General features: G+C 39.2%; 2 protein-coding genes across 2 annotated transcripts; one reads left to right on the forward strand and one right to left on the reverse strand.

The window, feature by feature from the left end:
- Positions 1-975: 975 nt before the first annotated feature.
- On the reverse strand, positions 976-17,665 carry GPRC6A (G protein-coupled receptor class C group 6 member A; the record flags this gene model as incomplete). The annotated part of the gene is made up of 6 exons (XM_080663858.1): positions 976-2,090; positions 4,607-4,730; positions 5,797-6,009; positions 11,700-12,536; positions 13,802-14,105; positions 17,472-17,665. The coding sequence occupies 6 exons, from the start codon at positions 17,663-17,665 to the stop codon at positions 976-978; spliced, it is 2,787 nt and encodes a 928-aa protein (XP_080519984.1).
- A 20,636-nt stretch (positions 17,666-38,301) lies between these two features.
- RFX6 (regulatory factor X6) lies at positions 38,302-82,521 on the forward strand (the record flags this gene model as incomplete). The annotated part of the gene is made up of 19 exons (XM_080664174.1): positions 38,302-38,524; positions 38,816-38,972; positions 41,730-41,853; positions 43,604-43,665; positions 52,274-52,351; positions 53,499-53,526; positions 60,613-60,720; positions 64,597-64,674; positions 64,788-64,901; positions 67,808-67,857; positions 69,390-69,549; positions 70,843-70,987; positions 72,315-72,424; positions 73,987-74,104; positions 75,507-75,629; positions 76,545-76,751; positions 77,865-78,377; positions 79,218-79,430; positions 82,346-82,521. The coding sequence occupies 19 exons, from the start codon at positions 38,302-38,304 to the stop codon at positions 82,519-82,521; spliced, it is 2,787 nt and encodes a 928-aa protein (XP_080520300.1).
- Positions 82,522-144,179: the final 61,658 nt, after the last annotated feature.

Genomic DNA, 144,179 nt, shown 5'->3' on the forward strand with positions numbered 1-144,179 from the left:
ATCCTAAACCACCCTCAGCTAGACTCCATTCTCTATCCTGCATCGGAGTGATCTTCCTAACATGGACCTTGGAACCTATCATCTTTCTACCAGATACTTTTATGGCCACCTTCTACCCACATGGTGAAGACCTAAGCTCCTGATAAAAGAACTCCAGTCTTCGGCATTCATTTATGACCAAAATGACTGCATTTCCCTGAACATACCTTCTCAACATCCTTTCTGCTGCCGCTCCCGCTTTCCCCCTTTATCTGGAACAGCCTTTCTGTACTTTCTGATTAGCAAACTCTTATTCATCTTTCAGGACTTCATCTATATAGTATATCCTTCATTTGGACTTCTTTGTAACCCTCCCATCCTCTCCCAGGGTGGCTAAGTGCCCCTTCTCTAAACTGTTACAGTGCCCTACGCATATTACAATCACAGAATTCTCATACTGAATTGGAGATGTCTACATGTGACTGTCTTCTCTTGGATTTTGAGCTCCTTGGAGTCAGAAATGATGCCTTAATTTTCGTATTCCTTTGTATTTAGCATATCAGCTGGCACATGATAACTGTTCAAATGCTTGTTCAGCTGGACTGAGCAGGGGGGTTGGGAGGGAAAGATGCTCAAGAGACAGGGAGAGAACCCTACAAAGAAGTTTGAAACAACTGGTAGAGGATAGAATAAGGATGCTATATTATGGGCTAGTTTTGAACAGAAGAGATACCTTTAACTATTTGCTTAAGGGGAAGGAGGTAAAGATGGAAGCAGATGGAAGTGGTAAGGAATAAAGTGAGTTTCAGGTTGAGGAATCTACTTTCCTTGTTAAACAGTGGTTGGACAGAGGGGTGGTGCTCAATCAAAACTTGGTGAAAATAGTGGCAGGGAAGAAACACATAGAACACATTTGCTCGGAAAGTAAATGCGCATCTTAAATGCAAAGGACCGAGAAACATTTTATTATGCAACATGCAACCTCTTAGGACTCATTCATATGCTTGCAATTCGTTTCCGAGGCCGAGTTTTAGGTGCCCCTGGAACATCCTTGTTGCATACGTGCGCAAATGCTTGTGTGTGGAGCTCTTTGCTCTTGGGCCAGGCTGCAGGCTTGCCACCGGAGCCGGGATTGGTGGCTGTGCTATTGCTGTTGGTGGAGTCCAGGGAAACATGGCTCATGGCCAGGCTGCCCACACTGTGGGAAGAGTAACTATACACCGTCTGGAGGAAGGCAGATTTCGTGTTAGTATCTTGCTTACAAAGAATAACATAGCATTTGGGGAAGAATGTGCAACACAGGATCCCGTAGTTAGATATTAAAATAACGATAATCTCCACAGCTGGCAAATACTTGCCAAATGTGGTGGCATACACGGGGATGAATGTGATCCAAGCTATGAAGTAAATGAGCATGCCAAATGTGATGAATTTGGCTTCATTGTAATTCTCAGGTAATTTCCTGCCTTTGAAGGCAAATAGGAAGCAAATGAAGGCCAGGATGGCAATATAGCCCAGCATAGTGCCAAAGGCAAGGACGGACCCCTCCTCACATTCCAGGATAATGACTCTGGGCAAGGAGATGTTCTCTTCCACCTTAGGGGCTGCAAAGATTAGCCAGAGGGTGCAAATGGCCACCTGGATACCCGTGCAAGTGAAGATGAGGGGGATCGGTTTATAGAGGCACTTCAGGAAGTTCTGTAACTTGGGATCGAAGCTGAAGGCAAGCAGAATTTTCAGGGACTTGGTCAAAATGCAGGAGATGCAGAGAGTAAAGCTCACACCGAATAGCGTCTGCCGGGTTTTACACGTGAAGTCCTGTGGTTCTCCAACGAAGAAGCCGGTACTGGCAAAACTGAGGACATGACAGAGGAGGATCACGTAGCAGACTATTAATCCCCCAGATGATTTCACAACGGGCGTGTTCAGGTTTCTTGTAAATATTATGCCAACAGCCAGAACAAACACGATTCCCAGCAGGGAGAGGGCCAGGAGCAGGATGGCCAGGGCATCATTCCAGCTGAGATACTCCACTTCCTTTTCAAAGCACGTGGTGCTCTTTACCGGGGCCCAGTGAGTTTCGTTGTTGCATAAAAGGCAGTGATCCATGTCTGAGAGACAGAGGAGATTCGGTTACATTGCAAACATTTAAACGAGGTGATTGTCCAGCATTCTACAAATAGAATTCTTCTCAGCCATAGATTGGACTAGAAAATGGATATAGATAATGGTCACAATGGTTACTTATTAAAATAAAGCCTGCACAGAACCCAAAGAAAGGGAGAGAGTACAGATGAAGGTGAGGGAAAAGGAAGAAAGGAAGAAAAAAAAAAGAAGAAAAAAAGTCAGCTAGGCTGTGGGGTTTTAGGAAATTATTATACTCAAGATAGATTTTAGTCTGTTGTGAACTTGCTATTATAGGTGGTTGTTCAGGGGACTCTGTTGAGAATAAGAGCTTTAGAATCAGACATATCCGCAAGTCCCGTTCTCTGTCACCTGTGAGTCCTGTAATATTGAACAAGCGAATTGAATTTTCCGGGCCTCTTTGCAGTTCTCTTAACAAAAACCGACTCTGCCTCATTGGGGTGCTGCCTTCAGTGAGATCACAGATAGGAGATGCTTCGTGTGGCACCTATCAGGCCATAGACACTGCGGTGGGAGCTGCTATTACCAAAGAGGCTGCCGTTCTTTCAGAAGCAGAGACAATATGGCTGGGTCACCCCAACCAAAGCGAGATAACACAAGATTGTAATCAGTGACAGTTGATAAGAGTTAAGGTTTATTTTCCCTGGGGGGTGGGGCAGTGGGGAGGGTGGGGGGGGGGTGGCTAGTGGCATTGAGCCTCTCGCTTGCAGAGATGAGGTTGGAAATGATTTATGTTGATTCTGACTGCAGGTGCAGCACTGATAGTTGATAGCATGGAGTTTCTGGGAGTGTAATTGCATTTGCTCCCCATTTCCACCCCTCATGATGGGGTCCCAGCTACTTCTAAAAAGCCTTGCTGTGAGCGTCCACCTGCTTACACTCCACAGCGCCCATTCAGCGTTACACAGCACCTGTGTTCTCTCCCTCCCTCCTTAACCTCAAAGCCAGGTTGTGTTTCTATTGATAAACTCTACATTCCCTGCCTTCTCCTCTGACCAAATCCGATTTCCTTTCTGCCCTGTCTTTCCTTTCCCACTGCTGCCAGTGTCTGCCATTCTGTTCATTCCGCCCACATGGACTGGCCTTGCCTGTGTACAGGGCTGTGCACTGGAGACGTCAAGAGGAGCAGGAGATGATATCCTTTCAGATTAGCCTACATCCTTGCTGTTCCTCCAGCGCTGTGCTCAGTCTTTTACACGTGTTCTTGGAACAACCTGCCCTGGTGAGCAGAAGACAACCCAGATTGTATCCTGAAAGACTTGGTGCATCTTTATGAGAAGTAAATGCTATGTACTCTCTTGGCGTTTTTATTTATCCCACTTGGCAAACTGTTGTAGATACTGTTTTGCCTGGAAGCACCTCCCCGCACCTTACCTAATTATTTATGCAGCACGGCCCAGCCCAGTTTGGGATAAACGGCATTTTTGTAAAACAATGACAGAACATGGATATTGGAATGTTTACATTGGGACGCTTCTCCTCTTGGAGCCAATTGGAAAAAAAAGAATAAGCATTTGGGAGCTATTCTGGCTCTGGGGTTCTCAGCTTTTATAGGACAAATAGGAATGCTACTGTTAAAATATATTTTTATTGATTTCAGAGATGAAGGGAAAGGGAGAGAATGATAGAAACATCAATGATGAAAGAATCATTGATCAGCTGCCTCCTACTTGCCCCACACTGGGATGGAGCCTGCAACCTTGGGCATGTGCCCTTGACCGGAATCGAACCTGGGACCAGTCAGTCCTCAGGTCGACGCTCTATTCACTGAGCCAAACCAGCTAGGGCAGGAATATGATGCTTTTAAAGCAGGCTTGACTCCAGGGAAAGTGCTGATAGCTCCTTTCAGGATTCCGAAGGCTGCTGGCCTCACTCCTGTTCTCTAATATGTGTATATTGCTCTGATGTTGTCAAATTGTTAACAGGTTTGGCAAATGATCAGTTAGTAGCATCTAATCTTTTTCAATAGTTCACCCCCTTGTCTCACAGAAGGTTCTTTTTCAGGCTTCACTGTTGCCTCTGGGTAAGAATAATGAGATCTCCCGGGTAGGCAAACCTCTGTTTATACATAGATTTATATTATGCTTGCCTTACATAATTCAGCATTAGTTATTTATAGCTATTGTGCCCCAACTGCAAGTCGGCATATCAGTGTGGGAGATACATGGATAAAAACGGACAGAGGACATGCACTGTTTAAGAAGTGCCGGAGAGGAATCCAGTTGAGGGGATGTCATTTTCCCTTGCATGTGAAGTTACTTTCACATCCTTATTATGTATTGGTTGCATGTCTGCTGATGTAATAGAGCAGATTCCAAGATAAAATAAATTTCACTGCTATTTTATCGAGGAGAGAGGCATGAGGTGCTTTTTTCCCCCCAAATGAAAGAATAATCCAAAATGGGATTCATACAAACAAAACATCAGCCTAAGAGAAATGGTCCAGGCGTGTCACTGTCCAGGCTGCAGTGACTGTAATTACCCGTCTGGTTACTGTAGTGATTTTCAGGGCAGTTCACACATTCATAGCAGCAGGTATGCTGACTTCTGGTGGTTTTCTTCATTTGCCCGGGACTGCATTCCTTGGAGCATTTGGATTGAATTCGCTGCAATATGAAAAGAAATCCCAAATAGATTTTTTAAAAGATTTATTTTTCACTAACTTGGACTTAATTTAAAGATATATTTACTAAATAGTATTTTGGTCTTTTAAAAAAATAGTATCATTGGATTGTGTTGTGATCTGGAGGAATGTGAATAAGTCTAAAAAAATGGAAAATAGATAAACTACCTGATGGGTCCTCCAGAGCAAACTTTTAATCTGAAATGCCCACACTCCCGGAGGATGCTTGGCTACAACCGCAGGACTTCACCACGAGTCAAGCTGGGCATCATTACAGGGATAAAAGTGAAACCTTCCTTCCCAGCAACATGGTCCTTTGTATCCCCCCACATAAGAGACAGCAAAGACATGATAGCTTGGGGATGTCAATAGATTTAGGATTATCTGATGTCTTAGACTATGGGTTCTGCTGAGTTACCACAAATGCTGATAGCTCAACCAGCCTGCATATTGACAAGAGGATCTTGAAATCTGACCTAATTGATCTCAGGTTTTATTTGTTTTTGTTACCTTCTTGAAATACTTATGAGTGTTCCTTGAAATATTTGTGGGTGTTTCCATCAGAAAGGCAAACTGGTCTCTCTGTCTTTTATTTTTTATTAATCCTCACTGGAGGATATTTTTCCCACTGCTTATTTTAAGAGAGAGTGGAAGGGAAGGAGGGAGGGCAAGAGCGAGAGAGAGGTGTGAGAGAAAGACATCAATTGGTTGCCTCCTGGGGCCTAGGATAGAAGATGCAGCCCAGGTGCATGTCCTTGACTGGGAATCGACTCGTTGGTGTGTGGGCTGATGCCCTAACCATTGAGCAACTGGTTACATTTTAGGAAAGACAGAAATTGAACCACACTTTCTGAGAGAGAGAAAGAAAGAGAGAGAGAGGAACTGAGGGTGTGTACAAGGGACAAAACCGCAAGTTGGCAATGGAATTTAAGGAAAGAAGTTGGGGACAATGAATAGGCTCACTGGGGCCCTAGTGGTGGGGTCAAGGACTTTTGCAGTTGAGGGACCAATTAATTTGTGTGCTACAAAGCAACCTACAACACAATTACCTTAAGATTCCTGAACTCATTTTTTGTTTCCTGGTCTGTGATGATAAAGACATCATTCTTCAAGTCATACTGTGCCATCTTGGTGATAGTCATGTGGCCATTGACCTCCTTCCAGAACACAACATCATATCCAGTATTCATATCCCCATGGGCATCAAAATGAAATGACTTCCCTCCATCCGTGAATGTCACATTTTTCAGTACATCTAGTAACTATAAAAAAGAAGAATAGAAACAACCACTAATAGAAATATTGTAAGTGTATCCATTATATCAACTTTAAAATTATAATACTGCCTTACAAGGAATATCACCTACAGATTAGGAAAAAGACATCTCAAATCAGCGAGTGTGGTCACTAGTTGCCAAGGTTCTTACCTATTGGGCAATAATTTGAGAACTCTAGCCTCATTTCTGCCAAAGTCTTGCTCTGTGACTTTGAGAAGCAGGTTAATGTTTATGGTCGGTAGCTTCTCTAGACCCTGACATTGAAATCTGAGCATATTCATTTTTCCACATTGCAGAATTCAGGATGGGTCCTCTGGGGCAGATGCCTGGATGCGAACTCTGGTTCCATATCTAATTAGTGGTGTGAGCTCAATAATTACAATTTTTCCTAGGTCTCAGCTTCTCCATTTGTAAAATGAAGTAAATGAAATCTACCTTATAGGGTTTCTGGAAGGATTAAATATAATTATGAATGTAAAGAGTGCCCAATATCTAGCACAGATTAAGGGTTAATAAAGGCTATATTAATACCTATTAATACCTGTCATTAATTAATGGGGACAATATGCAAACAAATAAAAATATTGAGTCTATCAACTAACAATGTCATCTGTCATTCATATGTTACTTGCTAATACTCAAATCTGTGATGCCGTTTTACTTCCTAACAACTTGGTGAAGCATGCTGAACAGGGATTATCTTCCACTTTTCTTATATGAGGACCCCTAGCCAAGGGGCAAAGGGACTTATCTGAGGCCACACATCTTGACTTTCATTATATGGTCTTTCCATTGCACCTAATAATATATTAATTCAAAGTCTTCTCACTATTGTTTTCTCTCTGACTCAAAAGTATTCACTAATGTGCCATCTGTCACTATGAAAGATAACAAAAGGCATCTTTTTCTAGAATCACAGTTGGTCTGGGTCTCGGCCCAGTCTGAGTGGGTAATTCAAGCCAGTCCTTGTCCTGCTCACCTCCCCAAAATGAAGGCTGAGGGGACCGAGCTACCAACCTGGGAGGTGGCCAGTAACAACAGCACCCTGCTCTTGGGCGTGTACTGAGTAGCATCCCCATCAGAGAAGTTTGGTTGATGGATGCATGTAAGGGAACTGCTGATGTCCACCCTAAGTCCATACTTTGTTAGCCACGTGGGAGTTTGGATCTTATTATCTCCAATGGTCTTCAACTCTGTTTCAGTGATTGAGTGCAGAGTACAGTGACTTCTAAATTCCATTTAATATATTAATATTAAATAATTTTTTAACTTGAGGGCATAGAAATGCAATGAAAAATTACTTTTTTATTTTTTTTAACCAGTTTGTTCAGTGAATACAATGCAACCAGGACAGGAAACGTGTTACTGACAAATGAGGCAGCCATGTCGAGCTTGTGCTGCAGAGGAGAACACTGGGCACAGGGGGAGGAACACAGGTTGCAGGTCTGGCTCCTCTGTGAACCTGATACATAATCACGGCTAAGTAAATAACCTCCGCGAACACACCAGGCCCACTCATTATCTAGATCTATGCTGCCACGTGGCTTTTGTTAGGTGCAAAAGCTATGAAAAGAGGCAAAAATTATTCTATTTGAATAGAATTATTCTTATTTTATTCCATCTCAGTTAATTGTTTATGAATGTTTCTTTCCTTCATTTTTTTTTGTCAATAGAATATAAAAAAATCAAGTTGTATTTTAAGGAAAATATATTAGCTGTGACAGTCATTTCAATGACCAAATGTCACTTTAGTAAAATCTCTAAGTATATTGATTTTATTACACATCCCCACAGATTTCATAGTTCATGTAATGAACGTAAATTCATCAGTGTTACATTTAAATAGCAGGGTATTAGATTTAACCTGATGAAATTAACAAAAAAAATCCTATTCTAGCAATTTCGTGGAAGAAGAAAAAGGAGGGAACAAAAATAAAAGAATAAGTGAAGGCCTGTTGTCAAGATGCCCACCTCTGCCTGTATGTTGGGTTTTTTTTCAGTTCCTTCCTTAGCAAAACGCACACCTAAGCCCCAGTAACTCAGTTCTTTAGGGAGCACACCCTCTTCCACTCTTGTGTTTGAACCATAATTTCCACTGTTTTTTTTCCTTGCATTTAATTACGTTATACAGGGTAAAGTTCTGACACACATACATTCTGTAACTAATGATACCATTGTATGATCTAAATAAGTGCAATTCTGTGCTTGTTCTTATAGGAAAGAGGGTGGAGGCAAATAACACAGTGCATTTCATTACTGGTTAAATATGATAGAACCGTTGCCCTGCATACAGGTGCAGTTTGTACATTAACACTCCAGTTATTAATCTATTAAATGTTTTTTTTCCACCCATTATGTATTTATTTTTCAACAAGACTCTGAAATTCACTATAAATTGATACTACAAAATTTAGAGAGTAGGATTTGCATATCCATTATTAGCTAATTCACCTCTGTATGCTAATGACCTGCCTTTGAGAACACAAGTCCAGGAGGTCACACCCGATAAGCTGGTGTAGTTGATGTTTTCCATTTCCCTAAGGCAGTGGTCGGCAAACTGCGGCTCGCGAGCCACATGCAGCCGCGGTTTGCCGCTCTGTTGACTAGTTTGCCGACCACTGACCTAGACTCTCAATTCCAATAATTACAGGCTGTTGTTGTTCCTTGTGATTAAGCCCCTAAGGGCTCTGATGTTTCACTCTATCTCCACAAGCAAGCTGTGCTTATGAAACAGAGGTATCTATGTGAGTCAACTACAGAACAGCAGAGGCAGCAGCCTTGTACCTCCGATAGCCAACCTATGTTTTGTTCTTTTGTGAAGTTTTCTGTGCTGTAGCAATAAGCCCACTGGACTAAAGCTGGGGCAGGTTCACTCCCAGCTATGTGGGTGACCATGGGCCAGGCCCTACTGCCGAGGTCCCCTCCGTCTCTAAACTGTTGTGTCAGTCACCAGAAACACTTCCTCTTGTCACTTCTTTCAGATGGAGTGGGAAGAATGTGAGTCCTGTGGCCCTACCCTAATATAAAAATTACAGATGATAAAATTTTAGTACAATAGGACCTAAAATGTTATAGTTATTATTTTTGTTATCACTCCAAAATCACTCTCTGATTTGACCATGTCTCTTCTGATGTCTGGACTAATATCCTACCGCCATTGCTATGGAGGATGTCTCATAAGTTCTTCAAATTCAGCATCTCCAAAGGCAATGCTTAATATTTCCCCCTCTGACCAGACCTCCACTCTTCTCTGTGTTTCCACCTCAACAAATGGCACCAGTTGCTCAAATTTTTGACTCATTTGTAGCATCTGTACTTCCATCTATCATCCTTTATATGCAGTTTCTCTCCAAATGCTCTCTTCATTCTTCCCCTTAAATATTCATGTACAGGGTGGGAGAAAAGTACGTTTACAGTTATGAGTATGCAAACTAGAGTTGATGCTTGTATTATTTTTTATTAATTATTTTATTATTTCCAGAACAACTGTAAACCTACTTTTGCCTCACCCTGTATATGTTTCTCCCGCCTCGTTTTCAGACTGTAGTACAAGGCATCCCTATTTTAGCCTGGATTGCCACATTGGTCTTTTCCCCACCCCTAATGGTTTGGTTGTATGCCTCACTAGAGCACTTTAAGGAGAAAATTATCTTAGTTTCTATAATATTTTTAGCACTAAGTACAATGTCTAGAACATTGAGATATCCAACCAATATTTGCTAAATAAATGTATTTATAGAAGTTTGATTATTAGACATTCCTCTCATTCCACATACATCACTTACTACCTTGTATATCATCAGTTAAAGGAAAATAAAATACTAAAAAAGAAAGTCAAAATCATTGATTGTGCTGTCCCTGAATACTGTTCACAAATATCACCAAATGTGGAGCTAAAAAGTAAGGATTATCCTCAAATATTGGGAAAAATGAAATTCTTTAAAGTTATTTGAAATATAAAATCATTCAAAAACTATTATTTAAAGGTTAGTGAATTTTGCCAGTGGAAAAATAATCTTTAGGAATGTATCTTTGATTAGTGACCTTAAATGTTGCTGATTTTTAAAGTTTAATGTCTATGGAGCTTCCCTCGTAAAAAGACAACATTATTTGCATTATTTGTCCTACTGAATATGGCACAGACATAGGTCACTCACAGCATGATCAAAGGATCCTCTCTTCCTCCTTTCCAATCTGTTTCTGTTTGTTTCTAGATAAACAGACTCTGGGACATAAAGAACAACCCCAGGCTTCTAGTGTTTAAATGAAACATTTTAGCAGATTTTGTTTAGATTATATTATCTCCAGGCTTTTCCTCAGAATCCTGATGTAAAACATGTTCCCAGACCTTGAGAGGATGAATGGCTCTTGCTATTTGTATTTCTCTTTCCTTATGAGGCTTTTTACATTGTGATTTCATTATGGTGTCCACTTAATTTATAGTTTTTACCAACCCCTTATTAAACATTTTATACTAAAAAGAGTATATTTTCAAACAGTCATCTTAAAATTACTAGGTACATATGTTTTAAAGCGAGTTCTAATTTGAAAAATATCCTAATTTCTAATCTTACTTCTTCATTAGGTTTTGTGCCTTGCATTTCCAAGGTGAAAACTAGTTTTAAAATGGACAATTTAAAACACCCTATGACCATCACATGATCCACCCAAATGTAAGCTGATCGCCTCAGACTCTGGAGCTTGTGTTTGTGGGTGTTTAAAATAAAAATTACAGAAGTAGAAACAGCCTGTCCTGGATCCCCACTTGTAAGAACAGAAGAATTGAGCTTTATTCCCAAATTTAAAACAAATATATTTTAGGGACGTGATTCTGCTTCAAGGCAGATAAGTTTGGCTTTGAATACATAATACTGAGGAATTTGTGTTTGATGAGTTAAATTTATCATCAGAAAGCAGCAATTTGCTTTTAAATGACTTGTTCATGGGCATTTAAAAAACAGAATAGAAAATGTTTCACTAAATAGGGCCACATTAAGCTTGTGTTCCCACAAACTAATCAAAGAGAAGAAAGGGAAAGGTGTCCTTTGCACACAATTAGGGATTCATTTTAAACGGAGATGTCATAGGAACTGCTATGATTGACCTAAAACATTCATTTGAAGAAGACTGCAGTTCTAGAGAGACTGCCCTAAGTCAGTCATAATTGGAGGTTTTGGGACTATAGGTCACCAGTGACATCATGAAAAGCAGAGGGCGTGGAATCAGATGACCCAGACTAGAATCATATTTCTGGCACTTCCTAGCTTAGTTTTGTCATCCATAATATTTAGTAATGATACAAAGAATCATTAAGCATGCCTGGTCTATCTTGTGTTTGTTAAGAGCATGAAAAGAGGTAATTCTTATGAAGCCTTGAAAAACTCTAGATCAGATACAAATCCATAAACTCCAGGAAAATAGCACTATCAACAAATCTTCTTGGAAAATAAAAGAACACAACTTTTGCGGGTCAAAGTAGGAAGTAAAGGTAAAATAACAACTCTATTATCTTCAGTAACAAAAAGCAATGGGTAGAAATCCAGGTTATTCAAACACTGAAGGTGTCGACTAATAAGAGGAATACTAAGAGTATTTCTTATAACTGCAAATTACAGCAATGAAAGAAATGGAGGAAATGGTGGTAGGGGAATTTTCTTGGGGATGTGAGTTAGTACCTCCCATGGTTGAAAGGCGTTGGGGTTCTTACAGTCTCGAGCTTGGCACAGATCCCGCAGGGCATAAGCAAGGGCAAACACAGCGAGCTGAATACTGTGAACAAGTCCTGTCTCAGTGTAATCCCACAGGAAGTCATTTCTGAGGGAGAAGTTCCTGTCTATATCCTTGTTAGCCTTGTAGGCCAAAGTCCCCTGAGAATGGTTGAAAATGCATTGACTCAAATCACTGTCTTTGACATAAGCACAGGCAGACAAGAGCATGGCATATTCATTTAAGGGTTTGTTATGATCACTGGGAAACATATGCAGATTTTGAAGAAAGGACTGGAAAGAGGACACATTCCCTTTTCTAAAGGTAAACCCTACAACTTTGCCAATCCTTTTAATGTTAGGAATGGTGGTAATCTTGATGGCTGTTGACCAATTATCACTAGCAATCCAGATCTTATTTATATTCCTTTCAATGGCTTTACTGAAGAGACTGAAAACATGGAATTGCCTCAGAAATACCACAATGACATTAACGTGGGCTTCTGCTATGATTTTCTCCAGTGTCTGATTGATCCTGATCTCAATGGTGCTATCTGAGAGGAAGGCTGGGAGGACTTCTTTGAAGGCTATGCACACATTATTTGCCACGGTCTGAAGTACAAAAGTGCTGAGAGCCAGTCGTCCGTAGTCATCATCTGTGGTTAGGATGCCAATCCAGTTCCATCCAGATTTCTGAATCAGGTGGGCCATGGCTTTAGTTTGGTAGAAGTCACTGGGCACAGTTCGTAAAAATGAAGGAAAGCGAATTTTGTCGCTTAGGATTTCTGCCGTTGATTCGTAACTCACCTGGAAATTGACAGAATCTTTTAGTTAGGGTGCTGAAGAGCTCCAGACAGCTGTTCCTAGTGGGTGTTGCTTGACTCTGAGTAATGGTGCAAGAACTTAGAGCAGGGCTCTCTGAAATCTGGTTCTTCAGAGACCCCTGTCTTTACCTCCTGGTTCTTGGTGTGCATTACAGAGAGAGCCGTAGTTCCACAGTCTGCTCAAAGCTTTCTCATCACACTCAGAACAAATGCAAATCATAGCATAGTCTAACAGGGCTCCTCAAACTTTTTAAACAGGGGGCTAGTTCACTGTCCCTCAGACCGTTGGAGGGCCGGACTATAGTTTAAAAAAAAACTATGAACAAATTCCTATGCGCACTGCGGCCCGGGACGATTCGGCTGCTAAGCAGGACAGGCAGCGGCACCTGGCGGGCCGGATAAAAGTCCTCTGCGGGCCGCATGTGGCCCACGGGCCGTAGTTTGAGGACGCCTGGACAAGATGCTACATGACCCGGCCTTTGCCTCTCTCTGTAAATGCATTTCTTACCATGCTCCTTTCTGCTCACCGGATCTAGCCATTTTCAGTCTTTGGACATGTTAACCTTGTACATGATGATTTTTTTCAGCCCCTAGACACTGTCCTTCCCTCCTCCATCTTCCTTTGGCTGCCCCTTCTCATTCAAGTTTTAAGCTAAACATTATCTCTTTGAGAAGTTCTTCTTGACCTCCATTCCCCCTTCCTTCTCACTCTCCTGTTTTCTTTTTAATAATATATTTTATTGATTTTTTTTTTACAGAGAGGAAGGGAGAGGGATAGAGAGTTAGAAACATCGATGAGAGAGAGACATCGATCAGCTGCCTCCTGCACACCCCCCAATGGGGATGTGCCCGCAACCAAGGTACATGCCCTTGACCGGAATCGAACCGGGGACCCCTCAGTCCCCAGGCCGACGCTCTAGCCACTGAGCCAAACCAGTTAGGGCTCTCCTGTTTTCTTTATAGCACCTGACTGATATTATTTCAGAAACAAGGCAGTTGAGGTCCTCAAAGGTTTATGTCTGGTCCAGAGCATGCTGAAATTGGTCAGAAACTAGACAGACTGAGAAGTGACTACTCCCTTCGTGCTTTGTCCGCTATCTGATCCATATAAGGAAACATCCTTTCTTGGACTAGGAGAAAGGAAAGTTCAAGTAAAAGCAACTTCCTAACTAGTTTCCCAAATTACCCCGACCTTTCACAATAAAGACTACAATCAAAACCAGTGTAGGGAGGTAGAACAAAACCTACCTGGGGCATGAGCTGTAGACTCAATATCCTGGAGACAGCCATGCTTATTTCTGAGTAGCCAGCCCCTATGACAGCCTTCACCCTTGGCATGTAGCTGGAATAGTCGCACTTAAACTCCACAATTTCTCTGGAGCAGTTGAACTTAGAAAGAAACCTCAGAGCAGCTGCCATTGCCACTGTCACTTCGGTACAAGTGTCATAGATTTCGTACCCCAGTTTGACTCCAGATAATAATGTTGAATTATTGATCATCTCGATGCTGTGTATCATAGCAAGAGTTTGAAGAAACATTGATATTTCAAACCTGTTGAGAAAGAAGCATTTTTTGAAATCAGAAATTAACTTTTCTACAGACATGTTGATATCTCATGTTATCCACATCTCAGCCTTGTAACAGACAGTTTCTGGATCAATGAAACTTACCTTTTGAAGGGGCTAAACTTCATTTAAAAATAATCTTTGATGGAAACCTTTCTAAAAAGGTATATAGAGACTCAGCCCAGCCAGCGTGGCTCAATGGTTGAGCGCTGACCTATGAACCAGGAGGTCACCATTCGATTCCTGGTCAGGGTGCATGCCTAGGTTGCAGGCTCGATCTCCAGTAAGGGGCATAAAGGAGGCAGCTGATTGATGATTCTCTCTCATCATAGATGTTTCTATCTCTCTCCCCCTCTCCCTTCCTCTCTGAAATCAGTAAGAAAATATTTTTTAAAAAGGATCCCACAGATTCTCGAGTGGATTCTGTGGAACAGGATTTAACCTTTTCTTAATGAATTTTGGGATAATTTTGAGCACTCAGTTTAGTATTCGGCAGTATGAAGATGTGTTTGATTTTTCCTTTTTTGAATTTAATGTCAGCATTTTATTGCTGTCCGAGCACCTGTGTTTTAGATTCACAAGCCTATATTTTAATTTTCTGATTCTAATATGTTGTGGCTGAAAATCAGATTAATAAGGCTCTTAAAAATAAACTTACAAAACAGTCTCTGAATAAAAGCCAAGTAGACTTCTCCTGGCTAAAGTACACTATTTTGGCTCCAAGGGACAGCTATTTCTTATTTCAGAGGGCTTTTCCAATTGACTTCCAGGTTTGTGATTATTCCAGAGCACTGAGTTGTTTGATTACTTATTTACTATTACGTTTATTTCATCCTTTGCCATGTACAAAAGGTTGCAAACAGAGCCTAAAACATAGTAAGGGTTCAATAATGTTTTTAAATAAATAAAGGGGGATATTATTGTTCATGGTTTTGCTCTTTTAAAGTTTCCTTTTAATTAATTGAGATATAACAAATTAAATAAAATTATTTGAATAACATTTTTTGTCCTTGTGGATTATCTAAATGTGAAGCTTGACAAATTTACAGTAAGTTTTTAATTTAAAGAAAGACACAAAGGAGAAAGGTTAAAGCAATGAATTATCTGCCAATTAAAATGTATAATATTTTCAGAGTACCCACATGTTAGCTCCATGAGCATCAGAACCTCCTTGGTGTATTCACCCCAGTATATCCAGTGCCTAGAACGGGGCCTCGGTGACATAGGCATATAATAAATAGTTGTTTAATGGTGAATGAGTATTTCTCTCAAGGAGCGACAATAAGGTGAAAGGATGTTTAATTTAGTGATTTTTTTTTTCTGGAATAAGTTTGCTTATTAGATCAAATAATTCTTTAGTGTTTTCCATTCTTAATCATTAGCCTACAGTTGTGGGCCTCAAATCTGTACTCCTTCTTTGGGTACCAATTTAGTGCTCTGAAAAAATCTTCATTAATTACTTTGGAGTGTTCCCTGGTATTCTTGATAATCAACTATTATGATAACGGTAGCTCAACATGCCCAGCTTCTGAGTAGAATGCCAGGAAGGAATCTCAATGTGCTGTGGAATCACATTTAATCTGAAATCATTCTTAGAGGGCTTGGTAGATACTTTTTTAAAAATTTAAGTATAGTTGGTATACAATATTAAGTACTTTTTGATAAAGAAAGAAAAAGGGGTGGGGAAATGAGGATATTAAATTTACACAAAAACATCAAGATTGGGATGTTAGGGTTAAAAGGAAGCATGGGGATCAGATTGCCATAGCTACAAAAGCTTATGCCACCTGCATCCTTAGAGGTTACCCAGGCCCTTATTTTACAGACTAGTGGCCCGGTGCCTGATAATTCGTGTGGGGGGAGAGGGGTAGGTGGAGGGGTCAGTCTGGCCTGCACCCTCTCCATCTGGGATCCCTCTCGCAATCCAGAACCATTGGCTCCTAAGCACTCACCTGCCTGCCTGCCTGATGCCCCTAACTGCTCCCCTGATGGCCTGATGGCTCTAACTGCTCTCCCCTCCTTGTCTGATCCCCCTAACTGCCTATCTGCTCTCCCCTCCTGGGCTAAACACCCTAAATGCCTATGTGCTCTCCCTTCCTCTCTGCGCCTTCAGACCCCCCCCCCCCCCCCCCCCCCCCCCGCGCTGAGAGCTCTCTGCTGAGGCCCCATCCCAGTCCTGCCACCCCCACTCCAGGACAGGCGCAGCGGGCCTGCATGAGCTCCCACAGGGGTGTGGGCACTGCAGCCCATCCGGAGGGCCCCCCTCTGGGCTGGATGGCGCTGTGGGCCTGTGCGTGTCTCCATGGGGAGGGAGGGGGAAGGGGGAGGGGAGCCCCACCCCTGGCAGCAGCCTCATGTCCTGGTGGCGGAAGTTCCTGCCCCCTTCCCGGCCCAGCAGCTCCTGCCTGCGCTTGCCTCTGTGGAGAGCAGCCTCCGCCTTCCCAGGCAGTGTGACCTTAGCGCTGGGCAGGCCTGTGCCACCTGCGCTGGGGGCGGAAGTCCCCACCCCTGTCCCCGTGCCCGCCCACCAGCCTGTTGACTGGTCTTGACTGGGACTCCATTAGGACCAATTAGCATATTACCTCTGTATATAGATAGATGAGAACATTGGAAACTGGAGCTCAAAGAGTTTAAGTGATTGGCCTAAGTCTACAAAATTAGTTTGCCCCCAAACTGAAATTAGAATTCAAATATCCTGCTCTCCTTAAAGAAAATCTATTTGTAACATCCTCTACCCCACTGTACTTTTCCATATTAAACTGTGCCTGATGTCTTTTCTATAGTCAAGCTTTCACATGTAAAGTGTTTAACAAGGAAGGAACACTTTGGGTTGAGGAAGGGCCTTAATTTATCATAAAACAATTAGATTAAAAAAAAACAATGAAATAAATGCTAATACAAATGCTAATACATGTTGACAAAAATGTTAATACATAGAAAAATTTTAAATGTAGTCTATTTTAAACTAAGGATTAAATAATAGATCCATGTTTAAAACAAAAACCATGTTGTGAATGATAGAACTGTAAACATGTTAAATATATTTGTGATGGACAGACTACAGTGTCTTCTTGGTTTTCTCAACTGACTTCTGGGATTTTTTTTTCAGGCAAAATATATATAAACTTATTAATAAAAAACATTCATTGCTTCTGCACTTGGAGGCTAGTTATATGCATAGCACTGATCACATCTCTCTTATAAGGAAGCATAGCAAGACTGTGACAACTTAAAAATATGAGAGTTTAAATTTTATTAAAACAGGTTAGATGTCAATACAAGTACACATTTACATACCTGGTCTCTCTGTGTAATTTTGAAATTTAATTGAGTTCTTTAAAGCTTTACTCACCCAACACATTTCTGGATTTCTGGTCGTCTGCGATAATCTTCGGAAGACAGCATTTTTTCATGAATGGCGAACAAACCTCCAATCATGATATGTCCTGGAGAAGTGGCAGCCACAAAGTCATCAGGGGTCCGGCAAGGCTGGGAAGTAGCAAGAATAATCACAAAGCAGGTAATCAGTACCATCAGTAATGCCATGTTTCTAACTCATTTGCTCACTTCATGCAAGTTCTCAGGAAACATTAAGCTCACAGAGTAGAGTGCCAACATGTAACTATTTTACCTGTAAACACCATGGAAGGTATAGGACAGTGTCAAGGGCCAGAAACACTCAGTATTCAGATACTTGCTGAAAGTCAAAACAGCTCTTCGCCAATAAGAACACATCAGACTTCCTAACACGCCTTTGTGGGAGATGTGTGACAGCAAGAGTGCCTGGTAAAGTGGACAGAAACACAGGGACAATTTTACATTTTCAGAGGTGTCATATTCAAGGCACAAAAGCGTCAATGCGGTTCATAAACTGTTTAAGTAGCATCCTGCTTTCATCGTCTTGAGAAAGCTCTATTTAAAAAATGAAATTCAGTTAAGTTTAGATATTTATCACTTCCTGTTTACATGTAAGAGGAGTAAATCGTTTTTTGTAGTGATGGGCAAAACGAAAAACAAGGTGAAACTTGTCTGACACAGTGTTTTGCTTTGAAAAGAAAGTTCTGCCATGGGTCACTGACATGTCCACAATATGTGGATTTGGTTTTTCTAAATTTAAACCTGGTTTCAGGCTATATGTGCTTAAAAGCTTAGGAATCGGACCTAACATGATTTTATGGATATAATTCAGAATTTATAGAGGATAGATAAACCTCAGTAACGTAGGCTCCATTAAGAAAAAGTTTAAAGTTCTAAACTTTACCCTTTAAAATCAATCTTTTTCAAATATTGGATTACTAAGGAATAATACCATGAGCAAGCAGTTCCAAATCCAATATATCCAATTTTGTTTTATGGGGAGCAGACACATTTAAAGGAATTTCAGAAAATGAAAGAGTACAGTGAACACTGTGCTATTTTTCATCGTCCAAATTAGCCCTCGTTTCTTTGACATGTGGAGTTAGGCAACAGAAGAGTGGAGAAGTTCTACTTCTTCACACAGTGTCAAATGTTTCCTCGGTCTTACCATTTTCACCAGTGGCAGGATTTCCTCCTAGGACCCAAACAGGTTAAGTCTAGTTGTCCAGAAAGTTTAATAAACATACATGAGTTTAAAGACTCTTCAAATATCTTGCACTTGCATTTTACCTGACTTTTACTGATTTCATTGAGGAAGAGAGAGGGAGAGATAGAAACATCAATGATGAGAGAGAATCATTGATCAGCTGCCTCCTGCACGCCCCACAATGGGGATCAAGCCCACAACCCAGGCATGTGCCCTGACTGGGAACCCTGATCTCCCAGTTCATAGGTCGATGCTCAACCACTGAGTCACACCAGCCTGGTACATTTTACCCTTTTTAATCTTAATATTCACTTTTGTGTATCTGTGCATGTGTGCAATAGATAAATTTATGTTTTTATGTTTTATAGTGAAGGATATTTTGCTCAGATAACCTTCAAGGTCTTCTGTAATTATAAGCATAAAGATGAGCTCTGGTAAAGAGATACTAAAAAATAAGACGTTAAGATAATTGTTCAGCAAAAGTATATAATAGGTATTAAGCAAAATATGATGCTCATGTGACCATATTGCTCAGACCCGACTTTTATTTGAAAAATCAGTGATAAAAGTTATACCAAGTGATCTCTCTTAGGTTACAAATTTAACAATATTTAGGGTCTTTGTTATCTGACAAAACTTAAAGGTAAACCACATTTTCTTACTTTAATCAATATAATTTAAGTTGGAAATATATTTGTATAAGGCAACCTTCTGCAGGTAGGAAAAAAGGTTTAGAAAGCCCTTGTCTTGTAAAATTCAGTGTCATGTGACAGAAAGGGTTAAACTTTGGTTCAGACGTGGGTGGCTTTGTCCACCACTTAGCCTGTGACCATTAGTGAGTTACTCAACTTTTCTGAACAACAATCTCTCATTTATAAAATAGGTCAAGTACTCACATCCCATAAGGTGTTTTGAGACTTGCTGAATCGGTTTGTAAAGCTGCTATACCCTGGTAGGCACTCAATAATTAGCTCCTGTCTTATTAGGGCTGCTATAGCAAAAATAATCTGGTGGCACGTAAACCACAAACACTTATTTATCTGGAAAGAATACAAACATTTGTTTCACCGGGAAGTTCAAGATTCTTTGCTGGCAGATTCGATGTCTGGTGAGGGCCCACTTCCTCACACATGGCTGGCTGTTTGCTAGAAACCTCACATGGTGGATGGTACAAGGGTGCCTTCTCTGCCTGCTTTTATGACACTAATCCCATTTACAAGGGCTCTGACCTCTCATAATAGCCCCTGGACACAGAAAATAGTGGGGTGGAGGCCTGGGGAGGGATGGAAGTGGGGAGGAGGGGTCAATGGGAAAGAAAGGAGACAACTGTAATACTTTCAACAATAAAGATAAATAAAAAGGCAGAAAAAACATATAATCAAAGCTAATTGTTTGATCTACTTTTTGAGATGAAATGTGGAATTAAACTTGGAATAAAAAAGAAAAGAAAACGAGGGCTCTGCCCTCGGGACCTATTCACTTCTTCCCCTCTTACTATCGTGCCTTTAGGAGGACACTGACATTCAGAAACAGCAGCTCCTCCTTCCCGTTCCCGAACCCAGACTGGAAGTTAGGAATTCTTAAATTTGGTGTGCTTTCTACGGTTGATGAAATCATTGTTCAGAGCTCTTTCTCAAACACCTTGAATGCATGCCCGGTAGAAACGATGTTGTCTGTAATCGTATCAGTGGCTGGTTATTGTTTTCCTAGAATGGAAATCCATAATTGCGTTAAACTTGAGGGAAGATACAGAATACATTGATTAGTTCAGAATTCCACTGGACACATTATCTTCATTGTGGTAGTTTTTATTATTATCAAGATTTAATTTTGAACTGGGGACAGAATTTGTAGCCATAATTTAGACTCTATGGTAGTACATATTTTCTGCTATTTAAAAAACTCTTAAAAATGACAATAACTTACTAATCCAAAAGTGGATTTTTTTTTTTGGTTTCATTTTTACCTTAAACAACTGTTTCTGGAAGATAAAAACTCAAAGAAATTTTGAGAGATACATTTCTGATGGCCTTAGCTCCTTTTGATCTCAAGTTACAATATTTCTTTGTTACTATCTTTAGGTGATGAGGTATCTGGTTAATATTAGTTGAAGGGAGTCGTACAGAAGTGATATCACTTCTCAGTAACTCTTATAAAAACACCATCGCTCTGCTTGGACAAGTACAGTAGGTGTGTAAGAGCCGAGTAAGGATGCTTGGTCATATCATTATTACTTCGTAGCATGGGCCATGGCATGACCCCCCCCCACCTCTCTCCCCTGTGATGAAAGACTTCAATGAAGACGAGGCCAGGCTGGAAATGGCTCTGGGACCAGAGGCACGGAATGCAGCATCAGCACTCTAGGACACTTTGAAACCAGGGGGGCTTGCCACCTAGTTTTCCTTCCTGGTCTCAGAGTTTCCCCTCTATCCTCCCCAACTCCACACCCCTCGTTCAGACTTCAGTATTTTTTTTTTTTTTTTTTTACTAATGATGGCACCACAAAGTTGTTTTCAGCGTAATCTGCATTTTCAGTGGGATTTTAAAGACAGAACCATCTTCAAAATTAAGTGAATCCACTGCAACAATGAAATGTCACTTATGTGCAAGAGGTGGTGGGAGAGGCCCAGCATGGCTGGGGCTCCCGGGGAACCTGGGGCCACACCTCCCCCCAGCTGACTGCTCTGCCTGACACGGAGCCAGCCAGGCAGAACAGGTCAGAGCGCTGACTCTGAAATTAAAGAAGCAGCCAACATGATGTTATGAAGGTAGGTGCCAACATCTACAGCCTAGGGGGGGAGCAAACAGAGTTTAGGAATGTGCTCTGATGCAGCCGTCCACATTGTCAATTTCCTATAGTTTAGTTTTCTTTTCCTTTCTTTCTTTCTTTCTTTCTTTTTTTTGTCTGGGCTGCACAAACATTTACTTAGCTATACTTGGGTGCATAGCTAAATAATTTCATTTAGTTGGTTTTCAAATATATCAATAAGTTCGGGGTTGGTCCTTTATAATAAAGAGCTGATATGCAAATGGTCATCATGCTCTCACACCATAAAGCATAACGGCTCAGACACTCAGCGCTGGGGAGAGAGAAATGGGACCAGCCAGGTTGGGCCCGGGAGAGAAACAAGCTGCCCGCCCCATGCTCCTGGGCGCCAGCAGCTGCACCTGCACCTGTGGCCCGAGAGAGGGACAAGACAAGCCACCTGCCCATGGTCCCCTGTGGCTGCAGCCTGCCCTGGCAAAGCCGGCCCGGGTCCTGGGTGCCTGCAGCTGGCCAGAGGGAGGGAAGCCCGGGTCCCGGGTGTGAGGAGAGGCAGAGCTAATTAGGGGTGATCAGGCAGGCAGGCAGAGGTGGTTAGGGGCGATCAGGCAGACAGGCAGGTGAGCGGTTAGGGGCCAGTGGTGCCAGATTGCGAGAGTCAGTCAGACATCCCCTGAGGGGTCCTGGATTGGAGAGGGTGCAGGCTGGTCTGAGGGATGCCCCCTCCCCGCCCCCTGTTCCCCCCTCATGAATTTCATGCACAGGGCCTCTAGTGTATAAAATAATTGAGTCAGATTTGGGTCCTCTTGCATTTGTTCCTTTATCAGGTAGCCCGTTCCCATGTATGTGCGTACCCAGCTTGGCTGGTACAGTGAATTGTCACAGTGAATTGTCATTTATCACTGCAACACTCCATCACATACCATCTTCTCTGCTGCACTCCTGTCTATAATCGAACTTTATCTCTTAGCATTTTAATGTAATATGTAGCTTTAATATTAGGTGATTGTCTTTAATGTGCAACATAAGCAATATTATCTACTTAGGGGTGTCATGGGAACCTGTGAATCCCTTAGAGTTGTATAAAAATTTGAGTGAACATGGCCTATGTGGATTTTTTGGGGGGAGAACATTCAGTGCTTTTATCAGATTATCAAAGGGGTGTGTTATGCCCAGAAAAGTTAAGAACTGTCTATTAGGACAGATTTGAGCCTTATTCCCCTGGAAACACAGGGATGTTTTCTGAGATTATAATCCTGCCTTTGTTGTTTCCCATTTCTAATTCAAGTCATCCTCACTCATCTTCCTCTCATAACTTCATCATTTGCTTGGTACACACCACCATTTAATTCCACCAACTCAAAGGGTTATATTAGCAAAGCATTATCACCCACAAATCACTTCTCTTCCACCTCAGAGTAGAACTCAGATCACCACCCTAGAAAGACCAGACCTACTTACCATGAAATGAATGTTTCCTGGTGAAGTTAAGCAGAACCAGTCTCTATGTAGGATTTTATTAGTTCAGAACTACCCAAGTGTTCATTTTTCAAAGCTATTTTCATTATTCTTTTTTTCACCAATCATACAGCAAATGCTAATTGTTATTAAAATAATATTTTTTCTGTAACTTGTAGGTATGTGTATTCCTCCCTGCCCCCAACTCTCTCGCTTAAGGGAATAACGTCAATATTTTAGGTTACCATTTAGATCTGCCTTTCATAATCTCATATGGAATGGTAATATAGCATTCCATCATCTCCCTTAGCTTGGATATTACAGTTCCACTTAAAAGCACTTCTTTTACCCACTTTATCCCGAATTGTAAAATAGGCAAAGAAATAAAAATCCAGGAGGATATACATCAGTATTTAATCAGTTCCTTGTTCTTCTTTTTATGTTAACTAAATTTCTCATGTTGCAAACTATATTTTATTTTCAGTGGCATTATAGAAAAACTAAAAGGTTTTAGTCTTTTGTATAACAAGTTGTATATGCTTGAAAAGCTATTTTTAATATCAAGTTAAATTTTAAATTCAATAGAAAAACAAATGTACCAAATCACCACTTTAGTGTTGTTGATACAATTAGTTGATTGAGTGAACTTCTCACTTTTCAATCATTTTTTGAGATATATGGACATAGTTCAAGTCAACCACTTAGCTCTCTTCTCCATGGTACATAAATAGTGCATAATTTATAAAATATACTTTTCTCAGGAATTTACAAACTGCGTGCCCATGTCCTCACATTCCCTAATCAACATTCCTGCACACAACAGATGTTTACAAAGGTGGTAAACCTATTCCTTCTTATCCAGGTTGCTGTGTTGGGCCAAAGTTGAAAAAGTATCATCCTTTTTACTCAGCAGATGTCGATGCTAAAGTATTTTCAACCTTCTTGTATTTGATTTTTGCTTAAATGTCACTTCCTTGAGAACTTATTCATTTTCTCCACAGCATTTATTAGTATCTGTCACTGTTAGTTTTTTGTTTATTGTCCATCTCCTCCATTTTATTTATTTATTTTTATTTTTTTTGCCTTCACTAAATAATTTTTTTTAATTTCTTTATTGATTAAGATGTTACATATGTGTCCTTTTTCCCCCATTACCCCCCACCCCTCCTCCTCCATTTTATTTTAAAGCTCTATATGGATAGAGATTATGTCCACATGTTTACTTGAATTTCTAGTACCTTACACAGTGCACAGCACATGGTAGACACTCAGTAACTAGTTGTTAGACAAATGAATGACTATATTGGGACAGCACAGAAGTGGTGATTCCAGCTTTGGCTGCCCTTAGCTGAGTGGATGTAGCTTTCAGAACCTGCAGCACTTTGAGGAACGCTGAAAGCTCATTTGGTGAAGACCACTCACAAACTCACAGCAGAAACTCCAAGATCGCACTGCTTTTCTCCAGAGTGAAGATGTGTTTGGGGAATCAGTGATACCTGCTTCCCTGTTGATTCATTCTCTGCTCTCTGCTTCTAATGAGGTGGTATGGTAAGCACCTGGCTGCTTGTAGACCCAACAGACTGTTCACTACCAACTTATTTGTTTTCAACATCCTTCATCAGGTTCACAGTTCATGTGAGTGTCACATGTTTGTGTTTTAAAGAGAAATAACTTTTTATATGTGCCACACATGCAGCTCTTAGTAAATGATAAGTAACTGGACAACAAACTCAGGAGCTGTGTCATATGAGCAGGTTATCAGTAAAAAGATGGCAAGATTGCTCAGGATAGGAATACTTGCACTTAGAGGTTTCATATCAGTACAGGCAAAAGTAAGAGGCTGGCAAGTTTGAGTAGGAATCAGGACATTGTGTAAGAGACAAGATTTGAGATTCCAGACAATCAACAGGTTTAATCCCTCAAACAAAGGCAGACAAATTTGTTTGGACCAGGTCAGTGAATTATTGCAGATCTGGCTGCTTCAGTTGAAAGTTTTTTTTTTTTTTTCAGAGTTTACTTGTAGAAGAGATAATAGAGCTATTGAAAAACAAATAGATAGAAGAAGACAGTGTAACAGGTAACTGATTTAGAAAGATAACAATTCTAATTATGACTGCCGTGTAGAATCCTAGTTGGTTGGTTAGATTCAGTGGATCAATCAGTAGTTTCATTTAGCTCTTTGAATCTATCAGTGTATCCTCAAATACTGTAGAAATAAGTGCATTTAATTCTTTATATCTGTAAAGTAGAAAATAAGAGTTGGAAGCAAATGAACCATAAATATATTTGTGCTGAATAGATAATATCAGGTTTCCTGAGTTACTATCATAGGTAAACTGATTGTGTAGCATTCAGTGCTTTGGGGAACTGTAGAGAGAACTTGGATCATTTATACTCACAATTCTATTCTAGGCTTGCTTTATCTAAGTTAGCCTCAGGCAGTTACCTGACAATCTATCTGAGTTATATTTCATTTGCTTGTAGATACTTTTCTTTACTGGGAAAGGAGTATATTAAACCATGCCTATAGTGTATTCATATTCAATAAATACTTATTGAGTATCTACTCTGTGTCTGGCACTATTCTAGGCGCTGGAAAACAGAAGTGAACAAAACAGGAAAGAAAACCCCATACCTAGAGAACTTGATATTGTAATGGGGGAGACAGACAATTACATAAAATATATGTTTTATAATAAATTAGATATTAAGAGGTTTAAAGAATAATAAAGCAGTGAAGTGGTCAGGCAAGTGGTCAGTTAAGGCCTTGCACAGAAAATGACATTTGAGCTGAGACTTAAAGAAGGTGAGGGACAGAACTGGGTGGATGAGGGAGGGAAGAGTGATGTCGGTAGGCAGGAGTGCAAAGGCCTGAAGAGGGAGCATGCCAGAGCAGCGGGGAGGCCGTGCATTTGAGTAAGGGGGAGAGGAGTAAGAGGTGAATTAGAGAAACAATGGGGGACCATGACAGGAGGGCCTTGCGAGTCATTGGAAGGACCTTGGTTTTTCCTCTGAAATGGGAAGTTATTGCAAGGTTTGTGATAACAGAGTGCTGTATTCTGATTTACATGTTTGAAGGATCACTTCATCGCTGTGTTGAGATTAGATTGGAGGCCTGTTGGTAGCTGTTGCTATAATCCAGGCAAGTTGAGTAGCTGTTGCCATAATCCATGAATCTGGTGGCAGTGAAGGAAGTGAGACACAGTCAAATTCTGGATGTATTTAAAAAGGAGAGCCAGACAGAATTTACTGAGATAATTACTTAGGAAAATTGCCAGCTCTAAAATTCCTATTTCCACCCCCCCTTTCTCAGTTTCCATTTATAGATATATTAGGATGCTGTGGCAGATTCAGGAAGTCAAATTACTTGGCTATAAAGGGTAAAATTTGAAGTAGATAAAAGTTCTAGAAAACTATATGTTATTTCTCAATATTTTTGTCTTGTTATATTTATTCTAGGATATTCAAATAAAATGGGATAAAAGATAAAATGCAAACTGTTTGTCCTTTTTTCTAAGTATGTAGTAAATATTACTTTTAATGAGGTGTGGTTGCAACATTTATTTTTAACTTATTGGTTCTTTGTGTTTACCTAATAGTAACAACATATATCCATCTTGGAAAATGCAAAAGATCAAAGGGTTTCTCCTCCATTGCTCTTCATAGATAGAAAAGGGAAAACAGGAAAAGAATGATAGTGGACATTTTCCACTTTTGAACTCTGTTACTATCTTTTAGTGTATTTTCACATTTCATTTTCGTGGTTAGTTTAGAACCTCTATAATTTGCTTTAGTAAACAAGGAATGATGAAAGCATTTTCTTGTGATTATGAAGTAAACAAAAAACTTAACTCCACTTAAGAAAAAAATTCCAGGATATACAAGAAAAACAAAATACTGATGAGCTATAATTTCAGTGAATGACAGCATGCTAGCTAGCAAAAGCAAGGTGTCTGGTGACTTGCTATTTGGGTGCCAGGAATCTCTGAGAATTTTATGTAAGCTACTAGAGGAAGAGAAAAGGTGTTTCCCAAACTTCCTGAAGATATAAATAGCTGTCCTTTGATAAAAGAATTGTCTATATAAATAAAATTGGAAACACTGGGTTAATTTAAGTAGTCAGATTATTTATTACTCATTCCCAGGGCTCTCACGTCTCAAACTTTATTCAGCCTAGAGAGATATAGCCATATGGAGATATCTTTATGAAGTGCATGTTCTAAGTGTTTTGTCCATTTAAAAATGGCTATTCACTATTTTTGTTATTGATTTGAAGTTCTTTATGAATTCTGCTAGACATACAAGTTAAAAATTCTAACACTGTATCTTGTCTTCTCAAACCCCTCTCCATTCTTATTCCCTAAAGTGCCAGAGAAAAAATAGAGTCCCATTTAGGTCAGAATGACTAGTGCAGGGAGAGAATTTCATGGATAAGGCAGGAAAACACTGTTGTTTTTTTGTTGCTAAACTGTCAGGTTCCGTACATCCCGACAAAACCCTACAAAAGCCTGAAGTTGCATTTTCAAAGGAGTGAGTTAAATGTTGTCGTGTTCGCACTGGGGGAGATACAATTTGCTAGTTTCATTTAGGCTTGTAGTCAGGATTGACACCTAACACAAAAAATGGACAAGTCATCAATTAGATACTTACATTGAGGTGGGACCAACAGTGCACATGTTTAAGTTAGTTTCTATTTTAAAAAATCAGTAAATGAATTTTGATACCTTATCAGGTAAATGAAAAACAAAACATGAGAGTTAACCAGACCTGAATTAAAATTCTGCCTCTGCCGCCTAAGAGTTGAATGACTATTAACTAACCAAGTAACTTAATTTTTCAGTTCCCTTATTTAAAAATTGGGTGAATAATACTGACCTCCTAAGACTGCTATGAAGATTAAAGAATACCCAGTCTGGAAAGGACCGAGCTTAGCACCTAAGGCAGTAGTTGCTTAATAGCCATTATTAATAAAAGGAGGGTATGTAGAGTCAGGCTCTGCTCTAGTATTTTCTTTTTAAAATTTTTTTTTAATTAATTAATTATTTAATTAATTAATTATTTATTTATTTATTTATTTATATACATTTTATTGATTTTTTACAGAGAGGAAGGGAGAGGGATAGAGAGTTAGAAACATCAATGAGAGAGAAACATCGATCAGCTGCCTCTTGCACACCTCCTACTGGGGATGTGCCCGCAACCAAGTTACGTGCCCTTGACTGGAATTGAACCTGGGACCTTTCAGTTTGCAGGCTGATGCTCTATCCACTGAGCCAAACCGGTTTTGGCTCTGCTCTAGTATTTTCAGCATGTGGGTCAGACACAGGAACTTGTTCATCAATTATATTTTGTAATCTACTCTTTTTTAAAAATATATATTTTATTGATTTTTTTTTATAGAGAGGAAGGGAGAGGGATAGAGAGTCAGAAACATCGATGAGAGAGAAACATCGATCAGCTGCCTCATGCACACCTCCTACTGGGGATGTGCCCACAACCAAGGTACATGCCCCTGACCGGAATCAAACCTGGGACCTTTCAGTCTGCAGACCGATGCTCTATCCACTGAGCCAAACCAGTTAGGGCTGTAATCTACTCTTAAAGCACTGAGTCCAAAAATGAGATGAGACATTCAGGTAGCTCAGAGGCAGGAGGCTGAAATGTTGAACCTGTGCAATGAGAGGGCCTTTCTCCAGCATCCTGAGTTCACATTCTAGGCTGAATCCAATCCTTTTTATAGCTACTTTGAAGCCTTTAAAATTATTTTTAATTTTTGAAAATATTTTCCATTACAAAAAGACTATGTAATATAATAGGGCAAATGTTTATTCATAGGCCACTTGTTATTTATTTTTTTTCAAGTCAGAAACAGGTCTTGTGACAACCTAGAAAAACATTGTTCAACATCCCCACCTACTGGTGACTCTAAATAATATTATTGAATTAGTGAAAGATCTGAAAATTCCTAGTTTTAAAGATATAATGTACTACTAATAATGGTATTGATTAACATGTACTGAGCACTGACTACATGTGGGGGTCCTTTTCAAGAGCTTTAGCGATATGGTAAAATCACAGGATAATAAGCGATGCTTTGGATTGAGTGAATATAGCATAAGGAAGAAATAATTTTAAACATTATCACTGGGCGAGAGAACAAATCATTGACTCAATCTATGATGAGTCAATGGGTCCACATTATCTTGTGTCTGGAGGATTGCAGCAGCCTCCTAAATGGCCTCTCTGCCTCCAGTTTTCCCCCAAGCCAGTCCACTCTGCACTGTGATAGGGTGGGAGCTGCATTTCCTACAGGGCTTTCCACATAGCTACCCACACAAAGAGCACTTCATGCCTACTGCTCACTCAAGGAAGCAATGAAACATCATATCCTTCCATTTCCTGGTACAAAGAATGTTCACAAAACATTGGAAGGTCATGAATTTGAATAAGATCACTTTACAATGTTAACTTTTGAATTATCGATGACATGTATTCATATTTCTACAAATTTTAATGAGTACCAATTTTTCTAGCTTAATAATTTGGATTCAGTCTCATCCAAGTGATGATGATATAATTGTAAGTCTAACATATACATATTGTTGGCGCATGGGGTTATTTTTTTCCCTCTGTGGGCTTGTAATTATTAATACCCCAGAACAGGGTCAGAATAGAACTCATCCTTACCATGACCCTAACTTTACTAAACTCTTTCTTTTAACCTTAATCACTTCCTGTCTCAACTTTGGCAATTTCCTTTTTTTTAATGGTCTTTCTCAATCCTGTTATTTCTAACATTAAGTGAATGCTGGAGGCAGCTGGCAATCCATAGATTATTTAATGGAAACTGGTCATAGGAGAATTTTCCATTAGTTTAATTTTTCTTATATGGTTCACTAGCAAGTCATATAATGATCTTGATAATTGACCTTATATCTCCGGAGAGACCAATTAACATTTATGTCTCTCACGTCTCCTTTCAAAATTAACTCATAGTTAGAAATAGGTAACCATAGACTACTCTTTCAATGTGATTTAAGTTATACATCAGCAGTTATAATAGCTATGCTGTAAGGATGAAGTGGTTATTTATTCAGTTCATAAAATTAAAAATTAGTTCACATTTACTGTAAGTTTGTGACTAAGCTTAATGTGCACTTTGGTTTTACATCTGGTTTTATGTTACCCTGATTGCCAATGAGTTGTTTCTGGAGACGTGAGCAAACAAAAATTACAAATCAATCAACCCAAAATGTGTAATCACGTGTAATTATTTGCTTTCCACGTTAGTGTAAATGTTACTATAGTTTACTTTTAGTACTGTGTGCCATTTAATTTTAAGTTGATAAAGTTATACTAGTATATTCTGACTTATTTTAATGTGTCCAATTAGTATTGAAAGATATATTGCTAAAATTCAACATAGTTTGACCTATGTATATTGGAAACTCACATTTTTAGTATTAAAGAATTTAGGAAAATGATCAATAAGCATTTTTATTTGAAATAATAATTTGATGTTTTTAACTATTTTTGGTTTTATAAAAGTTACTATGAAAGCCACTTTTTGACTCCTCTATCCCTTATTGTTGCCTTCTCCCCATTTTATTTTTTTAACCCGAAATGTATGATTTTTTTAAAAAATATATTTTTATTGATTTCAGAGAGGAAGGGAGAGGGAGAGAGAGATAGAAACATCAATGATAAGAGAGAATCATTGATCAGCTACCTCCTGCATTCCCCACACTGGGAATCAGATCGAGCCCACAACCCTGACTGGAATCGAACCTAACTGGGAATTGAACCATGACCTCCTGGTTCATATATCAATGCTCACCCACTGAGCCATGCCGGCTGGGCTGATTTTTTTTTTTTTTTTAGGATGGAACATGACCAACAAATAATTTTGATTTAAGGATAAAAATGGATTCTATTGCCTTTCTCTATATTTTTCATTTTCTTATTTTATATTTATATTATATTTTTTAATTTTCCGTGTAGTAATAAAAATTCTCTTAAAATTTCAATTCACATCGTCACAAATGGCTAACTGGAAACACAAGATATGTAAATTATATATGCTTTCTAATGCAACAATTATTAAATGATTTATTTCCTTCAAATGTAAATAACATACAATAATCAAGAAAAATATTCTACATATAATGCCATATTCACGTAATAGTATTTACTGATTGTGTAAATGAAGGCTATCCCATATCCTCTTTTACAAGGAGCCTCGGCCCCTGGAAGGTTGTCTGGAAGGACGTCTGGTCTAATTAGCAACTGACAGGTGGTCGCCTTCTTGTTATTCAAAGTAGAGAAACAAAACCAGCGCTCGGGCTTTGCTAAGAGCACGTAGTGCTGAACACACAAACAGAGACGTGATGGCTATTCCTTGGAGCACTTTCCCACCAGGGTGACCCCAAGATGATGGCATTGATGCCTTATCTCCTTTGGGGTGTTCAGCATCTTTGGTAGGCTTACCTCTTCCTGTGAGCAGACTCATGTGTTTACCCCAGTGTGCTGGTATAACATTAGCCTTCGTGACCTGCATGCGCCATGGCACAAAAAACCAAACCAGGGAAGCACTGTTGAGACTACTGAGAGCCTGTGATCACATTCTCATTCTTCATCCTGCTCTCCATTCTCCCCCCTCCTCCTTCCATTAACTCTCTCCTCCACACTGCCTTTCTGATTGAGCCAATGCTACATCATGATCCACCTGAAAGCATCCTTTATTGCATCCCTAAGATATTAGACTATGGCTGGGACACATCTCCCCTCGTGCCTTCTACAAGCCAATTTTTCTTGTCTTGATGTGAGACATAGTATACATTTGTGATGCAATATTGATAAAATTTATTTCAAGTGATTCTCTGGTTCTGAGGTGTGTATTGCACATATCACATGTATTTCAGGTAATTCTGTTGCAGATAGTACAACTTTAAGATCTACCATTTTAATCCTTGCATTAGATATAACCAAATACCTCTTCTTTTGACCTAATGTGGATGTCCTTCCAGACAACCTTATTAATTACACTTAATTAATAAGTATAATTCCTGCAAGGGGCTTGGCCCCCGCTGCCACGGTGGCCACTTGGCCTCGGCCCCCGGAAGGTTGTCTGGAAGGACGTCCGGTCTAATTAGCATATTATGCTCTTATTATTATAGATTCTATGGTTTTTTATCCTCTACTGGCACCCAGAAGCCATATGCTGTGGAAAGAGTAGCATTTACTCAGCTCTTCCAATTGATAAACTGTTCTGTAGAGATGATATATTGGGTTCAAAGCTATCAAACACAGTGAGAGATGAGAAATAAATGCACTGTACATACAGTCTTAGAACCACAGCCTGGAGTTAGGAGGCATAGTTATCCATTACACTCAGTCACAAGTCACATAACTAGTGATTTAAGCAAAACTAATCTTGTGTAGTTTGAGGAAATTACATGAGTTCTAAAAAGAGTTATTGATTTCAATATTGTATTTAAAAGGCAATGTATTCATCAAAATTACTAATGATTATTAGTCAAATTAGTATATACAGCAAAGTGATTACAATCAGTACATTCACAAGTCATTTTTATAAAATACAAAAAGTTGGAAGGCTGAGAATAAGTAAATGCTAAAGTCTTTAATTTTCAAGGAACAGGAATTGTAAGTAAAGGAACCATGTAGAGTACATTTCACCACTGTACAATGATATACAGATGTACACTGAAAAGAAAAACAGGTTTGGAGCCAGTTATTGATTACAAAAAATTAGGGCAAACTTAGGATAAATCATGCATGCTGCTTTAAATTTGAAATATCTAATTTATTCTATATCATTCCTGATAGTAGATAAAACTTGACTAAAATTCATACTTACACTATGTCTCTTAACTTCAATTATCGCCTCATTATGATAGGAATGTTAGGACTGAAAAGCATTCTGTTGCTCTTTCTCCCAAATGAACACTGATAGACATGAAGCAGTTGTTCTGTCTTCATCTTATAGACTACATACTATGCTTTGAAGTTAAATGCTAGAAAAAAATAGCATATTTTGTTACATAATTTGTTTTCCTGAAACAATAGACACCTCAGCTCAAGGCCACTAGGAAAATCGGTGGTATGTATAATACTGTAAGTAAAATGTTCAAAAATGAAGAGTGTAGCTCTTAAACATGTTTACTTTATTTGGAGGATTAAGCGTTCAGACTTGGAATACCTAGCTCTGTTTATATCCATAGTGTGTGTCTCTGTGCGGACACTTCATTTCAAACAGCAGAATTCTCTGGGTTTGGGGTGGAAGGAGAGATATGCCTGGGAAAATTACATGCCACCTGTAGGCAGAAACTCTCAGGTGCTGTTTTAGAGTGGACTGGGATACTCCCAAGTTTCTCCCCAAAATGGGATGTACATGTGTACCTGCGTGTGTAAATCTACCTGTGTGAATTCCTTAAGAAGTCAAATAGAAAATAAAGTACATATAATCCACTTACATACAGACTTATAAGGTAACAATTATTTTTCACCTGGTGTTTTTGTGTATACTATTGCATTTGATCTTTATATGAACCCTTTAAAGCAAGTTATATTATTCAAAATCACCTTTGAATTCTAGTCTTCTTCATCTAAAAACACACAAACAAAAAATCCCATCAAAAACTAAAAATCGCCTTAGCCGGTTTGGCTCAACGGGTAGAGCTTTGGCCTGCAGAATGAAGGGTACCGCATTCGATTCTGGTCAACGGCACATGCCTGAGTTTGGGGCTCCATCCCCGTAGGGGGCACGCAGGAAGCAGCCAATCCATGATTCTCTCTCATCATTGATGTTTCTATCTCTCCCTCTGCACTCCTCTCTGAAATGAATAAAAATGTATTTTAAAAAATTAAAAATTGCTCCACACTCACTCTCCAAAAAACTGCTTTTCTCACTTGCTACTGCTACTACGATGTCTCTAAAAGTTCAACCAACTTTTTTTGATATGTAAGGCTGTCACCAATCCATTACTGCATCAGTTAGTTTTTGCTGTGTAACAAGCCACCCAGGATTAAAATAGCTTCAAACAACCATTATTTATTAGTACACGGTTCTGGGGGGTCAGCAATTTGGGTTGAGCTCAGCTGGGCTGGGTTTCACCAGGACTCCCCAGGAAGCTGCACTCAGCTAGCAAGTCAGCTTGAGTCTGGTTATTTTATTTTATTTTATTTTATTATTTTTTTATTTTTATTTTTATTTTTTTTTAAATATATTTTATTGATATTTCAGAGAGAGGAAGGAAGAGGGATAGAGAGCCAGAAACATCGATGAGAGAGAAACATCGATCAGCTGCCTCCTGCACACCCCCCACTGAGGATGTGCCCGCAACCAAGGTACATGCCCTTGACCGGAATCGAACCCGGGACCCTTCAGTCCGCAGGCCGACGCTCTATCCACTGAGCCAAACCGGCTTCGGCTGAGTCTGGTTATTTTAAAGTGACTTCATGTACATCACTCACCCATCTGGCAGTTGGTTCTAGCTTTTGATTAATTCTGGCTGTCAGTTGGAGTGATGGTTTTAATGACTCTAGCAAATTAACCCAGGCTTGGCCACATGGTGGCGGTCTCAGGGTTTCCAGCATCGGCAAGAGAAGTGAAGCCCCAGTGTATAAGTACTTTTCAAGCCTCTGCTTGCATGTTAGCTAATAACTAAATTCAGAGGCAACATAGGAGGGGATTACCCAAAGGCATGGGTGTAGGGTGCCTGAATCATTGGGGACCAATACTGCAACAGATCTATCACAATCTCTATGTATGCATCCTCAGTATGTCTGGAATCACTGCTTTCGTTTTGCCTTCATTGCAGTTGCCCTAGTTCAAGCCTTCGTTTTATCAATCCACAATCCTCTCATTCTTTATGATGTTTTTCTTCCTAAAACCCCTCAATGATTTGTGGTTGTTAGTTATGATAAAGTATACATTTGTTAGCTTGAACAAGCCCCTCAAGATCTGACCTTAATTCATGTTCCAACATGTCCCATGATGGTTCTTATCATTCAGTCTCACCCAACTGCTGACTTTTCCAACCGGCCATGTTCTTTCTTGCCTTTGTTCTGTACATTCTGTTCCTTTTGTCTTCCACCCGTTGAATGCATACCAGTCCTTTAAGTCTAGTTCAAATGTTGCATTCCCTGTGAAGCCTTCTGCCTGCCCTCCTTGGATCCAGACTGCCCTTGAATCCCCAGGTCATGATAATTTACTTTTGGTTACATGGAGGAGAGGATGGAGTGCTGTCACTACTTTCCATTCACTTTTATAACAAATATTTACTAGGTATTTTCTATATACTAGCTGCTGTTTAACATAAATATTTAATACTAGAGGCTTGGTGCATGAATTCATGCACCAGTGGGGTCCCTCGACCTGGGCTGCTGGATCAGGCTGAAACCGGCTCTCCAACATCCCCCGAGTGGTCTCGGACTGCGAGAGGGTATAGGCCAGGCAGAGGGATCCCACTGGTGCACAACCGGGGCTGGGGAGGGACACGAGAGGTTGCCCAGCCAGGGAGGGACCGTGGGAGGGCTCCAGGGTGTGTCCGGCCCATCTCGCTCAGTCCTGATCAGCCAGACCCCAGCAGCAAGCTCACATACTGGTCGGAGCATCTACCCCTGGTGGTCAGTGCACATCATAGCAAGTAGTTGAGCAGCCTTAGCATATCATTAGCATATTATGCTTTGATTGGTTGACCGGATGACTGGACACTTAGCATATTAGGCTTTTATTACATAGGATTTAATTTGATTTGCAAGTTATAGTTTTGCTACTTATTACATGTATTTATTATAACTTTATATAAGAAGCAGTTCTCAAATACACATAAAACAATACATTATTTGCTTTTGTACATGGACTAACCTAATCTATTTTCTTTCTTCACTATTGCAATCATATAAGTAGTTTTATATTAATCTAAAAAAGATCCTTAGCCCTGGCTGGTTTGGCTCAGTGGGTAGAGCATTGGCCTGCAGACTGAAGGGCCCCAGGTTCTATTCCGGTCAAGGGAACATGCCTGAGTTGTGGGCTCAATCCCCAGTAGGGGGTATGCAGGAGGCAGCTTATCAATGATTCTCTCTCATCATTGATGTTTCTATTTCTCTCACCCTCTCCCTTCCTCTCTGAAATCAATAAAAATTTTAAAAAAGACCATTAAAACATCTTTTATTGGAAATGGAGAGAGAGGTCAGTAGTTATTTACCTGTGAAGGACAAAGGTTACTGGAGACAGTGAATGTCAAGGTTGAATAAAATAACTTTCAATAAAAAGTAGAGTGAATAACTAGAGAAGTGAATATTAAAATATTTAAATGTACTCTCTCCATTTTTAACAGTAATAACATTGTAGTTAAGAAACACATATATTTCCCTAGCTTTAAGATATCTTATGTGTACATTTGTATCCCTAGAATTATGTAAATATTTTGTATTTACAAGCAACTATATGGCAAATTTTATTAAAGATAAAAAAACCTATTCTGCTTTCAAATTTTATTTTGAAGCAATTTTAGTCTAGAGAAAAGAGAGTAATATAACAAGCACCTATGTGCTACTGAACAACAAATAAACATATTATTAGCATCAGTCACTCACTGGGGTTTATAGTATGGAAAGTTACAAGGCAAGATGATATCTCATCACAGCCCTAAAAAATCCAGTGGTATGTAGACGCTTGAATGGGTTTAACAGCACTTTCTCAACAGAGACACTACTGGTCTGGGGCTGAGTTATTAGCTCTGGACCCCAATTCAAGCTGAAGTCCCTTTTTCTAAGCTTGAGACACACGCCTATCTTTGTAATGATTGTGATAAAAAAATGTTATTCATGAAACTGGTAACTATTTGGCAACAACTATAGTGAGTTCTGGCCCAGTCAGAGCTATTTAGTTGAGCAGTTATTTTATTTTATTTTTTTATTATATTTTTATTGATTTCAGAGAGGAAGGGAGAGGGAGAGAGAGAGAGAAACGTCAATGATGAGAGAGAATCATTGATTGGCTGCCTCCTGCACCCTCCACACTGGGGATCGAGCCTGCAACCCTCGCTGGTGCCCTGACCGGGAATGGAACCATGAACTCCAGGTTCATAGGTGGATGCTCCACCACTGAGTCATGCTCGTCCGGCTTGAGCAGTTATTTTAGACAGAAAGTGCGTCTTCTGTTCCTGGATAGTCCCTAAAGGCTGCAGTCTGGGAAATCACTTCTCCATTCCATGCAAGACTTGCTCATTTGTCACAGGTGACGCTGATTCTTCCTTTAAGCAACATCAGCACTTGCCATTCACTGAACCCAGCTGCTGGAAGTCCCAGGCAAGGAGAGAGCCTGTGACTGAGAGGTCAGGCCTTTCTCAACAAGTAGTATGGTTCAGGCCTTACCTCCCTGAACACATCCCGTCTGGTCGTCAACAAGTGGTGCTAAAAAGTGGCTCTTTAGGCAAGATAATGCTCTTCAGTGCCAATCAGGCAGCACCCACCCCAAATCTCTACTGATTTCTCCATCTTAAAGAGAGCACACGTCATCATTTTCAACACACGGGACTCGCTTGCCACTTTGGATTGGACATGAAATACGTATTGCCATTTCATTTTCACTTTAGCCAATGTCCATTGTACTCCTCAGAGGCATAAGATATGAGGAATCCGCAGGGACCCGGTTAAATAACAAAATACTGTAAATGGGAGCGAATGAGCCTCCAGGAAAGCGAGGCCTGGGATTCTGAGCCCTTGAGCACCGAGCAGGTCGGTCTGGACTCCTGTGATGCCATGGAGTCTGTCCCCGAGCCACGGAGAAGAGCCCGCACCAACCCCGCGGATTGGCCCGGAGTGAGTAAGCCCCGGCCCAGGCTGCGCATCACCGAACGCGCTCTGGGGTCCCCTCTCCCAGGCCTGGGCTCAGAGTCAAGGCGGCCCGGCAGGTGCATCGTTTATGTCGCCCGAGAGTAGGGATGGGGACGGCGGCTCTTTCCCCAGAGAAGACGGTGGGGCGTTCTCCGGCCTTTCTGGGTTGGTTGTGAAGAGTGCCCTCGGGGTCCAGTGCCCGCTGAGAGAAAGGGGGGGAAGAGGGGGAGGCGATGTAGGGAATGGGACTCCATTGCTCCGGCGAGCGGGCGCAGGTGAGGAAGCGAGCTCGGAGGTGAGCATCCGTCTGGACCGCAACCTGGTGGGGAAAGGCGGTCCCCTCGGCCCCGGTTCCCAGGGCGATCTGAGCTGTACCTGGGCAAAGCCTTCCTCCTCCACGACGCCGGGGGGATCCCGAGCCTGCGCCCCCCGCCCCCGCAGCCCGGTTCCCAGCCCCGCCCCGCCCCGCCCCCGGCGGGAGGTTCCGGGGGAGCCGGCCGAGTGGCGGTGCCCAGGACTCCCGCGGCCAGGAGGATGGCCAAGATCCCGGAGCTGGAAGACGCCTTCCCGCGGGCACAGCCTTCGCCCCCCGGTCCCGCTGAGGTCCGGGACGAGTGCTGTGTGCAGCTCCTGAGCAAGCGCTTGCTCGGTTACCCCGAGGAGAGGGCGTACCTGGCGGCCGAGGCGCAGCCGGGCGGCGCGCTGGGCGGCGGGGAGAAGGAAGGGGACTCGGAGCTGCGGACCGGAGTTAAATCAGGTGCGTGCCCCGCTCCCTCCGGGGATGCAACCGGGACCGGGATGATGCCGTCTATAAAAGGCATCCAGTAACAGAAACACACACACCGCAAACACACAGACACGTAGGAAGTTCTGTTCGGATCTTTGTATTTCCCTCCAGGAAAATCTTTGTTCACTTGAAATGAAGGGACTTTCCGTAGGTCTTCTCCCGGGCCCCCCCAAAGCCACCCCGTTTGACGCAAAGGCACATTAAGAGACTTACTAATCTTATATTCTGATTTTCTTTATCGCCTTTTCAATTGGCAATCAGAAATGCATTTAAGCAATGGTAACTTCTCCTCCGAAGAAGAGGATTCGGACAGTCACGAAAGCAAAACCAAAGCAGCGGACCCACACCTGTCTCAGAAGAAAACCGTCACGCAGATTATGAAGGATAAAAAGAAGCAGACGCAGCTCACCCTGCAGTGGTAAGACTCGCCCACAGGGGTCCTTCAGCACCTGTTGCCTTTTCAAAGTCAGCATATTCAGAACCTTTGCTTTTCTCATTCTGCCTCTCCCTCAAACCTTTTTTTTGTGGAAAGTTTAAAAGACAAATTCGAAACGTACCCAATTTTTTTCCCCCCACTGAATATTTGGCATAGAGACATAGTCTGGTACCCATGAAAAATGATCTGCAATACAAATAAAAACCGCTGTCACTTTGCTCATTATTGACTAAAACTAGAATTTATTCAAATGTGAGCAGTAATGAATGCTTTCATGACTTATTTGCTTAACATGGAATCAGTTTGCTCCTTATATGTTTGCTATTTGGTAGCTTTGTGTTTATAAAACACGACTCTTAAAAACAATTTGAAAGGATGAAGGATCTTAGCATTGCCTTTATCCGTAATAGGGCAAATTAAAAAAAGAAGGCAAATTAAAAACTATCGATTGGCCATAAGAGGAGATGCATTTGAACTAGAACACATAGAAAAATCAGTTAAGACATTGTGCTATAACTTAAATAAATGTTCAACTATTTTTATAGCACTTGTCATATATGATTTATTATAGTGCAATATCACAAATTGGATTTTGTGGAAAATCTTTTAAAACCAACAATTTATCAGTAGGCTTTCTCTATAAAGAACATTTTGTAATATTGATCTAAAAGAAAAGAGGGATTTAAAGTAAAATATAATATTAAACTTCCTCTCATAGTGTGAAGAAATAGGAGTATAAATTTTCTCCCAAATTCCAAGTAATAAGCAAGTAAGTAAAAAAGTCTATTCACTGATTAGTTACATATTCTGTTTATATGTAAAGTATTATCTAAATCTTAGAAAAATACAAAAAACCCAATATAAAAACTAGTACAATTTTATTTTTATTTATTATAACACTGAATTACAGTCTTATATACTAAATTTTTATAATTATATATTTCAACCCCTTGAAATATTTGAAATATAAACCAATAATCTTCTAAAGTTATGGCTTAACTATTGAAGCTGATGTCACACTTACTGGTTAAGACCAGAGCAGTAAATAATTGAGCTGATAATCTGAAATATTTAGGACATAACTGTTTTCATTAGGAGAATTGGGGCAAAAATGTTTTGATTTCAGATATATTGTAGAGGTCTTTTGAATGATCACTTCCACTCTTTTTTTTTTTTCAGTTCAAATTGAGTGAATTGGAAACAAACTTGGGTTTTTATTTTATAAATATGAATGCATTATGGTTTTTAAAAAGTTATACTCCAAATTAACCTTGTATGCATGTCTAAGAGTACTCTGTAACCTGAAGACAAAAGCAATGCCTACAACAACATCAAAACAGCCAGGGGGAAAGTAGGCACCCTATGCATGTCATTAATATACAATTTCTACATAGTTGAGTGTTTCTCAGTGATTTTCATATTTTTTTGAAACTATAAAATCCTGTCATTTTATTTAAATTTTCCACACCCTTTCGCCAAACATGTGTTATCTATATATTTTAAAAACTAAGTGAGTTATTTGTATTTTGAAAAATTTCCCCTAAGTTTATAGATTATATTGGGGATGGTAAAAGTTAGAACTGAAAGTGAAAGTGAAAAATCTGGCTGAGTAATTCAGATTTTCATTGTCAACTATGTGTTTGATTTTATGTGTGCAAATCTTTGTTTTCGGTTCTTATTTTTCTTCTTTATAGCAAAGTAGATGTCTGATGCCTTATGTGCTTAAGGAATATATCCTTTACCTTTTATCTCATGTGCCTTGGGAATATGTAAATCAGAGATATTAAAAAGTTCCAGCCAGTTTTAATCTGAATGTATGCTCTATATTGCATTGTTCCCATATAGTAATAATTATGACTTTACATACATAAAATGTGTCAGTTTTAGCCAAAATCACCTACTGAATTGTTAGAAAAACTAGAAATAGAATCCACAAGTTCTGATTTCTTGATTGCTGCTCAGATATTTGTAACCCTTAAATATATATCATTACATTTATGTAAATTGTATTTAATTGCAATTATAGATGTCCAAGTTAAATAGAATTATCTCTATATTTTCAAAGTTTGCATTATATTTATAACATAGAGATGCATTTGTCATATTTGTAGGTATCTACAGGGAATTGCATAATGTTTCAAGTGTGCAGAATGGTTTAGGTAATTATAGTACTGCTCACAGCTAAAAGATGTGGGATAGAAATAGATCAGTACCATTTCGGAGTTGAGTGAAATGAGTTTATTCTTAGTATTTTCCAAATAAATGCATCACCATGCTTCCCTAACTATGCGGGGTTCAAAACTAATTTTTGAATGAAAGTATGGCATTTGCCATCCTGAAGCCTGGCAGCCCTTTAGCATTGATAATGTTCTTTTAAGAAACCATCTTCAACTTCATCATTGATATTTGTATATCACAGAGCAAACCCTGATGAAGAGTGAGGATCTACATAGAAGTAAGACCTATTCTTTGAGGTGTGGATCGTGCAGGAGTGGTTTTATGTTAGCCCTTACGCTATAACTGCACTAGCAGATGTGCATTGGGATTTTTGCTCTTCTGACATTAATGCTGTGATCTGATTTTGAATAATATCCTGAATAAAGGAAGTCTGCTTATGTCTATTCATGAACTCATTTGCATAAAATATCTATTCAAAATGGGCATCAAATCAATATGAAAGGGGAATGGAAAGGAGCAGTAAACAAAATGTTTGATCTTACTTTTTGCCTTTTTCCTTAGGCTTGAAGAGAATTACATTGTATGTGAAGGAGTTTGCTTACCACGGTGCATCCTTTATGCACACTATTTAGATTTTTGCAGGAAAGAGAAATTGGAGCCAGCCTGTGCAGCCACCTTTGGAAAGGTAAGTGACACATATTGGCTATACTACCTTACAATTAAAGTTTTGTCAGGCAGATAGCGTGGAAACAAATTTATCTGAACAAGTTTTCATACAGAATATTAAGAAATTTGTTTCTCAAGCATAAACAAAGTCTCTTAAGAGCTGTATCTGGAACTACTATATATTTTACTTTGACTTTACATACTATATGTTGTATCTTGAACTATATGTTTTACCTTGCACTACTATATATTTTGAGTATTAGACCTCTGGCTATCAGAAGACTTAATTCGATCTTAAAGGAAACTCCAGTTGAGCAGTGACATTTCCCTTCTAGGAAGGATATATTAAAGAGTGTGGTCTGGCCTGTATTGAGAAGCAAAATTAAGTAGAAGTGACAAGTATCTTGTCAATGCAATTGGTGATTATGTTTATTATTTAGCTATTCTGAGTATATGAGTTTTTAATACATTTTTATTCTATTACATAAATAGTTTTCTTAATTCTCCATTTCACTCTGAGTATGTTTACACCACAAACTCCAAGGTGTGATGGGATTGGTTAAATTTCTCTCATTTATAAACATTTCTTTCGACCCAAACTATATAATGAGAATGAGATTCTATAGAACTGACATTACTATATTTCTATATGTTGATCACATTTTGAGACTAAGGAAACGCTATCAATATCTTGGGAAAGTCTTGTTCTTTGAAATTCTTATCATGCTCTATTGTCCAAGAACCTAGGAAATCCCAGAAAAAAACTGTAGGAAGCTTAGTTAAGGCGCAAACCTTGCATCTTATATAAACTGAAATCCAAATTCTATCCTGTAGAGGGACTCATTGTCCAGAAAATAATGATACTGGTCCAGCTTCTCCATTTTAAAAAATAAAATGATTTATTACCTTATTTTAAAAATCTGTTTATGAGGGATAGTATGATATGGTGCATGTGATCCAGTGATTTAGGTTTTAGCCTAGACTGTGAATAATTTGTTGTGAGACCTTCTGAAAAGTAATTAACTTCTTCAAAAGTTCCCTCTTTCTATAACATAAGGAGGATGGATAAGACAATTTTTAATGTCCATTTTAGCATTATTATTTTCTGAGTCCACCTTTTGGCAGTAGTTCTTAGTTTGGGGAGTCATGAAACACCTTGAGAATATGATTAAAAATTACAAAACCATTTCCCAAGAAATTAACACAGACATAAAGTTTGCCAAGGAGTCCTTAGGAGATCATGTATGGATCTCCTCTAATCCAGATTAAAACTCCTGCTTTATGTAGAAGAGATTTTTGTTCTTCAATCAGATGCTAATTTTTAAAGTGAATTTAGAGACAGAAACACAGGGGGGAAAATTAAAACACTGCTGTGGAGATCGAGCCAAGTAGAGTTTCATGTTTTTTTTCAGGGTTGGAGATGGATATTTAATTATTGGTAAACCTCTGGGTAGAATTATGATGAGAAACCTAAATCTTTCCACTAAGTAGATAAAATAATAATTGCCTTGGTAGTAACATCAAGTAAAAGCACATATTGGTATGATCTGACTTGGAAATGGAGATAATTTCCAAATAGGACAATCTCATAAAAAAGTTCCTTCCTGCCTCATCTCATGTATTATTGCTTATCAATATGTGTATGATATTCCTTTTCCAGACTAAATATTTACTTGAAGTTGAACGTTTACTTTTTAGAATTAGCCATGGGTGACTTACAATTGAACCACACACTTTCTGAAAACTAAAGTAATTGACTTTCTTTTTAGACAATTCGCCAGAAATTTCCCCTCTTAACGACAAGACGGCTTGGAACAAGAGGCCATTCAAAGTAAGACACATCAATAAACACATATCACACCTGTACATATGATACCTTGTGCATGATGATTGACACAATGTAAAATAAGTATTGTCTTCATTGGTTAATAGAACCAGGCATTTTCTTCTTGATGAGACAGACTTTTAACAACTGTAAGAACTAAAAAGAAAAATAAATGGGTTTTAGGATGTTTATTTAAAAAGTAAAATTTACACAGAGAAATCATTTTTTCTGATGGAAAATTTAAATGAATCATTTTCATAATTTTAAAGCCACTCCTGAAGGCACCAGTGTCAGGGAAGGGAAATGTATGTAGCTCAATAAGTGGTCAAATGGACTTCATGCTTCTAAAGAGCAAAGCCGAAGCCAGGGGTTGAAGCATGGTTCAAGTTCTTTCTCTGGTTTTCTTTCAGATAATTTCTTAGGATTCCTTCTTTCCCCTTGAAGACAAATAGCATGCCCAAATGACCTCCTTGGTCATCGCTTAGTCTAAATAGGAACATAAAACAAGGTGTCATCTAGTCCCTCTCTTGGTAACTTTAGCTATATTTTTTTCTCTTTTGGCAATTTTTGTAGAACCCACAGTTATAGGTTATTGTCCATCAGTTATTTACTCTTCAGTTTTTAGTTTTTCCTTTTCTTCTGCCTAAAAACACATCCAGATCTCTTTTATGTTGATAAAAATAAAATAATCTCAAACCTACTATACTACTCTTCCTAATTACTATTATTCTTTTTATCTTTGCTAGTTCCTTTTTAAAAAAAATTTTAAATTCTCACCTGAGGTTATGTTCTTATTGACTTTTTAGAAAGAGGAAGAGAGAGGGAAAGAGACAGAAACACTGATTGGTTGGCTCCCATGGATCCGATCCACAATCTACGTATGTGTCTGGATGGGGAATAGGACCTACGACACTTTGGTTCATGGGACTACACCCCAACCAACTGAGCCACACCCACTGAGCCACACTGGCCAGGACTCTGCTGTTTCTTGAAAGGGTAGCTGCCTGCTCATTTCCCCTAGTGTGAATCACATCTCTGTTCCAGTCCATTTCTTTACTAGCATTTGAGCAAAAACCCAATGGCTTACTTTTTACTGTTACTCATTTTCCTTGGCACCTGGAAATACATACATAAACACATACATAAAACTTGCTCGATGGCTTCTGTCACAGCCCTGCCAGGTCCTCTTCCTTCCCCTCCCTCATTTTCTAGCACACTGGCATCTCTTTCTGCCCTAACATCTAATTCAGCACGGTCCAATGAAATATAATGCAGCTGCATAGCTTTAAAAAATTGTAGTGGCCACATTAAAAAACAAGTATAATTGATTTTGATGTTTTAATCTAACATATCCAGAACATTTGATTACCATGTGATCAAAATAAAAATCATTAATGACATATTTTATGTTCTTTTTTCCTATTAAGTTTTTGAGATCCAGTGTGTATTTGACATTTGCAGCACATCTCAACTCAGACTAGTCACATTGCAAGTGGTCAATACCCACATGTGACTAGTGGCAACCCTATTGTCTAACTCAGTCTTAGTCCCTTGCCAAAAAAGTGGTCCTATTTTTGGACTTCTCTTAAATCTGTCTTGTTTCTCACTTTAATAACCTGGTCTTGACTCAGTTCTTCCAGTCTGTTCAATACAATTTTCTCTAAATTGACCTTCTAACATTCAGATTCAAACATGCCTCTCTCGTGCTCAGAAACTTTCAACAGCTCATTTCTACTATGAAAGACAAATTTTTCTCACTTTGACATTAAAGGTCCATTATGAATTAGTCCCAATCCATTTTCCTATCTTATAATCTAGTTCTTATTTCTCAGCATGCAGCCTATGCTTCCCCAAATTATTGTCCTACTATCTATTGCTTCACCCTCAACTCTCTTCCTTGTTTAGGCTGTCTTCCTCCATTGCAACGACCTTTTCCTTATGGGCATATTGAAATATTATCCACTTAAAAGCATGTCCCATGAACTTCCTCTTCTTCAGTATCTTTTCTTAGCCTCCTGATTTGTTGTACGTTCTTTCTTCGTACTCTCTTAGCAATCTATTGGAACCTATCTTAATGTGAAATTAACTTATTTCTTCCCCTCAACAGACAGTATTTTGAGGATAGAGACTTTGTCTCATTTATACTCATATTTTATCTGTTGTCTAATACATAATAGATTATCAATTAGTATTCATGTAATTGATTCCAATTAATGTTAACAATATCGTGGCCTGAGAAGAAGAAATAAATGCCGGATTGAAAGATAATATTAGCTTTTTCCTTCTGACCAAGTCAGCTTTTATTCAAAGTTGACACAATTTATCTGGCCGATTTCTATTGAATTTGATTTCTACTGAATTGTGTGTGGAGGAAAGATCAGTTTGTGTTTGAAGTAGATAGATAATAAAAAAGAGGCAAAGCAATGCTGAGAAACCCTCTTCCTAGGGCCTACAGAGGGCAGGCAGGCAGCTGCAGAGAAAGTCAATTAATCCTAGAAGGAGCCTTTAGGATTAGGGATGAATCATTAACCCTGTCCTTTGTGACACACAGGGACTCTGGTGTTTAGGTTTATGTAACAATACATGGTGACTTTAGGCAATTTGTTTGATATCTAAGAGCAGACATGCCCAAGAACAAAACATTAGCAATTTGAATTTTCTTCTATCTTCCTGATATACCATTTGCTTGTTATAACTTGCTATTATATGTTTGATATCATGGGAAAATGCAATTTTCCATATGTAAACTAAGGATGTTAAAAGATATGGCAAAATGTAGAGTTTGTGTATCTTGTAATTGGTAATGTTTCGATGTAATTATTCTTAGCCAGGTAGTTTTCTTGTTTTTATATATTTCTAAGGAATACCCTTCAATTTTAATTTTAGGAGATAGTACATATCAAAAGGCAGCATTTCCTAGTGGTTAAGAGCATGAGGTTTAAAGTTGGACAAACCTAAGTTTTAATTTCATATTTTCATATAAAGCTGTATAACTCTAGATGAATTGTTCAGCTTTTCTTCAGTAAAGTAAGTATAAAATATCTATCTCATAGGTTTCTTTTGAAAATTAAATAAAGTATAGGAATGAAGAAATGAATGTTTTCATCCTTTCTATTCTTAATGATATGAAATTAATAACTCAATGTATCAAAATATCAGCAATGCAGTTAAAGTTATTATTTATTGAGCAACACACACACACACACACACACACACACACACACACTGTAATCCTTACAATGACAATACAAGATTGGAATTCCTGTGTTTTACAAATCAGGAAACTGCAGTTAAGATTATTGACTTGCTCAAGCCCACGCAGATACTATAAAATAACAATATTGGCATGTAAGTCAAGGTTTATTTGGCTCTACAGCTTTGTCAACTAGTAAAGCCTACCTCTTTCTGATATCAGCCATATCAACAAAACAATTGTTTAATTGAACTTTTGTTATTTTTAAGTTTTTTTCTGATCTAAGTTTTAAATTTTTCTTTTTTATTGGACTTTTATTATTGTTATTGGATTCTTTCTCAAAGAGCTAACATTTTCTCAAGCTTCAATCATAAGGCATTTTTAATTATTTTATATTTATTGAAATATATTTATATTTTATGTAAAAGCAAATTTGTAGTACAAACACAATTTTGCTTTCTGCTTTTAATTTTGTCCTAAACATTCCTATATGTTGGTATATTATTTTTACAATAATCATTTCTAATGGCTGTTTAATATTTTACAAATTTATATTTTATGAAAGTTGTTTTTATGTCTCTAGAAATATGAACAAATGACGAACCAGAAATATAAATGAAGATGTAAACATATTTTGGAAAAACAGGAATTTATAATTTCTCCCAATTTTACTAGTAATTTTGTAAAATTTATTTTATTGTAGTATTTAGCATACTGTCCTAAATATACTATTACTGAATATTTATATTATTTCAAAATATAAGTAAGTTGGGTATTAACTTATTTGAACCTTTGTGGATTATATATTAGATTATATATTAGAATATATTAATGATGGTCATTTAAAAATATAAGTTCTCAATTTTTTACAAATTCTTATGGAATATGCTATAATATGGCCAATTATTTCATTTGGGTCTGTCAGACATAATTTATTTTAGATGATGATTAACCTAAAAGATTCTTCTGTATTGTGGGCACAAGATGAACCATTTCTAAAACTGTCCTTACATGCTTTTAAGGTCCATGGGACAATGTCACTTTCCAGATTTTACTGGTCCATGTATGAAATCCAAAAGTCTGGGAAACACTGATATATGGTGACAAAGAGATGGTTAATAGAGTTTAAAAAATAGGAGTGAATTCGTTGTTTATTTTCAAGTTCTGTTTCCCTAAGTTCTGACATAACTGTGTTATAAAATGGTTAATCCTGCCCTAGCCGGTTTGGCTCAGTGGATAGAGCAATGGCCATGGATTGAAGGGTCCAGGGTCCAGTTCCAGTCAAGGGCAGGTACCTTGGTTGCAGGCTCCTCCCCTGCCCCTGCCCTGGTCAGGGCACGTGCAGGCAACCAATGGATGTGTTTCTCTCACACCGATATTTCTCTCTGTCTGTCTCTCCTTCTCTCTTCAACTCTAACAACAACAACAACAACAACAACAACAACAACAACAACAACAAAATCAATGGAAAAATATCCTCGGGTGAGGATTAAAAAAAAAAGAAAAAAAAAGATTAGTCCTCACAACTCACCTTTATGCAGGTGCTACTCTTTCCCTCATCAACAGTTAAAAGATGTGGCCAGTTTAACTAAATAAAATGAGTCAAAAAATTATCCAACCAAAAGAAAGAGAGGAAATATTTAAAACAAACAGATGCATTAAAAACAACAACAAAAACAAATGGACAGAATCACGATGTAGAGCCCACTGTCAAAATTAGGAACAATTGAAATTGATTCCAGTGACCAGTCGGATGTTCCTCATAAGAAGCCATTGCTGCCAAAGGTTATGGAAAGGGGTCTCGGGGTTAGAAAGCCTCACCCTGGCCTCAGGCATCTAATGTAAGTGTGTTTTTAGGACAAAGCCAGTCTAGTTGCAGGCCACATTAGCATCTCAGCCCTCCATCCCTTCCTTCACTCTTACCGTCACCCTTCCTGCCAAGAAAACCAATATCCCCAATAGATTCTTCCCATTCTCAACACTAAGATAAAAACTGACTTTGCTTTTGCGCTTTTTCTTCTCTTTGATTTGCAACCGATGCCAAAAATATATACCTGATTATTTTTCTTTGAAATCTTTTTAAATGTAGATTTTGAATAAATAAAAATAAAACAACACTCTATAGGTACAAAAGAGTAATGAAAAGTATGGCTTATTTTATGTATAAGTGTATTGTATCAAGAACGAGCAATCATTCATTTTTATATTGATGTATAAAGCATGGTGTTAAACAAGAGTTTTTGAGATTCAAAGAATAGTAAGATAGAATACATGGTGTCAAAAAACATCCACTCTTAATATTTATTTATATGATAAGCATTTTACTGAGTGTCCTGAAGCTGGCTAGGCCCTAGGTATGCAGTTCTGAGTAAAAAGAGCCCATATCCCACCCTTGCTCCAAATAACTGAGAGAAGTGAGGGAGAACACAGTTGAGTAGATTTCATGCAAAGGCGGACTGTTTGATTTGAAGTTACATTTTAATTTCTTATAGACTTTGATCAGTTGAATCTTGGTTTTCAGACATGATGGACAAAAGCTATTATCTTATTTATTAGTGGTGATTTAGTGGGCTAATAAAACTGATACGGCAGCTGCTCTTATCATAGTAAGTTATTGCAAGTCCCTGAACAGCTTAATCCCATCATTTCCTTATCAGTTATCATTTGTGTAGTGTAAACGAACATCAGGGCTACTTGCTCAGTGGGAACATATGTTTCAGGAATTCTGTATAATGACTGAAATGGAAAAGAAGAAATATAGGTGTAGGTATAAATAGATCAGCAAATGAAGAAAAGTATTAGACGCAATGTAAATATTTTAGTATTAAAAAAGCAGCAGCAATAATTGCATTTGTCCTATTAATATATTGTATCGCTTAGAACATATTAACTTTAAAATGTAGACATAAAAACTAACGAATAATTGTTTATTTCTAATATAAGGCTAAGGACAGTTGATGCTAATGAATGAGTACAATTTTGTTAGTTCACAAAGACTACTTGGGTTATGAAAACATTTTCTTAAAGAAATTAGCTAATCAGACCCAGGATTTTAGAGCATTTAGTATTTATCTTCTTTATTAAAAATTGATTTAAAAACATTTAGAGAAAGAACTATGGAATGTTGGGGAATCTTTATTCAGAGTAACCTAAGAACAGGCATCAGGTAGTGGTATATAAATTAAAACAGCAAAAACTTCACCTTTTTATTTAATAACATATGTTTTTGTTATGCTAGAATATTTCTGGCAAATATTTCCTGGTAAGTTTATTTTAGGGAAAAGTATTAACAACAAAATAGTGCTACAAAATGTTGCAAGTGAGAGGAAAAATCCATGTAAATGTTGCATGAAATGGCTCTTCCCACTTTTATGAGGTTTGCTTTTAGCTGCTAGGAGGACAGAGAGCTGCTCATTTGTTATCTCTTCTCTGTTCTCAAAGACACTGAATCGTCACTCGGATCATAACATGTAACTAGTTAGACTAAAAGGAAGATTAAAGGAGGAAAATTATATTATCAGCTCCAGAAAAAAACTGGATATGAAACATGCTAAAGCATTACAATGGTCATTGCAAAAGAGATATTTATATTCCTAATGACATTCTTACCACCTAAATACACTGATTCCATGCCCTTCATACACATTGTTAGGTATACAACATTTGTTCAACCCCAGGACTTTACTGGTAAACTGGAAATACACAGTACCAGGAGGAGGTTGTTGAAAACCATTGGCTGTAAGATAATTTGTGTTTTATCAGTTTCTAAATTTTTAGCAAGGAACATTGATTCATCCAATAAATGAGATTTTTTTTCCTTTACAGTAATGTCTAATGGGAACACAGTGAAAGAAAAGATACAATTCTCTTCCTCCAAATCTTATAATTTAGTAGGGGAGGTAAGCCATGTGTGTTTACACATACCAATGGTATGAAGTAGGAAGCTACATGGGATGACCATAAGAGGAGTTCAAAGGAAAGAGAAATTAGTTTTACCAGAGAACAGGCCAAGCTTCATGCATTAGTGCCATGCCTTGAGGCATGGGTAAGAAATGAGGCATGAAGGAAGAATATTGCCAATGGAGAGAGAGCTCAGCAAAGTGAAGGCCCCAAGGTAGGAAAGCACAAGTTATCTATGGAGAACAAGTGATTCTGATAGCAATAAACAGGGTTATACGGTCTAGTCGTAGGATTACCGGAGTTAGTAGATTTACCTTCATTATTTTAGAAGAGAAATTCTCCCATCTCTACCAAGTTTTAAATTGTGCTCAGATTTTAAGTATATGAAGCTATATGCATGCCTTTTACTGACAAATCTCTTTATTGCTGAGGTCAGAAAAGGGGCCCTGGGACTTAGAACCTTACTTGTTCACTTCCAACTCAGATGGTGATGCTAAGATATGAAATTAAATATGGTTACATTGTAATCCCCTTGTTCTCTTCTATCTCGTCCCTTCCCTGATCTTGGATGAATGCAAATTGAAACGGTAGGTAACCAGTTAGGTGGTGGTGCTGCATGGATGGGAGAGGGAGACTGAAAGCAGAGGTTGTCAGGCTGTGGCCGCCCTCACCAAACACCCACTATTCGACCAGCTTCTGTACAACATTTGTAGTCTTTGCACTTAGGTGTGTAATATGCCAGGAGTCTTCAGTTTAGGAGAATATGCTACAACTTAAGACTAGATAAGATCCAACACTTACCTGTGGCTCAGGATTCATGGACACATTTATAACAAATTCTTCGTAACACTTACATTCTGTGACTCATATTTCCATTGATTCATGACTTTGTTCCCCTCCACCCCCCATTGTTGCACAAAAGTTTGAAGTGAAAATGATAGTGAAAATGAAGTGAAAATGATAGTGAGTTGTTCCCACATGAGGAACAACTTTTAAAGGGTCACATGCTTCATACCTATTCCTATACATGATATCAATGACTTCCTCACATGTAATGTCATACTGTTTTCTCTATCTAACAGATACACTACAAAGGAAACCTACCATTTTTTTTTCAATTGATGAAATTCAAATGAATAGAGCCATTTGCAAATAGATACATTCTATGTATATACTTAGAGCCAATGCATACATTTACAAATTTAAGTGCCTACAATAACTTTGTTTTTTGCTTTGACACCTAACTTTTTAAAGGTTTGAAGGGAATTGGCAGTAGGTGATTTTTTTTGTCTTTATCAAGTCAAGAGCCAAAAGTACATTTTAAATATATTTAAAACATAAGTAGGATTAGTTACCATCAAAGAGGGATTTAGCATATTAAGATGTTACTTAAATCAGGAAAGGAAGGTGCTCAGTGGATTGCAGTTCTTACTTGAGCTTTATTTCAATTATACTTTGGTATCCTTTTTCCTTCCATAAACTCCTGCATTAACACACAGCTGGTTCCTGTCCTTGTTCTAGGTATCATTATTATGGGATTGGCATCAAAGAAAGCAGTGCATATTACCACTCCGTTTATTCTGGAAAAGGCCTGACAAGGTAGAATTCTAATACCTTCAAACAAATTCTCTGCTTTTCTTTAAATATGCATGATTATCTATTGAATAGAATGACTTACTAATTTTACTTATAAAATATTTCCTTTTAAGCATCAGGCCTTAATTACAACTTCGTATGGACAGTTACTGTGATGTGGTCTAGATTACTGCACAGTTTATATAATTCACAATCATTAATGACAAATTAATGGTGAAACAGGTGTTCCAGAGAGATGAACAACAACAACAACGACAACAAAAAATCAGGGAAGCAGAATTGCTTTTAAATTAGTATTTATTCATAAGGCTGAGTCTATTTTCAGGCGGGATTCAGTAAAAATAAAGGCAGGAATTGTAAGTGTGTTTTTCTTTTGCTAAGTGACAAACCTGTTTGAATATCGATGTGCTTGACCAATACCTTACACATATGAAAAGTTTATTACAATTGTCTCCGATCACATATGTCCTGACTACCAGCTTACCTTAGTAAGATAAAACTACTCACCTTTTTGAGTCTCTGTGAAAGGAAAAACACAAATGAATGTAAAGAACACATTTGCTCTGATCTGCCATTAACTCTCAGGAGGAAGTAATTCACAAGTGAAGTGACATTCAGTGAAACCCGTGATATATACAATGATAATTTTTTAAATTTTAGTGCTCAGAATAATTAAATCTACATCTGAGCTTGCCTTGGTGACTTATCAATAATTGCTCTTAGCTCTCAAAGAATGAATAATTTTTAAAAGTAAAGTGTCCTGTGGAAAAAAAATAAATGTAGTCACCTGAGTCTTACTAAGATGAACTCAGATATTACAAAGGACATAATGGAGGCTTACTAGCCACTACCTACCCATTTTAAAGGGCAATTATAGCCAGAACGCACACAAATATTTAATATCAAGTATTTTTTGTTTGCCTCAAATCTTACCAGACTTCCCTACATATTCTTAATTTTACTTTTCCTTAGTAGACTTATTTTTTATTAAGTTGAAAAATATGTTTGGATCTCTTTGAACATCAAATAAATTTCTCTAGATTTATTTCACTAATCATAGTATGCTATTTTGTAGGTTTTCTGCATTTTTTTGATAGCTATCACTGTATATGTATATTTTTAACTAATGGAAAATATACTGATTTTTAAGGTTTTCTGGAAGCAAGCTTAAGAATGAGGTAAGCACTACTTTCATTTCTTCTGTTTTACATTTGCTACAATATGTATTGCAAACCAAGCAGTAAGTGTTCATCATCCTTATTGGCAAATATAGAAATAAATGTTATTTATTAGGAGCTCCTTGAATAACTTGACGTCATCAGACAGAACTAAGTTATACTTGGGGCAGCTAATGGTTCCTTGCATGGACCTACTGAACAACTTCCAATTAACCTAGGAGAGGTAATTTTTCAGTTATCCACACCTAACATCAGATGTTTAAGCTATTGCAAAAAGAGACCATTACTGAGCAAAGCAATTTCCATTTAAAAGTAAACAGAAAGCCCAATGCTAAGGATATGGAAAGAATTGCTATTTGGAATATACCTGTTTAGACAAAACTTTTAATTCTTATCAAGAAGCCCACGTGTTATGTTATGGTTTGTTTCAATATTGTGTTCTGTTTTAACCACGTGTGTGTGTGTGTGTGTGTGTGTGTGTGTGTGTGTGTGTGTGTGTGTTAGTTACTATGCTGACCGCTTCTTCAATGAGGGGGGTTGTGGATGGTGGAGGTGGGAGCTAGGGAGAAAGGGCACATTATACCATCCCCCCTCACTTTGTCCCTAGACTCCCCTCCTCCTACCAGCCCCCAACCAAACCACAGATCAGCAAACTGACTTTATCTAAAGAGTCAGGCTGCCATTAGGGACGGCATGGCTAATTAGGCACAGGATAAGGCCTTCATTATCAAGTTAACTAAAAAGGGGTGCCACTGAACTAAGGGCCCATGACACTGTGCTGGGTGGTAAATCTGGACCCGAGGTCAATTGTAGCTCCATTAGTTTGGTGAAATGATGCAAGCATATTATCTTAAGAAAAAAAAATAGAAAGCCCCAATCTTCTGAAATGACCAATTTCTTCCCACCAGTGTTTTTAATGCACTTAATGGCTAGTTATACAATAAAATTCTCTAGGTTGCTCTCTTTATCAATGAAATAATAGCTCTTTATTAGATGAGCAGTTGTGAAAGTGCAAGCATATTGACTTGGAAATAGACTTCAGTTGACTGAAGTTTATGTCAACAGGGAATTTAAGTAACTTCTCTCAGGTGTTTTTTCTACCACTTTGGTAGAGCTGGTGTCCTAGCAAACTGTCAGCTGATATAGCACGTGTATGGCAGGCCTTGTTTATGGAATAATAGGAAAATGTATCGCAAGTCTTCTGTTTCATCCCCAGAAGAGTACATGACAAATTCAGGTGTAGATTTTGTCGATAAAGTGAAAATAAATGATTTTGGTTAGGCTATCTAGCCTATTTTTCTAAACATACCTGAAGCAATAATAGAGTGCCATTATGATAATGATTATAGAAATGAACACCATTAAGGATTTTCTAAAGGTTCAGAAGTACACTAGATACTTAAAAAAATAATAAAATATTTGTTTAACAAAATTGAAATAAAAAAATATTTTGTACTTAAGGTGATCATCATAGTTTGCTCAGGACCCAAGACTTTCAATGTAAGTCATTTGAACATTAATACTTATTAATGTTCATATTTCTGGTCACTTGAACATGAATAACTGTGAGGTAGGGAAGATAGATGTTAACATTGCTAGTTTACAACTGAGGAAATTGAGGCTAAGAGATACATTTGCTTTCTAAAATATTCTCAGTAAAGTTCTATTTTTTTAAAACCCATGGTCAAGATATTAATAGATATATGGAGTTACAGAGACTAGGGAACAAAATAGTGAGTGGATAGATTTGACCCTTTACATGGTAGCAGGAAAATATATCTTAAGTGATTATAAAGGGTATCATGGTAGTTAACATAGTTGAAGTGGTTAAGGACATTTCCCAGAGGAAGTGACATTTAAGGAAATAACTGAGAAGAAGTGGGAATTTGGAGGAGGAGTGCATTGGGGGAAGGGAGTTGAAAAGTGGTCTATACAGCTGGAACAGCACAGATTAGGGTTTCTCAGACTTGGTATTATTTACATTTGGGGCCAAATAATTCTGTGTTGTGGGGAATGTCCTGTGCTCTGTAGGATGCTTAGCAGCATCACAGTGTTAGCACAAGAAAGAGGACTTAGATATTTAGTTTAATAGTGACTGAAGCCAGGGTAATGGATAAAAATGTCCAGGAATAAATAAATGAGAAGAAGTTATAAGAAGAGTTGTGAAAAGTGAGATAGAAGAAAAAGCCAACAAGATAACTGAAGAAAATTTAGAGAGCTAAGAGGAGGAGAATATTGTGGCAGAGAGCTGAGAGAAAAAAAAAATTGCTTCCAATAAAAGGGAATGGCTACTACTACGAAATGGCGCTAAAAGGTCATCAAGATACAGACTGGAAAATATCAATGGGACTACTTAAGTGGAGATAATTAATGACTTCAGGGAGAGCATTTTCAGTGGAGAGCTGGGTTTGATTTGTTTATAAAATGAGGGGCAAGCCTGACCAGCATGGCTCAGTGGTTCAGCATTGACCTATGAACCAGTAGATCATGGTTCGATTCCCGGTCAGAGCACATGCCCAGGTTGCGGGCTCGATCCCCCATGGGGGACATGCAGGAGGCAGCCAATCAATGATTCTCTCTCATCATTGATCTCTCTCTCTCTCTTTCTCCCCTCTCTCTTTCCCTCTCCCTTCATTTCTGAAATCAATAAAAATACACTTTTAAAAATGAGTGGGAAGTGGTATGTTGAATGTAGAAAATGTAGTCACGTTGAGGGTGATACTTGGGGAAGGACTTGAAATTTAGTTTTGAAGAATCCAGGGGTGGGCAAACTTTTTGACTCGAGGGCCACAATGGGTTCTTAAACTGGACCGGAGGGCTGGAACAAAAGCATGGATGGAGTGTTTGTGTGAACTAATATAAATTCAAAGTAAAGGAGAGGAGGGGAGAGCAAGAGAACCCTCCGCTCTTGCGGCTCCGCAGGTCGGATAGAACAGCGAACAGCGAATGGGCTGGCCCGCGGGCCGTAGTTTGCCCACGGCTGGATTAGACAATCATTCTAATTTGGTAAAACACCTCTGGTAAGAGTAGACAACCTAGATATGAAAGACAGGGAGGGGAAAGTTGAGAGCACAAGGTCACTGAAGGTGGGCCTGGACGAACCTCAGAGTGGAGGAAGTGGCCCTGGAGAAGGAACACTTCTTTCATTAAAACTGGAGGGTGGAAAGGATAAGTTCAGATGCAAGTAGATTTGCAGATTTTGTGGCAGAAATTGAGGTAGTTTGGTGGCTTCAGACTTCTCTCTGAGGAAATAGTTAGTGGTCAGTTAGGTCATCTGCAGTGAGTGAAAATAATAGGAAAAAAGAGTTTGAAGAGTTTAAAGAAAGTCCCAGCTCTTCCCAATTAGGATGCCCAGAGGGAATGTAGCCTTAAGGCCATGGTTGGCAAACTGCAGCTCGTGAGCCACATGCGGCTCTTTGGCCCCTTGAGTGTGGCTCTTCCACAAAATACCACGGCCTGGGCGAGTCTATTTTGAAGAAGTGGCATTAGAAGAAGTTTAAGTTTAAAAAATTTGGCTCTCAAAAGAAATTTCAATCGTTGTACTGTTGATATTTGGCTCTGTTGACTAATGAGTTTGCCACTGCCCTAAGGCATTCATTGTATGTAAGGAATGAACTCTTTCATGCTTATGGAATGGTACTACTTAAGTGCAGATTAAAGAAGAGCATTTTCATCATCACAGAAAGTTCTATACAACAGTACAGTTTTGGAATATGTAAAGTATTCAACTCAAAAATAATAAGACAACTCAATAGAAATATAGTAAAGTATATGAACAGGCAGGTCCCACAAGATAAAAAGAATGACTGATGCATAATATGTTGTTCAGAGTGCCCATTCTGATTGATCAGGTTCCAGAACATATGGTCCATAATATTTTGGATACCATTTCTGCCAATAAACATGTGAAAAGTGCTCAATTTAAACTTTTAATTAGAGAAATGCAAATTAAAATGGCGAGTAATTATTTAACTATCATTGGAATAATAGCAATTAAAAAGTCTGAAAATACAGTTTTCAGAATGTGGAGGAAAGGAACTCTCATAAACAGTATTAGGGACAATAACTAGTAAAATTGAAGGTGCACACACCTTATAACTGCATTCCTAGAGAAACCTTCACACCATGCACAAGGAGGCATGTCTGAGGATGTTCATAAAAGTATTGTTTATAATCTCAGAATATTAAAAATTAAATGTCCATTATGATATAATGGGAAAACATGTTTTATATATATTTAAATGAGAGAATGCTATACTTCTTTGGAAATGAGTGAACTATAGCTGTAAGAGCCAAATTAGATTAATTTTAAAAACCTAAAGTTCAGTGAAAAAAGCTTATTGAACTTAGAAGGATACATACTTTTTTGTCCCATTTTTTAAGTAATAGTACTTATTGCTTAAGAATATTTACATATGAAGTAAATCTTAGAGATTTGAATAGGTATGATAACAACCAAATCCAGAACATTAATTATTTCTTTGAGGAAGGAAGGGGAAGAGATTAGAGAGAGCTATAGAAGCTGCTTTAACGTTTCAAATGTCTAATGTCTTAATCAAGGTGGTGAGTACATGGGTATTTATTAATGTTTAATCTATACTTTTTAAGAAGTTTTCAATAGTTCTTAGTATAAAAGCAAACAAAATCAACAAAAGCAAAACAAAAGGGAAAGAGGATGGTAACAGTAATTATCAATCAGTGGTATGAATTTTGATAGTTTTTAGTTTTTATTCATAAATGTAGTGCTTCAAATTTTATTGTGTTTTAACTAGCTAAAGTACTGATTTGCCATTATTTCTTAAGGAAAAAGTCCCTTACTACCTCAATTTCTGCCATTTTATACATTTCAACCAGGAAGTTTCCCTGATAGCTTGAGTTTCCTTCACCTTAACATCAACTATTCATGGCCAGTTCAACAACTTTGTACCAAGATAAATAACAAATCCTCCCTTCTTGGTATATGCTCTTCAAATATTTGTAGAGTGTTATCATGCTCTCTTTTAGTCATCACTTAGCCAAACTGTGCAGCTGAATTCCTTTAATCTTTCCTCATAAATCAGACCCTCTTGCCTTCTAATCATATGGTTTCTTTTCTGTAGGTTCCTTCTTATTTTCTTTTGGAAATAAGATTTTTAAAATAGTTTACTCAAGAGTACTGAAGTCATCAGTTGACAAAAAAAATTTTCAGATCTCTGCAGCTGGCCTATGATCTGGCACCTCCTAGTACCGTTAAAATAGCAAACACATTTCTGGAATCAAAATTATTATATTTTACTTTCTATGCCAATTTATCAATCCTTCTTTTTTTTTGTTCCATGTTTTGGACAGATATTATTTGATTTTATAACAACTTTGACACAATTGTTAACAGATTCAAACAAATTAAATTTTAAAACCTTTCCCTTGAGCACTCTTTTAAAAAAAAAAAATCCTTACTATTGAACATATTTCAGACGTCTCCCATTCCCCCCATTGCACTCTTGATATTCCACACAATTGATAGCTTCCGTTACACAAAACGATTATTTATCAACATGAGAACTTTAAATAAATATAAAAATAGAACATATATTTTGTTCCTTAATATGTGTTTCTTTAACACTCTAAAATTTTTATTGGAAAATGTAATATTATTCGCAACACACACACACACACACACACACACAATTTTGAAAATAATTATAATATTAAAAACTGAAGATGTACCTCATAGCCTAAAAGAGAGAAGTCCTCTGTGTGTCCCACCCCAATCATTTCCCTCCCCCTGACACCAAAAGTTTCTGCTCTCCAGAATTTGGTCTTAATCACTCCTCTGTTTTTCCTTAAAGTTTACCACTATGAATGAATACCTAAACATGTGTTGATAATTGCATAACAATCTGAATGTACTTAATACTGTTGAATTGTATACTTAAAAATGATTAAGATAGTAAATTTTATGTATTGTTTATTATTTCCCAGCTTATTATCACCAATGTATTGTTTATTATTTTCCCTACATAAAAATGGATTCATTTTTTTCTGTGGCTTTCTGGTTTCATTCAACATTAGGTTTTGTGATTCATCAATGTTAATACATGTAGTTCTAGTACCTTTATTTGTACTGCTGTATAGTATTACATTGTATAAAAATATCATATCACAATGCATTTATTTATTCCATTGTTGGTGTAAATTTTTACTTGAAAAACAATATTTCTATGAATATTTTTCAAGTGCACATGTGCAGGAGTGAAATTCTGTGTTGTAAATAACTTTTCGCTATTGGTGGCATAACTCAGCATTCTATAGTATCTTTTGATGAATGTAATTTTAAAATTCTAAGCTTAGTGGGCTTTTTTTGTATATTGTGTGTTAAAATCTGTATATATTCCAGATCATAAATATATTTTTCTACATATTATTCTAAAAGTATAAAGTTACTCTTAACATTTAATTCGTATTTCATCTGTAATTGTTGCACAATGATTACCATTATCCATTTCCATAACTAAAGGTTAACAGGGCTAAATCCAAAATCAGATAGAGATGTGTTTTCCCTTAGAGATTCTAAAGAACAAATATCTGAACTTAGGGTTGGGGGAAGGTTGAGGTGAGAAAGTCCAGAATATTGGTTTGGGGGTTAGAAGACTTAGACTCTAATCAAAATTCTACTGCTAATTATCTCTGAGACTGAATAATTAAATTAACTTATCTCATTTATTTAATTCATAAATGAGGAAGCTGGGTTTGGCAATTCTTTATTCTCTCAGAGTTATAATAATTTCAATAGTTCTAAAAGTAGACCTTTCAAAATTTATGCTCTTAAACAAATGTGAATTAAAATCTCTAAAAGTTGTGAAAACTAGAAAATGTTCAAAGCTAAAATCCAAATAGGAAATTTATCCTGACTATGAAACTATTTACCGTTTGGAAACAATAATTCTGACATGTCTTGTTTATTCAGTTACACAATTTAAACGGTTTACCTAAATCTTGAATTTCCCATGGGTTTTAGGATAAAGAATGAAATTTTATGGGCTCCTATTTTATTATAATTGTATTTTTAATAATGACTTTATTTCTTTTCATTTTTCTAAATTATAGGGTGGCTTCACTCGTAAATATTCACTTAGCTCAAAAACTGGAACACTTCTCCCGGAATTCCCCAGTGCTCAACACCTTGTGTACCAAGGATGCATTTCTAAAGAAAAGGTATCAATGAAAGCTGCTTCTCTGTTGATTTTCTGATATGTTGGTTCCGTATCTCACTTTGCTAGGAATCTCATGCCACTTGCAGGAAGCAGTCAGAAATCTGCATACTCAAACATCATGGACTGATTTATAGCAGGGACAAGTGTTTACTAACATCGATCAAACACTTTCCAATTAATTATTTACCATCTCCATGATAGTACATAATCAGAAGTTGGTAAAATAAACATTACAAGACTAAAGATTGTTTTTCATTGAAAACTCAGTGTGAAGGAAGAAAATACCAGAATGCATCTATCACATGCAGGTTTTAAACCATAAGCTTTATGTGTGGGATGAACTCCATTTAATTTCGGTAAAGAGTTACCAAGCACTCCTCCAGAACAGGATCTGTTCCTAGCACTGAGGGGAGGTACCTAGATGAATGCAAGGCCATGCACCAGATGGTCGCAAAGCTTCTTTTCAATTCTAAAATTTTTGGTTCTCTGACAGTTGCAAGTGTTTTTGAAAGTTAAGGAAGAAAAATTTTTCATAGGATTCAGTTTGTAAATAATCTTCAACATGACTTTTTTCAGTGTTTATGTAATAAAATGTGTGGCTAAATCCTCCTCTATTTCTGAATTTCTGAAGTCATTTTTGTATACCTACTAGCTGACTAATAGCAGGATCTATTTTTAAATCAGGGCATCATTTGTACATTCTTTTTTAAACTGAACTGGAGTTCATTTTTCATTAGCATTTGAGGAAAACACCTTTGGTCATATTTTGAGGTGCAAAGACAGAGGAATATGATGAACTAATGCCCAATTGTATTACTGTAGAAACCAGAAATGAAAATAACACATTAATAAGAAAACTATCAGTAGATAGGTAGACATGCACAGTAACTTCTGGGGTTCCTTCTGATGACACATACTCTGCCAGTTAAGAATAGGTGAAGTACTGAAGCTTATTCTCAAATGCCGATTCCAAGCAAATCTCCTGAAGTGTGTCCACTTCCTGCTGTTCTCCTCTCCCACCCTTTTTACCTTATAGATGTAATGTGTGATATTATGACTTCAGATTTAAGGTGGCTCTTGTAAATGTTAACATGTGGCAGTTTGTGGGGAAACCTGTGGAAATCAGTGGCACCTCAGGGAACACAGTTCTTTGGGGGAGGGTATGGTTGAGCACCTTTGTGGAAAGGATTCCTACATATTGTAAAGACTTTACTGTGTAAATATACCTGATGAGAGAGAAATGTGGGGAGAGAGCAACAAAGGAAAAAGAGAAGCGAGGAACATATCCCAATAGTTTATTTCAGTTTCTCTGCTGGCCTCCAAGGAATTCCTCACCTGTCAACTTGAAAAACTGGTCTGTAGATCATTATCTCAGTCAGGTATCAAGGTGCTTACATAACCTCTGGTTTCTAAGTCATTCCCATTGGTCCCCATCATGAGCACCAGGGACTAGCACTCATTTTGTCCCTTGAGAGCCCTGAGACCCCACCTTTCACCTTCTTTACGGTAGCCAAGTTCCCCAGATAACTTTACAGTTCCTAGAAAGAGTGGTGGGCGGAAGCTCAGCACCTGCTTTCTTGAGACAGAAAGGATGGGACTGCCCAGTGAAAAGTTGACTGAGGGGTGTTAGCTGAAGATGAGGGACCTGATTTATGCCTCATCATACTGTCACTCAAGGCAGTTGCTACCCTCCATCAATTCTCACTGACTTTACTGGAGATAAAACTTGCCTTTGTTCCTGCATCTATTCTCAGAAAATCGAGCAAAATTATGTTTATAAAGAATGCAAAGTATAATACAAGGAGAATTTATTGTCCTAAGACTATCTATAATAATACAAGCATAATATGCTAATTAGACCAGACAGCCTTCTGGACATCATTCTGGACATCCTTCTGGACAAAGCTATGGTGGTGGGGGCTGAGGCAGAGGTGGTTAGGGGTGATCAGGCAGGCAGGCAGAGTGGTTAAGGGCCATTAGGCAGGCAGGCAGAGTGCTTAGGAGCTATCAGGCAGGCAGGCAAGTGGTTAGGGGTAATCAGGCAGGCAGGCGAGTGGTTAGGGGCGATGAGGCAGGCAGGCAGAGGGGTTAGGGGAGATCAGGCAGGCAGGCAGGTGAGTGGTTAGGAGCCAGTGGTCCCAGATTGTGAGAGGGATGTCCAACTGCCAGTTTAGGCCCCATTCTGCAGGTATCTCTGTGGGATTGGGCCTACACTGGCAATTGGACATCCCCCGAGGGGTACTAGATTGCAAGAGGGTGCAGGCCAAGCTGAGGGACCCCCTGCTCCCGTGAACGAATTTTGTGCACTGGGCCTCTAGTGTAAATTCAAAATAAACAAATGAAGTACCAATAATAAGATTAAAATTTTGATGATTTGTGTAGAATAAATTTGACACAAATAAATGGCAATACTTGTGAAGATAAAAGCTTACTTGTACTTTCATAGTTTCCAGGGCTCAAATGGTTATTTTTTGACATCAGTTGTGAATTCCCTTCTATCTGTCATGCTAACCCATCTAAAAATAAAATACTATTGCCAAAACATATTATTGCATGTCTCAGTTACATTAATGGTGACATCTCCTGCTCGAGGTGTCCCATAGTCAGCATACCTCCTTGGAGGGAGATTGGTAATTTGCATGTCATCTTTATACAGTTTGAGCTAACCCCCCAAAATGTGTGCTGTCACTGGGCTTCAGGGATCAAGGTTGGAGAGCAAAGGATTAGACAGGAAATCCCCATCACTGTCACCACCCTAGATACTATGGGATAAAAATAGTAATAGCGCTCAATTTCTTAACATATATTATGGATTACTCCAACCACTTTCCATGTGTTAATTCATCTAGTCCTCATGACGATCCTATTTGATTTTTATTATCATTATTCCCACTTTACAGATGAGGAAATAAAAACACACACATGTTAAGTAGCTTGCCTAATGTCACGTAGTAAGTGGCAGATTAGAACTGACATTCAAATCTAGGTAGTCTGTGGGCAAAGTTCACACCTTTAACCTCTAGGCCATGCTCCTGCCCACATGAACTACACAACTGGTAATAGTAGGCACATTTCTAGCTTATCAAATGGTTTTGAATTTGAATATTTGTAAATTGCTAGAATATTATCTAGTTCTAATCCATTCCAAATTTTAGATTATGTTTAAAACCATATGCAATGTAATTATCTGTGGTAACATGGAAATAGAGACTTTTCATGATAGACACTCAATACCCAAACTTTTTCGGGGTGAAGGAATCATTTGATATTATTACTAATTTTAGGTAGTATTTAGTAAAGTGTTACTATGTACCAAGCACTGTTCTTTGTGCATCACATCTTACTTCATCTTCTTAACACCATATCAGTGATATGTTATTACTACTCTGCATAAAGACAAAAGTCTGAGGGTCAGAGACTGAGAATCATGTCGAAAGTCACACCTGGTAAGAAGTGCAGTGGCGCTGGGCGCTGAGGTTTAACTGACTCAGGAACCGAACCTGGAAACCACTACACCACACTGCCCAAGCACCTACTTAATGAAACTTAACGTTGAAGAGTTGGTGTGTTTTACCATTTCACACTTAATTCTCCAATCAAAGGTCATTTTCTTACTGAGCTGAAAGTCACAATGTTGCCTTGGCCTGTATATCTCTGTGTTATGGTACTGTTCTATGATTATACAGTGCTTGCCTTTCTCCCTTCACAAGGCAGTAAGCTCCCTGAAATAAGAATTTTTCCTTTATTTTTGATTCCTCAGCATTGAGCACAATGCCTGGTATATGACAGGAGCTTAATAAATGTGTGTTGAATGAATGAACAAATGAAGGCCGTGTTGAAAGGATGCTGTGGTTAAGCTTTTTCTTCCTTGAAATAGGTCGATACCCTCATAATGATGTACAAAACTCACTGCCAATGCATCCTGGACAATGCAATTAATGGGAACTTTGAAGAGGTAAGAGTGACAAAAAATGCTTTGCTGACCATACTGTAAATACGTTCTTGGTCTGTTCTTTATACGAGTTGAAGCAAAAATCGTAATGTGCATAATCTTTGCTCTGCAACTAGATCCAGCATTTCTTGTTACACTTTTGGCAAGGGATGCCTGATCATCTCCTTCCTCTGCTTGAAAACCCTGTTATCATTGACATTTTCTGTGTTTGCGACTCAATTCTTTATAAGGTAAGCTCTTTGGACTCTTTTAAACACAAACTACTAGTATATATTTCTTTTAAGAGCATTGTATCTACATTTCTGCAATATATTTTCAATAAATTTGTTATTTCTGGCTGGAGAAACACCATTAATTTTTTTTTCTGATGAGGAAAGCAAGCAGTTTAATAGTGTATGTTTAATAGTATATGTATTTTAATTTAAGTTTACATGAAAACAAAATCCATTTTTATTTATAGCTAAGAATAATCCTAAATGTGACATACTAATACATGGACACTTAGTTAATTTTTATTAATTGTTCAAGGTGTTTTCAGATTAAATAACAATGTGGGTTTTTTTTCATAATGTCAGTGTTTTGGGAAAGAGCAGGACTAATAACTTGAAAAATCTTTAAACTCTCTAGCTTTAATGCATTAATGTCATTTTTGTTCTCAAACCAAATAAGAGTCCCAAGTGTCTACAGAAGGATCACAAAGACGTCCTGAACAAAGACAAGAGGAGCCAGTTGGCCTTCTAGCCAAACATTTAGCAGGAAGGGGGCGAGGCTAGTTCCCCACAGTCTGTTCTCTCGTTAGAGGAGCAGCATGGTCCAAGCCGAGGGAGAAAACTATATTGAAATCTGGGTACTTTAAAGTACATTTTCTACATTTACATATTAAATTGTCATTAAAAAATAATCAGAGTTAGCAAGAAAACCCAAGCCAGTGCCTTGTTAAGCACTAAGGAAAAAAAAAATCCTTCTAAGTTAGTTGCAGAGAAATGAAGCAGAAGCTAAAGAGACTCAGTCCAGAAGCACCTCTGCAGACCAAGAACTGACAGGCGGGCTTGAGGCTGAATGGGGTGCCTGCAGTTTCATCCTCTGTTCAGCTCTCCCTCATCACAGGATGCGAGGATGGAGGAGTAAGTGCAGGATATTCTCTACCTTTAGTTCCAGTTACAGAAGGACGGAGGAGAGTGAGGATTGTCTTGTTTGGGGAGGTTGAATAAGAATATTACTATTTTGAAGGAGAAGATTTAGTTTGCACTGACTAGTTGTCTGCAATATTGAAGACTTGAGAGAGTAATCAGGAAGGGGCGGGGAGGTGGTTCCAAGAGCGGGTCTAAGAAAAGAGCCGGCGCTCAGGCGCACACACTGACCAGTAGGAGAAAGCCGTTTGGATGTCATTCGGCACCTCCAAGAATATCCTTTAAGTATCTTCCCCACCTCAAATGTCTCTTTCTTGGAGTCCAACACAAAGATCCTGAGTTTCTCTTGAAATGAACCAAGTTTCTCTTCTTCACAGAGTACTCAGGGAGGCACAGTGAACACTGAGCATGGAGCCGTGTAAGATGAGCTTCTGCGAGATCCACATCCCCCTTTAGAGAGTGGTCCCAGCTTCTAGTCACTGAAACAGTCTGGAAGACAATCCATTAGTAACGAACATACTTAGCACAGACAATGCTGTGTCTTGTACTGTCTCATGCTCAGGGAATGTGTGTGTTTTGCTGGTAGCCTACGCAGGCCTTTGTAGATTAGTGTCTACCCACATTTTGAACTTTCTTCTCCTGTGGACCTCTTGGTCCTCTGCTCCAGGCTGGCCCACTAAGTTTATTAGTCAGCCTAGTGGGTCTGCACGTTTCCTATCCTACCTGCTTCAACAACCTCCTTTTTTCATCATAGTTTATCCTGAGCTGGAATCAGCACTAATTTCTCTGTCTATGACTTTTCATCTCATACATCTGTAGGGCTCAGTCTAGCCCAGGGGTGGGCAAACTTTTTGACTCGAGGGCCACAATGGGTTCTTAAACTGGACCGGAGGGCCGGAACAAAAGCATGGATGGAGTGTTTGTGTGAACTAATATAAATTCAAAGTAAACATCATTACATAAAAGGGTATGGTCTTTTTTTTATTATTTCAATAGTTTTATTCATTTCAAACATTTTAACAAGAAGAATGTAAACACTAATTATTATAATTTGAAACTTCAAAAAATGGAGGAATCACAGCACAATAACATACCTTATATTGAAGATGGCAAAGGCAAAATAAAATTGCCTAACAAAGGAAAGGTACAAAAGCCTTTCAAATTAAACTTAAATATAATAAAATAATTTAAAACTAAAACAAATAGAAAAGAACAAAATGTGTAAACAGTAAATTAAACATTTTCTTTAGTGCAACTTCCAAATTATGCCCGGGACGTAGATGTAGATGGCAATGTAGACTGGGTTGAAAGGTTTTTGGTCTTTAAAACATCAACTTCAGTGGGAACAGTGTTGTTGGTCTCCTTTTTAGCTAATGCTCTGATACTGTGCTCTCCAGGGGCGTGTCTCCCTCCATCACCACGATAACGTGTCTACGCATTCCCAGGGTGATGTCGGGGGACGCGTCCGCGGGCATTACAAGGAGCCTCTGGAAGATTGAGAGGTTGTTCCTTCTACTGAATGGGGGATATAAATCTGCCCACTCAGAAGAAGGAGCTGCGGCCGTGTTTCCTGACGTTGCCATGTTAACACTGCTGCTGGTGAAGGAGCGGAGGGGAGAGCAAGAGAACCCTCCGCTCTTTCGGCTCCGCGGGCCGCATCCGGCCCGCGGGCCGTAGTTTGCCCACGGCTGGTCTAGCCCTTTCTTTTTGGTACTCTCTCCGTTCTTATAATTAGCTCTCTGTACCCACTATGTTAGTGTCACCTGCTTAACCTAGTAATTGCAATGTTTTTAGATCTTACCCTCCCCCTGCCTTTTAAACACACACACACACACACACACACACACACCTCATCCATGTATTGTTTTCAGAGATAAAAGTATAAGTTTCAGAAATGAATTAACATGTTATTCTCTTGAAAGCTAGGAATAAAAGCAATTGACAAATAATGTCTTTCTACAGAAATACTAAGTAAGAATTTATAACTCTCTTTTGCTGTGATTAAGGTTCTTACAGATGTCCTCATTCCTGCAACAATGCAAGAAATGCCTGAAAGGTAGGTTCAGTCAATAATACACACAATAAGCCTGAAAGAAACTGTCTATATATTTACCCCTAAGTTTGCAAGTAATTAATGCTCATTGTGGAGAATGAAAAACATGTGTAATTACCTTTTAAAAAATTACTCATAATCTCACCATCTTCTTAATGAATGTCTTAATTATTATCTCACAGACTGCTTTCTAGGAATAACTGTAAATATGTACATTTTAAAAAGTAAAACCACAGTATACATACTGTGGCAGTATATGGTGAAAAGTTTTCATATCAAAAATACAGATCAATATTATCTTTTCAAATCCATAGGTTTCTAGCATCGGAAAAACACTGTACTTTCTTTATTGAACCAATTACTTATCAATTGGAGCTTTTTGAACCCAATTCCAAGTAGCAATTATGATCCTAAATTCACAAATGAGGAAGCCAGGAGCAGAGAGAAGTTAGTTTATTATTTTATATTTATTTAATTTATTTGCTTGTTATTTATTTAGAGTCAGCCTATATTTTCATTGAAGTCTGTTTAACCCCAAACTATCTACTCTTTTTCCTGTACCCTATCTCAGTCCTCAACTTAAGCACCACCCCAAATATATTTAAATCTGTTTTATTTATATACAATTGGTAGATTATTAGATGATTTTTTAAAATTTTATATGTTCTCATAGTATAAACACAACCAACATTTGCAATTTTGAAATAGGGTCCTCTAATGAGCACATTTTTGATAATTTATCCCAGAGTTATATTTGGATTATAATAATATGCTACTAGAAACTAATATTACATATCTGAAATGATGTCACTTCCAATGTGATGGGCTCTCAAGAAGCTAAAATATGAGAAATCAAGTGCACACTTACATTTCCCAGAAATATTTTATAGAAAATGATTGAATCTTGAATTAATCTACATTAATAAAAGAAAATGATGCAAATTTACCATACCTCCGCGACACCCACCAGCCAATCAGGAGTGAGTATGCAAATTAACCCAACAAAGATGGTGGGTTAATTTGCATACACAGGCACGGAGCTAAGACTGAAGGCTCCACCCGAGTGAAGACTGAAAACTGAAGACTGAAGAGGCTTGGCTTCTCCGCTGCAGCCAGAGCGAAGGCCTGGGTCCCGGGTGCCATTGGAAAACCGGTGCCGGCAGCCAGGGGAAGGAAGGCCTATTGCACGAATCTTCGTGCAACAGGCCTCTACTATTGATAATAATTATCAATAAACACTGCATGACAAGCTTTAATCTAAGCACTCACCATGAATTATTTCACATAATTCTCATAATAATCTTGTGACATGGATACTATTCTTATTTGCACTCAACAGATGAGGAAACTGAAGCTTGAGGAGACTGACTATATTGAGAAAGGTGATAAATGCCGGTCATAGGCTGACTTCAAAAGTCATGTTCTTGGAGTCATACAATAATTGTACACCTTCATTAAACTACATTTGTTTAATGCATTTGAACAACTTAGCATTTAACACATTGGTGTTTTTTGTTTTTTTTGTTTTTTTGTAGCTTATTAGCAGACATAAGAAATTTTGCTAAAAATTGGGAACAGTGGGTTGTTTCATCCTTGGAAAACTTGCCAGAAGCTCTGACTGACAAGAAAATACCTATTGTGCGAAGATTTGTATCCTCTCTGAAACGACAAACATCTTTCTTGCATCTTGCTCAGGTATGTTAGCAAGCCGAGGATATTGAGTCATCAACTCAAACATGAACCTTCTAATAGTAAAGACGGAGGGAGTTCCAGAGTGTGGAGAGTCTGCAGACAGGAATTAAATGCATTGTGAGATTCTAGAACAGAGGAAGGACATTAGTGGAAAAACTGATAAAATTTGAATTATTTCTATAGAGTAGTGAATAGTACCATACCAAGGTTAATGTCCTGATTTGGGTAATATACAATGATCATGTAAGATGTAATATTAGGAGAAGCTAGATAGCAGCATATGGAAATACAGTTGGCCCTTTGTATACATGGGTTCAACAACAGTAGATACTGAGGATAGTTGTACTATGCACTGACTTTGAAGTTTGTTATAAATTTATAATTACTTCAAAATAAAAGTAAAAACATAACTCAAATGCAATGTAAATGTAAAACTCTGATTTGCCACATGAACCTAAGTAACAAAAATTAAGTTTGAAAGAAATGAGCCCATGTGATATTTAATGTTGTAAAACCCACAAAACCAACACGTTTTAAAACTGCCTTCTAATTTGGCTTTCTTAAATAGAGGAGAAAACAGCAATTTTAAAATTAGACTACATGTTTGTATATTTTTATGTGTTTTTAAAATATATATTTTATTGATTTCAGAGAGGAAAGGAGAGGGAGAGAATGATAAAACATCAGTGATGAGAGAGAATCATTGATTATCTGCCTCCTGCCCACCCCCTACTGGGGATGGAGCCCACAACCCGGGCATGTGCCCTTAACTGGAATCGAACCCGGGACCCTTCAATCCACAGGCCGATGCTCTACCCATTGAGCGAAACCAGCTAGGGCATATTTGTATATTGTTAAAGTATACTTTTCCTCTTCTCAATGATCATTTGCTTTAAGAAGGTTTCTAGCTCCCTAAATTTTAAAAGACTAGTTTGAGGGTGGGATGGAGGTGAAAGTGGGCATAGAGGGGATAAATGGTGATAGAAAAAATAAAATAAGAAAAAAAAAATAAAAAGAGACTATCTTGGAATAATTCCAGATAAGAAACATAATGTCCTAAGATCCTTATTTTACTATGAATTAAAAAATTCATTTTCAAAGTCCAAAATAATTTTCAAACTTTTAACAGAGATGATCATGAATCTGTTATTGCTTTTTTGTTTTAAAGTAAGAAAACACTTATGATACTTTTTCCTGAAGGTAATGTTTCTCTAGAAGCTAAAACTTTTCTTTATATAGACTATCACTAATGTAGTTTAGTAATTTAAAAAACCCCACAAAACCTTTTCTATGTAGATTGCCAGACCCGCTCTCTTTGACCAGCATGTCGTGAATTCTATGGTATCGGATATTGAAAAGGTTGACTTGAATAGTATTGGATCTCAAGCCCTTCTCACCATTTCGGGCAGCACAGACACTGAAGCTGATATCTACACTGAACGTAAGTCTTCTCTCTCTGCTGAGCAGGGTTTCCCAGCTTTGGCACTATTGACATCTTAAACTGGATAATTCTTTGTTGGGGGGCTGTCCTGTGCATTGTGGGATATTTAGCAGCACCCCTGGCCTCTACCCACTATACTTGATTCCAGTAGCAGCTTTCCCCCAGTTGTGATAACACAGTGATGTCTCCAGACATTGCCAAATATTTTTCCCTTGGAGTACAAAAATCCTATCTGTTTGAGAATCCTGTTTTTAAAAAACATTTTAAATTAGAAAAGTTTTCTCTATTTAAAAACAATTGTACTGACTCATTGTGGAAAACCTGGAAAATTTAGAAAATATTAAGAGGAAAATAAAAGTTATCCATAATCTTATTGCCTAGATATTACCAAAATAGAAATAATCTGGAAATAATCAAAATGGTCTTGAGTTTTGTGAATTTTCTTCCAGTTTTACATTACAAGCATCCACATTTCCAGGTATTTAACACTCTTGGTATCTATGGCATATGATGCATATAAAAATGTTATCTCTGCACAATACTGTTTTTTAAAACAGAGAATCCTTGATCAGGTTTAGACCACCTGGCCGAGTTTACCAAGCCAATATGTGTGTCTACACAACCAAGCTCCGTTTCCAAGGGATAACAACCTTCTATTTCTCCCTTCATTTCTTTCTGAAAACAAAAAAATAAAATAAAAAATGCAGCTTTGTATAGGCTACAGCACCAATAATAGATTGTTCTCTGGGGATGGTCCAACCTCACCCCTGCTTTCTGTTCCTTAATATAAAATCATATTACCCATTGAGACTCAGTAAACCTCCAACTCTTTAATAAAATGATAATCTTAAAGTGGCCCTTTAAGTTTTACATGATAAAAGATTATTCATGTAAGTGGCTCAACCCTCAGCGCAGAATTGAAATTTTGCTAAAGATAAAGAATATTGTATAAGCCAGAAATCAATAAGCCTAGTTCATCCTTTAGCTTTCAACTAAGCCATTGCATTTAACGAAAGCATTGGATTCAAAATGAGTAATTCAATATTGACAACTTACTCTTCCCTAGCATAAACATACTTGTATAATATCTAAACCTATATTTCAATACATACCAAGATCACTTATTAAAATTTTGAAGAGTAAAGTACCAAGGAATTTTGTTATTGTTTTCAAAATATGAAATGAATTCCTTTAACACATGTAACTTAATCTCCCTGTCTTTCCCTTTTATTAAATAATATTGTTAATGATCCCTAGTTTTAGGTTTTCTCATGGGTTCAATGTAGAGTGCAATATTCTGCTTTTTTTCCCCTTTTATACATGATAGATGACTCTATCACGGTGTTCCAAGAACTGAAAGATCTCCTTAAGAAGAATGCCACCGTGGAGGCTTTTATTGAATGGTTGGATACTGTGGTAGAGCAGAGAGTAATTAAGGTACTTTTCAATAATAAATGCTAAACTGGCTGTAATTTCTTACTGCTGGGGGTGGGGTGACAGTCTGTGTGTAAAAATGCTTTGAAGAGTTTTGAAGCCCTACAAATAAGGCACCCCGAATAGCAAAATTAGGAATATGCCAGATTTGAGAGCACTGGGCATGGATTTGATTCTATAGATCCTTTCTTGACTAAGGACTACGAGAGATAGACACTATAGTAGTCTCTCTTTAACTGCAATTTTGCTTTTCATGGTTTCAGTTACCTCGGGTCAACAGCGGTCTGAAAATATTAAATGGAAAATTCCAGAAATAAATAATCCACAAGTTTTAATTCTTCACTGAGTAGCTTGATGAAATCTCTCACCATCCCACTCCGTCCTGACAGGACGTGACTCTTCCCTTTCTTCAGCTACCCATGCTGTACCTGCTCCCTGCTTGTGAGTCCCTTAGTAGCTAGTGGTTAGGAGATCCACTGTTGGTAACCCTTATTTTCTTAATAATAGCCCCAAAGTTCAAGAGTAGTGATACTGGCAATTTGGATATGCCAAAGAGAAGTGTGAAGTTTTTCCTTTAATTGAAAACTTGAGTAGAATACAATAAGATATTTTGAAACAGAGGGAGAGAAGGAAAGAGAGAGACCACATTTACATGACTTAGTACAATTTATTGTTATAATTGTGAATTTTATTATTGTTGTTAATTTTTACCACACTTAATTTATAAATTAAACTTTCTTATAGGTATGTGTGTATAGGAAAATCTTAGTATATATAGGATTTGGTACTGTCCACAGTTTCAAGCATCCACTGTGGGTCTTGGAATATATCTTCTTTGAATAAGGGAGGAGGGCTACTATAGGCCTTCCCTATCAGTCAGTAGAGTTACAGCTGAATAACATCAGTAGTGAAAGGTAAACTTAGAAACTGGAAAGATTCTGGCCCTTTTCTAAAAAGCAAGTTTCCATAAATGCTGGCAGAAATATGGTTTTAAGTATTTACATTTTTTTAAAATTCCAAGAGCTCAGTATTATGTGTTTTCCATGTGGTTTCTTCAACTCTTGCTGTTAACCTTCAAGTCATCCATCATGAAAACAGGACAATGAGAACAAATATATCCATCACTGGTCGGTGTTAGCCATTCCATATCAAGGAAACTAGTTATAGTGTAGGGACTTTTTTATCCTAGAAGGAAAACAGATTATCATGCAGGACCAGAGAAGTCAGAGTTAATCATTCACAGAAATATACCACCCTTCCTTCACAGTTCACCTTCTGTTCTGTCAAAATAAAATAAGAGATAAAATATTTTGTAAATTATTTCATTTTGTTGTTCAATTCTATTAGGTAACAAAACCCTACAGAATAAACATCTATTAACCTTAAAAACTGCAGAAAAGACAATCAGAATCCCTGGACAGATCATTTTATTTGATGAAACAAATGGCATGCATGCCATATGTCCATTTGTCATTCAGGTTATCTACCTCTTGGGTCATATGTAGGGTCCATGTACTAATGAGGTGACAGATTTTATAGTTCCATTTTATTCTTTTACTTTCTAGACCAGCAAACAGAATGGAAGATCATTAAAGAAGAGGGCTCAAGACTTCCTGCTGAAGTGGAGCTTCTTTGGTGCTCGAGTAATGCATAATCTCACCTTGAACAATGCATCCAGTTTTGGTATCCTATGTGCTCTATTCAACTCTTCTTAAATGAATTGCATCATTTGTTCCCAGTCACATTTGCATCAATTTTTCAACATGTGGCATTGTCACTTCTCAAACCATATCTGAATATTAAGCCCGTAGAGACTAGTAGTTATGAACCTGGGTTCTAGAGTCAGATCACATGTGAAGTTCAGTCTTAACACTTCTCTCTGGCTTGGGCTTCACTCAAGCTCTCTGCTCATCATAGAAGAAGGAGAATATTCCTTTCATTGAGGCATGTAGGCACTTGAGTGATATGTATATATCATACCATTACATTCCATAAGGCTTGGATAAATGCTTTTTATTAAACAAGCAAGTAAACGTTAATCCATGCATTATTTTCCAAAGGCACTGCTCATTGTGATATGGCAAAATTTTACATATTTTTTCAGGAACCCACATAGCTGCCCTTCAGGAATTAGAGAGCAGCTTGGAAGACATGCTCTCATGTTTCTGAACCATCTTTCCTGCTATGTGATATGTGAAGCAAATTGAGTAAAGCTGGCCCTTTAAAAAAGGAAACACCTTCTTTTTCCTAAAAATATTACCTTAGTGTATTGTTATAAAGCTAACTACAGTACTTCTGCATTTGGCAGCTGCATTTTGAGAAATATTTACATTATAAAATAGCTTATAATGAACTAAGTTGTTTTTATTTAATTTTCAATGGAATTAAATAAAATCAGTGAACTTGTATTGAGGGATGAATGAAATGTATTGAGTTTATTATTTTAACTATCCTGCTAACATTTAAGGTTTCTTAAAATATGCAACATTGAATCCTGACTTTTTTATGAAAAAAAAAAAAAAAGACTTCGGGGAAATCTGTTGAATAGTGGAAAAAAGTATAAGGTTTTCCAGAACAGCTTCTACATGCAAATTACTCTTTTCCTTTTTCAAATCAAAGAGCATTTTGTTTCAGGCTCTAAAGACATCTTCTTACCTGATACTTTTTCCAGACTATGTTGGCCTTTGTCTAATTATTTAGTACAAAGTAAACAGAAATAGAGCAAAATAGAGCTTATTCTCCCCAGGTTAAAGCTTATCACACTCCAATGTGTGCCCTCTTAAAGCATAAAGCATGTCTCACTTTCATCCGTATTTTCCTTTGATGTAATTAGTGGCCTAAGAGCTGCCAGGACAGTACACACAGTGAGCTGGGCAGGCGGGACACAGAAAGATTAGAGACCCAGGTTAAGCATGTTGGTCTTAGCAGGTCATTTAAAGTCCACTGTTTATTTCAGTTGCTCCTGGTAAAGTATTGCGAGATGGTCACCAAGATAACTTGACTTCTCCCTTTTTCTCTTTCCTTCTCTTTCTCCCCCTTATTTCATCTCACAATGCCCTCTACCCATTCCCCACCCATAAACAAGGCTCTTTCCATTTGATCCGCATGCTGCTTGATGAATACATCCTCCTGGCCATGGAGACCCAGTTTAATAATGACAAAGAGCAGGAGTTACAGAATTTATTGGACAAGTATATGAAAAATTCAGGTAACTTAAAGGGTGCACCTTGCTTTGCATATTTCTTGGTGTAAACCGAAGTTCAAGCATTTGTAAGCACACATGTTGAGAGGGTTTATACCAGTCTCAGAGTTTACCCCAAACACGTCACTGCTAACACGGTATACTGATATTAATGGAGTCCTGTTTTTTCTAGAGACCACTCTTTTCCATAGAGTATTCAAAGTACTTTCCTGAAACTCTGAAGGAAACAAAGTCAATGTTCTTAACTTTTGAAACTTTAGATAAGATTGGAGAGATGACTATAATAAAAAAACAAAACTCTGTAATTCAAGACAACACATGTAGTATACCACCTTATAAATGGCGTAGAAATAAGTTCTCTAGTAGTTTAGAGAAGGAAGAGAACACATCTACTTGGGATGTGATGAATTGCATTTTGAAGACTGTTCACGCCAGAGTGGATTATTTATTTTTTTTAAATATATTTTTATTGATTTCAGAGAGGAAGAGAGAGAGAGAGAGAGAGAGAGAGAGAGAGAGAGAGAGAGAGAGAGAGAGAGAAACATCAGTAATGAGAGAGAATCATAGATCGGCTGCCTCCTGCATGCCCCACACTAGGGATGGAGCCCAAAACCCAGGCATGTGCCCTGACTGGGAATTGAACCGTGACCTCCTGGTTCATAGGTTGACACTTAACTACTGAGCCACACCGGCCAGGCCAGGGTAGATTATTTTTATTGCTGTTCAGAACCCACCTATACCCACAAGCATACAGTTAACTAAAACAAGCACACAGCCAAGAGCCAGCTTTGTTTCCCATTTCTCATGAGCTTCCAGATTTCTGATACAACGCTAAGATATTTTCAGTTTCTTTTACTTGGACTCCTCTTACTGGGAATGTGGGAATGATGTTAACTTCCCCATTTTTAAAAACCATTCCAGATGCAAGTAAAGCCGCCTTCACTGCTTCTCCGAGTTCATGCTTCCTGGCAAACCGTAATAAGGCGAGTGCTGTTGCCAGTGACGCTGTGAAGAATGAAGGCCACGTGGAAACAACCTATCTTCCTCTGTTATCCAGTCAACCCGGAGGCTTAACCTCTGCTCTGCACCCATTCCCGGCGGGGAATGCAGACAGCATGCCGCTCACAGGTACCCTAGGAAACAGCGAGAAAACCATCGAGGCTTCAGTATTCATCACAGGGGCTCTGCCTTTGCTTTCTTGAAATTGGTAACCTCCAGGCATCCCAAGAATAAAACAAGCTTACCGTCACTGCCTTTTCATCATGGTTTATAAAATTTCTATGATTTTCAGCATTTGTTACTCACATTTTTAGCAATACTATTGTTAACATAGGCACCCCACTTGGACACACTGTCTTACTTATACCAGAAGTATAAAAAATTAGTTATCTTCACTTGGTGGAAGAAAAATTAGATTAGGTGTGCCTAAAATCCTTAAGATGCTTTGAGACTTTAAAAAAAAGCGGGGGGGGGGGGGTGCTATTTATTTTTGGCTTTCAAGGAGACTTTATTTCTCCTCCATTAAAAAGTGGATTTAGCCATTTTAGCATAACCATTATAATTTTCCTCTTTGGTCTGGGGTACCTTTTGTGTCAATCTGAATGTCTAGTGGCTTGAATTAGCTACTAGATAATTTCTTAAGTCTTCATCTTGCTTTATGTCTTTTTTCAAATCCTTTTACATACATTACTTCATTAAACACACAGACTTTTAAACCCAGAAGAGCCTTATAGTTCAAGGGCTTAATTCCACCAATGGGAAATTGGAGGCCTCGGGAGTCGATGGCATTTATAACTCATTGCTCATCAGCATGATGTTTTGAACTGGCTGCTTTAAAGCCATGTCATTTAGACTTTATTGCCCTTTTCTTTTACCCTAAAAACCAAACCACTGAACATTCAGCTTGTTTTTAATTATAGAAAAGTGAGAACAGTAGGCCCCTTTGCCCTTCCCAAGCTTGAGCTCTAGCCACCTTTATACCCGTGGAAGCATAAAGCCTCAGACTGTCTTCCACAGTCACTAACTCCAAAAGCCTCCACTGCTGTGACATATGCATGTATTGTGATGGCGTTTTTTAAACCTAAATATTTGGTGTTCCCCAGTTTTGTTGTTTTGAGAGAGTAGGAATGAACCAAGTTGGGAAAAGGTATAATAATAACTCTTTTGAATATATTTTTTAAAAGAAGTGGCCCATCTATTTTAACCTGCCATTAGTGAATACTTTGGTAACTTTTTTTTCAGGTCAAATGGAGCTTTCCCAGAGTTCTGGTCATCTGATGACACCACCCACCTCTCCAGCCATGGCCAGTCGAGGAAGTGTCATTAACCAAGGGCCAATGGCAGGGAGACCCCCAAGTGTGGGTCCCGTACTGTCAGCCCCGCCACACTGCTCAACGTACCCAGAGCCCATTTATCCTACTCTTCCTCAAGCCAACCATGACTTTTACGGGACCAACTCTAACTATCAGACTGTGTTTCGGGCACAGCCTCACCCCCCGTCAGGACTCTATCCTCATCGCCCGGAGCATGGTCGGTGCATGGCCTGGAGTGACCAACAGCTTTCCAGAGATTTCTTCAGCGGCAGCTGTGCTGGGTCTCCCTTTAATTCCCGGCCACCTTCCAGCTATGGACCATCCCCACACAGCCAGGATTCACACAGCATGCAGTTTTTAAATACAGGAAGCTTCAATTTCCTGAGCAATGCAGGGGCTGCCAGCTGTCCAGGAGCAACACTGCCTCCTAATTCACCTAATGGTATTACCATTTTTAAAGCTTTCCTGGCTTTTGAGAGGGCAGTAAGACAAACCAGACATTGAGTTCCACCTCTGCTGAGTAGCATGTCATCCCATGTAAACCTTCTGAAGATCATGGAATCTTAGGCATTTGGAGCTAATTTCTGCTGCATATAAGCATATCTTTAGTTCTTGTGGTTTTCTTAAAATTTTACATGCCACCTGTGATGAAAAAATATTATGTCAAACCATATGTCTGAGACCAACCTTAATAGCTCCAGAGAAGAATGCTTTGTTCTTTGAAAACATTTTTAATGAATATTTGTTTCCCAGAGAACTAGCAGCAGATCTTAAAGATTAAAACCAAAACTATGCCCCTGTTAGGCTGATAACACTTTAAGGAGCTAGAAAGATCTGTGGACTTCTTTAGCCACCAAACTAAGCTCTGTATAGACAGTTCTGGTGCTTCTCTCCTAAGCGTAGGCCAGTTCTTCTTCCAGAAACAGGAATCTATCAATGAAATCAGTATTTGATAAGTAGTGTAATTTTTGTGAGAAGCTAATAGTGCTTTTTTCATTCATGGGAGGATCTTGATAATTTAGATAAGGGAAGTATTAGAGAGATGTAATTAGATCTCTAAATTAATAATAAGATAACTCATGTATTTTTTTAAATAAAAAAACAACATTGTGAACCATTCCATTTATCGGTAGAAACCCGACTCTATGGTAAATATAGATGTGAAAGTAATATTTACAGTATGATATCTTTAGGCTCTATCCTATCATCTTGTCCCTCTTTGCCTTCCTGAAATATTCTTTGTAATAAGTTAACCATCCGTTCTTGACATTTTCTGTTATAGGCTACTATGGAAGCAATGTAAACTACCCGGAGTCTCATAGACTTGGATCGATGGTGAATCAGCACGTTTCTGTCATCAGCAGTGTTCGCTCACTGCCTTCCTACAGTGACATCCATGATCCACTTAACATTTTAGATGACAGTAGTAGAAAGCAGACGAGCTCATTTTATGCAGACACATCACCTTCGGTTGCATGTCGAACTCCAGTAGTAGGTAAATTATTTTAGTAGTTCTTGAAAATATTTTCAAAAGTTGTTAACCTCGTGTATGCCGTATTACTTTGGAGGGTGACTGTGGAGGTGAACTGGACACTCATGTTCCTACAGTTGATTTGTCACTTTGGATCTGATGACATAGATAGATAGATAGATAGATAGATAGATAGATAGATAGATAGATGATAGAGATAAGACATAGAGGTGGAAATAAAGATAAAGTTAGAGAAATATTAATCCTCACCTGGATATTTTTTCCTTTGATATTTTTAGAGAGTGGAGGGAAGAAGGGAGAGAGAGAGAAACATCAATGTGAGAGAGTCATAACAATTGGTTGCCTTCCACAGGGCAACACTTTAACCCCTGAGCAACACCAGTCAGGGCTGACGTTATATTTTTGTATCTGCAAGTAACAGTTTGCCATTTCTCAATATGTATGTCACTACTGCTGAAGCCTACTGCTAGATCTGTTATTCTTTTCAAATAACATACATGAGAGCTGGCATCTATTATGTATGCAAACATGAATGTAACCTGTCAAAGGCAGTCTAGGTTTTATGAGAGCAATAATTATATCTTTTTCTCACTCTCTTGTTCATGGTTGGACCCAGAGGCAATGCTAATAGGTATCTCCATCAGTACCCTAAAACTATTCCAAGTTTAAAAAATTGGTAGCTTGTGGTGGAGATTACTATCATTTTCTCAATTGTATGTAAAATGTGATTAGACACCTCTGTAGAAAATGTTTCTATATTTATTGTTCTATAACATACAGTTTAAGTAAAAATGAGCAAAACAGTGTGTTTTCCATGAAGTCCCATAGCATCTTCTTCCACCCAGGTTGCTGTACCTAAAAAAAATCTTGAAATTTGAATTAGATGTATTACCAGCACCCAGCAAAGTGTCTGCCACATAGTAGGAACTCAAGAAATCAGAGTTGAAAAAGGAGCAAAACATACACATTTAGTTTCTAAAATTACTAATAAGGTATCACAGGACAAGTATATATTCATGTGAGTATCAGGGCAGGGTGTTAATGCTTACATGAGATGGTTGAAACCTTCTAATGGAATGGATTTCAGACCTGTGTAAGTAAAGGGCATTAGCACCCAACTGGAGCATAAGGCAAAATGAGATAAATTCTATCTCTCCCCACTCAGTGTGCTTTTCTAATAATTCAATAGGAAGTGCTTCTTCCCTTCCTGTGACCATCACAGCTGTTACCTGAGCAGAGTCTAGTAGCTCATCTCATGTTATCTGCAGATGATCATTGCTTCTAGGTTACTCTAATGAAGCAGAAAATTCCACTTCAGGAAGTTTCCTCACTGTGAGACTAAAATGTACCGTGTTGCTATTGTTACTATTAGTTCTGTTTACTTGTAGAGATAGTGGTAGCTCTGATGGAACATAGCTTAGGTGTCAGATGGATTCTAAGCTCTAGTTGTCAGGGCAGGCTTACAAGTAAATTGCATACAGGGCTTCAGGGTGAAAGAGGGAATAGAATAACTAAGGCATGCAAATGGACTTATAACCTACCTTATGTCAACTGAGTTTTAAATCGTGGTTTTTGGTGACAGAGAAGATGGTAGTTAGAACTATTTAAAAAATAGCAATAAGCCCTGGCTAGTTTGGCTCAGTGAATAGAGTGTGAGCCCATGGACTGAAGGGTCCTGGGTTCGATTCCAGTCAAGGGCACATACCTCGGTTGTAGGCTTGATCCCCAGTCCTGGTCAGGGTGCATGCGGGAGGCAACCAATCGATGTGTCTGTCTCGCATCAATGTTTCTCTCTCTCTGTCTCTCCCCATCCCTTCCATTTTCTCTAAAAATCAATGGAAAAATATCCTTGAGTGAGGATTGACAACAACAAATAAAAGCAATGAGAATACAGCAACCATAAATACAAGAAATGTAGTGTTAGTGAGCCAGTTATTCTGATTTTTTTAGAACCTACTATGTGCCAAACTTCATTCTAGGTGTGAGGATATGGTAGTAATCAGGCCAGAATTCCTGCGTGTAAGAAGTTTACATCTTAGTAAGCTCAGGGGAGACAAAGCAATGAATATATAAACAAATACATTGAAAAATAATTTCAATTATTCTGAAGTCAATTACATAGGGTAAAATGACAAGTAGTGATGGAGGAGCTACTTCTAGATAAGGTGGTTGTAAAAGGAAAGCGGAGGCGGAAACATTGGCGTTGAAAGCTGAGTGATAAGGAGGCAATGACATGAAGGTCTGAGGGAGCACTGGGCAAAAGGAACAGCAAGTGCCTCGTCTCTGAAATGGGAACAATCGTGGGAAGTCCAATGTGCAGAAAGAAGGCCTGTGTTTTGAACACGACGAATGAAGAAGAGAATGGAGTAGAATAAATCAGAAGGCAGACAAATTCCCACAGGGTTTATGAACCAGGGTGAGGAACCTGGATTTTGTTCTAAAAGTAATGGGAAGTCACTGTAACATTTGAAAAGCGTGAACAAGCTGATGTATTGTTCAGCAAGATTATCCTGGCTCTCTCTGCAGGGTAAGAGGGTGGGGCAAAGGAGAGGGTCACCAGATTAATTAGGAGGTTGCTGTGTTGGTCCAGGTTAGAGAAGATGGTGCTTTGAACTCCAGTTGTGAAGGTGCAGATGGAAAGAGGAGGTGTATTGGGTATATCTTTTGGAGGCAGAGTTATGCGAATTTAAGTTTGGTATTGAGTTTTCATTGTGAACTGTATAGAAAAGTAAATTCTGGAAGCATAGCGAGGGGGGGAATGGAAGAAAATAAGGGATGGCCTTGAGAAAACATACACACTCAAATTAAGCATAAAATGTGTGCTGAATGCAACAGTAAACAAAGAGGCGTAAAGTGAGTGGCACTTGCAGAGAAAATAAATGTCAATTTTCAATTGCTGATTATATTTTCCTTTACAGCATCCAGCTTGCAAACCCCAATTCCTTCCTCTTCATCCCAGTGTATGTACGGAACCTCCAATCAGTATCCACCTCAAGAAACCCTGGACTCCCATGGAGCAAATGGGAGAGAGATGGTGTCCTCTTTGCCACCCATCAACACCGTGTTCATGGGAACAGCAGCTGGAGGCACTTAAACCAGCAATGTTGGGTGGGGGTTAAACTCTAAAAATCCCCGCTGCTAAATATTATTCTCTCAGACTCCCATCAGAGTAAAGACAATGGGATATGCGGTGTCAGGACATTGTTTTTCACGTCACTAGGACAAAACGGTGGACAGCTCCATAGTAAATGGAGATTCTTGTGGAGTTTGTTTTGCACACAAATATTTAAAATGGGATCTCATTATTAATCAAAGTTTCAAATGTTATCAAATGGAACCAGTGGAGCTTTGAAGATGCCAACATTTCAACTATGAAGACGGAATGTTTCACTCTCTAATTTATTGAAAATCTGTGTGCTGTTTCACATTTTTGGTTCCTAAAAAAGAGAAAAGTTTATTTAATGCCTTTAAAAACCTTTAATATATTAGGATCTCAGATTCATTGTTTACTATCGCTTATTTGACAAAAAGTCAAATGTGTATGTTCTACCTCCTATGGAAATGTTTACAAAGTTAAGACTTAATTCAATCCAGCCTAGACCAGATTCCTGTGCATTGGTGTGATTATCTCTGTTACATAGCAGTATTCCAATTCTATGTAACTGAAGATTATAAATGCTTTCCCTCTTTATTTAAAAAGGTGAGAAATAAAAAATAAAGTATGGAAAAAATTTTAAAGGTGTGGTTGATCTCAGGGCTGGGCCTGTGATATGTCCAAACTCCCTGGAAAAAGATATTTCAGTCACTCAGATTTCTATATAATAAGGAGTAAATTAATTGTTTTACAAGTCTCATGGTAATGGCTATGAGCTCTTATAAGGACTGGTGTAGTAAACTGTTCCTACTGTATTTTGAAGACAGTTTGACAATCCTAGGTTAGTTATAGAAATTTAAACAGAAACCTCTCAGAAAGGTAAACGATAGCGGTTGTGGCATACAGGACGTTTTGTGCTTTGGGAAGATAAGGAATGATGAATTTATATAAAAGGTTATTGTACTATCTCACTCAATTATTAAAATCTAAATTAAATCCTCGAGTTTGTAAATGGCAGAGAACACAACCTGTTGGTTCCACAGGCACACTGATAAAATGAAAAGAAAATAAATTTCAGTTACCCCTCGATTATAGGCATTAGCAATGGCTAGAAAAGACTGGAGTGAGTAATCTATTCACTAATTTTGAGATATTTGATTATCTAACTAAAGTCTTTATTCTGGGTGGAAAAAAGGTTTTCAATAAATTTTATAATATCAAAATCTTATAAGTAGTGCTTAATTTCTATTGCTCTTGGCTGCACAATACTATGGTAAATTTTTTTCTTCCAAAATGAGCAAAAATGTATTTAGTTGTTTTTTTGTGCTTTTTTTTTTTTTTAAGAATCTAATCCTGTTGGAGAGATCTCTGATTTTTCCCCCAAATTTCTCTTCTAATATCTATAATTTCAATCATATTTATTCAGTGTTTATGAGGATAAAATTGACCACTCCTTAGTTTGACCCTTTTACTTGTCATATTAGAAGTTACTAGTAAAAACTGCTCTGTCCATTCAATAGCATGGGAAGCTTTGGACATGGATATAAATGTACTTCTAGATTCCTTTTCCTATTAAAAATTTTATCTCAAGAATTAATTTTTATTTATTGAGTATTCTTAATGAAATGTCTTGGTTGTGTTCTTAGATTTGGTTAGGTGTTGTTAAGGAGTTAATATGTTGAAGGTTTCAAGAGATAACTCTCTTTTATCCCACATTTTAACAAATTTGTCAGCTCACACTGGTGATAACACCAACAGATAAGGTCCCTCCTCTCATGGAGCTTACAGTTTATGAGGTAGGGCAGACATTAAGCTAAACATTAACACAATTGGTAGTAATAAAGAAATGGTGAAGTGAAGTTGTGAAAAGAAGTGAAGGCTGCTCAGAGAAATTATATCACAGGAGTTGAGCTTATGGTGATGCATACAGGACAAGGTATCAGGAGAGCTGATCTGGAAGAAGTGACTTGCTGAGAGAGAAAGAATGAGTGGGAAGTAGGAGATATTGGGGAAGGGAGTCGTGGGGAGAGGGGTCGGCAGGCAGGACACATGTTCAGGACAGGAATCCAGCAGGAACGGAACCTGTGACTCAAAGTTAAAGATGAAAAGATGTGGCAGAGCTTGGGGAGCTTGGAAGAGTGGTCAGAATGAGCCTAGCAAAATATTCCTGAGGCTTTTAAATATGAATGCTGACCATAGGGGTTTGTTGATAAAACATGAGAAAATCATCTGATTGTGAAGATCTATAAAGTATTAGAAGACATTGGTAAGAATGTCAAGCTGAGATTTTTGTAAATCCTGATTTTGCTGAAATATTTTCATAATGACATCAGCATTGCTTTTCTAGAATCCACTATTAAAAACCTTCAGCTCCTTGTATGTGTTCAATGATGACACATTAAGAAAATTAATTTTATGGTTTTATTTTTGTTGAGATATTAGTTTTAGGAGTTTTTTTTTTCCTTAATGAGGGTGTGAATTTGGATCTCTTTTAAAAGTGATTATTTTAGCCAATAATTTAAGTTTTAATAGAATTCTCACTTCTTTTTTTTTAGAAATTCAATCCCGGACTTCCTCCCTGGGAAAATGCACTTAAATAACAGGGACAGGAAAAATACGTCAATGCTGTTAGGTGGCATTTTTTTGTATTGCCGATGTGGTTAATTTTAACCCTTAAGTTGAGGCAACTAAGGGTGAAGAGAAGGTCAAAACCAAGATTTCTCAGTGTAATGTGGTGACTTCACCTCTTTTCTTAAAATAGATGTCTTAGAGTCTCCAAGGAAGAATTGGGTGAGAAGCACATTTACAAAAGTGAAAAATTAACTACTCAATATGATACCTGCCCTAAAGTAAAGAGAAACCATTGTTTTTATTAGTTAAAAACAAGGGTGGTGTTTTTACCAATCAATAGTCAGAATGAGGGTCAAAGATTTACAGCCTTCAAGCATCTTTAAACAACCTGAGGCAAATATAAGCTTCGTGGGCAGTTTATCTAGATTTGTCATTTAACTCTGTGTACTTTAGCTTATTAATGCTGTACACATGACCTCCATGGAAAATAAAGCAGTTTCCATATTTTATATTATAAAGTAGCAAGATTTCTTGAATTTTTGGCAGTAATATATTTCTTTTATTTGCCTTCTCCTCAACACATATACCAGTTTTAACTCATTACTTACTGTCTAGATTCCTCTATAATTCATAATATTCATTTGAATTCTCTGGTCCCAGAAGAAACTTCACCTAGAAAATGTGCCAGAAGATGGGATCAGATGTGTTTCACAGAATACTGAGTATTCAGCTGCCTAGGCCAGTGGTCGGCAAACTCATTAGTCAACAGAGCCAAATATCAACAGTACAACGATTGAAATTTCTTTTGAGAGCCAAATTTTTTAAACTTAAACTTCTTCTAACGCCACTTCTTCAAAATAGACTCGCCCAGGCCATGGTATTTTGTGGAAGAGCCACACTCAAGGGACCAAAGAGCCACATGTGGCTCGCGAGCCGCGGTTTGCCGACCACTGGCCTAGGCCATTAGAGGCACTTGGACATCAGACCAGCAGAGAAAGCCCTCTAAGAGCACATTGATCCTTCAATGGAAGATAACCCTGTGGCATGTCAGTGGTTCTCTTACATCCGGATGTTCCCCAGGAAGTCTCAGGGAAAAATTGGCCAAGAACTGACTCGTGAATCCTGGAAACCAAAAAGAACAGCTTGTCTTTGACACATGCTTCAGTGCTAAGTGGCTTGCCCAAGAGAGACCCCTGTATCCTTTTTCCTGGGCTCCCTGCATTGCAGAACATGAGACCATCAAAGATTCAGATCGGGTACAGCAGGGACAACGAAATACCAGGATGACAGGGGCTAATCTTGAGTTCTCCTAGGAAAGGCCCTCAACCAGCGTTGACATGGTTGTTCAAATTTTTGTGAAAATATAAAAAACAGGATCAACATAAAATATGATTTTGAAGTGGAAACAAAATATGTAACAATTTAAAACGATTATGACAGCGTCAGACAAATCTGTGTTTGAAGCCGCATTAACTGTGAGACAAGTTAAATAACTTCTCTGAGGCTCATTTTTCTCATCTATGAAATGGACTTAATAATATCACAAAAGGTTTTTGGGATGGTTAATTGAGGTAATGCTCATAAAATATTTAGCATGATGGTTTCTGACATTGCACAGGCTCAGTAAATGGTAGCTGCTATTAATATTCATTGTTATTCAAATCCTGTAGAATCACTAGTGCAAACTGTTCTTATGTGCCTTTATGCGTAAGTAGACAGCTCTGTCGCTAGAGTTTTCTAGCAAGATAACTAGGCTGGTATAATTAAATAAAAATTTATAATGTGAAAGTAAAGGAAAAAAGCAAAAGGGAGTCAATCATTAACTACTCCAATATGGTTTCATGGAAGTGACACAAGATACAATATGGTCTGGTTGTTAGATATAAAAACATGAGTACAAACAATATTTTAAAATAAATTTGTTTATACATACTTACTGGCTTCATACAATGATACAAGTTATTTCTCTATTAATCAATGATTCTGGGATGTAATTGTCAATGTTTACTTCAGTCTCATTGTCTTTGTTTTCACAGACCTGTAATAAATAGCCATAAAAAGATGAGATTTTTCGATGAATAATTCTATTAAAAAAGTATTTTCATTCATTAATTTTATCCCCCCTTTAAAGTCAGTTAAGTTAATATTTAAAAATATAAATGGTTAAATTTATAATTGGAAATTATTGTGTTGGACATTTCAAATGCCTTTATAACTGCAAGGTTAAGGACAAGGTGCTTTCTGTTTTCACTACTGTTGTAAAGAAAACTTTTACACAAGCCTAAAGTACTCTGAAGCTACTAAGCTGAATGTGCAACTATTGATTATTAATTATTGAACATCTCCTCCAAGATGTACTGCAGACACCTGAAGCTCAGCATGTACAGACCTGGAGCCATGAGCTCTCTTCTCAGGCGTGTTCTGACCATGTTTTCCCTTTTATCATTACAGTCCTTTGGGAGCGAAAAACCTGGAAGTCATCCAAAACTCTCCCTTCCTGCCCCCTCTCCCAGCCACTCTAAAGCTATTCCTTCTATTTTTTTTGTGAGCTCCCTTCTCATTTTCCTCATCCTCACGTACAATGCCTCACTGCATGCTCATCTCTTGTCAGGACTAGGGGATTAGCTCTGACTCAGTCAGTTTCTCCGTTACTCACAGAGGGATCTTCCTTAAACACAAACTACATCTCTGCTCAGGATTCTTCTCCGGCTCCTCTGGGACTTCAGAACAAGGTCCAAACTCATTGGCACGGGTCTAAGGCTTTTTAATTTTTCCTGCTTGGACCTAATATTAATCAATAGAATGTATGTGCTCTTTAAAATTTGTATGCAATTGGAAGGTTCATAGGATTTTCAGGTGTCAAAAGTAATCACTTTCTAGCTACTTGGATTTCTTTTATGTTTTATGGTAGGAGTAGAAAGCGTAGGAATATGAATGATAAATGGCCAATAGAGATGAAATGCTTATAAAAATCAATAGCGTTAATGGCTCTAAAATATTTCAAGACATTAGCATTTGACATAAACAACATGGAAGAAAACCTTATTTAATGGAAATTTTTGGCTTAATTCTCAGGCTTTCTAATGTGTGATACTGAAAGACTGAGGAAATAGACCTCAATGACATACAGGTAGAGAGAGACTTAACTGAGGCTAAGATTGAGATTTTTAAAACAGTTAGTACACTGAACTTCAATAAATGTAGTAAACTATCTTCCTCTTCATTCTGTCTCTCCTGTGTTTGGCTGATTCTTACTCACCTTTCAGTATAGATGTTGCATTCCCTAAGAAGTCTCTCCTGAAACCTCAAGTCCAGGTTAGCATCCCTCCTATATGCTTTCTTTAGGTCTTAGACTTCCCCAATTGTGACATTATCACGTTATTTCTCTCTCTCCTGAACTAGACCATAAGCTCTTGGATGACTGAGGATATTGTTAGGCTGATGTATTTCCACAATAAATAAATGTTTACTAAAATTGCATGTAATGAACACCATGAAACCCAGAATGAATAACCACTTTTGGGTCCATTGCTCAAGTTGCTGTGTAACAAATAACAATGAAGATCAAATTCCCTATCAATGTCAATGTCACAGTTCATTCTTTCAAGTTCAGTTAATATTGATGAGGTTATAAACACATGGCTTCCTCTCTTGAAATTATTTCTCCATGCAAACACACCTCTCAATAGCCTAGCAACTCATCTGCCTTCTGCTGTTAAGGCTAGATGCATCCCACATTCCCTTAAATAAAAGGAATGATTCAGACTCATCTTCCACATATATCCCTGTGAAAGAATAAAATCCAAATTTCCATCCAAGGTCAGTATAAACAACAATAGGTCAGTATATCCAACAATATAGAACTTGCTAAGTTTTGTTAAGGAGACCAACTCCTGCTTGGACTGGTTTTTCTGAGGCAGGTGTGTGTGTGTGTGTGCGCGCGCGCGCGTGCGCTTCTGCTGGACTACAGGTAACTCATGGAAAGAAGCCCCAAGTATCATATAAAAGCTGTGCCTGGAATTCCTTGCATTACTACACTCTGTATAAACAGTGAGGAAGATACTGCAGTATGCCAGGTAAAAGGTGGTCATGGCCTCAATTCATGATGGATTCAATAGGTTAAAAATGAGAAAAGGCAAGACTTGAACAATTGCATGTAAGGAATGGAGGTGATGGTAAGGACAGTGGGAGAAAAAAGGGGTAATCTAGAGACTTGGTATGTGATGATGTCAATAACTGGTTAAGTAATATAGGAGCAAGTGTAGTTTTCTATCAGGAATATATGTGTGAAGAGTGACAAGAAACATAACCATTTTATGCAACTTAATTTTGGGGTATGCATGGATTGGTCTATTTCTGGTCTAAAACTCAGGGGAACCATAAATGTTGGAAATATGCACTTGATGGTCATTAAGATAAGGTGTTAGTTAAAACTATAAGTGTCAAAGTTTTTGCCCAGGAAGAGTGCCTAGACCTGTGGTCAGCAAACTGCGGCTCGCGAGCCACATGCGGCTCTTTGGCCCCTTGAGTGTGGCTTTTCCACAAAATACCACGTGCGGTCGCACACCTACAGTGCAATTGAAACTTCGTGGCCCATGCGCAGAAGTTGGTTTTCGGCTCTCAAAAGAAATTTCAATCGTTGTACTGTTGATATTTGGCTCTGTTGACTAATGAGTTTGCCGACCACTGGCCTAGACTGAACAGAGCAGAAGGCCAAAGGAAAATCCATGAGAAAATCCTATGTTTAAATGCAAGATATGGAGAAAGCATCCATGAAGGAGGTGGTCAGAGCTAGGAGCAGAAAACAGAGAAAACTGTGACTTGACATAAAGGAAGGAGATATTTCAAGAATACGTGATGGTCAGCAGTGCCGAACATAGTGTAGATTCCCCATAAGAAAAGGTTTGGAAACTACTGGATTTGGCACTATGGAGATTGGTAGGCTTTGTGAAGGTAGTTTGAGTGGAGTGTTCTTAGCAAAAGGCAGCTTGTATGTGTTTGGACTGAGTTGTAAATGGGGAAGGAGGAAAGGAAGACAATGAGTAGAGAACATTTATTAAAAACCTTTTCTGGACTCCCGCATTTGAGCACATAGTGCTACAGGGTTGAAGGAGAGCTTTCGCTTTTCATTTTCTTTTTGACTGGGAAAAATTTAAGCGTGCTTATGGACTACAGAGACCAGCTGGCAGAGAGGAAGACACTGAAGGTTTGGGAGAGAGGGAGATTATGAATGGGGTAACCCACCAGAAGGCGTGTCTTTATCTGGGCTAGATTGCATCAGTGGAATGCACTGATTCTTGTTGCTTTTCTTCTCACTACCCCACCATGACTTTCTCTGTTCGCATGCTATTAATGATCTAGTCACATACTTTGGCTCATCCATGTATGAGCCTTGTTCTTCTAAGTTCTCCTACAAAATTCTGGCAAAGGAAAATGAGATGGACCTGGTGACTGGTGAGTGAAAGATTTCCATTTGGTTATATAGTTCTTTCTTAATTGCTACATTAGCAATAAAATGACCTTATGATTCAGTTTTCTTCATCTAAAAGACAAGCTCAGTTTCAAAGTAAAGCAGCCATAAAATCTCCATGGTAAGGTAAAAGTTTCTACAAAATCCAAGTTAATGGGCACAAAATCTCTGACTGCCTGAATTGAATTTAAACTACTGCATTACACACACTGCTACAGAAAATACACGAAGTTCTACTAACCTCAAGTGAAGCAGGAAGTTCTGGTAACAATAACAAACCATAGACACCTGTAGGTTAGTCGAAAGGCAAATATCAAACTTTCAGCTTTTTAATTGCCTGGTGAAAGCCCTTACTCTATTCCTGACCCCAGACCACCCCTCAGACTCACTCCTCCATCCCCATGTGTGGCCGCAGGACAGAGTAAGGGTTAGAAATGTGGCAAAGGTATCCTGCTCTGCTTACTGTGTGGTCGTTCTTACAAGCTGAGAATGTAATGCTTTGCCTTTTTAATTCCATGAGTGCACATGCAATTTAAAAGTCATAATGTAAAAATAGCAACATCAAAACAGCTCGGTCAGAATGACATGACTTCCTTAGACTTCTTTGTCCTATTATCTTCTTCATTCCTAATAATCTCATGTTCTATCTGACCATCTCCTGCTTCTCTTTTCCCATCTTTTCCTTTGGAAGTTCATAGCTGACATGACAATTCTTTTTTTTTTTCTTTGACTGTTTTATTTGTTTCCCTTTATTGATTAAGGTATTACAAATGTGTCCTTATCCCCCCATTTCCCTCCCCACCCCCCCATTCATGCCCTCACCCCCCGGTGTCTGTATCCATTGGTACAATTCTTTATCCACTGCCCTCACCCCACAGCCAACAACTGCTAACTTCCAACAGCAGTCTAGAAGCTTTTTCTGCAGTAATCAGTCAATATATCAACCAATAAGTACTGTGAAGCACCAGGACTATTATCCTGAGAGGTGGCAAGAGGGTCTCTGGCGCTAACAGCCATTGGCAGTATACGTCACTTTATTTTTTGGTGCTTGTCTGTACAGAGAGCACTGCTAATTATTAAAATCCGAGTCCTAAGCCCCAGAACCAGGATCAAGAACCAGACAGAGGCAAGAAAGGTACTTGTAGCCTCAGAATGACCTGGAAGCCCAGTGGTGTTTGATAAGTGGTTACATCAGAGACTTGGGAAATTTGGTGTATTATCATCATTTGAATGCCTTCCATAAGAAATAGTCAGGATTCATAGAAATTCCAAGATACTGTACACATTTCCCTCAAATGCTGGAAGAAACATATTAGTTAAGCAAATACCTAGGGAGATCTGGAATGAATCCTGCCCACCCCACCCCGCCCCCCTGGCTCCCTCCCCCACACACACCTAGTGTTCTTCACAAATGAAGGCCATTTGTCTGGAAACTATGAAATAGCAAACATACATATATTACAGAGTACATATGCATGCTTTGATATTTTGGCATTTCTTGGTATAATCCTGAGAATTTTTATCTCTGCTTCACATCTAAAAAAGAAAAATGATAAATGCAAAGACAAAAATGATGAGGCAGGAGAAAAAAAAATTAAAATAAGCAAGCAAAGAACAAAAGTAACCAATCTATGACTCTTTTTGATTCACAGAAATTAGTAAATGAGACACATTTCCATTCAGAGAGTGGCAGGCCCTACCTATGCATATTCAAATCAACATTAATTATTCAGTTCTTGTTGGATTCAGCCCCTTTATTTCTGTAGATTTTTCCTTCTTAATGGTGGCACAGATGGACTCACAATTGGAGAGCACGTCAAAAAGATTATATTTTGCAGGTGAAGTAGGAAAGCTGACTTCCCTTCCTCTGGGCTTGGTTGATCATTACCCTTGATCAAACAAAGGGCCACATGTTCAAGCTGCCCTTATGCCCTGGTTACCACAGTGAGAGGAAGAAAGGAAAGAAAGACAGAGAGATAGAAAGAAGACTTAAGACAAGATAGATAATTTATATAAATTGACATATCATTTGAATACAGGCATGTTCCATGCACTCAAATACTTCATTTTTTTAAAAAAAGGACATTTCATGGGATGAAAATGACTCCCAATAAATAATTTACTCTCTCTGTAATGTAAATAATAGTTTCTCGCAACAAATTCGAACTTTTAAAATTAGAAATATTATGCAATGCAGACATAGGAGCAAATCTGAATGCCTGATTAGCAGTGAAGATGAGAAGGGTGAGGGGTGAAAAGAAGGGATATCACATCAAGAGGATGCAGACATGCAGGGATCCATGTGACCACCTCTGCCGTCTGCCCATTTGTACAATGGTGAGAGATTCATGGTTTTCTCCATCTTCTTTGAGCTTTCCCCTTGAGCTTACGGCATTGGTTAGGTATTTGGAGTTTCTGCAAGTAAACACTGCAAAATGAATTTTGTAAGTAAACGAGTTTTAAAACCTAGTGCTCTTCTGAAACACATGGGAATATCTGGATATGGTAGGGTGTGGGGAAGAAAATTACAAATTATTATACACAACATAACATTTTTCTTGAAAACATGTTTTGGGTATAAAAAAAAAGTATTGGGGAAGGGATTAGGCCTCGAATTGCTGATAGTGATTTTCCAGGGTATGGAAGATTATAGAGGACTTTCTGTTTAATCATTTCCTATCATAATTAAAAATTGTTGATTACTGTTGCAATTCAAAAAATTATAAAGCTTTTTACAATATAATCTGAACATTGTTAAGGTTTAGGTGTTACTGGTTATAGTGTTGAATATTTTCTAGTGACCAAGGACTAATGTGTGTTTTCTTGAGAAACCTGCTACAGAGCAGACCCTGTTTGAACCTGATTCGTTGACAGAAAAACCCTGAATACTTGCCTTAAATTTAGGAACTTCCTTGCAGTATCCCATTTCATTCTTCCCAAATCAAGGGGAAATGACAGATATTCTATCTGCCGAGCATATTGTTGCAATTGCCCAAGGCAAGCTGAAAACCCACTCTAGCAGACCATTTGCACCTCTGCAATGAAAACAATAACTGTTTTATTTAGACAAGAAAGGGTGCTTTGGAGAATGTGTCTGGTGGAGACACATAAATAAACTTAGCATGTGAGAAGCTCCCAGACTGAATGGCAAGAGGAGTGACTACACTGACAAGGAGGGGTGAGAAGCATCAAACCAGCCCTGGAGTGACATCACTCTGAACATGAGATCGTGTGTCTTAGATCAATTTTAAAGGGGAAGTGAAGCTGAGAAAAGACTTTAGTTTTATTCATTAACTTTAAAAGATTAAAGACAAAGAGTTTCGAGTGTAACACAAAGAACATGTGATTGGAACACAATGCCATTTTATTTGACATTTCTAGGGCTGCTGAGTCAGAGAGGACTTGACCACTGTGTAATGCACAGAGCTAAACATGAGGATACCATTCACAGTCCATTCTCCTGGCAGCAACACAGTCATTTGCTCAATTTTGATGGTATAAATTCAAAGTACAAAGAGAAGGGTTTTGCACTTTTTGGCAACTTGAAGCTATATATATCTGTAGTAAAGATTGCTTTGAACGAATGGTCAAAAGGGCATTTTGCCTTCCATAGTTATTGGCCAAAATGAAATCAGGATCTCCATCCTAAATCATGGAGATAGCTAAGGTCAAAATGGGTGTTAAGATTTGTATCGCATGTCAGTGGGTTAGCTTTCAATCATCTGATCCTATTTTTGTTGCTCACTTCCAACAGCTGCAGAGGGACGTGTTCTGGCATAAAATAGTTGCCTGAGGGCATCATCAGTCTTTGCAGCTACTGAATCTATATGATTTTTTGGCCTATACCAGTGGTCGGCAAACTGCGGCTCGCGAGCCACATTCGGCTCTTTGGCCCCTTGAGTGTGGCTCTTCCACAAAATACCACGGCCTGGGCAAGTCTATTTTGAAGAAGTGGCGTTAGAAGAAGTTTAAGCTTAAAAAATTTGGCTCTCAAAAGAAATTTCAATCGTTGTACTGTTGATATTTGGCTCTGTTGACTAATGAGTTTGCCGACCACTGGCCTATACAATTGCTACTTAGTTGTTGCTGCTAAACTTGGTCTTTCTCAGGGAGATGGTATAACTCTGATAAGTAGATGCCTTCCATTCCACAGTTGCCTCTTTCTGGGACTCCGTGGAACAAGCATATCCCAGGTTTAAAGAGATAGCGTTCAGGGCCTCCACGGCAAGATAGCATTTCTTTAGCACGGTATTGTCTGTAATCTGCTGTCTCTATGAAGGGCATCTGTCTCTGGCTTTGTCAAACAGAGTCAGATTGAGATCAAAGCTAAGGCCTCTGTGACTGGTTGGCTGGCAAGACTAGCAGAGCCCCAGAAGAACAATTGGGTGGCTGATGCACAGCTGATGGGTTCCCGTGCTTTCTCTCACGTCTGGTTTACCTCATTTTATCTACACTGATAAGAAGAAGAAAAGTACATGAACTGGACAGAGACGAATGACAACAGTATAAATATATTCACATAAAAATCTAAAGGAATACTTATAACTCTCAAGCAGTGTTAGGTTGATCTTTGAGCTGTAATTTGTATTGGTCACAGTTTTCATCCATGGGGATTTTTAAAGCTTTCCATTCTATCTCTCCCACCTCCCATCCTCAAGGAGAAGGAGTGTGTCCAGGGATCCAGGAGGCACTGATCTGTTGCTAAGCTATGGTAGGAGGCTGAATACTGGTCCATAAAAGCACCCAGTTCTCAACCAAGAGGAATTACCTACCCTATGGAAACTAAACCAGATTAAGTTTTAAGGAAGATAGAAATTTCCCTAAAATAGCCAGGGTTCTCGAGAGTATTGCTTTCTGAACTGATTATTGAATGTGAAATAGGATTTTTTTTCATTCTGCAGAATTGTCCAAGCAGTTAGAAATCCCTGTAGTTGTCAAAATAGTTCCATTTCTTTGAAATTCTTTTCCTCATGTTAGTTTCAGTTTCTTTTCAAGCTATATGCTTTCACATATTTTCAGACATTTTCTATTAATTTTCTAGAACAGTCATATATCCTAATGTGCCACTGAATTGAGTTTACACAACACTTTTCAAAGGTACCAGAACTTTTTTGAAATTATTATTGTAAATACTTATTGTAAACTCATCACAACAAATTAAAAATAAAATGATACATAGCTTGTTTTCTAAATATCAATAGGACAAAATTTTATGAAAGTGTTGTTTGTCTTTTCTTATAATTTTTAATCAGAACCATCATGTAAACATTCTCTAACATCCATGGTTTGAAGGGCCAATCACTCACTGATACAACTTAACCAAATGCACGCTCCTTAAGTAATTTTTCTGTGCTTAGCAGAGAGTGCTGCTAACAGTAAATTTATCTTCTACTAGGAGCCTGGTGCATGAAAATTCATGCACTGGAGGGGGGTCCCTCAGCCAGGTCTGCCCCCTCTCACAGTCCAGGAGCCCTCAGGGATAGGAGGCGACCCGGCGATCAGGAGAAGGCGTCGCCCTCATCACACCTCTGCTGCTGCCACGGCCGGCAGCACAAGCCTTGGCCGGCCCTGGTTACCTGAGCCTCAGGTGGCCCTGGGCAACTGGGCAGCCACCATCTGAGGCTTGCCTGTGCCTCGGGCCGGCCCTGGGTGGCTGGGGGACTGAGGGGACTGGGTGCCGCCATCTTGTGGCTGTGGGCGCCACCATCTTTGAGGGTGGGGCAGTCAATTAGCATATCGCCTCCTTATTGGCTGTGGGCGCTGCCATATTTGATGGTGTGAGGGTCAATTAGCATATTCCCTCTTTATTAGATAGGATTTCAGGGCAAAAAGGTTCATACACATCATTAGTTATCTGGCATAAGCATGGTTTTATAGAAAAAGCTTGAAAGTGTGCCTTCCTCTTGAATTTTTTGGAATAGTCTGAGGATAGGTTTTAGTTCTTCTTTGAATGCTTGGTAGAACTCCCCTGTAAAGCTATCCAGACCAGGACTTTTGTTTGCTAGAAGATTTTTGATCGCTCCTTCAATTTCTTCCATAGTTATTGGCCTATTGAGATGTTTAGATCAGCTGTGGGCAAACTATGGCCCGCGGGCCGGATCCGGCCCGTTCGGCTGTTCTATCCGGCCTGCGGAGCCGAAAGAGCAGAGGATTCTCTTGCTCTCCCCTCCGCTCCTTTACTTTGAATTTATATTAGTTCACACAAACACTCCATTCATGCTTTTGTTCCAGCCCTCCGGTCCAGTTTAAGAACCCATTGTGGCCCTCGAGTCAAAAAGTTTGCCCACCCCTGGTTTAGATTCTTCCTGATTGAGTTTTGGGATCTTGTATTTTTCTAAGAATTTGTCCATTTCATCTAGGTTGTCCACTTTGTTGAAACAGAGTTGTTCATAGTATTTTTCCATAATCATTTGTATTTCTGTGGGATCGGTTGTTACTTCTCCTCTTTCATTTCTGATTTTGTTTATTTGGGTCCTTTCTCTTTGCTTCTTGGTGAGCCTGGCTAGAGGTTCATCAATCTTGTTAATCCTTTCAAAGAACCAGCTCTTGGTTTTGTTGATCTTCTGTATTTTTTTTTTGTCTCTATATTGTTTATCTCCACTTTGATCTTTATTATTTCCTTCCTTTCTGCTTATGCTGGGCTTTTCTTGTTGCTCTCTTTCTAACTCATTGAGCTTTAGGGTTAGATAATTTATTACCATTGCTTCTTGTTTTTTGAGATAGGCCTGTAGAGCTATGAACTTCCCTTTCGCTGTGTCCCATAGATTTTAGATTGTTGGAAGCTGCCCATTGTCTTCACTAGCAGAGAGGTGTGGACAAGGAACCAGGAAGGCTGGTCAACCTTGAGGTTCTGGCAAGGGTCAGAGCCATACACCCATTGTTTAGCTGAGACAGTGGGAGCTGAAGCAACTTCTACCCTTTAGTCTTATGTAAATCCTTGCTGATGGGCTATCGTAGAGCTGTTACTGGAAATTGCCTGCCTAAGGGCTATAGGTGGATCCCAAACCTGAATAAAAGGGATTGCAAGGCCAGAGCAAAGGGTAGTCCTCTCTTGGGCTTCCGCCTGGCCCCCAATTCCCAAATTAAAATTTTCTTGTCTAGTCTCTTTCATTTGCGTGCGGCCTCCTCCAGAACCCGAACCCTGAACCTGAACCCTGAACCACGCGGGACGTGGGGAGGACACTCTCAAGTGGCAGCCCAACGTGGGGTACTCGCATTGGATTGTTGTGTTTTCATTGTCATTTGTTGCCATGATGCTTTTTATTTCTTCTTTGATCTCTTTGGTAACCCAATCATTGTTTAGTAGCATGCTATTTAGCCTCCAGGTGTTTGATTTTTTTAAATTGTTTTTATTGTAGTAGATCTCTAGTTTTAATGCATCATAAGCATGGTTTTAATACAAGCTCCTGTTATAATGGTCACAATAACATCATAACAGAAAAATAATCCTTCGATCTGGTGAAGGATGAGTTAAATTTATAAGAAAAAAAAATGAATACTCTTAACTATTTCTGAATATTCATGATGTTAGTGGCAACTCTCTTATTTTGAACTGCAATGTTTAATAGGCAGTTGTCACATAATTACGGTGCTCTGGTAATAATAAAAAATATATATATATATATGGAGTGTCCTTTATGTACCAGGACTGTGCTAAGTGGGTTATATGCATTTCCTTAGTAAGTCAACCATATGAGACAGGCTTATTTTTTACTTATTTTTCAGACCAATAAACTGTGCACTGAAGATGTTAGGTGGGTTCCCCACACTAACACATGGAGTAAGCAGCAGAGTTAAGAGTAAAAGCGAGGCACCATAAGGTTAAAGCTTGCATTTTGAGATATTTCAGTTCTGCCTAAGAGTGACTCCATGCCCTGTACCATCCAACCTCCTTCTCTTCACCCCCACTACATCCTTGTCCCATGTTATAGTCAGGTAGTGTTGGCCTGGCATGAGCTGTTTAGGAGGAGTCTCTGAATTGGACCTCAAGTCTCCAAATTATTTATAAAAAACTTTCAATTAATAATCAAGTTTATGCCAAAACCGGTTTGGCTCAGTGGATAGAGCGTCAGCCTGCGGACTGAAGGGTCCCAGGTTCGATTCCGGTCAAGGGCACGTAACTTGGTTGCGGGCACATCCCCAGTAGGAGGTGTGCAGGAGGCAGCTGATCGATGTTTCTCTCTCATCGATGTTTCTAACTCTCTATCCCTCTTCCTTCCTCTCTGTAAAAAAAATCAATAAAATATATTTAAAAAAAAATAATAATCAAGTTTATGATAGTTGCCAACAATTTTCTTGTTTTGTTTCTCTCCCCAAATTATCATATAATATAGATGCAGCCACAGAGAACTATGAAATTACAAGTACACTGTTAAACCTTATATCCAGTTATTTTTAATGATGAACTACACTAAAACTTAAAGGTGAAATGCCTTAAGAATTTGGTTTCAAGTAGATCAATTGATTGAGATAGAGATATGTTTCTTTATGTTTCCTACATGCCAGGCACTTCACCACAGTGTCTTAGAAAACCTCACAACAAGCCTATGACAGAAGTGCCTTCATTTTCACTATTCACAGGTGAGGGAAACTCTGCTTAGGGAGGGTAAGCAACTTCTCCAAGCCCATGAGCTTAAAGTGACAGGACCATAACTTTGTATTTTCAAACCCTTTTTGTTACATCTCCCAAATGCAAAAGGTGTGATTTATGGCAGCTCAGACATGTCTTATGTCCACCGTGTGGAAATCCTGCCATCCTTCTGCTTCATTTTTTCTGGGGACACAAAGGCAGGGCTACAGATTCTATATCAATACAAAGTAATATGTATCATAAGCTACTTATTTAAAAATTATTTTCCCTTCCCTGAACATGGGCCCTTTTGACTCACAGTAATAAACAATAAACCACCCAAGACAAGTGTATACACGTAGAGTCCTAAAAATATCATGGCAAGCTAACAAGAAAAATGTCCAATATTATGAAACATATCAAAACCTGTCCTTAGTATCACCCTGTTCAACCTTGAATATATTAGTTATAACTCTGCCGGTACAAGAGGAAACACTATACCTCTGAAAAAGAGTAGTACTTTCATCTGCATTTATTTTGAATTCTGTGACAGGCTTCCTTTTCATCACTCAGAGAGAATTTCCTTCTTTCTTTCTACTGATTTGTTAGCAAATCAAGGCCCAGAAATCAGGACTGTGAAAGTAAGAAGAAAAAAAAAAAGCACTGTAGATTTTTTTCTCTACCTTGAAAGGAAAAAGAGTTTACCCTCTCAGCACAACAGATGGTTTTAAATGCAGTGATTACAAAATTCTGAGGGTAAAATGGTTTAATTACAAAGTCAATACTGCCTCCAAGCTGGGCTGAGACTTGAGCGTAAAAACAACAGACGGAGTAGTGCAAACGCTAGGACAATGTTTAACCAGAACTTTGCATAGCTACTGCCGCAGGCTTTTCCATGGGGCTTCGGTAAACGACAGAGCACCTGATTCGGTTCCTATTCATTGAATGTTCTCGGAGGACGATGAGTTATGGACATGTATTCATCTCGCGGTGCAATATTTATACATTCACACAGAGAAGCCTGGTGAGGTCTACTGGAACCCGATATTCTGAGAGAGGGTTCAATGTCAGCAAAGATCATCAATTAGGGAATGGTAAGGATACACAAAGAGGAAGTTTGCCACAGGAATGAGTTTGCAGTTCATTAAAAAAGACAACATTATGAAATTATACGTTAGTAAATCTTGTTTCCAAACATTAAATGGTCACTTTTGGCTTCACCTGAAAGGAAAAGCATTGACATGGTAAGAAATGATTCCATTGCTAGATATCTGTGAAGTTGCTTTTGTTGTTGTTTTAATTACATAAGGAGGCAAGTTGACTTTCTTTGTAAAACTTATCTTCTTTTTTCTAAAACAGAAAGGGCTGGAGGATACAAAAAATTTATTCATGAATTAAATTCTGATTCTAATTAAAGTTATAATCTATACTAATAAAAGGGTAATATGCTAATTAGACCAGATAGACCCGACGTCTTCTGGATGTCCGAATTCCTTCTGGACAAAGCCACAGTGGCGGGGGCTGAGGCAGAGGTGGTTAGTGCTGATCAGGCTGGCAGGGAAGCAAGCAGTTAGGGGCGAGATCAGGCTGGCAGGCAGAGGTGGTTAGGGGAGATCAGGCCAGCAGGGGAGCAGTTAGGGGCGATCAGACAGGCAGGGGAGCAGTTAGGGGTGATCAGGCAGGCAGGCAGGTGAATGGTTAGGAGCCAGTGGTCCCAGGTTGCGAGAGGAATGTCCAACTGCTGATTTAGGCCCAACCCCTGCGGGATTGGGCCTAAACCAGCAGTCAGACATCCCCCAAGGGGTCCCAGATTGGAGAGGGTGCAGGCCGGGCTGAGGGACTCCCCACACCCCCCCACCCCCTGCCCGTGCACAAATTTCATGAACCTGGCCCTAGTACTAAAATATAAAATTAGAGTGCCTGGTGAAGGTTTTCTTATAAGCCTAGCAATAAACTCATCAACAAATGACTCTGAGATTCTTTTCATTTTATCCATTAAATGGAATTAGAACCACCCATGAAAACAGATGTAAAAGAAAACCACATGCATTTTCCTTATGCTGGTGTATTGTTGCCTCATCTTCTCTAAATATCGAATATAGGCAATTACAAAATAGGGTCACTGAGCAGGTGTGGGAGGGTCTAAATAGTCAAGTAAAATAAACATCTCTGATGGTCTTATCTCTGCACCTTCTGATTTTAATAAATGTCACCAGGATAACCTAAAACAACCCCTCATGCTGCTCTCTGTAGGGAATTAAAATCAGAAGCATTTCTAATCTGTTTAGGTTTCTCTGGAAGGAAAATTGCCTCATTCCAGCAGGAAGTGTCTGGAATTACATTCAACAACAGTTGGAAAGGTGGATGTTGAGGTTAAAGTGAAGGAAAAGAATAAGTAAAGGGAAATAAATACTATGTTCTAAAAATAAAAATCAGGTGCTTTCAAAACATTACATTTTAAGACAGAGTAAGTAACTTCTGAATCTAATTACCACACATTAATTTCACTTTTGAAGAAGTTATTAGAATTTTATTACCCGAATTCATAGTATTAAGACATATCTAGAGGCTCACCTAATTTCATTCTCTGCCGCAGGTTTTGTGAAAGGCCCTGAAGCAAAAGGAGACATTTGACTCTTCTAAAACTTAATAAAATTATGATGTTCTCTAGTGGTAAATTCTTGAAAATGATACATTTGAAACTCATTCATTCACTCCCTTTCACTTCCTTTTTGACAGGCAACAAACAATTCTAATGGACAGGGTGTCCCAAAAAATGTATACACACTTTAACAGCTGATAGCTCAATTTTGAAAATGAAATGTATTTTAATAAACACTGCCTTTATAATTATTCAAAGTGTATGTAGACATTTTGGGACACCCTATTTTTAACATAGAGCTTTAAGAAAATGCTTTGTACTGCAATACCAGAAATATAGACGGTTCTACTTATCTTAAGTGTGCAACTTGGTGCAACCAGTCCCACATCAAGATGCAGACACTGCTAACCCCCCACAAGCCTTCTTGTGCCCTTCTCTTGTCACTGTCAGCTCAGGGGAACCACTATCTTGGCTTTCCGCAGAGGAGATTAATTCTGCTGATTTTGTACATAAACAGGCCCATACCATTGGCACCTGAATGTGTCTGACCTCTTTAATTCAACATTGTGTTTTTAAGATTTGGCTATGTTTTTGTGCACAATTGATAGTTCGTTCTTACTGCTGTGACTCTACCACTGTTCTTTTTCACTCTGTTGTTGATGGACATTTGGGTAGGTCCCAGTTTTGTTCTTGCTAATAAGGTTGCCAAGAACCTTCTTGTTCATTTTTTGGGGAACACATGTGGAACTGTAAGTCACAATGTACATATATGTTCACTTTTAGTTAATAAGGTCCAAGCTATATCCCAAAGTGAGTGCTTCTATGGTCTTGTACAGTGTAAATTGTGGCTTTGTATGTACATGTTTTTGTTCGTTATAAATGGCTTTATGTTATATATCTCATTTTATTTTCTACTTTCCCCCCACTTAGAATTATGGATTTAAGATCCATGTATGCCCCTATGATCAGGTCTGTTTCCTCTAACTGCACATTACTGCACGATGGATAACAACATTTTATAACAACAGGGAGAAAGTTTCATCCGGACAACAAAATTCTATAGGCCCACTTAAAACCAAGTCTATTTGATTCTGTGGGCAATATTAATAAAATCCAATACATTGAGAAAATAAGGGTATAAAACTTTATAAAGTATGATCCAAATTTTATATTTAAATGTATATATCTGAAAGGAAGTAGGCCAGATATAATGTTTACTATGGCAAAAGATTTAGGGTGCTTTCTTTTTGTTTGTTTCTTTGCATTTTTCTGTATTTTTCCCAGGGATATTACAACCAGGAAAAGGTAGGTAAAAACAGAAACCATATAACCTATGAGTACTGTCTTTGCATGAAGTGTTAGAAAAGATTCTTACTTTTTTATATCTTGATTAGTTGCTTTCACAATCAGTTTTGTGAAATGTGCAGTTTGTGCAAATCATTATTGCCATCACCTGGAATACTACCTTGTTTCGGTATTTTTGTCTTTCCTCTCTACTAGTTTCTCCTATTCTGCACCATTTTTCATTAGGAAGGCCAACTAGAGGTCAGGACCTCCCTCTTCTCCAGGGGGCAGCCCCTGATACAGGAGATGAAATGGGGAAACCAGGACATGGGATATGACGAGAACGATCTTTCCATGTAACTGGCAAGGCAGAAGGCTTCTCTCACGGGCTGACACACATTTCTTCACGCCCTCTCTCGCCACATGCCCCTGCCATCACTCCAGGGGCCTCTAGGCCACAACCGCCACGCTCCTAAACCATCCTGCCCATTGACCGTTCTCTGTCACCGAGCCTTTTCCGTGCGCAGCCCATCCCCTCAGGCCCCTGGTGTGTGCACCTAGCAACCTGGGAGCTGGGTAATGACATAAATAAATCTCCCAACTGAAGGCACTGTACCAAGTAGGAGTCACCTCTTCCTTATGTTTGCCACTGTAGTAAAAGACACGCCGTTGGTTGACTTGTGACTCTCTAGAATTGTCTAATTCACCTTGGTTGTCTGACTTGTTGGACCAACCAGGATTGAAAACTGCCCAGAAAGCAGGGGCTCTCCCCGGCAGACCAGCACCCTTTTCACCACGGTGAGGCAGCTGGCCAGCCTCACCTACACCCAAAGCTATATACATCGCTGGAGAGCACTTCTCTATTTTTGATCCATTGAAAAATAACTTGAAGGCAGTAGGGAACCCAAGGATAAATAAAGGAGAAAACATGTGTTTTTAAGGCTTCTCTTGGTTAACAACATTTACTAATGATGGCAACAAAATTATTGGAGCCCACGGTAAGCCATCCACTGGTCAAATAGGTCACCTATGACCAGTATTAAGATTTAAATATCCTTTAAAATTAAACACTTTGGGGTTATTAATGTTTCCTTTCCTCTTAAAATTTTTGTGTTGAGAGGAGGCCTGGGAGGAAATGTATTAGCAACAGTAGGATGTGGAGAATAACTCTAAGTACATTGAACATCTGTTGATGGAGCTATTAGCACCATTTGTAGATACCGCCACCTGGCCTTTATTCCATTTTGCTCGAACTTTAGTACCTGAAAATATACTGTAGCAATTGCGTTGCACTTCTATTAAATCTTTTACTACTGCATTAGGTGGAACGTAAGCCCCGATCAGTTCTCATTAAGAGAGAAAAGACCTACTTATGGCAAAAATCAAATGCCAATAAGAAAATGCCAAGGGTTAAACATCACTTAGCGTCTCAAACTGGCCGTGTTACTGTCTGGGCGAGAGGAAGTCCTTAAACCTGCAAATGGAGGTGGAGGCAGCCACAGTTTTATAATCATGTTATTCAGGTGAGAGAATTTTAGCTCCTTCCTCTATCACTTCTATAAGGTTATTTCTCAAGTGCAATATCAGGTTTATCATGGACAGGGAGTTAAATAAAAGAGGATTTCAGAAAAAGTCTCCAACTTCCCTAAATGTTAACCCTAAACGGATTGTTCTTTTCTGGAAAAAGCATGTGAACAGTGCTTATTCTGGGCTCATCAGATTTACCGAGTCCAAATAGAGGCATAAAAGTTCTCTCGGGAAAGGGCAGTGGGCTTTCCTGATTTAAGACCACTCATCCCTGTTTATGTATGTGATTATCCAGCCTCCAGGTTGCTAGATACAGAGAACAGGGGCCCTCGGGGACGATCTATGGAACAAGTTACCATAAATGTAGCAAATTAAAACAGCGTTCACTTATTATCTCACAGTTCTGCAGATCTGAAGTCTTCCTGGGCTCCGCTGTTCACAGCTTAGACTCTAAGGGGTGGGCAAACTTTTTGACTCGAGGGCCACAATGGGTTCTTAAACTAGACCGGGGGGCCAGAACAAAAGCATGGATGGAGTGTTTGTGTGAACTAATATAAATTCAAAGTAAAGGAGCGGAGGGGAGAGCAAGAGAACCCCCCGCTCTTTCGGCTCCGCGGGCCGGATAGAACAGCCGAACGGGCCGGATCCGGCCCGCGGGCTGTAGTTTGTCCACGGCTGGCAGGCCAAAGTCAAGGTGTCAGCAGGACACTGTGCCTTTTTAAAAAATATATATTTTTATTGAGTTCAGAGAGGAAGGGAGAGGGAGAGAGAGAAAGAAACATCAGTGATGAGAGAGAATCATTGACTGGCTGCCTCCTGCATGCCTGACACCAGGGACCGAGCATGCAACCCGGGCATGTGCCCTGATCGGGAATCAAACCACTGAGCCATGCCAGCTGGGCCACTGTTGGTTCTTGAGGCTCTGGGGACACGTTGCATTTAAGCTTATTCAGATTATTAGCCACATTTAGTTTTTTGCAGTTGTAGCACTAAGTCCACATTTTCTTGCTCGCTGTCAGCCAGGGGCTGGTTGTTGTTCCTGGAAACGACTCACATTTTTTCCTCAAGCTTTCCATGTAGCCCGCCTCCAGTAATGGTGGGTCGAGTCTCTCCCACACTTCCAGTCACTGCAACTTCTTTGGCTGTGTCTGTCTTCTACCTCCAACCAGAGAAAGTTCTCTTCTCTTAAAGAGACCTTGTGATGACAGTGGGCCCACCTGGATAATCCAGGATACCTTCCCTAATTTCAGTTGTTAAGTAACAATTCCAGGGATGAGGGTATGGACATTATTTTGCCTACCAGGGAGTGGATACCTAATCTAAGTCTTTCAGATTAATTAGGAGTTCTCTAGGCAAGAAGTGTCAGAAGGGCATCCCAGGTGATGAAGAAACAGTCAGAGAATTATGAAATCGTCTCCAGTTAGTCCCTGTGGCAGGGACACTGGGATGTCAGGAAGGGTGGGACGGGTGTAGAACAAGGCATAAGGCTAGAGAGATGGGCAGAAGCTAGATGGGTACCACATGGAGAAGTTTGGACTTTATCACAAGGCACATCAAGAGCCACCAACGGCTTCTCAATTGGGAGTTTATGGTGGGATTTGCAAAGAATAGCCATCCACTTATATGTGGAATCTAATGAACAAAATAAACTGACAAACAAAATAGGTCCAGAGACATGGATACATGGAACAGACTGACAGATCTCAGAATGGGGGTGGGGGGAGGTGGTGAGGAAGGATGAGAAGAGATTAACCAAAGAACTTACGTGCATATATGCATAACCCATGGATAGACAATAGTGTGGGGAAGGCCTGGGGTAGGGTGGGTGGTGGGTGGAGGGTGATAAAAGAGAAGGGAATTGGGGACTTCTGTAATACTGTCAACAATAATAACAAAAAAAAGAACAGCAATCCAGATAAGTCTGGGTTGGCTGCAAGAGCAATGGAATTTATATACAAAACCATGTGGACATTTCTATGACTAACAAGTGAGGAAGAAGTGGCTATTAGTGCAGAAAACTGTGTGAAATATTCAGGTAGCCTGGGAAGACTCAAGTACTGTGATTTCCTACTTCTTGGTAAGAACCATGAAAGGATCCTCAATCCCAAATTGTCTCACCCACCTATGTCTAGAGATCTTCAAAATTACCCCAGATAGAGATCAACACTTATTAAAACACATCCTTCTTTTGTAAACATGTTCTCCCTTCCACCAAGGTTCAATTTATTAAATTGGAGATTATAAAAAAGACATCAATAACCTACTCTGTCAAGCACTAATTTAGGCAGTGTGGAGTGGCCACTGACACCCGTAAATTAGTATTACCACATGGCCCTCTTAATATAATCTCTGACTTAGATTAAAAAAAAAAATCACCAGAATCGAAAGGGTAAAGCACATGTCAGAAAGCAGGTGGGAAGATTGTCCCCAGACAGGAAGAAGCTGGGGGTATCAATGAGGTGTTCAGATGGGGAACTGGAGAGTGACTGAACTTTGCTCAGAAGGTGGGGTCCCAGTACAGTCACAGAAGTCACCTTACAGAACCAGGATTTGTCAAAGTGAACAATGACCAATTTTTACCAGATTTTTTTGGTGCTTACTTAAAAACATCTAGATCTGGAGCTAAAGAATTTGCAATTTCCATCAATCTTTAGGGTGATTTTCTAGAAGAACCTCTGGTGTGGGTCTGTCCTCATTCTCATTTGACAGATGAGAAATGGATCCCAGAACGGTCTCCTTGTCAGGATCACTGGGTTGGCAGAAAATCAGAACTGTCCTTGGAGCACAAGCCAGAGATAACATTGATAGAAGCAACTAAATAGCTGTAGCGAGAGTGAAAGGACGTATTCCAGGTCTAGCACAACAGCTTGCATTTAGTATGTACTCAAAAATATTTATTGGATACATGTATGTAGCCACTCGGGGGAAGATTAGGGTAAGTGTCGAAGGTAACCAAAAATAAACAGTAAGTTTTCAGGAAAGCGATTCATCTGTCTGTTTTCACAAGAAAACTAAAACACCTCCTCAGCAAATGGATTACAGAAAAACTGTCCCGAATCTGATATTGCAGAATAAGAATTTCCCCTTTTAAGGGAGATTACAAGTAAAAGGAATTACTCAGAGTGTGAAAAAATAAAATTAAATGCTTTAGTAAAACACTAGAGAAAAAAAACTTGTTTCCTCTGAAATAAAGATTCGCCAGTTGGTAAACTCCTCCAGAGGACACAATGATCTCCCCCAGCTGAGCCAAGTACAGAGGAACTCCCCCAGGAATGAATGACCGCTCCTAACCAGCTGTGTTGCATAAGGTCACGTGCAGATGTTACAGACAAAGCATGTGCAATAAAAAAAATCTGTGTGGAGAGCAAGCAATGGGCGAGGCAGAGAAGCAGTCAGGGAATCTGGTAGGGGGTCAGTGGAGGGTGAAGGATCTCAGTTATTGTAGCAAGAAGTGGCCGAGGGGGTCAGGCTGGGAGTCGGTAGTCAGCTCTCTGACTTGGACAAGCTACTTATTCTCTTTCAGCTTCAGGTTTTCTTCTTTAATGTGTAAAATAAGGATGATGCTGTTTGCATTAGAGTTGATATGTATATAGTTGCTAGCATGCAGCATGCATTCAATGATTGTGTTTTAAAGTAATAACAATGGTAACTATTATCACCATCATTGTCGTCATCTTCATCATCATCTCAGCATCAGGGATCTGAGAATGTACAGAAGAAAGAAACAGTAGCACTGTTTCACTTTTGCATTCTACCAAGTTCTCAGGTGATGCTAGTGGGCTGGTCCATGGACCACATTTTGAGAAAAGAAGTTGGATCCTTTCAGAATCTCTGCCCTTTCTCTACCCCCCACCCCACACCCCTCACTCCAGTTCCTTGTCTCACCCTACTTCCTGTCAATACCAGGTTTTACACCTTTCCCCTGAGTCTAATATCATTGGGACATGAAGGGGAAATATGTGTTTGCTTTATTTATGAATTTTCTGGGCCTCCTCTGGACCTGTAGTTCAATAAGCTCTCCACGTGGTTCCTGTGTACACTCAGGTCTGAGAAGCACTAATCTAGAATACAGATTTTCTGATGCAAAGGAGCGATCTTTTTACCAGACTGCGAGGACTAATTTACATTGCTCTAAATAAAAACAACAGAACTATTTGAATGGGGCACATTGTCTCTAGGTATTGCCTCCCTGGGTTCCCTGGGAAGAATGGTTGATGGAGGAGGCAGCTGATGCCAGGAGGGGCTCACCCATTCTCCCATTCTCACTCGGGGAAGTTAAGCTGGTGCTGGTCTCCCTTGCCTGTTACAGAATGAGGATTTAATCGAGCTGGGCTGACGTGTTCTTAGAGTGTTACCAGTGAGGCCAAATAGATCTGCTAATTACTATGGTCCCTTTAAGCCTTTTTTTTTCTGTGGCTTGGTTTATTTTCAAAGTCAGTGAGTGGAAAAAGCACCTCCTGCCACGGCCTGTCCACCGGAGCTCACTGCCCCTCAGCTTCACCCAAGCAGCCCCCCTGTGGCCCTGTCTCTGCTGAGAGTAAGTGAAGGGGCTGCTGGCCCGCTCGTCCGGAAGGGCTTATACCTCCAGTCGTTATCATGGGGCATGTAGGAGGCACCTGGGCGGAAAAAGCAGCAGCTGCTCTCCTGTCTGAGCCTCTGTCCTTATCCTAAGGGGGCAGTGCACAAATGGACAATGGCTCCACCTCCCTGTTGGCCAGACTCTGAGGAAATGGAGATAGAGGAGAGGAAAATGGCACGGGAGAACTGAAATAAGGGGAGAGAATCAACAGCAAGTTACTGGCTCTGAAGAAGAATTAAAATCATTAAAAGGAGGATCTTGGATTCATATCCCCTGGCTCCACATTATCACAAGAATCTCGGTAGGACTGTGAGGTAAAAACAAGGTTTGCTAGAGATGGATGCTCATTTATCCATCCACACAGCTCCAGGGTCTGTAAAATAGACCAGGCTCTTAAAGGAACCGTGTACCGTCTGAATGCAACCTACCTGGTTGAAGTAGCCTCATTCAGGTCTGCAAATCCATGCTCACTGCTCCCTCTGCTGGATCTTCCAGAGGAGGGTACCACATTTATAAACTTCAAATTCATTGCACCTGACCTCTGTGGACCAAGCCCCTGCTCTGAAGGAGAACATTATTCTGATGGAATGAAGAGAACAAAGCCAACTTACATTTTCCTGACAGTTTATGGTACTGGATAAAAAAAACCACAACAGCGTAACTTATTTTCCACAAGAAAAGAAAAACATAAGGAAAGGGCCCACTTCCTAAACACAGATGATATAAAAATATTTCTAGAAGGAATGACTCTTCTCCATGGGCTAGAGAAGCAGCATGTATTCAGCTTCCTCTCCTCTCTTTCTTTCCTTCAAATCCCACATCAAGTACAGTAAGGGCTCCCTACTTCCTCCTTCCAAATGGAAATGCTCTCGGCCGGCTGGATTCAAAGGCAAGATTGCATTACCTAAAAGGTCTTTCAGAGAAGAACAGTAAGAACGAACAACGGATGCAACATTATCTGTGAAAAATATGTCCCTCTTTCTATAGTCTTCCTTCCTTTGTTCTTTATTTTAAAAATTGCTTGTGATGAACATCCCTCCCCAACCTCTCGCATATTAGCAAGGAAGCATTTTTTTTAAAAATGAGATACTTTTAGAAAGCCTTTATTATGGATAATTTCAAACCCACACAAAAGTAAAAAAAAAACACAAAAAAACAACAAAAAAAAACCACAACAAAAAAACAATACTCTCCTGTTTATACTCACCATGCAGCTTCAAAAATTATCAACAGAGTTTCACTCAAAGTGCCTACACCCCCATTTACTTCCCTCTATTGTATTATTTTCAAGTAAATTTCACTTATGCTATTTTACCCATACACATTTCAGTACATATTCTAAAAGATTAAAACTATATCAAATATAACTATTATTATTATACCTAAAGTTAACAATAAACCCTTAATATCAATATCCAGTAAGTGTTCAAATTCCAGGTGGCCACAAATGTCCTTAATTTTTGTATCTTTTGTTTGAATTAAGTCCAAATGAGGTGCACACATGTGCCTGCCTGATATGTCTTTAAGATTTTCATCTGTCCATTTCTCCTCCAACTCACCTTTTTCTTGCAATTTATTTTTGATGAAACCAGGTTTCCCTATAGAATTTCCTTCATTCTGGATTTTGCTCAGAGGCTTGCCAGATTTAGGTTTATTATCATCTTTAGCAAGCCTGCTTCATAGATGGTAGTCAGTTCTTCCATCCAGAGGCAACTAATGTCTGATTATCACTCCTCTTGTTAGCAGCTGTTGATGCAAAATTACCACTAATTCACTGTAGGTTGAAAAATAAGGATATTCCAGTAGTATAATTTCTTAATCATTTATCAACTAGACTAATTCTATCTATACTAATAAAAGGGTAATATGCTAATTAGACCGGGTGATCGGACATGTTCTGGACATCTTCTGGACATCTGACTTCCTTCCAGACAGTTAGGGGGCAACCAGGCTGGCAGGGGGCAGTTGGAGAGTGGCCAGGCCAGCAGAGGGGTGGTTGGGGGGCAGCCAGGCCAGCAGGGGGTAGTTGGGGGGCAGCCAGGTGGCATGGGGGCAGTTGGGGGCGACCAGGCAGGTAGGGGGGGCAGTTGGAGGGTGACCAGGCTGGCAGGGGGGCAGTTGAGGGGCGACCAGGCCGGCAGGGGGGGGCAGTTAGGGGGCAATCAGGCAGGCAGGCAGGCGAGCAGTTAGGAGCCAGCAGTCCCGGATTGCAAGAGGGATGTCTTAAACCGGCAGTCAGACATCCCCAGAGAGGTCCCTGATTGGATAGGGTGCAGGCTGGGCTGAGAAACACCCCTCCCGCCCCGTGCACAAATTTCATGCACCAGGCCTCTAGTAGAAGTATATTCTGTTACCAAATAGTGTGGCTTGGAAAGGCAAGATAAATGATTGATTATGTCCAGTTATAAAAATGAGGTGGTTCCCTAGAATCCTCCAAAGGGGACCAATTGTTTAAAAGGACTTTTAGAGAAAAACAGTTTTGTTTCTAGTCATGTGTTCTAAAATAACCTCTAAGGCCAGTCTTGGAGTAGTTGGGTTTTGGTATAATTCACTTTCCAACAATTAATTATGTCTATATTTACCTTTTTCATTATTCTCATTCTATCATATTTTAACAGTAATGTATACACTGAGTGGCCAGATTATTATGATCTCTGAACGCATAATAATCTGGCCACTCAGTGTATACCCTATATAATAAAAGGCTAATGTGCAATTGTCCCCTCGACCAGGAGTTCGACCAGCAGGCAGGCTGGCCAACTGCCATGTCCCCTCCCCCTGGCCAGGCTGGCCGGACCCCACCCATGCACGAATTCATGCACTGGGCCTCTAATATATATACCTGTGTACCAAGCTGTGTCCCCAATCAGATAAAAATCCCTTTCTTCTTGGAATTACATTTAAATGGAAAAGATAGGAAATGCACGCACGCGCGCGCGCGCGCGCGCGCGCACACACACACACACACACACACACACACACACCCCTTAAGGTAACAATCCTCCCACTCCAGTTTCCAGTTTTAATGTGATCCTCCCATTTTTATTTCTCTTTCTTCCCATCAGTTTTAGAGCCTTTGGAGTTTGAGTAATGCAGCTGTGTTTGGGTTGGAAGTTGGCAGGAAGCTGAGGTACAGAGGAAGCAAGCCAAAGAGCTGTCATCCGCAATTGTAAATGAGTATGTGCTTCTGACTGCATGTTGTCCATATTGCGGTGCGTATGTGGTTAACCAGGCACATTCACCCCGGGAAGCTAAGCTGGTGAGGTCTCCTTGCTTTTTACAGAATGTGGATTTAATTGAGCTGGGCTGATGCATTCTTAGAGAGTTACCAGTGAGTCCAAGTGGATCAGCTACTATTATGGTCCCCTTAAGCCTTTCTTTCTGTGGCTTGGTTCATTTTCCAAGTCAGGCGGTGAAAAAAACCCACCCAGGGCCACAGCCTGTCCACCGGAGCTCACTGCCCCCCAGCTTTGTGCAAACAGCCCCACTGCGGCCTTGTCTCTGTGTCTGAATGTAAGTGAAGGAGCTAACAGCCCTTTCCCCCATGTCTCTGAACATGGCAGTGCAGAGCAAATGACAGAGACGTGTGAAAACTGGCGTGCTACATGCTCTGGGGACAGGGGTGCTACTGTGAGGACTTTGTTTCTGTGCCTTACCTAGCATTTCTTAACATGATGAGGATTCGAATCTCTGGGGAAGCTTATAAAAACGTCTGATGCCAGGCCATGGGTGAATAAATCAGAATCTTTATCAAGGGCTGGGAATGAGGATTGTCTTAAAAGCTCCCAGGTTATTCTAATGTGCAACCAGGGTTGAGAACATCAGCCTAAAGCTGTGGTCGGCAAACTGCGGCTCGCGAGCCACATGTGGCTCTTTGGCCCCTTGAGTGTGGCTCTTCCACAAAATACCACAGCCTGGGCGAGTCTATTTTGAAGAAGTGGCGTTAGAAGAAGTTTAAGTTTAAAAAATTTGGCTCTCAAAAGAAATTTCAATCGTTGTACTGTTGATATTTGGCTCTGTTGACTAATGAGTTTGCCGACCACTGGCCTAAAGTAACAGGCTCTGGGTTAGGTAATGAGAGTAATTATCAAATAAACCAAGTTCTCCAATACTAGCAGTAGGTGGCAGCACTGCCCCAATAATTAAAAATTTTTTTAAATGATACCTTTCTTCCATTAATAATTAAATAATTCAAACCTGTCATTGATGTCTCATTGTACTAACTTGATGGATAATTTTCAGCATTTTAAAACAAATATTCTACTTTCATAAAACTGCGATTTTGTTTCCAGAGCCATGTATGCGTTACTCTATTTTAAAACTCTAAAAAAATTAAATTAATTATAAATTTACACTTCTAATATAGATTCTGAACATAATCCAGAAATTTAACAATACTAAGAAGTCATTTGAAACTACATTATTTTAACACAGTGGTTCTCAACCTTTCTAATGCCGCGACCCTTTAATACAGTTCCTCATGTTGTGGTAACCCACAACCATAAAATTATTTTTGTTGCTACTTCATAACTGTAATTTTGCTACTGTTATGAATCGTAATGTAAATATCTGTGTTTTCCGATGGTCTTAGGCTCTACAGCAGCGGTTCTCAACCTGTGGCTCACGACCCACAGGTTGAGAACCGCTAGCAGGGTCATTATTTTAAACTACAGATGAACAACTCAAAAATGTTATTATAATAGATAAGATTTACGTTTTGATGGAAGTTAGGGAACTATTTCTGGATTTGGTAAATTATATAAAAATTTTTAAATTATGAGTTGTCAGCATGATTGACCTTCATCCCTAGTGGCTCAAAGTACAAAATCTGGCAAGAAGATCTGGAAAGAATTCTTATGAATGTATTTCAGAAAGCTGCATTTAGTGTCTTAGAGTAATTAATAAATATCTTTGTATTATTTGGATTTAGCATATGGGAGACTTCTTGAGCCAATAACCCAGTCCTATTTTATTTAAAAATTACTGTAACATTTATTTAATACACTAAAATACATGATATTTAAAAAATGCCTTTACCGGGAGGGAATAATGGCGGCGGAATAGACAGACGTGTTCCGAGCCTTGTCCCGGAGCAGAAAGAAAGAACAGCTGAGGGTCGCGCAAGGAGTGTTTGTTGGCTGGTTGGGAGACAGCTGAATTCCAGAAGGAGGTGGGGGACTGCTGAACGGGGTTCCCCTGACCTGGCAGCACGAACTGCGGCTGGGTCCCCTCCCGGAGCTGCGGGCTTGGACGCGGAGTCTGCGCCATCTTGATCCGGAAAGTGGAGCTTATCTGAAGCCTGAGAATCCACAACTGCGGCACCCCAGGAACAGCTGCGAGCCCCAGAACAACGCTCCCCAACTGGCGCAAGCACACGGGTTCAGAGAAGCTCTACACTCCACCACGGAAAGGTCAGATTTCGCCTGGGATAAGGTGAGGTCTCTGGTCCCGGCGGGAGAGAGGAACGCGCGTTTTGCGGGAGCTGGAGGACCAGGGAAGTCTGTGCCTAGAAAAATCCGTGGCTGTAGGGGCTGGCGTGATCTGTGACTGTGGAAAGGGGTCCTCAGAGCTGCTAAGAGAAGGGCACTCTAAAAAGCAACCCATTTTGACCTGAAGTGCAGGGACACCCTAAGAATTTCAGGCAGTCCAGACTTACGCGCAGCCCGTGCGCTCCCTGGGTGCCTGGGCTTACTCGCAGTCCCGGAGTTCGCACACTTGGGCTTTTTCCTCTTCAAATCCTTGCTTCTGATTACTAAGCCCAATACATAGGATCACCCAGTTGGGGACACCCTGGGAGACTGCAGGGGAAGGTTGTTTTTCTGGAACCTGGGGATCGGAGCGGGGAGTGACCATCAGAGAGTCAGCTCTGAGGCAGACCACTCCCACAGGCCCGTGTCACAGGGAAAGAAGGCTCTAACACTGCCTAGAGAGGCCATAGATAGACCCGGAAGTCAATCCAGAAACACTGCCACCCAGGGGCTGAATCACAAATTGACTCTTGTGTAATCAAAAATAAAGGAATACGAGAAATTAAGACACACCGCCTGCTTAAAATCAGGACTGGCTTACAACACCGAAGAGCAGTGGATCGCAGGGAACTGCAATACTGTCTGGACTGAGAAACAGGCGTGCCAAACAGAAAAACAGAGGAAGTGAATGACCTTCACTACTCCACATTTTATTTTTACCTTTTATTTTTTTTATTTTTTTATTTTTTTTTAATTTTCATTTTTTGCATCTTTTAATCAAGAAACTTTTTTTTCTTTTTTCATCACTTGATTTTACCTTTTTAATGATTACATTTTTATTTTCAATCCGTATTATTACTACTGCTATTTTATCTTTTTTTTTTTTTTTTCTTTTTTTTTAAAGTGTCATTTTATTTTCTCTTCATTTTATTTTGGGATTAGGGTTCTACATTCTATTTTTTATCTTTCCTTTAGCATCATTTTACTCTATCTCAACTCTACCTTTAGGCCATCACTCTCTTCCTAACCTCCCCCTTTTCAGTGTCCTGTTTGTCTTACCCTTTTACTGCTTTAGATTTTCCCTATTCTTTCTGTTTACCCCTTGTTAAAATTTCACCCTACTTACATATCTAATCTCCAATCCCCTGCTCCAAGTCCACATACACCTCTCCCTTCGCTGTCTGAGTTATCCATAAACTTGTCCTTATCTCTGTCCTTTTGTTGTTGTTTGCTTGAATGTAGATTATATCCAATTTTTATGCTTTTTTTGTGAGATTGTTTTGCTTATTCTTCTTTTGTTTATTTTTTTGTTTGTTTTGTGCTTCAGCTTTCCCTTGCCTCACTCCATATTAGTTGGTGTTGTAGTTTGTACTAATCCCCAGGCACTTGTTGCTGGCATTTGCTGGGATTAGTGATTGTTCTATTGGAGTTTTATCCCCAATATATATAGTCTGTTCCCATTTCTCTCTTAGTCAATTTCTTGTCTCTCTTACTTTTTTTTTTTTCTCTTTACTTTCCCTTTTCCCAATTTCATTTTCACACTCCTTTTTTCTTTTTTTCTTTCTTTCTTTCTTTTTTCCTCTTCTTCTTTCTCTCCTATCACCTAATTTGCCTTTCTCTGATGGTCACCTTTATTGGAGGTTATTAATATCGTGAATACATTCCTGTTCAGTGCCTTGTGAGTTGTACCTGGTAGTGCTGTATTTTGTGCCTTTAAATCAACCCAGGAGAGAGAGAACTACATAACCAGACACCCAGAGAAGAGAGACCATGGGGAGACAAAGAGGCAGCCCGCATATGAAAGAAAAGCAGGCATCACCAGAAAAGGAAGTAAACGAAATGGAGGCAAGCAACCTTCCAGAAAAAGAATTCAGAGAAATGGTCATAAGGTGGCTGAAAAGAATGGAAGACAAATTCGACAATATGAGCAAGAACCAAGAGGAAATGAAGAAGAACCAAGAAGAAATGAAAAATGACATCGCTGCTGTAAAGAACTCAATAGAAAGCATCAAGAGTAGACTAGAAGAAGCAGAGGACCGCATCAGTGAGCTAGAAGACAAGATGGAAAAAAATACCCAAGAAAAGCAACTTCTAGAAAAAAAAATTAAAAGGCAGGAGGAGAGTCTAAGGGAACTTTGGGACAACACGAAACAAAACAACATCCGCATAATAGGGGTTCCAGAAGGAAAGGAAGCTGAGCAAGGAATAGAAAACCTCTTTGAAGAAATAATGACAGAAAATTTCCCAGATATAGGGAAGAAAAAACCCACACAAATCCAAGAAGCTCATAGAGTCCCAAGCAAAATGAACCCCAAAAGACCGACGCCAAGGCACATTATAATTAAATTGGCAAACACCAACGACAAAGTAAGAATCTTAAAAGCAGCAAGAGAGAGACAGAAAGTTACATACAAAGGAACCCCCATCAGACTAGCAACTGATTTCTCAACAGAAACTCATCAGGCCAGAAGGGAATGGAATGAAATATACAAAGTCATGCAAAGGAAGGGTCTGAATCCAAGAATACTGTACCCAGCAAGGCTGTCAATCAAAATTGAAGGTGAAATCAGGAGCTTCACAGACAAAAAAGGACTAAGGGAATTTATTACCACCAAACCAGCAATGCAAGAAATGCTAAAGGGTCTGCTGTAAAAAAAAAAGAAAGAAACAGGAAGCGAAGAGGTAACACAGGGGTAAAGAATAGGAATGGCGACAAATAAGTACCTATCAATAATAACTTTAAATGTAAATGGATTAAATGCCCCAATCAAAAGACATAGGGTAACAGATTGGATAAGAAAACACGACCCATATATCTGCTGTCTACAAGAAACCCACCTCAGAAAAAAAGACGCACACAGACTGAGGGTGAAGGGATGGAAAAAGGTTTTCCAGGCAAATGGAACTGAAAAAAAAGCTGGGGTAGCAATACTTATTTCTGACAAATTAGATCTCAAACTGAAGGACATAACAAGAGATAAGGAAGGCCATTTCATAATACTAAAGGGAGCAATCCAACAAGAAGAAATAACTCTGGTAAACATATATGCACCCAATACAGGAGCACCCAAATACATAAAAAAACTCCTGGAGGATATCAAGAAAGACATTGACAGCAATACAATCATAGTAGGAGACTTTAATACCCCACTATCACCATTGGACAAATCCTCTAAACAAAACATCAGCAAAGAAACATCAATCCTAAATGACTCACTAGACCAGATGGAATTAATTGACATCTTCAGAACATTTCACCCCAAAGCCACAGAATATACATTCTTCTCAAGCGCACATGGGTCATTTTCAAAGATAGACCATATGTTGGGACATAGGCAAAGTCTCTTCAAATTCAAGAAGATAGAAATCATATCAAGCATCTTCTCAGACCACAGTGGCATAAAACTGGAAATCAACTACAATAAAAACAACCCAAAGAAATCAAACACATGGAGACTAAACAGCATGCTATTAAACCATGACTGGGTTACCAGAGAGATCAAAGAAGAAATAAAAAACATCATGACAACAAATGACAATGAAAACACTACAATCCAAAATCTATGGGACACAGTGAAAGCAGTCTTGAGAGGGAAGTTCATAGCTCTACAAGCCTACTGCAAAAAACAAGAAACAGGGGTAATAAATTACCTAACCCAACAACTCAAAGAGTTAGAAAAAGAGCAACAAGAAAAGCCCAGTGTAAGCAGAAGGAAGGAAATAATAAAGATCAGAGCACAGATAAACGACATAGAGACCAAAGAAACAATACAAAAGATCAACAAAACCAAGAGCTGGTTCTTTGAAAGGATAAACAAGATTGATGAACCTCTAGCCAGGCTCACCAAGAAGCAAAGGGAGAGGACCCAAATAAACAAGATCAGAAATGAAAGAGGTGAAATAACAACAGATCCCGCCGAAATACAAAGGATTGTTAAAAAATACTACGAACAACTCTATTCCAACAAACTGGACAACCTGGAGGAAATGGACATATTCCTAGAAAAATATAACCTTCCAAAACTCAATCAGGAAGAATCTAAACAGCTCAACATGCCAGTAACTATGGAAGAAATTGAAGCAGTCATCAAAGAGCTTCCGGCAAACAAAAGCCCGGGGCCAGACGGCTTCACAGGAGAGTTCTACCAAACATTCAAGGAAGAACTAAAACCTATCCTCCTCAGACTATTCCAAAAAATTCAAGAGGAAGGAACACTTCCAAGCTCCTTCTATGAAGCCAGCATCACCCTAATACCAAAACCAGATAAAGACAACACAATGAAAGAGAATTACAGGCCAATATCCCTCATGAATGTAGATGCCAAAATCCTCAACAAAATTCTAGCAAATAGGATCCAGCAGTACATCAGAAAGATCATACACCATGACCAAGTAGGGTTTATCCCAGGAATGCAAGGATGGTTCAATATCCGCAAATCAATAAATGTGATACATCACATAAACAAATTGAGAGATAAAAATCACATAGTCATATCAATTGATGCAGAAAAAGCATTTGACAAAATCCAACACCCTTTCTTGATAAAAACTCTCAACAAGGTGGGAATAGAAGGATCATACCTCAACATAATAAAAGCTATATATGATAAACCCACAGCTAACATCATACTCAATGGGCAAAAACTAAAACCATTTCCCCTAAGAACAGGAACAAGACAGGGATGCCCACTCTCACCACTCCTGTTTGACATAGTACTGGAAGTATTAGCCACTGCAATTAGACAAGAAGAAGAAATAAAAGGCATCCAAATTGGAAAAGAAGAAGTAAAGCTGTCCTTATTTGCAGATGACATGATATTGTACATAAAAAACCCGAAAGACTCCATCAAAAAACTAACAGACTTAATAAATGAATTCGGCAATGTAGCAGGATACAAAATTAACACCAAGAAATCTATGGCATTTCTATACACCAACAATGAACTTACAGAAAGAGAGACTAAAAAAGCAATCCCATTTTCCATCGCACCAAAAAAATTAAGATACTTAGGAATAAACCTAACCAAGGAGGTAAAAGACCTATATGCGGAAAACTACAGGACACTGAAAAAAGAGATAGAGGAAGATGTAAACAGATGGAAGAACATACCATGTTCATGGATTGGTAGAATCAACATCATTAAAATGTCCATACTACCCAAAGCAATCTATAGATTCAATGCACTCCCCATTAAAATACCAACGGCGTATTTCACAGACCTAGAAAGAACTCTCCAAAAATTCATCTGGAATAAAAAAAGACCCCGAATAGCCACAGCAATCCTGAGAAAGAAGAATAAAGTAGGAGGGATCTCAATACCAGATTTCAAGCTGTATTACAAAGCCACTGTCATCAAAACAGCCTGGTACTGGCACAAGAACAGACATATAGATCAATGGAACAGAATAGAGAATCCAGATATCGACCCAAACCAATATGCGCATTTAATATTTGACAAAGGAGGCATGAGCATACAATGGAGTCAAGACAGTCTCTTTAATAAATGGTGTTGGGAAAATTGGACAGATACATGCAAAAAAATGAAACTAGATCACCAACTTACACCATACACGAAAATAAACTCAAAATGGGTACAGGACTTAAATATAAGACGGGAAACCATAAAAATACTAGAGGAATCCACAGGCAGCAAAATCTCAAACATATGCCAAAAGAACTTTTTCAGTGATACTGCCCCTAGGGCAATGGAAGCCAAACAGAAAATAAACAAATGGGACTACATCAAAATAAAAAGCTTTTGCACAGCAAAAGAAACCATCAACAAAACAACAAGAAACCCCACTGTATGGGAGAACATATTTGCAAATGGTATCACTGATAAAGGTTTAATTTCCAACATCTACAGGCAGCTTATACAACTTAATAAAAGGAAGATAAATGATCCAATAAAAAAATGGGCAACGGACCTAAATAGAAGCTTTTCGAAAGAAGACAGAAGGAAGGCCAAGAGACACATGAAAACATGCTCAAAGTCACTAATTATCCGAGAGATGCAAATCAAAACAACAATGCGATACCATCTCACACCTGTCAGAATGGCTACCATCAACAAATCAACAAATGACAAGTGTTGGCGAGGATGTGGAGAAAAAGGAACCCTCGTGCACTGCTGGTGGGAATGCAGACTGGTGCAGCCACTGTGGAGAACAGTATGGAGTTTCCTCAAAAAACTGAAAATGGAACTCCCATTTGACCCAGTAATCCCACTCCTAGGAATATATCCTAAGAAACCAGAAACACCAATCAGAAAGGATATATGCACCCCTATGTTCATAGCAGCACAATTTACAATAGCTAAGATTTGGAAACAGCCTAGGTGCCCATCAGCAGATGACTGGATCAGAAAACTATGGTACATCTACACAATGGAATACTATGCTGCCATAAAAAAGAAGGAATTACTACCATTTGTAGGCACTTGGATGGAATTAGAGAACATTATGCTAAGTGAAATAAGCCAGTCAATGAAAGAAAAATACCACATGATCCCACTCATTTGGGGATAATGAAAAACATTATAAACTGATGAACAAAAAGATAGTTACAGAGGCAGTAAAGCATCAAACAGACTGTCAAATTACAGTGGTAAGGTTAGGGAGAGGTGGGGGAAATAAGAGATCAACTGAAGGACTTATATGCATGTATATAAGAGTAACCAACGGATGCAAAACATTGGGGGGTGAGGGCATGTATGGGAGTGGGGTGGGGGTGGGGGGCAATGGTAAGATATGTACACATATAATACCTTAATAAAAATTTGAAAAAAAAAAAAAAAAAAAAATTCTCTGGTAAAAAAAAAAAAAAAAAAAAATAAAAAAAAAAAAAATAAAAATAAAAAATAAAAAATGCCTTTACCTCCACATTGTATTTAATAGGAGTGGGGCCCAATAATAATATGGTACAGAGTGTAGTCAATCTGATAAAGATTAGGTTGAAAGTGTTCCATAAGCCTTCTTAGGGAGAGGCACATGGGCATCAACTTGGGGGGTACTGTCTGAGAAGTAGTCTTCAGCTTACATAACAGTTTTCATGGTACCAAATGGATCTTCCTTCCTTCTTACCCTCACTCATTGTGAATATGTAACAATTTAAAAAATAGGATCACTTCTAATAGCTAAAACGACCCTTGACAGAAATCTAAAGCTCGCCATAACTGGTTTGGTTCAGTGGATAGAGCGTCGGCCTGCGGACTGAAGGGTCCCAGGTTTGATTCTGGTCAAGGGCATGTACCTTGGTTGCGGGCACATCCCTGGTGGGGGGTGTGCAGGAGGCAGCTGATCGATGTTTCTCTCTCATCGATGTTTCTAACTTTCTATCCCTCTCCTTTCCTCTCTGTAAAAAAACAATAAAATATATAAAAAATAAAATAATAAAATAAAATCACCTTAAAAAAGAAAAGAAATCTAAAGCTCAAAGGCCCCATTTTACCTACCTCACTGCGCTGTACTTTGTCACAATTAGGTACAGGTGAGCACTGATTAAATCAGGCGAGTACTCCGTAAACCAGTTGTCTGCAGAATTAATGTAGCTTAACCCGGCATAATTAACTTTCTCATATTCACATATACACTAGTAGTCATTTACATGTAGAAACCATCCTCATACATACACACCCCATGCACCCTTTACCCATGGACATTGGATTTCAATAAAATGGAGTTTCTCTTAAAATTTCAGTTCCATCCATAGACTATCTTGTAAAAATTACCTTTCAATAACATAGACTCAAAATTCACATAAATTGCAGTTTTTTACTCCAGAGATCCTGACACATGCAAGCAAAACGTAAGCTGTTTGCTACCTCCTTGCTGCACCCGAACCACACAGATAGAAGACTGTAAGCCAGTCATACCCACATTAACTCGGTGGGAAATGGTTTAAAGCACAATAATAAAGGTAACAACCATCGAAGACAGCTCCCTCTTATAAACAGTGTTTCTCTCTTTTTGCGCAACATAACTTTTTACCTAGTCCCTCTAGAGATGGCATATTGCCTGCCTGTGTACATGAGGCACTCGTGTTTTACCTCATGTAAATGAAAACACATAAAGCACAGTGCTGACTGACAGCAAAGGGCACTTCCACGTAGGGATACAAAGACCATAAGCATCTGCGACGCCACATTCAGGACACTATGCTGATCCCAGTTTGGCTGGTCTCTTTCCCTGTAGCCATGGAAGCTCTGTGGTCATTTTGCTTTAGCATACAGGAGTCAACTGACTCCCCACTCCCTTTGCCACAAGCCCACAAGCTTAGGGTGGAAAACAATTTCGACATTCGCCACTTGGACTTCCGCCCTTAGTGAGCACATTTGTTGTTCATGCATGGTCTTTTGGCTGCCTTCTCTCCCAGCCATCTGTTAAGAAGGGCATTGTGCCTGCTCCGATGGCATGGTGCCACTATTTCTAAGGGACTCACAAAACATAGGTGTCTTAACTGTGTTAACGTCACAAATGTCAAAGGACACTTACCGGCTGAAATTGCATTTTAAAACTCGCCAGAGCTGAGGAGCGAAGGACTGAATTCTGTAACCGGGTGATTTGTGAAATTCCCAGACTTACTTTCAATGAGTGGACAATGAAACTGCATGCCACATTTTCCATGATTAAATACAGGGTATAAATACAGCTGTACGCATCATCGCTTTCTCCTTTCATGTGATCAGCTCCGAGAAAACAGGCTCTGTACCTGTTATCCTCACATTCACAAGGATTGTTTGCACACTGGGAATATTTCATTTGCGAATAATTGGTTATGGTTCCTGTTGTCATTAACAAGGCAATAGTGGTGATAATAAATTTACTCGATGAAATCCTCGAAGAAAGGATTGCTTTCCAAAGAAGGTTTGGCTGAGCCTTTTGAGCTTTTCAGCTAGTACATTGTCAAGTTCACCATTTCCCCTCAAGGTTTAAATGTGCTCCTTACCGGATTCTTCTCCTGGAGTTTGAGCCTGTCTCCAGTTCTCTGTCAAGTTTCATCTTTCCACTGGGTAGGTCATCATGTTCACAGTTAATCTGTCTATCCTTCTGCATTCGGCTGATGATCATTTCGCATATCTACATGGATCAGAAAGTAATGTTAATTTGGGAAGCAAGTCTAACAAGGTTAGCCGAATACCCCCTGAATGAGCTCTAGCTCTGAGTCATACAATAAATATCTTGTTGTGTATGAATAACACCAGACTTCATCATTTCTAAGTCCCTTTCTTCCAAAATTCCAGTTAGAAAAGTAATTATTTAACTAAAAGCTAACATTAAAATAATTATCTAAAATCATGCTATTGTTTTTTTTTTTTTAAAGGATTACTAAATGTATAGTATCCTGACCCTGCTCAGGACTAAATGAATGTTAGTAATTTGATTTTATGTAGAAAATAGAATTTATAATCCCCGCCCCCCCAAGGATGTGGTGAGTGATGAAGAAAATGATCTCCCTTGATCCAGAAGGATTTGGGGCAGCCGACGGGTAGCTTTGAGTGAAGTGGTGATACTGTGTATGACGAGCATTCTGCCCAGAGAGAGGTAACAGTGCGGGTGAGGAAATGAAGACCTAGAGGAGGGCTAACTCGACGGAAAGGGCAAACAGCAGAAGGAAGTTCTCGTGAGCCGGACAGGGGTAACGCGATAGGGAACACAGTGAAAAGTTCACCCAATCAGTCAGGGGAGTGTGTAATAGGGCCCTTGTAACTGAGGATGAGGAATCTGACGCTGAAGCCCGGTGTGATGGGAGCCACGTTGTGCTGTGGGGATGCAGGCCAAGGCTAAGGATGAATGCAGCCTAAAGAATTAGTCACAGTGGGACAAGGCACAGGGAGGCCGATTGCAAACTTGAGGTGTTCTAGCTGGAGATGGGTAAGTATTGCCTTTGACTCTAAGCTCTGTGAGGGGAAGCACCCCATATACCCTACATCATTGTGTTTCCTTCCAGAGTTGGATACAGAATCTAGGATATAGTAGACGCTCAGTAAATAAAGTTGATCAAATGAGGGCTTAAGAGGAAAGGGTTTTGTGTGATGATCTGAAGAGAAGAATGCTTACATTAGGCAAAGGGCTGGTTTTTATAGATGAATGACCGCTATGATGACAAAGCTTTCTGAGTTAGGGCTAGAGGTGGACTTACATCAAACGACATAAGCTTAAGTTTCAGGGTCTTTCACTTGCACAGGTCCCCTTCCAGGATCCTGGGAGTGACCCTAGCAATGTGTGTGTGTGTCATCTGGTTTTGTAAAATTTTAAAAAGAAAGGTATTTTAATCACAATAGATAAGATGACTATCCTTTTCCACTCTGGCTTTTCCCAGTCACTCTTCTCTTCATGTTGGTGGTGGCATTGCAGAGCAGTGCGAGCCTTTTTGGAATCTGGCTACCAGGAAGTTGAATTCAATATATTTATATTGGAATAGTGAGGTACAGTTTTGTGGTTTGCAGTAATTTTTGACTGTAAATAAGTCCAAGGAACTTCCGCCTGTGTGATAGCTCCCCAAGTGTTGCGACACCAAGGCCAGGGACAGAGGAAATATCAACAAAATATCCTGCTACCAGAGACAACCCTCTGTGCACCTGGAGAATGCGTAGTAAAGAAGAAACAAGGTTTGAATTGTTTGGAGGTAGAAGGTAACTTATGGAAAACTTCCTCTTATCTGATATGAAAAATTGTTAGCTGAGTTTTCCATTTTCATAAATACCTAATCAAAGAGAGAGAATCATTGATCGGCTGCCTCCTGCACACCCCCCACTGGGGATCGAGCCCGGAACCCAGGCATGTGCCCTTGACCAGAATCGAACCTGGGACCCTTCAGTCTGCAGGCCGATGCTTTACCCACTGGGCCAAACCAACTAGGGCTATTTTTTTATTTTAGTAAATATTCTCACTCTCCATCCTGATGTGCAGTTAAGTTGTTTGGGAATAACTTGATCATTTCATGGATTGCCTTTAAACTTTGTTAGGCAGATTTAGAGCAACCTTTAGAATCAAGCATACTGAGGCAATATCTTCCAGATTAGCCTACCCAATGTCACATGTATTACAAGGCTTTATACTTTGGTTGTTTGAACATACACTGCTCTGCGTGAGAGCTCCTAGGATTACTCTGCCTGCTTCTTTAGGATGTATCTCTCCCAAGCTTCACGTAGTTTCCTTACATGCATGTGCTCAAGTATAGATAGGTGGGGAGAAGGGGGGACTCTCTGCAGATCTCCCGAATTCTCTCTGTGTGAGCTCTCTCCTCTCCAGTATTTTGTCCTGCAAACTCTAACCATTTTGGGATCCCTGAACTCCCAATTCAATCTCTTCAACTATGAGAAACAATCAGGGTCTGCCTGGCCTCATTTGTAAGGATTAAATAGGAGGTGAGGATTCTAGATTTAAATATAGAATTTTATTTAGTTATTATGCTCGTGCATAGGTTGTGCTTAGGGGTTAAACAAAATTCTAGACTTGAAGTAATTAAGGCCAAGATGAGTCATATAGACAATTTTAGTCAATTCAGTCAGATACCTACTGGGATACTTAAATTATAACTTGAAGTAATTCTAGAACTGGTATGTGATTGGTTTTGCTACCCAGCAAACATTATCTATGATTTTTCATTTGCCTTCTTTCCTAGACTCTTCCTTTTCTTTCCACCTTCTCATTTTTGTCCACTTTAAAACAGAGACCTACGCCTCTGGCAGAAACACAGTCATGTCTGTCAAACTGTGGTCTTAACTATCACAGAGGCATTGAATTCCACATGTACGTGCCTCTTAACCTATAATGAGCAGCAGGTTACTGTATTCTGTGTGTGAATTTCTGGGATAAACATTACAGGCGTGTCTCTCATTGGTGATAAATATCTAGGAAATCTCACTGCAATCTTGGCATAGTAAATCTTAAATCTGAGTATGTAATGGAGCCAAATTATGATGTACTACACAGGTGTTACAAACAAATTAGATAAACAGTTTTGTTTGCACCTGCCAATGTTAAGAAGTTATCTTATAGTCTCAACATATTCTTTAGAGAATTGGCTGGTCCTGTAACATTCTGCCCAGTCTTTATTATTAAAGTGGCTAGTGGCTCAAACTCCTAAACTATACTTTAAGCATGATAGATATGAAACTCCACTTTCAGTAATAATGAAGTCATTTTTAATGCTTAAAAAGAATGCTCCATGTGGGGAAACACAGATGAATAAATTAAGCTTATTATCTTCAATTATTATTTAATCTGAATAATGTTTTTTCTGTGGATAAAGTCACAATCATGATTCCATAGAAGTGGCATTATGATATAATGTCAACTGTATATTAATGAAGTCCCATGTTCACAAAGGTAGAATTCTTACATTTTTGTGTAAATAAAATGTCATCAAGATGTGAGATGTTGACTTTTTGTTGTGTAGATTTTTGTTTTAATAATCACAAAAGAAAAGAACACTAGGCAGCAGATGTAGAGCCGAGAGAGAATGTTTGCAGCTAACAAGCAGTGGCATGACTTTAGCTAATTGTTTAACCCATCTGAGTCTCAATTTTCTCATCTGCAAACTGGGAATGATAATATGTACTTGTGTGTAATAAGTGCTTAGTAAGTGCTTCTTAATCTCAACTTTAGTGAGCTGGTTGCATCACATTATGTACAAAAATGACAAATGATCAGTGTCATTCTGGTGGAATATAATATGGCAGTGGGGGTAATTCTGGTCTAGAAATCTTTAAGCTCACGGAAGATACTCATTTTTTAAATATTTTATTTATTGATTTCAGAGAGGAAGGGAGAGGGAGAGAGAAACAGAAATATCAATGATGTGAGAGAATCATTGATTGGCTGCCTCCTGCATGCCCCCAACTGGGGATCGAGCCCACAAACCAGGCATTTGCCCTTGACCGGAATCGAACCTGGGACCCTTCAATCCGCAGCCCGACGCTCTATCCACTGAGCCAAACCAGCTAGGGCGGAAGATACTCATTTGTTTAGACATATACCAATATAGGCCTACATTAAAGAAGACAGATTATATGACTTACAAGATCTATTCCTTTTCCCAACTGAAATAAAAAGATAAACATCTGCCCAAATGATTATTAATCTAAGTATGATGCACGCTGATGAAACTACGAGACTTAACTGACCGTTTCATTCTGTTGTGGCCCTCACATTAGTCAACATAGCATGACTCTTTGGCTTTGATTTTTGGCACTAATGGTGATCTTTTGAAAAACCCCATAAATTCACATGAATGAGTGTCCATGGCACAGATCGAGTTTTGACAGGTAGAGCCAAGTCACGCTCGTTCCCTGTGCTTTTTCTTGGCTCCCTCTCTGATGTTCCCGTTGCTCTTCTCACAAAGGACAGTGACTTGCTTGGCTTCCAACCCACATGGAACAAGAGGCTATTAGAGTCTAGATACAGGTTTGTTTTTAGCAAAACAAATGCCCCCAAATGAGAATTTATTCCATCAGTCTCTTAGGTGACAGGGAAACAACCGGCCTGGCTTATTTGTTTGTAAATTCACGTATGTTTAATATCCTGAATAAAACACATGTGTGGTTTGATAAAAAGAATATACATGTGGGAATCAGAAAATCTGATTCTACTACTTATACATATGCTGTAACCTCCCTGATCCTCAGGTTCTTTATCTATAAAATCGGTATAATCATGCCCATGCCCATGCCAGAGTGCTTTTATGGTGAGAAAAATGTGGTGACATATGTAAAGGGCTTAAGTTTTAAAGAAAGACAACTTACAATAGTATGAAAGAGGAGAAGCAACTAAGAGAAGGGTCCCAGTTAGGGAACTATAGAAATACACAGGTAAGACATGATAAACATGTAATAATAACAGTGGTGAGAGATTTAAAAAGCCCACAATGGGCCTAGCCAGTTTGGCTCAGGGGCTAGAGTGTCAGCCTGGGGACTGAAGGGACCCAGGTTTGATTCTGGTCAGGGACACATGCCCGGGTTGTGGGCTCCATCCCCAGTGTGGGGCGTGTGGAGGCAGCTGATCAATGATTCTCTCTCATCATGGATGTTTCTCTCTCTCTCCCCTCCTCTCTTCCTTTCTGAAGTCAATAAAAATATACATTTTTAAAAATAATAAAATAAAAATAAAATGAAAAGCCCACAATGTTTCTGAGATCTACTTTAGTTGAAGTGATAGTCTTGTTGGGAGAAAATGGAGCAATGAATAGGAGGATTGTGGGAAAAGTAAAGTGGAAGTGGACCAAGAAGATGTTAATTTCAAACATATTAAGTTTAAGATGCTCATTGGATATCCAAGTAGAGTCCAGGGAAGAGATACAGGCTGGAAATACAGGCTGGGAGTCATTAAGAGATGGATGATATTTAAAGTCATGAGGTCACCAAAGAAGTATGTGCCGAAGAGAAGAGCAGAGAGCAAGGGCTGAGCCTTCGAATCAGCCTTGGGAGCAACACCCTTTAGGGGTCAGACTGATAAGGATGCACCAGAATGGGAGACAACCTAAGACTAACTCCTTTTCTGAATCTGTTTATATTTTTAATGTCTTTGAACATCATCATGGTATTGCAGAGTAAAAAGGAATTGCTATTACAGTCTTCCAGAAAAATCTAGAAAATAAATAGCTGTTATAAATTATAGTGTTATAAATTAGAGGAATAAAGAATAATTGTGTGTTTTCATAGTATTCCAATTCCTGTTTTCTTTTGTGACAAGGGGTTTAAAGGTATTGAAGTTTAAAGGACAAGAATAAATTGTCAAAAAAAGAAATACTGCTAGCAAATGATGCTAAACTAAGAGTGATTGATTAAAGTACTTTTCAGTAGTAAAAAAAAAAAAGAATAAATTGTCAACATGTGTTTTCATATCTCAGTTTCTGTATCTTTTATTCACAGCAAAAGGTGCATGAAGGCAAATAGTTCACCTCAGAGTGTGTCCTCCATGGTAGCTTAAAAATACAAACGTTCTAAATTGTGTTCTGAAAGACATGGTCTATTTCAACAATTTCCATTTTTCTAAGGACAGTCATTCAATAAAAAAATCATATGGCACACAAGAAGACTCCATGAAAGATAGTATTCTCTAGCAGGGTGTTCCGCTTTCTCTCAGCTCATTCCCTTATTGGCAACTATTCATAACACAAATGCTTTTGTCCTTTTCTCCCTCTCCCTGCCACAATAGGCCAAGTAATTAACCAAGTGAAGAGGCTGTCAATTAAACACTGATACTAATCTAGGCATAAAAGCTTCTTTAGGGAACGTTGGTTTTGAACATATCTCCAGCATTATCAGCATTGATTTTATTCAATCCAATTCTCATACAATCGAGTGCTCCAAATGTTTACATGCCATCCAGGCAACACGTGCAGCGTGGATGGCCCACACTGTAGAAACAGCGTCCACAAAGAATGCGCGGAGCGTAAGCTCGCTATTGTGCCTCCAAGGCCTGTTTTTCCAGGAATAGGTGTTCCATCATTAATTAATGTCCCACATCTTTAATGATAAGATTGCCAAGAACAATTAAGGAAATGATTACAAGTGTCCTTGGCAACTGGAATGCCCCACTGATCTTAGCTTACTTTCACTAAGGGTGGCTTACCGGTCATTTCTTTGACGTGTAGAGATTTCAGCATGCCTTGCTTTGGTGTCATTATGTGCAAATGTGGTACAAAAATGAAGTCATCTTTTTAGCTTGATTTCTTCAGCATGAATAAGGAGATATTTAAAAATAGTTGAATTTCAAGCGATTGCTTCAAATATTAACTAATTAATATCTAATAGTAAATGATCTTCAGGAATTTGCTGGGGTTTATTTTTATTACCTGTTTTGTTAACCTGTTTGATTAATTCATACACTGTACACTACAATTAGTTTTCTTTAAATAAATCAAGTTCGGGTTACCACTACTTTCCATAATTTCTTCTTTTTTCTTCCTTTCATTTCAGGCTGTTGATGTATTGACTCAAAGACGTATCTTTGCCCAAGCCTATAAACCTTTGGGGCTTAAGAAAAGCTCCCTCTTTCAAACCATTGTGAAAAACCCGCGAAGAGTCTGCTATTTTAGCCTCTTTTTAAGGTAATGCTAGAGTTTCATGAGTGCTAACAGAAGCCATGAGGCCTAGGAAGAGCTCAAGACCTGCATTCCTCATGGCGCAGCAGGCTGCCGGAGCATCTCATCTGTCATGGTTTTCCTTCTCTTCCGAGTCCCACGAAGGTGGCATAAGTGACTCAGGTAGATGCTGCACTTATGGTGAATCTGGACTGCAGTGGAAGAGCCTCAAGTTTCTAGAGAATTTAAATTCTTTATCACGGGCAGTAAGCAAACCCATGTGACTTTTCTCCAGAGGGATGAATTATCTTTAACAAACTGGATAAGAAGCAAACGTGGCCTCTGCTCTGGAGAGAGGCACGCTCTCCATCTTCCAAGGCTGTTTGCTACCCAAACATCCCTGTACAGATAAAGGTAATCAGTGCCTCTAATTGGAGGACATGCAGAAACATGAGAGACCCATGGCGAATTGCTCAGAGAGTAATTCTGTGAGAATGTCTGGCAGAGAAGTATTAACCATAATCACCATTTGAACAGGACTTCAAACTACACATGCTCCATTCCCCAAACATTCTTATAACCCTTTCCACTCTCACTTCTAGCCCCCTCCCAAGCATGACATTTCCTTCCTGATAATACAACCTATGACACTTTCACTGATTTTTTGTGTGCTAGTCAGAAACATATGATGTAAAAATACGATGTCCAGTCTTATAGTTAGTACAGACTGTGGCTGTCTGAGCCATGATATACTAGTAGACCAACACTGTCTATATATAATGAGAGCCACAAATGCAGCCACATACATTATTTTCTAGTAGTCATATTTAAAATGCGCTCACTAGTTGTGTGTGGCTGGTGGCTACAGTATTGAACAATGCAGGCTGCAGTAGTCAGGGAGTGTTATTCATGCCCATATTCATCTGCAGATGATTCTTTTTAGTGGGTGAAGAATGGGTGGGCTTCAAATAATTTTTCCTAATTCTATGCCTTCCCCCTGTGGAGAAAGTAAAACTTTTAATTATCTAATGGAAATAATTGGTTGATTATAAATCTTAATTTTTAGTGCTGACATGCTTTTTTTTCCTTTCTCTGTATGCTCATAAGTATTTTGTTGAAAAAAAAAAATAAGATTGCCACCCAGATATCATTTTAAAGTCCGAATCAGAAAAATTAATTTTAAGCTTTATTTTCTTTCCCATTAGTGCATCAAACAAGCTCTAAAACAGCTGAGAGAGAGAAAAAAAACTATCCTTTAAAATAAATTTCAAGTCTATGGGTGATAATAATTCAGAGTAGCAGGAGACCTTCCCATAATTTTGTGTTTCTAACAAGTGTGTGTGTTTGGACAGATTAGATTGTTGCTCTCATTCGTGTTTCCTCTTTGGAGAAACGATGTGCAGTCATGCACCCACAGGTTTTGTAGGAAGCTGGGAAATGTTCCCGTTCTCTCCATTTGTTTACCAAACATGCTGCTTCACAGAAAACTAAACAATCCTGATGTTTCTGTTTCAAAAAGTGGCTATTGTATAAGGATGTGAATAGCTTAGAATGACAATCCTGTCCTTTTAAATGTTCAAGACTAAATACTCCTTCTCTACATTAAGTGGACAAAATTCATTTTTGAAATTACCATTTTATTAAAAGGTGATGTCTTCCTTTCTAATGGACAACCTCAATCATTTTTCTTCTGTCACAAGAATTTTTTATAACAGAAGAAAATATAATACATAATAACAAGAAACTATAATGCAGATAACTCAAGAATAAAAGTAAAATAGAAATGTCAAAACTCTAGATGCTTACAATGTAAAAATCTATTAATTCCTAACAATATAATTAGTGTGAAGAATCTAAACTACAGAATTACAATAATTTGAATAATAGCCTTATTATATATTAAATAAAAATTGACAACAACCAAATGTTGGTAGCCCATGTATAAATTGACATAAAATCTTACACATATGAAATACTAACTGATTTTTAAAATAAAAATATCTTCAGTGCTTTAAAAATATAACAATAATGTATACTTGCTTCATCCATGATGTAAGGCCAAAAGGATCTTGAATGCTTTGGAAAGGAGGCCATTTTGGAAAAGCCTATTTATTTTTCAATATTTTAATAACATCACTCTAAATCTTCAGATGGAACAAAGATATGGAATCCAGTCAGTGTCTTCCATTAATTCAGAGATGCTTGACTTTAATTTTGTAGGCAAACTAGGCATTTAGATAAAAATATATTTGTTACTAGAGGCCTGGTGCACAAAATTCGTGCATGGGTAGGGTCCCTAGGCCTGGCCGGTGATCATGGCCGATTGGGGCCTTCCTTCCTCCAACTGCCAGCTGCTGGTCGTGGCGTTCCTTCGTTCCGTGCCACCCTCCCCCGCCCCCGCCCAGTGGTCAGCACATATCATAGTGAGCAGTAGCACTCCCGGTCAGTGGAACTCCCGAGGGGACAATTTACATATTAGCCTTTTATTATATAGAATAATTTAAAATCTAGTATTAGCCAGCATTTATTGAGCATGTGCCATCTACAGGGAAGTGTCCTAATTATTTATATGTATTAATGTATCAACAATGCCACTCCAGGCATGGCTCTTCCCATTTTATGGAGGAAAAAACTGAGGCATAGAATCCTATCTAATAAAAGAATAATATGCAAATTAGCCATCACTCCGCTATACCCACAAGCCACACCCACAAGCCAATCAGGAGCGAGTATGCAAATTAACCCAACCAAGATGGCTGTGGCCATAGAGAGCAGGAGGGAGGCTTGGGTTTCCCTGGTGATGGAGGAAGCCAAGCTTTCCACACACCCTGGCTGGCCCAGGCCTGCACTCCAGGCTACAAAGTTTCAATTATAGAAGATAAATAAATCCCAACAAAAATGGCTGCTGCCACAGAGCAAGCAGAAGGCTTGGCTCCACTCCAGGCTACAAAGTTTCAATTGTAGAAGATAAATAAACCCCAGATCCCAGGGCCTCCGCTTGGGTTGCCAGGGGGCATGGCCAGCCTGCAAACCACCGCAGGCCCCTTGCCCAGGCTGCCCCACACCCCAAGGGAATCCCACCCTGATCTGGGACACCCTTCAGGGCAAACCAGCTGGCCCCCATCCATGCACCAGGCCTCTATCCTATCTAATAAAAGAGTAACATGCAGATTGACCATCACTCCAACACACAAGATGGCTGCCCCCATGTGGTCAAAGATGGCTGCCCCCATGTGGACACAAGATGGCCACCACAAGATGGCCAGCAGGGGAGGGAAGTTGGGGGTGACCGGGCCTGCAGGGGAGAGCAGTTGGGGGAACCAGGTCTGCAGGGGAGGGCAGTTAGGGGTGACCAGGCCTGCAGGGGAGGGCAGTTAGGGGCAAACAGGCTGGCAGGGGAGCAGTTAGGCATCAATCAGGCTGGCAGGGGAGTGGTTAGGGGGTGATCAGGCTGGCAGGCAGAAGCAGTTAGGGGCAATCAGGAAGGCAGGCAGGTGAGCAGTTGGGAGCCAGCAGTCCTGGATTGTGAGAGGGATTTCCAACTGCCCATTTAGGCCCAATCCCACCAGGATCAGACATCCCTCAAGGGGTCCCAGATTGGAGAGGGTGCAGGCTGGGCTGAGGGACACCCCCCGCCCCATGCACAAATTTTGTGCACTGGGCCTCTAGTTTATATAATAAAAGAACATTGAATAAAAATATCTTCTCTGCTAATCAAAAAATAATTGTTGTAAATGATCAATAGTTAGAAATAAAGGTGAAAGGACTTATAATCTCACGGAGTTAGATGTGTTTATACTTGGATGGAAGGGGAGAATTAAGCAATCACTTCTGAGGGGAATCAGCAATGCCATACCAGGGGAATCTTATGAAAATCCTATTAAGAGGTTTAAGGGAAGCAGACGAGAATTTTTTTTTTTAAACTCAGGAAAGTCAAAAGTCAGAGGTGGGAAACATCCAGAACAAAAAACAACAACCTAATTCTGTGGAGGCACAGGGCTTAATTTTTCATGTAGGAATTTCTATTGTGGATAGAGGCAGTTCAGGGGGAACCTGAGCGCTTGGATGGCACAAGAGCCTCTGTCCTGAAGAAACGGTTCATGGCTCTCTTTATTCCCTTCTCCTTATGCACACCCTACTCAAGTAACTGCAGAAATAAACTTGTAATAGTTATTGATGCACTCGTTATAGTGGTTAATAAACCTGTTCCTGGGTCACTATATTAAAAATTGTTCTTACTTAGTTTATGCTTAGAGCCCTTTTGAATGAATGAGTAAATTAACTGAGTGACTTATTAAAGTAACATGAAAGAACAACCCTTATTTTCATCTTTTAAAGTCATTTAAGGATGAGAAGAATGAGAAGAAAATAACACCTTTGATAAGTATTCCTTCAACACTTGATGTTCAGAATGTGAGTGCGGCTATAATATTGTTTGTTTTAAGTTGCTTCAATTGGTGTATTCTGTTTACTTTGAACTTCTTGGAATTCCAAATCTGCAAATTGCATTCCAACCAAACAGCAATATACCATTCACAGAGTGAAATGCCTCCGCCAAGAGTGAGATTAGCTCATTTTAGTGAAAGATAAGTTCATTAGAATACTTTGAAGGTTGGTAGAATGTCTGGACTTAGAGTTCTTTTCAAGTACCTTGAGTTCAACAATTTAATTTAAATTAATTTAACTCAAGACAAACTTACTGAGCAAGGCATTGTGGGGATTCATACAGGTATAAGTTACTGCCATTAAGAAAGTCATGATCCTAAAGCATAAATATGTTCTCTGTTGAATATAACAAAAGGAAGACTGTAGTTAGTGCTCTGAACACAGAGGAGGGATAAGCCAAACTGGGCCCAGGAGACTGGGAAGAATTCATGCTTGGTAAGCAGCAGCCCTTTTGTGACTATGAGGGAGATATTACTGACACACTGAGAATGGCAGGGCAGAAAGATAGCAAGAGTATGTGTATCCGTGGTGATGTCATTGATCTGCTAAGCCATCCAGCAATTTCCTACCTCTGAACTTCTTTCTTGATTAGGGCAATAAAAATTTATTAAGATAATGCCACTTTCCGTCCATCATTCGTTCTTGCAGTGGAAATTACTCTACTTTTATTAGGGCCCAGGAATCTGGCTTTGCTGTAACAAGGGTTGAATAAAACTTCAGGGTTGCGATGAGAATACAAAGATGGGAACAAATGTAAAAATATAGGATAAAGAGGAATCTGTATTTCTGAATCTGGAGGGTTGGAGGGAAGGAGGAGCCAAAAATGTCTGAGTTTTAGGTCAGATAATCGTATGTATAACTGCTTTCAACCTCAGTGACGTAGTATAGAAGGAATAGGTTTGAGAGCACAAGGCACTGAGCATAATTTTGGTGCTGAATTAAAAGATGTAGAAAAAACTCTAACATTAATTTTTCTAAATACATTTGGACCAAATTGTACCATCATTTTTGAAGATATCAGCATGGCAGTAACCCTAAAAGGTTAAGGAATCCTTGTTCACACTGAAATGATGATATTTATCAAAGTTGAGTGGAATATTGCCAAGAAATCACTGGTCTGCTTCTTCTTGGTTGAGAAAAACAGATTACATAAACATATCAATCTCTCTTTCCTTCTGAAACCTCACCAAACTGAGAGTAAAACAATAAAAATCTGTTTAAACTTACAAGGGCCAAGAAATGGGCACCCTTTCTCGGGAGGTTACTGGAGCACGTTGGTCAGCAAATTGAGGGAGAGATTCCAGAGGACAAGGTGGGGTGCTGGGGTCAGGACATGTAGCACAGGAAAGAGATGAAGGAGACTCCTCCGTGGATGATGAGGAAGCCCTGGGAGGACATCAACAAGCCTAAGAAGCAGCAGCCATACCACCTGGAGCAAGAGGGCGGCAAGCAGGATTGTGTTTGAGGAAAAAATCCTTTTTCTTAATGTAAATTTATCTGTTGTAGAACCAGTAGATCTTGCCTGGTTCTAATGTAACCCTGGAGGAGACTGAGAGTCCTCCCATATGCCCAGGAAGAAGCGAAGAACTAGTGTGGTTAGCACCAGCAAAGTTGAATAATCAAGCTGTAGCCATAAAAGCTTAGATGGGAACACAGAGGTAGATGGCAGGAGAATAATGGGCCTGGGGAGCTGGAGTTAGTGTGGGAACAAGGGGCACCAGGAAATGCTGTGCAATGTATTGCAATGAGCCTTCCAGAGCAATTTGACCCTTTAAAGTCATCGTATAAACAGCTTTGGTGAAAATTAAAATTTAAAAGAAAACGAGAAGGTAAAGAGCCCATCCAGAGAAATGGCTCAGATAAAAAGATAAGTTACCCCACTGAATCCTTATTCAACAAACCCTGTCCCTCCACTCTGCTGCTGGCTGTCCTAGTGACAATGCTGATCGCCCCTCCCTCCAAGTGTAACTAGGGCAGACTCATCAATGGCGAGCACCCGGTGGGATACAGGAGGGATTTGCTCCCCGAAAGCAGCTCAGCCACTGTCTCTCATGAAGTGGCAACAAAAACACACTTTAAATCTCTACTCAAATACTATCATTATTTTTTAAAATATATTTTTATTGTTGATAGTATTACAGGTATTTCCCATCCTCCCCATTCCCCCTCCTTATTTGCATTTTCGATCCAACTGTTCTGGGCAGTATAAATATTTCTGGAAATCAAATCAGGGCTGGTTTGGCTTTGCTAAGCCACTGCTAAGTTTTGGGGATGACATAAAAGCCATGTTGGGCACAATTAAGAGATTAAATTACACACAAACAGAATCTGTTTGAGTCTTTAAAACAATAAAAAGGACACATGGAAAATTATCTTCTTCGTGAAGGGATGTCAAATGGCTGCCAATAGCAAAAAGAAAGGATTTTGAATATAAAAATTGCCTCCTGATAGTATCTTGCCGTGTAAAAAATCTAAAATTACAGAAAGGGAACGTACTTTAAAAGTCAACCAGTCCCCAAACCCTTGATTTACAGCTATAGTAGCAGAGGTCCAGGGAGGCACAGGGGCTTCCTTGGGACAAACAGCTATTGACAGAGAGGGAAGGAATAGAACCAGGACTTTGTGACTGCCAACCTACAGTCAATCCACACGAAGTGCTGGCTTTAATTTCCCCACCCATATGCTGCTGCCGGGCTGGAGAGTGGGGCTCCTGGCTGACATTTCAACCAGGCAGCAGGTGAACTGCAGACCAGCGCTGAGTTAATGCACGGCACACAGTGAGACTCCGACACACCAGTATGAGTCAGGAGGAAACTTCGCAGGGTTTTCAAAAGGCAGGAAAGGGCTTGGGTGCTTGCCTTGGGATCAGAACACTCCTACCTCTTCTCTGTTCCTTTCACCTGCACAGTTCAAGAGCAAATGTGTTCTGTTTCCACTGGTAGGTTTTTGAGTGTGAGACCAAGGAAGCTACTGATGCACAACCACTCTCTGGTGACATAGTGCTTCAACAAGGCACCCCTGGCCGAAGCCGGATGATGGCCATTTGAGCCTTCTTTTAGGCATCTGACATCCGCTTCAAGACAGCCTCTCTCCCAATGTGAGTTTCAAATGTTGCCAGTCGACACGCTCCAATGAATGAAATCAGCAGTTGCCATCTTTGTACATCCTCCACACTCCTTTTCCAAGGTACCCTCTTTAACCATAACTCTAGATCCTGTCTTCCCCCGGCTTCTGTGTCCCAAAGCACAGAAAAAAAACATTATTCCTTTTTGTTATGTATACCGGTGCTGGCTCCTTGCTCCTCATCTGCCAATTTCCCTTTCATTCAACAAGTGCAATAAATATGTGTTCTGATACGTGCTTTAAATGCTCTGGTCCTTAGGAATGTTTTATTGTTAAGGGTTTTCCTTCACCTCTAAGGTAAATGAGCTTACCATAGTCCATTAAAATTGTCATTCTGTCTGAGGACCACGGACAAACTCCAGTCAGGTAGTGTTTCACTTTTATCTCTCCGCTGATCAGATAGGAAGTCTTGCTAGTCCTCTTTAGCTTGAAGCTGATTATTGGCCTCACAATCGCACAAAAGGAGATGCTGTTCTTTCCACACCTGCAGGCATTTGAGGTGCAATTTGTGGGGGACTTACAAGCCCTGCTGCCTATTTTCCTAATCTGTCTGTTTGCATTTGCGGGCATTGAGAATGCACAGCAACGGGTGGATGCTTTCACAGGTTCTGGTTGGGCAATAACAACTACTGGTAACAAAGGAGAGAAAAAGCTCTTCCCAAATCTGTATGTCATCAGCTGATACATGTTTGAGGATATTCTTGGGTTAGACCTCCTAAAATAGCCGGAACTTGCCATTTGCACAGACATGAACTAAAAGGATAAAAATTAGGATTTTTATAAACAATTTCAAACAACTTTATTGAACATGCTGTTTCATCTTTTAATCACAGTCCTGTTTAAAAATATTGAGCTGTTTACAGGAATCTTATCAAAACGTTTATACTGAAGTTAGTTGATTGCTTACTCCAGTCATCAAAGTTTTCCAGGCCAAGGTCAACTGCTCTTTGCTTTCTGGTATATAAATTTGGAATTTCAATAGAATATTGGCTGAAACATTTGAGGAGATCCCTAAACAATATTCTTTAGAAAATTTTTGATCCATTCTGCAATTGCTTCTGTAACAAAGATATAAATCAAACAAGTTTATTTTCACAACAGAATTTCAACGTTTTCTCTTATTCGTCTGGAATATAAAAGCTGTAGGTATATCTGTTCAGTGAATAGCAGAACACCTTTCTTGCAAGCACTTAAACATCTCAAATTGCCAACGGCATGCAGACACTACTGATGGATGCAAGGAGCTCAGCATCACAAAGGACTCATCTGCTGAGATTCTGATTAAGGATCCCACAATGTTTTATATATTTAACTACTTATCCAAAACAGGGATTTGTAAAATAATAAAATCTTAGTGCTAAAGAAGACTCAACTCAACTCTAATGCATCTCAAATTTCAAGCAGAACCACAACTAAGGCATCATGCAGAGGTAAAACTCTTTCCATTTTACAAATCCTATTTAAACGCCATTAACCAATTTTTCTTTACAGGGTGTCTTATTCCCTATCATTCAGTTTAAGATTAGCACTTTATATTTATATACTATACGGTACATGTTTTCAAATGAGGACAGAACATTTGAAATGAGAAGATGAAAAATCTTGAAGAATAGAAAAAAATTATCCATCTTCTCCCCCCAAAAGAAAAGAAAACGATAACAACTTTTTTGCCTAAAGCAATAAAAGTCAGAACAAAAGGAATAATGTCTCAATTTGTTGTACAAAAAAACACACAACCTGCCAGCTAGAAGGAGTCAATGGGGGTTGGGGGGTGGGGGGAAGGGAGACATAAGTAATACTTTCAGCAATAAAGTTTTTTTTAAATAAAAAAATAAATTAAAACAAAAAAACCTGCCATCATAAAGCAAAATTGTCTTTTAAAAATGAAAGTGAAATAAAAACATTTCAGATGAACAAAAACTGAGAGAATTTATCACCAATAGATTCTCTCTAAAAGAATACTAAAAAGAGCCCTGACTGGTTTGGCTCAGTGGATAGAGCATCAGCCTGCGGACTGAAAGGTCCCAGGTTCGATTCCAGTCAAGGGCATATACCTTGGATGCGGGCACATCCCCAGTGGGCGGTATGCAGGAGGCAGCTGATTGATGTTTCTCTCTCATTGATGTTTCTAACTCTCTATCCCTCTTCCTTCTTCTCTAAAAAAAATCAATAAAATATATTTTTAAAAAAAAGAATACTAAGAAGAGCTGTTCAAATAAAGGTACATGATCCTTAAGAGATTTAAAATGCAGAAAAGAATGAAGTTTGCAGGTAGGCCAAATTTGAGCAGCTAAAATTCTGCAGAAAACCCATAGTCTTTCTAGGTTTAGAGAATCACAGGACAAAGATATTCAGCCCCTGGAAAATGAGATGGAAATCTCATAAAGGGAGGTCCACAGAGGGGAAGCCCCAAATTCTGTATATAAACTCTGCCCAAGTCTCTAGCTGACACATGAACCATACATGCATGGACAGACTCCAGATAAAAAGAAAAACTGATCTGAAATTTGAGCTGTCATTCAAAAGACAGAATGTGATGTTTGAGTCCCATCAAATTAATTGTTTTATAAAACACTCTTGACGGTTAAATACAAAAGAATTCAGAGTGTTCACAAAATAACATTCACATTGCTCTATGTACAATAAAATATATCTCTCAAAATATGAAGAATCCTTGGATTTGGGCTTATCTGCCTTCTATAAAATAGCAGTTTTATTTATATTAAGACTCCTTTCTCCAATAATGAATGCCATCTGGTTTGAATGAAATGATTCTAATAAATTATTGGTAATCTATTTTTCAGAACACTTCCCATCCAGTTCTTAGGGTATAATTTCTTAAATTATGAAAACGGAAATTAACAATTCACATAAACATGGACCCCCAGGGACAGTGTGAAAATATATTAGGAAAGAACTACAAGGCCATTTCCAGCGGACGGTGCTTTTGAATAGAGAAATAGAAGCTCCCTTCACAAAGAACTGAGGGGATCTATTTGTGGTTTCATGTCCACATTTTGAAAGCCCCCAATTGTGGTTTCAGTATCAAAATAATGAAGTGTCAATGGCATTTCTCCTCACAGGAAAGACTTAATTAAACAACCCCTATAATGATCTGGCTTGTAATAGTGCTATTTCTGACAGGAGACCCTTTTACCTTGATTCTGAATTACTCGAATCCTTGTGAATGCTTTAGTTACAAATACTTGTCCTGCTTCCTCCTGTGAGATATGAATTTCTATGATCCTAGATCACAATTATCTCCTTACTTCTTTCAGAGAATTTGAATAGCCCCTTTGATAAGAGAAACTCAAAGTGTTTTGCAAACACACTATTCACCCGAGCCAATATGAATCACTGCCCTCATTTTATAAGGATGAACAATATTTATAAGGATAGCAATATTACCTTTCAAATAAATTATCAGGCAAAAGAAGTTCTTAAATCACACCTTGTGACTAGCCACAAACACAGGAGGGCTAAATTCTGGAAATCAAATAATTTTCCCACTAGCAAATATGCCTTGCTTTATGAAATATGTGAATTTCCTTAAAGATGCCTATAAATGAATTGTTTTCAAGTCAGATCAACCTTTAATGCATTCTGAAAAAAAATATTCCATAGCCATGAAGCCTGTTGACAGCAATTAAGTTTGTAAAAGGGAAGATAAAATGTGTACTATATATTTCAGAGAAAAAAAAATTCACTTTGATTATGACAGGGAAAATCTAAATTTGCATTCTGTTCTGAAACATTGTACAAGAGTCACAAAATCCAATGGTTATGGGGCCAGGCAGGAAAGACAGCTAAATAGAATGAGGCTAGGATTAGGGTAACAAAGTGGGGTGGGGGTATGGACACTGAGGCACACATGTATCAGTAAGGTCATATCCATCTATAGGGGGAACTGCTGCTCAGATCTCTAATAGCATGTGTATAGTATTTAAGAACATAAGCCCATGTTACATATCTTTTTAGTTTCCAGGCACAATGGAAACCCATAGGTTTATGTAAAATTTCTTGTTATCTGAATTAAAAATCTCTTAAAATCACTGGACAGAACAGACAATGCATGTTGACTAGATTAGAATTATAGGGTGCTACACTGTGACCAACATATACTAACACATTCTGAAAAGAATGCAACCACTGTCCTGACCGGTTTGGCTCAGTGGATAGAGCGTTGGCCTGCGGACTGAAGGGCCCCAGGTTCGATTCCAGTCAAGGGAATGTACTTTGGTTGCGGGCACATCCCCGGTAGGAGGTGTGCAAGAGGCAGCTGATCGATGTTTCTCTCCCATTGATGTTTCTAACTCTCTATCCCTCTCCCTTCCTTTCTGTAAAAAATCAATAAAATATATTTTTTTAAAAAGAATGCAACCACTTTTCTTCCTTGAAAATCAAACTCTTATGCGCATTGTTCTCATCTATCCTATTGTCATAGCAATGGCCCCCAAACGTGCATACTTTTTGCATGGCATGTTGCCCCTCCAAGTCCCCATGAGTAGGTGTGTTTGTTTCCTAGGGATGCCATATCAAAGTACCACAAACCAGGCAGCTTAGAATAACAGAAAGTTAACCTCTTAGAGCCATAGGGGTTAGAAATAAAAAATCAAGGCATCTGCAGAGTCATGTTCCCTCTGAAAACTAGAGGAATCCTTTCTTCTCTGCCCTCTTCTAGCCTTGGGTGGCTTGCCATCAGTCATTGGCATTCCTTGGCTTTAGCTATATAACTCCAACCTCTGCCTTCACTGTCACATCACTCTGTCTTCACTTATAAGAACACTAGAGGCCCAGTGCAAGAATTTGTGCACGGGTGGGGTCTGGCCAGCCTAGCCCCAATCAGGACAGATCCGATGGGCCTGTTTGGAGGAGGAGACGGCGGGAGGTTGGCCAGCCAGCCCACCCCAAGCGGGCTGGGCTGAGGGGAGAGGCTATGGGCGGTGGGCCAGCTGCCCCGCCCCCAAATGGGTGAGGGGTGCTGATCAGGGGCCAGCGGCCTGGGGGAGGGGCCATGGGTGGTTGGCCGGCCCTGCCCCTGGTTGGGGTGGTGGGGGCCCATCAGGGGCAGGGCCAGCTGGGGGGAGGGGCTGTGGGAGGTTGACCAGCTGGCACCACCCCTGATCAGGCTCGTTCCGCTGGCTGCAGTGGGCATCATAGCAACGGGTCATTCTGGTTGTTTTGGCATTCCGGTTGCTGGCTTTTTGTATATAGAGATATTTGATTGGGGGCCCACCATACTCCAATATGATTCCATTCTAACTACATACACAATGAATCTACTTCTAATTTTGATCACATTCTGAAGGACTAGGAGTGAAGACCTCACGATATATATTTCCAGTGAGGGGGAAGGACACAATTCAACCCATAACTTGGGAAAATTGGTGGAGAAGATTTAATTGGATCTACCTCCCATCTGCCGCAAACCCCCAGAAATTTCAAAATAAAGGTATCTTAATTTATTTGGTTTACATAATGGATTTTCTCCAAGTTTTTTTTTTTTTTTTTAAGGTTTGCCAAATCAATCCCACTTTATTAGACCAATCAATATTTTAATGCTACAAACTAACTTGAAGAACACAAGATGTAAGATAGACACAGCCAAGAAGCCAGGTCAGGCACATTCCAGAATGCCCGCATCCAAGATGCAGAAACAAAACCTCAACACATCCAAAGCAGTGGCTAGAATCTATGAAGGTCTTAGCTCTGGGTTTGCTGGTGTTCATGCAGGCCCGGGGTTGGAGGTCTGTGGGCGAGTCCCACCTGGAAGGCGCACGGGAGGGCTGCCAGGTGATGCTTATCAGCGCCGGAAAGACTGCCTGCAAGGGGGGGTCCAGCTGATCCAAGTCAGTCTCCCAGCCGTGTTCCCGCTAGAGCTGCTGACGGTCCGCCATGGGCTTGCAGGCCTTCGGACCATCACTGCTCTATGGAGACCCTTCCGGTGCTTGGAGGGCGGGCAGAGAAGGAATAGGCGTCTCGGGGATGCCTG

Source organism: Plecotus auritus (assembly GCF_963455305.1).
Source record: "Plecotus auritus genome assembly, chromosome: 4".
NCBI lineage: Eukaryota > Metazoa > Chordata > Mammalia > Chiroptera > Vespertilionidae > Plecotus > Plecotus auritus.